This window comes from Lepidochelys olivacea (genome assembly GCF_965140295.1).
Source record: "Lepidochelys olivacea isolate rLepOli2 genome assembly, chromosome: 8".
Classification (NCBI taxonomy): domain Eukaryota; kingdom Metazoa; phylum Chordata; order Testudines; family Cheloniidae; genus Lepidochelys; species Lepidochelys olivacea.
In genome coordinates, this window is record NC_140418.1 from 73,512,330 (window position 1) to 73,656,508 (window position 144,179).

General features: G+C 43.7%; 1 protein-coding gene across 2 annotated transcripts; it reads right to left on the reverse strand.

The window, feature by feature from the left end:
* Positions 1-3,703: 3,703 nt before the first annotated feature.
* SLC44A3 (solute carrier family 44 member 3) lies at positions 3,704-80,647 on the reverse strand. Of its 2 annotated transcripts, XM_084638045.1 has the most exons (16): positions 80,501-80,647; positions 79,232-79,339; positions 75,385-75,527; positions 75,077-75,286; positions 74,471-74,529; positions 62,280-62,373; positions 60,500-60,669; positions 57,905-57,994; positions 56,877-57,001; positions 55,165-55,351; positions 38,935-39,100; positions 28,875-29,031; positions 25,454-25,537; positions 13,967-14,104; positions 13,145-13,381; positions 3,704-11,556 (listed from the first exon to the last, which is right to left on the reverse strand). In XM_084638045.1, exons 1-16 carry the CDS (start codon positions 80,525-80,527, stop codon positions 11,416-11,418), a joined length of 2,136 nt encoding a protein of 711 aa, XP_084494171.1. In that variant the 5' UTR covers positions 80,528-80,647; the 3' UTR covers positions 3,704-11,415. The 2 variants fall into 2 exon arrangements, with proteins under 2 accessions (XP_084494171.1, XP_084494172.1); XM_084638046.1 differs by lacking the exon at positions 75,077-75,286 and having other exon boundaries at positions 74,471-74,607.
* Positions 80,648-144,179: the final 63,532 nt, after the last annotated feature.

The following is a 144,179-nucleotide window of genomic DNA, read 5'->3' on the forward strand; positions in this document are numbered from 1 at the left end:
GATCCCAACTGGGAGCAGCATACAGAAGAGAATACTCTCTCCAATCCCATGAGCTACTGGGTGGAACATCTGTAGGGTTTCACTAGGTGGTCCTCCCTAATGTTGAGAGCAATATTGTCTAACTACACATTCTGCAGGAATCTGCTCTGCTTACCCTCGCTCATTCCCCCTCACGCCTCTAGGTATGAAGCAGACATCAACTTGAAACATGGAGTTTGTATTGACCCCTATGAGAATAATCTGTGGAGGGGAGAATAGCAGTTTATGATGAAAATGCAATTACAAAATCCAGAATCTTACAATTTGGGAATAGGAGAGTTCATTTCTCAACACAATGAGGAGTTCCAGAATTACAACAGAGCCTCTGGTTTGGCCTATACCCTTGACATGGCAGCATGTATATTCATACTATATCTGCTACTCAGAAGTGGTGCTTCAACTAACGCTTAACAAATTGCCAGAGCATTAAGTGTAGCATTCAAAAACTACAAGCATACGAATCTTAGGCAGCTGCCAGCAAACCAAAAAAAAAGGGCATTATTTGTGAGTGGAACAGAAGGCTATCTCCCTCTGTGTAGACTACTGAGAAGCAACACTAAGGGTTTGTCTACACTTGAAACGCTACAGTGGCATCATTGTAGCATTTCAGTGTAGACATACTTATGACAGAAAGGCTTTGCCTGTTGTTGGTGTAGGTAATCCACCTCTTCCATCAACCTAGCACTGTCTACACCAGGGGTTAGGTTGGCCAAACTGTTGCTCAGGGCTGTGGATTTTTAAAACCCCTGAGCAAGGTAGCTGTAGACCAGGCCTATCTTATTTGCCTTCTCTAACCACTTTAACAATAGCCTAACACTAGGGCTCCTAGGGATGCTAACAAGGCTGTGCCAACATTAGCAGTGGAAGGGGGACAGTTAAACTGTAGATGGGGTCTTTGATGTGAGTACTTAAAGAGTCATGCTAATAAGCAAGCAGCCTGAGCTTGTGAAGGGCCCTTCCTTGAGGAAGAGAGAGAAACTGCTTGTTTGTTACAGAGTTCCTGCTGTTTGCTTTTGATATGGTTTGATATCAGACATTTTCAGCTGGCCTGATGACTCTAGCTTAGCTATTTATGTCTAACAAATCATCCTGAAGTAGCTGCTTGAGTCAACAGAATTAAAAATAACCATTTCACATATTAAGGGAGGAAAAGAACTGTCCATCAAACCTGTGAACTATATTTTTACTGCAGTTAGTTCTGTATAAGACAGCATAGGAGTTCAATCCCTATGAAAGTAATTCATCTCAGTGCCCACCTATCATGTTAAACAAAATGCTTAAAAGCAGTATTATGACTACTATGTCAGTTATGTCATATGGATTAGTTTCCTGGAGCTTGCTTTTTTTTTTTTTTTTTTTTTAAAATAAACTTACCTTGCTCATTAGGACCACAATCCTGGTCCAGCTGAAGTCAATAGTACAGGATCAGACTCAAATACATATAATTATTTTCTCCATTATGATGCAACAGGGAACAAGTTAATTAGCATGTAATATGCAAATCACTTTCCTCAATCTATAAACACAAAGTTTTCATTTTTCAGTAGTTTAAGGTATCATGACTCTGAATTTAGTGGACAGTCCACACTAGGCATGAGGGAATACCCACATAGTGCTTAAAATAAACTATAAATTTCGTACCAACTAACTAATTGGTACATACATACAGTCACAAATGTCATTACCTGTTTTCTTAAAAGCCCATGCTTTGTGTACAATTGTATTTCAAATTCATGTACTTTGAAATACACTAAAATTGATTAATACACTAATCCTGATGTCAGTCACTTAATGCTGTACTGTCATGCTCATGACTTCCATGTGGCAGACCTGTACATACCACACTAGTGCTGTACATCCGAAACAGACTCCAGTACAGACTCTTACCTGCGACATCCCTTCTGATTTTAAAGTTCCCCACTACGAAGTGTGAGTGCCTGTCAACTGCCAAATTTTAAAAAGACCTTTGTTCACAGGAAAGGTACTGTAAGGGCAGTGGCATTGCAGCCTTCACCACAATGTCTTAAAGCTGGTCTTAGATGAGAAGGTATGTTTTTCAAAACAGACCTTCCTTCCCTCTACCATTCTAGAAAGACTTATTGAGTCAAGGCCCTTACTCATCCAGACTCATGGAAATTCCATTTAGCAGCACGGGCCTTGCATTGAGGAAAAAGCTATTCTTCAGCAGTAACTGATACCCTCCTAACTTTGTGATTTAAGTCTTAATCTGGCTCCATTATGTTCTGTAGACTGATAAAATTAAGGGAATGTTGTTATAACTTGTTTATCAATTCTTAAGATAGTCCTTTTGGAAGTGGTCTCTCTGAAGAGTTCTTTAGAAGGGAAGCCCAACCCCACTCTAGCCACATGCAACAGGTTTGGTCCTGCCTCTTAATGTAGCAGATCAGAGGAATGGAGAGCCAAGACATATATTGGGATCAGATTTTACTTTTAAGAGCCTGCAAAAAATGAAACTGACCAACCTAGTTTTACAGCAACACGTAAACAGCATAAATGGTGAAAAGTAAGTAAAGACAACGGAATATAGGACATCAAAAGACTAAAGGCATTAAGTTGGCAGTTGCACCTGACAACATTTGATATTCAAGTGCTCTAAAGTACCTTTGAAAATGATCAATTAGGCATTCTTTGAAAGATGTAGTTAAATGTATTCGGGAAGTGTATCTTTCACACAAAAGCTCATGTTCCTATTTAAATGCTTAATCTCTAGAATTGTCCTTCCTTTCCCACTTCTAACAGATGTAGCCATGGAAAGATGACACAATGCATAAGATAAACCAAAAACTCAAACAATAGGAAACCATTAAAAGACGTCTGTGGGAGAACATGGAGATGAAACAATGATAGAGGACTACTGTTAGCTTAGTCTGGGAATTAAATGCAATATAGCTTAACTGTCCTCCAACATATTGGAGTGAGAGAAGGTAGCTAGTCAGTAATCCCTCCACACATTTTCTTAACATACTCAAGTTCTTCAGAGTAAGGAAAAATCTTTCCTTTGTAATAACACTGTACAAGTTTAAGGGACTATCCACATTATTATAAGACACGAACTGAAAATCCAGGACTTTCTTTTGAGAAGAAACGATATGTTGTTTGGTAGGATACTGAATGGCCATGGATACTTATCAGGTTTCTGAAGTCTTAAGATTTTCTGAATTTTGGTAGGGGTTAGAGCACTCAATTTTTTAAAATAGGAATGTACACAAGATAGGTAAAATGGTATCTTTTATTAAACCAACTTCTGTTGGTGGAAGGTACGAGCTTTCAAGCTAGATAGAGCTCTTCAGGTTCTGAAGAAGACCACCTCTGCACTGCTCGAAAGCTTGTATCTTCTACCAACAGAAGTTGGTCTAATAAATTACCACCTCATCCATCTTGTCTCTCATACATCCTGGGACCAATATGGCTACAACTCCACTGCAAACAACTATGGAAGATACTGTACTTAAAGATCATGTCTCCTTTTCTTTGGCTTTAAGGTCCCTGCACGGCTTTAAATTTACCATTATAAACTATACTCCAGTTTCTGACATAGCATCTTTTAAGTGGGAGGTCATAAGTTTTTTTCTATTTTTAAATTTCTTGTAAAATAAAATTTTATAAATGATTTTCTACTTTCCTATTGGTGTTTAGAAGTCTTTTCAGCAACAGAGAAACTGATTACACATAAAGTGCTATTAAATGCACACAACAAACTTACATGACAGAAAAAAAATCTATCAACTTCTTTAAGTTATAGTCATACTAGGGGTTGCTTGCATCTATCATGGTCACTAAGTTTTCAGTCAAGGACTATTTTCAAGATGATCATGTACCTTTAAAATAAGTCTGTGCTGTTTAATTAGGAAGGACTCTTGAGTGGGTTAAGTACAGTACATGCTGTCCTCTGTTTGGCCTGAAGGCTGCTGATCTAACAATGAGGACATTGGGTCACAGGACTAACCCTATATGAAGTTGTCCTGACACCATCTAAAGGTAGGGTAGATACTCAAAGAGACAAAGATAGAATACAAATGAATCATTAATGATATCTTATCAAAGATAGGTGAGAAAGTCTGTTAGCCTTTGTCTTTGCCAATTGGATAGAGCAGCTATTAGGGGCAGGCTCTCACATAGTAGGAATTCACTTCTGGGAGCCTGAAGTGAAGTAAATGAACTAATTTTAGGCCGCCTCACAAAATACCAGCATAGTTTGATATACTTCTGCTGAACATAGGTATAGACATGACTGGAGAAGCTTTCACGGTGTCTGGCTGAGGTATGTGCCACTTGGGTCATTCTCCTTTTACAGCAGAACCTCAGAATTATGATCACCAGAGTTACGAACTGACCAGTCAACCACACACATCGTTTGGAACCAGAAGTGCACAATCAGGTGGCGGTGGCAGAGAGAGAGACAGACACAAAAAGCAAATACAGTAGAGTACTGTGTTAATTGTAAACTACTAAAAAATTAAGGGAAAGCAGCACTTTTCTTCTTCATAGTAAAGTTTCAAAGATGTATTAAATCAATGTTCAGCTGTAAACTTTTGAAAAAACAACCATAACATTTTGTTCAGAGTTACAAACATTTCAGAGTTACAAACCTCCTCCATTCCCAAGGTGTTCATAACTGTGAGGTTCTACTGTACTAAACTCTCCCAACGCTGGACCCAATTGCCCTGTCCCAAGGGAAGAACCTCAGTAGGGGGCTAAAGGGGAAGAAATCTCCACAGTATTTCCCTTGTGGAATTTTCTCCCCAGTGCATGGGTTTTCAGGCCGGGCTTGCTGCCCACATGGAAAAGGCTGCAGGGCCTGCCCCCAAACCTTAAGTTCTCCTAGGACAAGCAGGAAGCTGGGTCCATCCTCATAGAGGACCTGTGTCTCTGACCACCCCAGTAGCAGTAGGGCTTTCACAGCCAGTGGCCATCCCTGCAATCCCTTATATACAGCCTCTAGGGATGATCCCACCCACTGCGTGCTCCCCTCCCCTGTATGGATCCCCAAACCTATAGAGAGTGTTAATGTCTGGCTGAAAAGGTGGGAGATAAGGAAATGCTGACACAGAAATGTCTAAGTCTCCTTTTCACATGGTGGGGGTAGGAGGGGGAAGAATCCATAGATTTCAGTGGAATGGTCTCACCAATTTTTATTAGAAGACAAGAGAATTGCCACCAATTGCCTTTGCTGCCTCTGATATTTCCTCAGTTACTAAACAAACTGTCCTCCTCCACCTCTGAGTTTGTTCTTTAGGGCAGCAAAGACAGGAACTTTCTCTTACCTGCAGAAACGTTCCAGCTCATAGACTGAAACCATCTGTACTGCCTGTATATTTCTACTAGAGACACCTTCTGGTCTCCCACTCAATCCTGCCCTCAAACAGGAAGTTCAAGCAGCTCTGGGGAAGAAGGGGGGGGGGGGCGGAAAAAAAGGATTGTGTAGCACTGAGTAAATATCGACATCAGATCTAGATCTACGTGAATTTAAAAAACTCACTATAATATCCTGATCTTTTGAAATCTTCTCCAATTTCCTCCCAAAAGAGAAAAATGGATCCATGTATCTCACAGAATGAGAAAATTTTGACCTCATGAAAATGTATGACATCCAGGACCCAAACCCAACCCCAGAGCTCAATGAAACTTCAATTGTGCATAAAAAGACATTCCCTGATGCTCTTTGAGGGTTTTATTATTATTTAAAAGTTTTTGTCTACTCCTTCAGCATCTCTTCTGGAGGCTCCTCCTCTCTCCCAGAGTCTTCTTAGGACTCCATCCTTTGTCATCTTTTCACTCGCTCCCCATGAAGTAATTTCCTTCACTCCCCAAACTACCACTTCTATGCCAGAAACGTCCACATCTACTTCTTCACCCTAATACTCAACCTCTGTCCAATCACGTCTGCCTCTCTATGCCATTTAATCCTATGATCTCAGATCAACATAAAGAGCCCAGCTTATTTTCCCTGCTTTCTGTCACATACAAAATGTCTGTTCATTTTTATTTACAAACATTAGTATATCTAGAGGATTTATCCCTCATCTGCCGTGCAGAGAGGAGCCAAAGTGCTGTTCATAATTTTCCTCTATTTAAAACCATTCCTCACCAAAACCACCCATCCACCTGCACAAAAAACCCCTCCCCAAACCAAAAAACAACTGACCGACCTCCCACAAATCCCCATACCTCGTAGCCATTGTCTTGGCTGAGGGAAACTGGAGATAATTTCCTTCCAATAGCTTCAATGTTGCTCCTTAATTGGGTCTACAACGGGGGGAGGGGGGGGTTGGTTTGGGTTATTAAGGGATATTAAATGGTCCAAATGGGAATGATCTAAAAGAACCTTCTTTACAATTCAGTGCATCAACTGACCCAGGGACTACTGGCCAATATTTTCCATATAGGTGCATACAGAATTACTGGTGGGTCACATCAGCTGACTTATCAAGAAGGGCCGATACCAAAAGGATAGCTCTTAGACTTTGTCAACTTACGGTTTTTAAGCAGCACCACAAACCTTACAGGAGATTTGTTTATTAATTCAACTTTTATAAAACATCATAAATACTTTTACATTTTTTAATAAAATCAGATATGCTGGAAAAATCCATTACTGTACATAAAAAAATTAAACAATTAAATCTCTAATTTTTTCTTCAGTGCAAGAGGTACAAACCAGGGTTTACACATCTAAAAATTACTTTGTCCCAACGTATCTGTAACCTTCACTTTGTTTTGTCTGAATTTCTGCTATTACTGCTTAGCCTGCATGCTTTCAAGGTCAATCTCAAATTCAAGTCTACAACGGGGGAGGGGGAATCAAATATGTAGCACTGGCCCAGATAACTTTGTCAAAATATTTGTAAAATGTGATCTTTCAAGAAAATAAAGGGGGATTGTGCACTCTTGTATCTGTGTATCCAGGATTTTCTTTGGTGGGGAAACTATTTTGTATTCCACTTTTGTGCTTTTCAATAGGTTTTGACTAAATTCACCAAAAGTACAAAGAATGAAGACACCAAGCACAGACATTCATAATCAGAACAATAAACTTAAAACCATGAATTCTAACGGAAGAGCTTAGGTTATTTCTCTGTACAATAATGCCATGAAAAAAGTGTAAGGGCCTGAGGCCTGGTCTACACCTAAAACTTAGATCAACCTAGCTACATTGCTCAGAGCTGTAAAAAATTTCACACCCTGTGGGAGGTTAAGTCGACCTACCCCCCACGGAGATGTAGAGAGGTGAAAGGTACCATCAGCCTAGGCACCGTCTCTCAGAGGGTGGATTTGCTAGAGTGACAGAAAACCCCTTTCCATCGCTGTAGTGTCTACACTACGATGCTGCTGCAGTATTGCTGCAGCCCTGCCGTTGTGCCTCTGCAGCAGTTGTAGCACAGACCTACCCTGGGTCTGCAACCTCTGAAAATAAATCAAATAAAGTCACCCAAATATATGGTTATGAGCTGGACCAAACCTTCCTACGGGTGACTGGAAGGTTTGCCTCGGTATTGTGACAGGCAGACAGAACACACAGAAACTGAGGATAGACTCAGGCGATGTCTACACTATCACTTATGTTGATCAGGGGTGTGAATAAGCCACCCACTGAGGACCATAAGTTACACCGCCCTAAGGCTGGCGTGGACAGTGCTGTGTCGGCAGCAGAGCTTCCCTTGTTGGGGGTGGATTAATTAAGTCGGTGGGAGAACTCTCTCCTGCTGGCTGTGAGTGGCTCCACTAGAGACCTTACAACCGCAGAGCTACAGCGGTACAGCGGTGCTGCTGTAAGCGCTCTAGGGTAGCCGCAGCCTGAGTGAGTGACACTGACAGGCTGAAGAAGCAGATGAAAGTGGGCGCCTCACCCTGGATGACACGTGGGGAGAGGTTTTTGGGTCAGGTGCAGACTGAAAAGACTGCTCTTGGTGCTGTTAGCAAAAGAAGCTGTTTCCTGCATGTTTAGAAAGACAGGACTTGGTACATTCGTTGTAAACAACCAAAACTGCATCAAAGAAACACTTGGCTTTCACCAATTTGTACTCCCACCTGGAACACTCACCAGGCCCCAAACTTTGACTAGTCACTTGGGTCAAAAAGGGGCAACAATACTGACTTTCTTTCTGTGCATGACACAATTTAGCAGGACGTGGAATGGGTGCTGCTGCTGCAGAACATTTATCAGCCAACCCTGGCTTTATTGAGAATTATATTTTGTGCTTGGGTGACAATCGTGCTGAGTTCTAAACACACGGAGTCAGATTCTCAGCTGATGTAAATTGTCATAGCTCCATTAAAGTCAACTGGCAACCTTTTTCTCTGAGAGCTTGTCTTCACAGCAACATAACTCGAGTTTGTACACTCAAAAACTGCATCTGAGCTAGCCTACCTCAAGCAAGAGCAACCACACTGCAAAAAAACCATGGAGTTACAGAGTGATTTGATTAGCAGTACAGAGTAATTGGATTAACAGAGTGATTGGATTAGCTGCTAATGACTTGTAACTCAAGCTGTTACATCCCCACAACATTAGGAGCTTGAGCTTCAGCATCACTTGAGTCTCAAACTATCCCATCCCTTCCCTGCCTAAACAGGCTCGAGCATAAAGCACCATTTAAGGCTAATGTCTACACTACAAAGTTAAGTCGCTGTAATTAAACAGCAGTTGCACGTCCACACTAAGCTCCTTGTGTCGGCGGAGTATATCCACAGTAGCAACTCTTGCATTGACACAGAAAGCAGTGCACTGTGGGTAGCTATCCCACTATGTAACTGGTCGCAGGGTGTTTTGGAGAGGGTTTGCAATGTCACATGGTGGCAGGTTCAATGTCACATGGTGCAGGTTTCTCAATCCCATCATTCCGTGGGCATCCTACTAGGTTTCCAGCTGCTTTTCAACTGCCCTGGTAACCTGTGAGCCAGCCATCTGTGGCAGAACGCTTGGATCCTGCACTGCTCTTTAGTATTGTGCTGGCCTTATAACTACAAGGCTATAAGAGGAGCTCAAGGCAGGGAGCTATTCACCAACACCCTGACCCCAGCCCCCTCCTTGTAGAAGCAGCATGTCTGCAGCTCCGCACCAGAGGTGACTATTTGCCTTTCTATGCCTGCCACAGCTCTTTGAACTGCTGTACGTCCCTATCGGAGCCCTTCTCCTCCACTCCCCGAGCAAGTTTCTGAGGCTGGAGCAGAGCTGCATCTGCACAGCCTCCTCTCCCCCATCCAGGAGATCCACCACCGGGTACTCAAGGCAGGGTACTGTGTGGAGCCAGCATGCTCAGGTGGGAAGTTGCTATGTGAGATCTCCACCAGGAGCAAACAGGAAGAGCAAGTTCAAAACTTCCCTGGGCTTTAACAGGTGAGGGGCGTTCACTTGTATACTAGGCTGCAGAGCAGGGGAGTTCAAAATGGTGACCAGAGCTGTCAGGGTTGGCATTGTGGGATACCTCCTGGAAGCCACTTAGGGCGACGTATGCAATGCAGTGTTTACTCTGACACTGCATCACTCTAACTATGTTGCCCTAAGTTCTATTCCTCTCATCAAGGTGGTTTTATTACATCAGTGTAGCAGGCAAGTTAAAGTGGCGGGAGGAGCATTGCAGTATGTACACTTCTAGTTAGGTTGACATAAGCTGCCTTATGTTGACAAAACTATGTAGTGTAGACATGGTCTAACTCAAGCTAGAGATCTGTGAGTGTGGATGGGAGGCTAGGGGTAACACTGAAATTATAACTTGAGTTAATTGTGCTTGAAGTCAGACCCTTAGTCTTTAAGTCTGAAACTGCATCTTGAGGGGGCATCTCCCTTCTTTTACCTCCTAATTTTTAAACAGTGTAAAGCACAATCAAACAAAAATGTCAGCTTAAACCATGGCCAGAAGTGAGAAGCTCTAGCCCACTGACTGGTATCAGCTGGTCTTTCTTTCATTTGCCGGCCTAGGTTGATAATGTAGGCCCTCCCATACAAGCATCCCAAAGTGCCTTGTACAGAAACAGGAAAATGCATCTGCTCTCTTTTCCTTTGGAGATTTTTGTTTGTTGCCTAACCCTTTTTAAGGTTGTTAATGTTTAGCTTAAGGGCCAATTGATCTGACTGTGACACGGTTCTTCCCCCAGGATCAGGCTACCCAGAATTCACACTATGAAGTTCAATATCTTGCGGGGAGTCTTGGGGTAGATGACAGGAACCCTCACACTGAGGGCAAAGTAAAACCTTAAATACCTTTAGTACAATAATGGATAAAGCTAGAATAGACCAAAGCCACATAACATGACAGAGATAATACAGGATCAGGGGATACGAGTCAACAGTGTGCCCCTGTTGCCAAGAAGGCTAACGGCATTTTGGGCTGTATAAGTAGGAGCATTGCCAGCAGATCGAGGGACATGATCATTCCCCTCTATTCTGCATAGGTGAGGCCTCATCTGGAGTACTGTGTCCAGTTTTGGGCCCCACGCTACAAGAAGGACGTGAAAAATTTGGAAAGAGTACAGCGGAGGGCAACAAAAATGATTAGGGGGCTGGAGCACATGATTTATGAGGAGAGGCTGAGGGAACTGGGATTATTTAGTCTGCAGAAGAGAAGAATGAGGGGGGGATTTGATAGCTGCTTTCAACTACCTGAAAGGGGGTTCCAAAGAGGATGGATCTAGACTGTTCTCTGTGGTAGCAGATGACAGAACAAGGAGTAATGGTCTCAAGTTGCAGTGGGGGAAGTTTAGGTTGGATATTAGGAAAAACTTTTTCAATAGGAGGGTGGTGAAGCACTGGAATGGGTTACCTAGGGAGGTGGTGGCATCTCCTTCCTTTGAGGTTTTTAAGGTTAGGCTTGACAAAGCCCTGGCTGGATGATTTAGTTGGGGATTAGGTCCTGCTTTGAGCAGGGGGTGGACCAGATGACCTCCTGAGGTCCCTTCCAATCCTGATATTCTATGAACCAGATTCTCCACCACATCTGAGCACTGCTCAGTGCAGGGAATTGGGAAATCTACACTAGTCCCAGTGTGAATTAGAACAACCTAGCACTACAGTAATTTACACTTAAGGCCTTTTGAGCCTTTATGCCAATGGAGGACCAATGTGGCTGCGAGGAATCCTGCCACATGCTCTCTCTGGGCCTCTTCATCCCTCTCTATGCTTGGGATGGGAAGGGTGGTTGGCACAAAAGCCAGTTCTGCCTGCTTTATACCAGCAGAGTTCACTGCTGGCCATGCATGGCCAGAATCTGGCCCTGAGCTTCCAGTGTCAGTAACAGTGATTAGTATGAAGGGATGAAAGCCCTGGGGCTCAACAATTTGGCTGCTGCGAGAAATCACAAAGTAGAAAATAAATATTTACAGTCTATCCCCATTCTTGTAGTACACCTGGGAGACATGTTATTTGAGGTCCTCATCACATCGTCTTTGTTCCTGTTTCACCATAGGCTGTAGCTCTGTACCATCTTCATTGTTTCGGGGGGTCTTTTGCTTTCTGTTTTTTCCCCACTCTGTTAGCTTATTGCTGTGATTCACAAAACTCTACAAAGCAGAAATAGAGGATGAGGTCATCCAGAAATTTAAACTGTTATATAAATCAACAACCTGGTGAATCACTGAAAAGGAGTACAATTAACATGGAGCGTTAAACCCTTTAACTAGTTCAAGTGGATGACATTGGAAACTGGCTATGTCAGTGGGATGATTACAGCTGTTGAGGACAGGGCACTCTCTCTACAACCCCCCTTACTGGAAAGCTTCATTTCCCTCTGGCCCCAAGGGCATGGCAAGTTTGCCAGGGAGTTAAGGCCAGAGTTGGAGAGTCTGGCAGTAGGGATTAGGAAAGAAAGTAGACAGCAGTGCAGTGCAGGCAGGGAGTGGCTATAAACTGCCTTCTTGAGGCAAAAATTAAAGTTATACACATTCTGGCATTTGGCAAATAGTTTCTGGTTGATAGAAGGAGAAGTCTCTCATTTGAAGAAGGAAAAGTTTGGAGGGCCAGACTCCAAAGTTTCCACACTCAGGAATGTATCACGCTATTCATGACAGAACGTAAGCATGTGGTTAAGTGCTGTCCTGAAGTGGGGCAAAAAAACCAAACTGTCTTCTTTTGGCCAAAGGTTAAATTCATTTATAGGACGTTTGGGTGTTTAAAAAAACCCAAAAAACCCTGAATTCTGTGAATATTACAAGGAAAGTAACAACTACCATTTCAAATCAGATATTATGGCATTTTTTCTGATGAAATCCATCGAGAGCATCCATACTGTATGGGTTATTCTGGCTGCTAAATTTATTTTTCATGGACCAGTAACACTGTCTTTGTCACATGGCATGTGAGGAAAAATGCAGACCTGTCCAGAAAGCAGCATGAACGGAAAGAACATGTGTCTCTTTAACCTTCCTCTCCATATGAAAGAGAAGGTATATGTACATTTAAACATTCCACATGCCTTTGTAACTAAAGCACCTTTTACCATCACTAACTACTGAACATTTGTTTAAACTAAAGCTGTCTTCCTAATCCTTCTAATGATTCTCCATGTAACATCAGGAGTCTGACACAGGAATTCCCATGGTACAGATAAACAACCCAGTGGAAAGAGACTGATTAAGTTTGCCAGACATGGATGAGGCTTGTTCAAAATTGTAGTGTCTTCAGGGCTCACCATAGCTATCTGAACAACTGCTGAAAACTAGAAGGAACATTTCTGGATGCAAGTTAAGATACATTACATCTACATTTCTAGTTTTAGGTCTTCATGATGTAGATGGGGACTCTACATACTGGGTCACCTATTAATTTGTTAAGCACCAATAATGTATTTAACTTATGCAAAACACAAACAAAGATGGTCTTTATCCAGAGAGGCTGGGTGTAAAAGACTGAAGCAGATGCACTGGGAGACCCAATGGGAGGTGTTAACTTTATTACACAATTTGTATCCTTTTGTCCAAATCATCTAAGGAGCTGGAGAAGGCATTTATTGTAGGTTAGTTTTTAAGGGGGGGAGAGTTGGAGGAAGAGTGAATCTTAGGCACGAGAACACCACTTGATCAATACACTATTAAAACATATTACTGAATTTATCTGCCTGCTAAAGTGTCTACGTTACTGTCAAGAGTTTACCAGTAATTCTTGATCCATGAAATATGGCTTCTCTGGAGATCCATCATTTGTTTCCATATCAACAGCAAAACAAAAAAACAGGGCATCCATGACCACTTCGAATACCGACAAAAAACTGTGGGCTACCAAGCAGGCAAAAAGTGCAACTAGCAACAGAGGAACTACCCATACATGGAACTCACGATGGTAGTTAAATGCCATTAACCCTCCAAAAACTGTGAAACATACAACAAACACCTGTATAAAGGGGAAAAAAAGGAAGCAGCTATATTACAATATGCACCAAAGCTACAGCAAATATTTTATTGGCTGATGTTTTAAAGACAATTTCTTTCATAAAGGGGAGAGAAGGCTTGAGATCAATCAATTTGAAACTATCTACCTGTTCACACAGGACACATGTGGGTACACAGATTTACTATCATTGTTATTCTTGTCCTCCCATCCATGTCCCTTCCATATGTTTGTTATACCCACTTGTCATGCCTTGTCTTAAGTTCTAAGGGGCACTAACTCTCTCTTACTATGCATTTGTACAGCATTTAGTGCAATGAGGCCTCTGGATGCTTCTGTAATACTAATGATAATAATGAAGTAAATATAATAAGCAGTGAACTAAGTTCCTCCAACAAAAATGCAAGAACCTGATTCTCCTCTCACTAAGCCCATTTTACATCAGTGTAACTCCATGACTTCAACATGACTACTCCTGATTTAATTGGTGTACGTGAAAAGAGAATCAGTCCCTAATCTTTGTCTTCATTATTACAGAATTCAGCCTATAGTTAGTCTATAATTAGGAGTTTATTCACAGTCTCTTACCTTTCCTAGAAAAATGATGAAGTCTCCAAAGCAATTAATGAATGCTATATTAGCAGAATTCTTTGCTAAAATAAAGAGAGCATCCTTTGCTGAGGTACAAAAATTTGTCCCATTTATGGCCGTTGTGGTGTATACATGCTGAAATGAGAGAATAAAAAGATAAAATGATTGGAAAAAATCGTAGAAATCTTTTAATCTGGAATTTACTATAGGAAAAAGAAAGCCTTAAAATATCTTTGGAAATACTGATGTTGTGCTTGCACATACAAGAGTTATTTTGCATACTCTTGCAGTTTAACTTCAAGCAAGTATAACTATGCCTGTAACTTCAAACTGACTTTTCACATAACTTTTACGCTGGGTAAATAAGGACAAAAGTAAAATCTGTATTTCTGAAACTACCTCTTTCCAATTTCTTTTGGACCGATGAAGAGCCACCCCCATGTCCTTTGGTAATGAATAACTAATATGACATGTAAATTACAATGAAACTCGTATCTGGACATATGCCATGCTGGCAGCCTTTTCTATGTATATGCTAGCTAGAGTGTTGTAGTTGGTAAATTGTATAAGTGAAACAAAAGGTAACCCTTCTTATTACACTTTTCATATTAAAAAAATCAATGATTAAACAAGTTTTATGTGTGACCCTTTCACTTACTATTGAGCCTTTGAATTTTCATGGACCCATAACCATAAAAAATACCACTTCACAGAAAGACAAAAGAATAATGAAAGAGTGGCAGGGAGTGTCGGGACTAGATCAGTTGGTCCTATGAGGGGAAAACTTATGTTGATTTCAGTGGAAATTGTGGGCACTCAGGATTTTCAAGTAGGTACCAAGAATTTTGCAAGATTAATATTAATTGTCTTCGGGTGGAGTTTTGCAAAGGCAGACTGGAGGATAGGCTTATAATCTACTTCTATAGGATTCTTCTAGCATTTTTCAAAATAGCTTATATCAACATAATGGATAGAAATCATCAATGAGGAGTTGAATTAGTATCTGAATAAGGAGCAGGAAAAACGTCACTCTTGATATATAAAACATAGTTATTCTATACTAGTTTTTGAGAAAAAAAGACAGATTATACAATATTAAAAATATTAGTTAAATTTGGCATGCTCACTAAGACTAACAGCATGCAAGAGTTTTTGTGCAAAAGGAATTTGACGGCCCCACCATTTATTTAGGGATTAGAATACCTTCTGCTTTGCTTGTGAGTGAAAAAAATTCTCCGAGTCTGCTGAAGAAAATATTTATTTCTGGTCCAACTTTCCAGTTTTTCTTATTATAAATCAAAATGCAGAAATGCCCAGCACAGCTTCTATCTCCTTTACATATTCCTGCGATGCCCAGTTATGTACCATAACTTGATAACTAACATCTAGGCACCAAGTCCTGCTATAACATAAACTGATATGACAGTACCTTAAAATATTTTAAAAAGGGAATTTATAAAAGCAAATTAAGACTTTTAGTATAAATGTAGTAGCAGAATATTCATTTTATCTGATGAGACAAGGGAAATAATTTCAGTTCCTAAATCAGTGAAACTACACAGTGGGGACATGTAAGCAATGATGCTCTTTCACTGGGAAATTATTATATAGCACCAAATGTGTTCCAAGTGCTTCCACAGAGCTTAAAATAATTAATATCAAGACTGATTTCTACAGCACTGGGCAATACATACTTAAGACAGCAGAATGGACACAGTCCACTCTGTGGAATGTTTGCATGAATATCTGCTTGTTCATATTATTTAAATAAGTAGGTTAGAAAAACAGACTCCTGTACTAGACAGTTTCATTTGTACTCAAGCTGCTCCTTTCCCTTGCCAGTATGGTAACAATGTCTGTGCAGGGGATAAAAATATTAGCTAAGGTATCTATTAATAATAATAATAATAATTAGCAATACTATGGGCATAGCATGTCTTCCATCTGAAGATCTCAGTGCACTTTACAAACTTTGATGGATTTACCTAACACTGTGACACTATGTGCCTTCAGTATCATAAGCGTAAAGGCTATTACCTGCTCCTGCTCCACTGACGTGGATGTGAGTTTTGCCACTAACTTCAACGAAAGCAGGATTGGACCCTATTTATATAATTGGCACAGTCTCTTCTCTTGAATATTAAAAAAATAGTATGCACTTTTCATTGTACAAGCCCTATTTCCATCCTTCAAAAGACAAAAAAGCAGGTTTCAGCTCTGTTGGGTTGTGAATACCACCTGCATGACGATCTGTGGTTCCACAGCAGACACAGAAGCAGCAGCAGCACCATTTACTCAACACTTTGAAATCTCAAAGAACCGTATAAACATTAACTGAATCACCACAACACCCAGCAAGGCAGACAGGTAAGTAATGATGCAGTATTACAGGAGTAAAAAGAGGCACAAAGCGATTGAGTGAGTTGTCCAAGGTCACAAAAGCAGTCAGTGACTGAGGCAGGATTAGAACTCGAGAGTTCCTGGCTTTCACAGTGCAGGCTAAATCTCACAAACCAAGCTATCTCCATGCTTTGATCAAATTTATAGTTACAAAATAAAATGTATGGTTTAGAGAGCAATTCCATGCACTTTAATCACATTTTACTAGTTTATTATACAAACAATGAAATAACACATTGGTCCTACACATATAAAACCTCAATCTCACAGTTCAGGTCTCTATGGTCCTAAACCACTAAACCACTTATGTACCTGCCTAATTTGAATCATATGAACAGGCCTACTGAAATAAACAGGACTACCTGCATGCTTGACATTATGCACATTACTGGAGGGTTTTGTTGGATGGTGGCCTTAGCCACTGTGAAGAACTGGGGTCATTATGCCTGTACAATTTAAGAGTTCTGGTTGGTATTGTGAAGTTGATTTAGGAAAAACTGCTGTATCACAAGTGTCTATATGCAAGTGGAGCCCCCACTGCTGGCAGGTACACACCAAACTGATACAATGTGGGTGCTTTGGACTCAGTGACCATAGTCAGGTATCAGAGTAGCAGCCGTGTTAGTCTGTATCCGCAAAAAGAAAAGGAGTACTTGTGGCACCTTAGAGACTAACAAATTTATTTGAGCATAAGCTTTCGTGAGCCACAGCTCACTTCATCAGATGAAGTGCATCCGATGAAGTGAGCTGTAGCTCACGAAAGCTTATGTTCAAATAAATTTGTTAGTCTCTAAGGAGCCACAAATACTCCTTTTCTAGTCAGGTACAAACACCTGGGTACAATGAGTGAGCTGCATCTTTACAAAACCAGTTTTGGCTTAATCCCCTGAAGAGTGGAAGAACGAAGGAAGGAAGGAGCAGTGGAAAGTTACCTGAAAGGTAGAACAAAGGAAGTCAGCAGGGTTTAAAAAGCAAGCCACACAGGAATATAAGAGCCAGACAGGAGGAAGAAGCAAGGGGGAGGAGAGAGTAAGGTCACCCAGCATGTAGCAGCCTCATGGGACAAAGTGCCCTGACCACTTTTCTGAGCTCAGATGGCCCCACGGCCTCTGAAAACCCATGGGACTCCGACCCCAGCCCAAAAGAATGCCCTGGAGTGATGACGAAACTAAGACAGGGACATGAATTTAGTGTTTATTATTTTATATGAGCTACACTCTAATGTTTTACGTGATCAAGTATAAAAGAGAATAAATGTGTTAGACATGCAGACTCTGTGTGCATGTTAACTGCTTCACAACCGCTGCATGCACCTTAGAGAGTTAAACTATAAACCAGAAGCTTAACCCCTTTGGGGTGGAGTTCTTGGAGAGGGTGTGTTTAACAACAATGTAGCCTGAGGGGTCACCACTGCACTCAGAGGGATTAGGCAGCTGGACAGCAAGTTCCAAATCACAAGGAGGTGCCAGATGGAAGGTCTGAGCCCTGAAAATGTGCCTAGGGACCCAGAAATGAAGAAATGGCTGGACTCCATTCATACTCCAGGGGCTTAAAACACACAGGAATCTAGAGCGAAAGAGGCTTGGATTTCCCTCAAAACAGTATTAGTGAGTGGCTGAAAAGGGGAACTTGCTAGGATCTGCGACAATCACCAGCAACCAACACAGACAGAGACAGCCAGACAGACAGACAATAGTTAAATCAGTGTCCCCAAACTGAGCAGTCAAATTAGTTACACCCCAGAAGAGCTCTCTTCCTTTTTGGACATTCACATTTACATTATGCCCAACCTAACAGCTATTTGGAAAGAGCGGCCCAAATCCTAAATCACAAGGAGCATTTCCAACATGTTACGAAATCTTAAACGTTCCACTGTTTTCTAGTTATTGGGAGTATTCACCAACTCATTTCCTTTCAGATATATTTGCTGAGTAAGAGAAGGTAAATCACAGTCAATTTAGAACTTGCTCTCATTTGGAAACAGGCAATATAAATATGTTTTTCAATAGATTTTAAACTTTTCCCTTAGCTTCTGTTTAATATACCAGTGATTTTGCATTAGCGCAGTCCTTCCGAAAGCTACAGGCAAGCAGTTATGACATCAGAGTTGCGCCATAAATCAAAGGGCCTGGGATGTCGTAGATAAGACACAACCTCACTCCTTCACTAAAAAGAGTTAATGTACCACCACCACCTTTGTGAAGAACACAGCCCTCTTTGCTTTGAAGCCTGGGAACCAGACATATTTCTCAGTATCAGGACAGATAAAGAAGGAATGTGAATGTTTACATATTTTCTAATACCACAGTATGCAAGAAAACTATTTAGAAAAACATCCTTCTATACTTCACAACACAGAATGTCAAGGGTCTTGGAAAAACTGACATGCTAGCTTCAAGAGAAAAGCACTGTGGCAGAGATCCAGGCTGTAAATTCCCTGTTTGTTGAGAATAATTGCTACTTTGCGTAACAGCTGAATGCAGTCCTCCATTGAAGGACTGGCTATAACGAAATGAGCTCAGTGAAAAAGAATTGCCATCACAACAGAGTCATCTTAAAAAAGAAGCCAAAACCAAGCTGTTCAGATATCCCACTTCAGCTTCTTCTGCCCAGCCTGGCCTGATTTTCTCCTTGCTGCAATAAAGCCACAGAGTCAAGAGGGCTGGCCTGAAATGTGGTGGATCTGAGTTTGAATCCTGCGTGCCATAGAGACATGCTCAGAGAATGAAAGCTGGATAAATAAGAGACTATGATTTCACTCTGGCTAGCGTACAGAGCAGTATCAGAGCAGACTGTGGAGGAAGCCATGTCATGCCACCTTTGAATAGAGGGAGGAAACAGAACAACACAGGGCCTTTGAGAACCACAACAAGGAGGAAATGCAGGACTCCTTTGGAGCCTTGGAAAATGCCATCTCTTGAAGTCTCAGGAAATTAAAAAGGGCTACTTATCCAAAGGGCTGCATTAAAACAACCAGGCCACCAATATTGCGGCCCTCCAACAACTTTCCTGATGTGCCCCACACAGACTCACAGGCCCACCTTTCTCAACTCCTTGATCTTCAACCCTTCCCACCATTGAATCCTTGCCCCGCTCAAAGGACTACTCATGCCCCTCCAATGTCTTCTTGTTCTTTCCCATGCATGTAATCTAGTCCCTCCCTGGCTATCAAAGACAGAGCAGTACTGATAGCACATTCTCTGTCTCAGCCCCATCTCTCTCCTTCAGCAATTCACTGCTGCATCTGGGTTTCCTCTCAACCCTGGGACCTAACCATAAGGATCCTGCCTCTATCGACCCCGTAGCCATAATATATTTCTATATTAATTACTAACAATGTTCTCTGTAGTTAGTGCTACATGGATTTTCATTTGAATGTTCTCAAATAAACCTGCACTGAGCCCCAGCGTAGTTCAGGAGCTACCCTTCTGAAAAGCACCATTTCTGAATTCCTTGGCACCTGCTTCCTTGTTTTAAAAAGGAAGTTCAATTTAGCAGACGCTAATGGACATTCACAGATCACAGTCAGGTCTATGAACTACACTTGCTATTAACTGAGAGCTTATTATGGGGTCAAAAGTTCAGTTCAACCTGCATCAATGGAAACATAGGCCAGTGCAGTATAATTGTTCTCTGCTCTCCACATAGTAAACTATACAATAGAATATATAAAACTGAAGGAGTTTTTATTTCCTGTTGAGGCATTTATGAAGGCCCTTAGAGAAAGCAAACAAGCTTTTTTTTTTTTTTTTTAAATGATTTAACTGAAACTATTCATTCTTTTATTTGACTCTGTTTTTTGTGAAGCCTGAAAACTCTAGCCTACCATCTAGTAGCAAATCTGCCAGTGACATTAAATACAGTATTTTTGGGAGGATGGGGACGGGAAGAGGTATTTGATGAGGTAAGACAGTAAGAATGTTTGGCAGTCTGCAGAAGAAAGTGTATTTACATTAGTGTTTCTGGATTTTGTCTGCATCCACATCACTTTTGCACAAGGTATTTTAATCCCATGACCACAAAGCTCTTGCCAGACTGCCACCCAAAGGTTTAAATTACAGAAGAAAGCCCACCAGTAGACATGAACATGATTGTTAACCAGGGTTACTATTACTTTTATATTTATACACTAAGGCAGTTAAAATAATTTCATAATTTTGCTGAATTTCAGTGCCAAGAAATGGTGAGCCATAACACTGGCTATTATCAATAATGGCCACCACAAGGTTCTATATGACATTGCAACCTCAAAATCATGGTACTGATCAGAATAAAGAAACCACACACTTCTCAGCTATTCCTTCAGAAATCTGTGTGCTGCACTTTGGAATGGGTGCTTGCCAGTTGGCTGCAGATCAACCCAAACCGGACACAGAAAAGCAAAATTATACTTCTGGTGATGTACTGTAAAATAAATTTACTGAAACAAGACTAAGGAAAGAGATATGTCTTTGAAATACCCAAAGTTAAGGCACTGCCACAACTATTTAAGAGAGGAGACAGAAATTATGACTACCAAACCAAAAAAAAAAAAAAGAGGGGGGGATTATTTTTATGGAAGAGAAATTTCAATCCACCAGATTTTACTTGACATGATTTGGATAGGTTTCTCTGGGCCTTACTGAAATCATGAATGCAAGATGATGAAAAAATCTATGGTAATTCTAACAAATGTTGGCAAACAGAAGGATAATGATTTTGTATTCATAATGCACCTTTCATCCAAATAGATCCCAGAGAGTTTTTACTAATGTATTATACACATGAAAATCAGAAATACAGCAGCTTATGGGTGAACTGTTTAACACAGTAACGTTACGCCACAGGACAGAACCCAGTTGCAAGTACAGAGGGAATTTAGGCAGGCAGAATGTAATTACCCAAATTGTAGTCCAAACAGGACATTGGGTTAATACTCCTGCTCATGCAGAAAATGTCATTGGATCTTTAATGATTATAAGAGGCCACTGCAACAGAACTCTATAGTCTGCACATGTTGTAACTATTAGTGACTAAGGAGTAAACCAGGTAATGGCAGGATGTCTTTGAGAGTATGTCTACATTGCAATTAAAAACCCACTGCTGGCCCATGGGGCTGTTTAACTGCAGTGCAGACGTTCGGGCTCAAGCTGCAGCCTGAGCTCTGGGATCCTCCCACTTCGCAGGGTATTAGAGCCTGGGCTCCAAACCGAGCCTGAACATCGACATAGCAATTAAACAGCCCTTAGGTTAAGCCCCGCAAACCCGCATCGGCTAGCACAGGTCACTAGGTTTTTTATTGCAGTGTAGATATCCCCTTGGGTATCTCTTGAGCAAGGTCCTGAGAGATCTGAATGAGACTCAGAGGAGTGCTTTGGGATTATGATTCACTTCAAGGAGGCTGTGTTTGAACTGAGCTGGGGGGAGAAGAACATAGACATTACTATATACCAGCTGTTTTCTAGCCTAGGACCTGATGCTTTGAGTTAGTGAACTAAAGGCAGAAGAGTGGAGATACTGCAGTGCAGATAATCCTGAAAATCCATAGACGGGACATTTATTCAGTGAACAGGCCTTAATGGAAGGTTTAGGGAGAAGGTAATCAGTAGGAGGTTCTTATTGCCTGAGCCATTTTTTAAATCTGTGGATGAGTGAAAGGGCAGTTATAATCTCTTTCTATTATTTAGAGATATAGCATCCTGTTCATGTTTTGGTATATTTAATATTAATATCATGTTGTTCTGCACATCCAAGCTACTGTTTCTATTCCACATGCAGGTTTTTACATATTGCATGTGAACAAATATATCTTTTGGACTGTACCATATAGATAAAAGGAAAGAAAAGCTGAATAAGAAGCCTAAATGGATCCACACTTGAACAACATTATGTTGTAACAGATGCTTAAGTGGGGGATCACCAAATCCACAGAGCACTGGACAGTTAAAATAACATAGTAAAATACCCCATGGCTGGCAATGGGCTAATTCTCCACCTGTAGGAGATGCACATGACAATCAGGGCCCAAGTTTAAAATCTCATCTGAATGATGGCATATCCAACTGCACAGTGCCCTCTGACAACATAACGTGCCACTGGGTTGATACTATCTCACAGGTAAGAGTGCTATCATCTGAATTACCAACATTACTTCCTGGGGCACTTGCTATTCCTCTGCAAGTTTCCCATCCAAGTACTGACCCTTTCAACCCTGCTTAGCTTGCGAGATCAGAATTTGTGTCATTCAGATTATTTAATTCCTCCTCAGAGACAGGAAGGAGAAGAAAATATCAGTGTTGGAATGATGGGGAGAGATTTGTAATCATTTTTAAAAAATGTGATTTCTTCCCACCTATCAGAGTTCCCAATGGATTTCTTTTTAGAATTCCCAGGTAACGATGCATTTGGTAAGGGAATATTATCGCTGATAAGCAAGACTGGGACAAAGGACAAACACAGAATGGAAAATGTCAGTACACACAGTAACTCTAGGGTCAACTTCAATGACAACTGTTCTACATTTGAGTAACTAAAACTCCTCTAAAAAAAATCTGAAAAGTACTAAAAGCTTTAAAAATATCAGAAATATACAGACAGACCAAATTTTTAAAAATGAGTGCCTAAAGTTAGGTTCACACCTAAGTCCAAATTAAGGAACTAGATAGGTGGCACTCAGCAACTTCCACTGATTTCAATGAGAGTAGCTGAATGTTCAGCACTCTTGAAAATCAAGCCACTTATTTAGGTGCCTAAAATTGGGCTTATATTTTTTAAAATCTTGGTCACAATTTTGTGAACTTGAAGCCTGGTTCATATTTACTTACCTAATCACCCCCCCCCCCAAAGTGCATAAACCTTATTTTGTTGGAGGAGGGGGGGAAGGATTAGACAAATTGCTTATCCTGCATAATACACTAACCTGTGCTCACTCTTACTTTTCATACAGCTATAACTTCTATAGGTTACCTTACAAAAGGTTTGTGGTTATCTTCTTTTCTAAGCTTCTCCTATATGCTATGTTGCTGTGGTTTTCAAAGCTGAAGCCATGGTCATCTTTGCCAAAAACATACCCAAACAAACAGTTTAACAACAGGCACAGTAATATGATCTTGAATTAAAAAAAACCAAAACCAAAACAAAAAACCTTCAGTTTTAAATTTTTTTTAAATTCTATTTTTTACTACAATGGCCAAGGAAAATAACAGGAAATCTTTTAACAAAGTGAGAACTGAAGCACAAGCCTTTGACCCAAGCAAACAGTATTACAATAATTAGGTATTCTTGTAACAAACACATAAATAACATACAACAGCAGCTGGAGAAAGGAAATGCTTTTATATTGGCTATCATCTTTGAAGGGCAGGAAGCCAAGGTGAAGGGTGACAATAACATGCTTGGAGTCTAAACTAACTACAAGGCTCTTAACCAAGTCAGTGACCATGAGATCTAACCCAGAATGTAAGCAGAGAAAGTTCACCCCACAGAACTAATGATTTTCTTGAACAAGAATTTAGTGTGGTCTGGACTAAGACATACCCTATTTCTTCCAAGCCATTCAGCATTCATTTTCATTTATGCAGCCACTTTAAAACAGCAAAGTGCAGCTCTAGCAGAATCTGATTTAAGAGTTATCAAAGCTCAACTTGTAGTGCCCAATGGCATCTTCAGAACTGTAGCTTTAGAGGGAACTGGAGTAAAACTAGAAGATATGGAAGAAAGGACCAGGAAGAAAAGAGTAGAAGTCAAGTATTTTAAAACTGGCAGTATGTAGAAGATCAATAATTTCCAATAAAAACACTTCGGAAAATAACAGTTAAAAAAGTTGTCTTTCTAAGAAAGGGAATACTGTATTTTGTGGATGCCCCATTTTGGTTTATCTTCCAGATATAATAATACTGAAAATCAGAAAAGACCAGTGAGAGAGTTTTTTCTTTTAGTGGAAGCTCCCAGGGTGGACAGTTATTTATCACTCTAGATTGTATTATAAACTCTCCAGGGCAGGCACCATGTATTTTGCTATGTTTGTATAGTGCCTGGCACAATTAGTTCCCTAAACTGAATGCATAAGGCCTCTAGGTACTGTTTATCCTACAAACACAATAATAAATAATAAGCCACACAGTGTCCATGAGCCAGCAGGAAGCTGGACATCAATTAGGCTTCTTGCATCCTCTAAATCCTCTATTTGGGCCTCCTGCATCTCAATAGCCTGTCACCTGACTGTCAGAACTCTCTGGTTTTCTAACCCTTGAAGAAGGGAAAAGCCCACTGTAGCTTTTCTAATAATATCTTTCTAAACTGGGGTTCTAAACTTGGGGTCAGTACCCCCCAGGGGGTGGCAAGGTTATTACATGGCGAGTCATGAGCTGTCAGCTTCCACCCCAAACCCCATTTTGCATCCAACCTTTATAATGGTGTTAAATATATAAAAAAGTGTTTTTTATTTATAAGGGGGGGGAGGGTTTGCACTCAGAGGCTTGCTATGTGAAAAGGGTCACCCGTACAAAAGTTTGAGAACCACTGTTCTAAATTATCAGATCTGCTACACCATCCGTTACACCCAGCTACTTGTAGCTGATTGTAATCTCCCTGTTGCTTTGCCACAAGCACCTCTGGATATGCTAGTGAAACAAACAACCCACAAAAGCCCTCAAATCTAGTTGGAGAAATGTTGCCAACACCCATCTTCAGTTTGTCTACACAACTTTGTTTTTAAAACTCAAGTTAATTGATTGCCAGTTGACTGGGGTTAAATGTTTGTGGTGCATCCAGACTCGCATGGACAAATGTGTTAGCTAACTCAAGTTAATCAGCAATCAATTAATTTGAACTAAAACAGTCTGATCACTCATCTGGCACGTCTACATTAATCTTCCTGATTTTACACACCAAGATTGTGCCTGTGTAGGACAGGATTCTCCCATACTATAGACAATAGTTTATAACATTTAAACTAATATAGCTAGACACAATGTGGACAAAGACTCAGTGTGAAATGAACTCTATGACACAGAGTACAATTCATTTATATACAGGCTTCGCTATATTGAATCTAACTTTACTTGTCGATTACTTTAGATATGCACTTGATATAATGTATTGTACCTGGTTAAAGTATCTGAGGCACCTTTCTAGACACCAAAAGCAGCAGAAACAGCATTTGAACATGCATCTTGCACATGCGCTCTCCTGCAAGGAAATGAAGTAACTAGTTAGTGCAGACAGATTTTATATAAAACTGACATTTTACACCAACTTGCTTAACAGGACACTGCAGTTCTTCTCACAAAGCAGTCATGTAAACAGCAGAGATTTCCTTCCTGCTTATGGGAATTGTTTTTATTTCAGATCCTACAGTACTAATGATTGATGAGCTGAACATTTTTTTCCTTTGGATGGAAGATTCTACTCTGGAAGGAAAATAACTGCCGTAAGCAGCTTTGGTTTGCTAACAGCTGCATGTAGCACAAAGCACGCAGGCAAATCAGTAACTGTCAGTGTACTGATCAATGACCAACAGAGAGTCTAAAAAAATAATAATTTGTAAATAAACTATATATATATTAGAGAGAGAGAGAGAGTATTTATATTCTTTGTAATTTATTTTTGGGCCGTTTTTCAACTTTTTGAAATAACTGGAACCCTGTCTGACAGAAATATAAAGAATAGAGAGATTTACACAAATGTGCGCATGAAGAAATGCACACAGGAAATGTCTACATAGCAGCTGGGAGCATGGATAGACACGCTAGCTCTGCTTAAGTTAGTGTGCTAAAAATAGCAGCGTGGGCGTGGCAGCAGCTCAGGCTACCCACAAAAGTACAAACCTGCCTAAACCCCGGGGTACATACTCAAATGGCTAGCCTGAGCCACCACCCAAAGCCACCACAGCCACAATGCTATCTTTAGTACGCTATCTCAAGTGGAGCAAGCGCATGTCTTGTCTATCTGTGCTGGGAAGCACACTCCCGGCTGTTGCTATGTTGACATACCCATGGAGTACTTTAATTTTATTAGGAAAAGTGAAAACGGCAGGCTTAAATTCTCAAGGAGATCACTCCTTTCAGGAAACAGTTTGAATTCTTACAAAGACTTTGAGGAATATTAGCTTTATATTAAACAAAACAAAACAGGGAAAACATCTAACATTACCTCAAAAACCAAAGTTGTTAATCCTACAGGGTATTTTAAAATATAATTATGAAATCCTACGTCTTGAGGACCACTGTGGCATGGCCATTTTCCCCAGATGGTATTTAAAGGCAAATTCCATTTGGTAATATTTGATCAAAAGCCTTTATCTTCTGTCTTCAGGGCTCAGAAAGGTTTGGTTTTGTTTTTTTAAAAGTAAAGCTCTTAGAATGGCTGCGTGACATCTTCAGGTCATATGCATAGCTGTGGAGTTGTATGGAAGCAGTGAAGGTGAGAATTTTTTAATCTGGAGTTTAATATCCTTGCAAATTTTCCAGCATTCAATATTTTTTTTAAATATCACCACAGAATAATACCCTGAGCCCAACTGAATGGAAATACTTTGCGATGTCGTGCTGGAGATCTGCGTTTATTAAAAAAGCAGCATGCTAATTTCCCCACAGTGGACAATACTCATCCCCTTCCACATTAAAACCCAGAGGAGGAGACTCTGCAGGCTGCAATTCCTCCCGGTAATTCTGTCAGGAGGGAGGGAGGGGGCTGCCTGGTAGGAAAGGCCCAGATGTCCTTCTACAAACCCATGAAACTCCAGGGACACCTGTGCAGACGCTCTGGCCTCTAGCAGTACCCTCCCCTCTCCCAGACAGCATGACTGCAAAGGAGCCAAGGATCCCCTTTCTCCAGAGGGAACAGGGACATCTGTGGAAAAGGTAATACAGTCTGGGTAAGTCCTGTGAGACCACAGGAGGGATGATTTGCATCCCATCCAGTCTGCCCACTCCCCAACCACTGCCACCTTGTGGGCCCCTGTACTTTGTGGAGGGGAGTCTGCAGGGTCCAGGAATATGGTGAATTGTACTCTGGTGTGCCAGAACAGAGTGGTATCACTGGGTGGGGGATCTCCTCCATGGATTTGGGGGAACAGTCAGGAGCTCTTTAGGAGCTGTTTAGGAGCTGCACTGCCTAACTTCAGAGGAAGACCTGTCAAGTCCTCCTCAGCTGGAAGGCTGGATGCTGGGCAGCAGGGTCATGGAAGGTAGAAAAGATGGTGACAACATATAGGATATACCTAGGATACAAATAAACCCTCTTTGCTAGACAATATTGGCTCATTCAAAATTTATCCAGAATTTCCAGCAACTAGCAAATCTGCTTCAGATGTACAACAAAAGCAGCAGACCATAAAGTTTCTGGGTAGTTTAATCTTGTGATTAATCTGTAATCTCCCATTTGTTCTTATGCATTATTTGTGACTTTTACACAGACTCCAGTGAATGTCTTGTATGCTTGTGGTTTTATGAACGCCTTCACAAGTGGAAAATAAAACATATATTCTTCCTAGTAACAAAACCCTTCTTATCCATCATATTTATTGGCAAAAGGCAAGCCTCAAGGTGTTAAACCTTGGATGTTTGGTTCAGTTAAAGGGCAAAAATTTCCACAAATGGGTGCCTAAAGTTGAGCAACTACATCCAAGTTTAAGCACCTAAAAAGAGTAACTTGATTTTCAGAGGTGCTGAGCACCCACAGCTCCAATTGACTTCAGAGAATGTTCTGAGTGCTCAGCACATCTGAACATCAAGTCCCTCTTATTTAGGCATTTATAGGGTGCCTGCAAGTGGATTCCTGCACTCATATGGAGCCCCAGTGATGTCAGTGGAGCACCACACAGACGCACTACTGCTCCTAATTTATTACAAACTGCTGATTTAGAAATAGAGCTGGACACCTCATGAGAACCAGCTCCTCCCATGAGATTTCCAGAAATAACCACCATTCGCATTCCTGTGTTATTATGGTACTTCTGTTTCCAGCAGAACCCTGGACATGCAGAAGTGCATGAAAATTAAAAAGACAAACAACAAAAACACTTAACCACACTTCTTTATGCTTTAAAAGATATGCTGAAATTCTGGACAAGAATGTGGGCTAGTTCTTATTTTACCTATTCTTTTTATATACTCTTGAGCATCCCATCACAAGGCAGGTGAAATCACCTAGAAAGGAGAGCTTTCATGCTGAAAATAAGCCATTCTTGGTAAGTTGGATTGTTTAAAAAATTATTATGATGTGAGAGTTTTAAAAAATCCTTCTGTCATCTCTAAATTGTTCCTTACTCCTCATACAAGATTTTACATTAAAAAAGTAAAAATAAATCATCTTTGATTTTCTTATTTAAAATTTAAAAAAAAATCTGATCTGAGGCAGAAAGGAGTAGATACAGACAAGGAACTATTTCATGAAGAAATCAAAATAAAACACACTACAGATCACATTTCTATTTCTTACACAGAGGTTAGTTTTTCAGTACATTTCTTTCCTGAACTTCACCCCTTAACCATTGTACTACTGTGTTACACAAGCATATACCCACCTTTTCTTTCAGGGCATCATAAAGGTACATAAGAATAATTCTTGGAATTCTCACTATTGTGATTAAAAACGACCCTTTTACAACTGTTCCTTGATGATAGCAAAAAAGTACTGATATGGAAGACAGGATCAGGTGTCGTGGTGAGCTTCTCTTATTTCTAGGGGGGGAAAACAAACAGCATTTTAAAATGTTATCGAAAGAGAAAATACAGTGAATTCTACTGCTGTTTAAATAATTAATATCTTTTATTGTTTCACTTTCTTGTAATACAGGTATTACTGGGAGGGCATATCTAGTGGAATCCCATGGAGGTCAGTCCTGAGTCTGGTGCTATTGAATATTTTCATTAAATGACTCGGATAATGGAATAGAGGGTATGCTTATAAAGTTTGCAGATGACGCCAAGGTGGATGGGATTGAAAGCATTTTGGAGGACAGGATCAGAAATCAAACACAACCTTGGCAAATTGGAGAATTGCTCTGAAATCAACACGGTGAAATTCAATAAAGATAAGTGGAAAGTACTACCCCTTAGGAAGGAAAAATCAAATGCACAACTACAAAACGGGGAATAACTGGCTACATTGTAGTAGTGCTGAAAAGGATCTGGGAGTTATCATGGATCACCAATTGAATGTGAGTCAACAATGTGATGCGGAGAAAGCTAATATTCTGGTGTGTATTAATGGGAGTGTCATATATAAGTCATGTGAGATAATTATCTTGCTCGCCTCAGCAACGGTGAGGCCTCAGCTGGAGAACTGTTTTCAATTCTGAGTGCCACGCTTCAGGAACGATGTGGACAAATTCGAGAAAGTCCAGAGGAGAGTAAGAAAAATTACAAAAGGTTTAGAAAATGTGACCTATGAGGAAATGTTAAAAATCTGGGCATGTTCAATCTTGAGAAAAGAAGACCAAATCTTCAAATATGTTAAGGACTGATATAAAGAGGATGGGGATCAATTGTTCTCGATGTCCACTGAAGGTAATACAAGAAGTAATGGGCTTAATTTGCATCAAGGGAGATATAGGTTAGATATTGGGGGGGAAAATGTTGTTATAAGGGTAGTCAAGATCTGGAATAGGCTTCTAAAGGAGGTTGTGGAATCCCCATCAATGTAGGTTTTTAAGAACAGGTTGGACAAACACCTGTCAGGGACGGTCTAGGTTTACTTGGTCCTGACTCAGCATAGGGGACTGGACTTGATGACCTCTTGATGTCCAGTCCAGCCCTATAGATCTATGATTCTATGATCAATCTGGTATCTCTTTTAGGGCCTGATCCAACTCCAGACTTTTATTGACCTCAGTTGGGAGTTGGATCAAGCCCTAAGTCCAGATGAAGGAAAACAAGTTTAAATCTTTTACTGGATTAATTAAGTGCATAGGCCATGACTATTTTTGTGCGCTCAGTAACAGACATCACAACAGGAAAACTGGCCTGGGGGGGAAGAGGGAGGAGAGGAAATGTTCCAAGTAAACATAAACAGTGAATGAGAATTATTCTTCCTTTGAATGACTGTGTCCTGCTCCTGTCATCTTTCTAGCCCCACTGCACTCCTTATTTGATGATGTTACAATAGGAGATCAGTCTGCAAGACTGGGTCCACTTGCTCTGAGACAGTGGTCAAACTAAAAATCAACAAACAATCTGGCAAGATCTTACATGCAAAACTAAGATTTACTCTCTGATGTCACTGTAATGATTGGGCCAAATTTTGCTTTCAATTTTGCTGATTTAACTCCAGAGGAATTATATTGCATTCAACAGGTTTATTTCAGATTTACAATGGAGTACATGTGAGCATAATTTGGTGTAATGTGTTTAAAATATTATCTGGCCTACTCGTAACTGAAAATACATAAGTCTACTGCATTTTAGCCGTGATGTTTTGAGATAATAACATAAATGTTCTAAAATCTAAATATACACATGAAAATTAACTTCATGTTTTATCTTATAAGCGATGTCAGAATCCCACATGCAAGAGGTTTTTTTGTTTGCATTTTAAAGGTCACTTTAATATGAATCAGACACAAGAAATGGCATGACACAGCTCTCAAGAATTTATACTAATTAACGCTCCAAAACCAGGAAATGAACTCAAAAATAAATAAATAAATGACTGAAATCAGTCTTCTCAGCTCAACAAATCCCCCCAAAAACATTTTGGGGACTTCAAATACACAGATTACTATTCACGGTAGTTACATTAGCATAAAAAGGCGAAGAGACCCTTTTATTAGCAAACCCTAAATAATAGGCTCAGTGCTGAAATATTTACTCAAGCGAAAATACATTGAATTAGGAATTAAGAAAGAATCAGACCCTAAATTAGGGATCGGCAACCTTTGGCACATGGCTCGCCAGGGAAAGCCCCTGGCGAGTTGGGCCAGTTTGTTTACTTGCTGCATCTGCAGGTTCAGCTGATTGCAGCTCCCACTGGCTGTGGTTTGCCGCTCCGGGCCAATGGGATGTGCTGACTGCCCTTTCCGCAGCCCCCATTGGCCTGGGACAGTGAATCGTGGCCAGTGGGAGCTACAATTGGCCGAACCTGTGGACACTGCAGGTAAACAAACTGGCCCACCCTGGCAGGGACTTTCCCTGGTGGGCCGCGGGCGAAAGGTTGCCGATACCTGCCCTAAATCATAACTAAAATGTTCACTCTTCATAAGGAACTTTTGAAGGATTCATTTATCGCCTTTAAAATGAATATTTACAGAAAAAACTAAGAGCATAAAAAGGGTTTGTGTGTATGTGTGTGAGAGACAGAGCAGCTGGGGGGGATTTGAAAAGGAAGGTCTGCAAACACATTTTTATTAAATCTTCACCACAGCAGGGATTTACACAACTAAGTCAAGAGAGGTATCACAGTGCTGCAATAATCCGGAGTATATCACTGCAGTCCTTTCATAACAGTAACTACTTTGCAGCTATAAAGTCATAATTATATATGTCTATGCACCACATTATTTTAAATAGGAAATACCAGCAAAGCGGTTGCTAGTATGCAACAGTTTTGATCTTATGGCCAGGGGAGCAGCTTGAGGGATGGTGATATTTTTATGTAGAGTGAGTGCTTTGATAGCCTTTCTTAAAAACATCATTCTTGGTTTATCAATACATATGTATTTCTGACATATAAAATTTCACCCCTGTACTACTGCTCTTTTCTATTCATGATAGCTTACAGTCAGACCTGGGAAAATTAAAGGTTAAAGAACAGCAAGTTAAAATATTAACCAAGTTTAGAAAATATAGGAAGGCAAAGTTTACAACTCTGTTAATAGTTCATTTGCTGCTGAAGAGATAAGTATAATTTTCCTTCTCTACTTTAACAGTATTGATTAATAAGTTTGGTTTGCATAAACCTCTACAAAATTTGGAGGCTGTTGCAAACCTCCTTGGTCTACCTGAGAACTGTCATGTTCTAATGAGATTTCATTATGGTTCCAGGCATGTTGGAAATTGATTTTCCTTCTAATCATGAATCAAAACAGGAAGTACCAACTGTAAGAAAATGACCAAATTAAGAGAAAACAACCCACTAGTGGTATTTGTGTCTCAAAACTTAGTTTGCCTTGAATCAGTTATTTTATCTTTATGGATTCACACACACCCATAGCTCCAGATCCTGCAATGAGCTCTGTGCAGGTGGCCTTGTACTCACATGGAGCCCACTGAAGTCAGTAGAGCTCCAAATGGACATGCGTCTACCTGCACAGAACTCACTGTGGGACTGAGGCCTTAGTTTGAATTTTCCTTTGATATTTTTGTTTCATTGCCTATGCATTTCTTGATTTATACAGAACAATATTGCACCAAGTCCCTGTGAAGTTGTATTTAATATCACACCGGATAGCTGTACTTGTGCATTTTATTTCTAATTTTGTCAACTCCCATTATTTTATTGTGAATCTTTTGATATTTTTCTTAAAACCACAGCTTCTGGAGTCAAATTATTGTAGGATAGTTGTAGCTTTCGTTTAAAAAAAATTCTCTCTTTTGGTTGTGGAACAAAGCTTGAAAATGGCTCAGAAACAAAAGGAAAATAAGAACCCAAAATGTTTGTTTTTTAAACAAAAAAAACCCCCAAAAAACTCATGATTTTTAAGCCAATCATGATTTTTTTGAGCCTGACTCATGATTTTTGAAAACTCACAGTTGCAATACGCCTCTATGTTGCGTTCAGCTCATGAAGCATTTTACAGAAGAGAGTTCAAGAGATGAAATGTAAACATAATTTTTAAAAGCTATTAAAAGCAATTACTAATAATTTAGTGAAAAGTATTAATCTCATTTTTTAAAAAAAACTAGTGCAATAAAATATAGCATGTGTAGTAGGGCAGATCGTATACTCAGATCTGTCTGTCTGAGGACTAACACATAATGTTTCTCCTCAGTGCCGAAAAGTTCCCAGAATACATATTTTTCTTGTTATACATAACACCATACTAAAAAGCAAATGTTCAGCTATTAAAAATCTACTATCAATATTTACACAACCGTTTGCTTACCTGCTCAAATACACTAGTTTGAGTAACTGTACACTGAATTGTCCTTTTACACGTATAAATGCAAGTTTATGACCATGGAAACAAACATTCTCACAGATATTACAGACATGGATTTTCAATAGGCTGTTGAAAGTTTGGTCCTCGTTGATCCCTATTTGTCTGAACCTACAACGCACTAGCTTACTGTGCACTAACTAGCCATGTGGACCCTGCTGCCAAGTACTAAAAGTTCTGTAGCGCGAGCCACGGAGCCACTTAGTACACAGCATGCTGGTGCGCTGCATATTCACACCCTAGCTCGCAATGCACTAACTCTCCATGTACACCAGCCCCAAGTGCCTGATCCTGAGAGATGCTGAGTACACTCAACTGCTACTGAAGTCAGTGGGAGTTGTGGTGCTCAGCAGCACTTTTTAGGGTATGTCTACACAGCAACTAGACACCCACAGAAGGCCCATGCCAACCAACTCAGGCTTGTCACAGGGCTGGGCTGCAGGGCTGTTTTATTGCTGTGCTTCTGGGCTTGAGCCTGGGCTCTAGAACCCTGTGAGGTGGGAGGGTCCTAGAGCCCAGGCACCAGCCCAAGCCCAGAGTCTACACAGCAATGAAACAGCCCTGTAGCCCAAGTTGGCTGGTACAAGTCAACCATGGGTGTCTAGCTGCTGCGTACACATACCCTTAGAATCAGGTCCTAAAGCCCCACTCCTACAAACATTTACACACACTCTTAATTTTAAGCATACATTACCCCTTGGGGCATTCTGTGCCAAAAAATTAAAAATTCCGCACACAATATTTTAAAATTTTGCAAAATTCTGCAAATTTTATTTGTCAAAATAACCCTACATAATCATGCCAGTTCCAGTTTAAATTACTTCGGTAATTTATTTCAAAATACCTTCAGCAAATATGTCTGTAACAATACAGACATGCACAAAAATTCTCCCAGGAATAGAGAGTTTAAAAAACACCTGTGATAACCCAGTTCCTGTTTCTCTTCCCTCTGCCCCCAGAGCCCAGCCAGGAGGCCAGACACCCACAACCCTTCACCCCCAGAGCCCGCCTATGGGGGCCCCTGCCAGCCAATATACCCAAACCCTCTTCTCCCCAGCTTTCAACCGCAGGACCCCCCCAGCCAGACACCCATCCCCCTCCCGCCCCAGAACCTAGGGATCCAGAGGGAGAAACAGCCTGATGCTTGGTTCCAGGCTTGCATGGAGTTTCCTGAATGCCACCATCTCCTTCCCTCAGGGCACGCTGGGAACTGCAGCTACCAGGAACCCTCTAGCTCCCTCTCCTTCCTTCCAGCAGTGTCTTCTGTGTGCAAGCTGGACTCTGCCAAGTCCACTGGCCCCTAGTGGTGGCTAGCAGCACGGCAGCCCATTTCTGTGGGGGAAAGGAAATTCTGCACACACAACGTTAATTTCTGCAAAATTCTGCATTGCGCAGTGGTGTAATACATGTAAGCATTTGTAGGATTGGAGCCCTGATCCTGCAAACACTTAAGCATGTGAGTAAAATTACTCACGGAAGTACTATGGGACAATTTGCACGAGAACAGCTATTCAATGTGCTTGAGCATTTGTAGGAGTTGGGCCTTCAGTAAATAATTTTGGGTAACTAGTCAAATCCATAAAACCTTTTTCTTTAAATCAGTGACAGGGACAACGTCTGCTTGCAGTGAGGAGGCAGCAGCTATGCACTTAACCCCTCAACACATGATGGAAAAAGAAAAGGAGTACTTGTACTTGTACAAAGTACTCCTTTTCTTTTTGCGAATACAGACTAACACGGCTGCTACTCTGAAACCTGACATGACGGAAATAAATCCTTATTCAAAACAAACCAAGCTAACAAGATTTCCACAAAGAGCTTTCTCCAAAAAAAAAACAAAACCAAAAACGGGCTGTCAGGAGAGCACTCTCTTTTTGCAAGTTATAAAAGAGTAGCCGTTTCATGAACCACTATTTCTTTTATTAAATTAATAAAGCCTCTCAGGAATTTATCTTTTATCTGAATAGAAGAAAGCAAAGTGTAGTTTCAGTATTATTATTTCAGGTCAAACAGATGTCACCTGTAAAGCTAATCCAGCTGAAACAACTCTCTGCCCTCCCCATTTTTAATTCCGCTTATGGACAGTGGCTGCGAAGTGTTTTGTGTGTTGGATTGTTGTGTGTTGAGGAAGCAGGTTTCCTCAGAGAAAGGCTGTTCCATTTCCTGTGGCCATTCACTAGCTAGAAGGAAAACCTCTCCATGGGGTATCATAAACAAAGCACTTGTGACAAGCATTTATAAGGCTGCATCACAGAACACATTAAATTGCAGATTCCTGGTGACAAATTCATTGTTGCCAATAAGAACTAAGATCGTTCACTGCCCTCTATGAGGTCTATAATATTGCTAATTCACCTTTCTATCCCCCTTACCTCACTGCTTTGATTTATCTACTTATCTGTACTGACAGATCGAGGGATAGGAAGAGGGATCACCACCATTAAATATATATATAGCATTTCCCTTCCCATGCACAACTCTCTCAACACAATGGCTATCAGTTGCCAAGCAAATGAAGTACATGTAAGGAGAGAGATTTCAATGCAATTTGGAGCACAGAACTTGTCTACTCCAAGAGCCCAATCCTGGACCTCACAATGGTGGTGGGAAGTAACTGGAAAGCTGGTAGGTTTGGTCTCTTGAGAATTACCTAATCCTCTGGGGGCAGAGAGCCAGCACAGCAGCTTCAATGTTGCCTTACCAGCCCTGGTTGTAGGAGGCATGGCCAGGTTGTCTCCATGTCCTGGGGATTCCTAGCTTCCAGAATAGTCCTTCGGGTAGCTGGCAGCCAGTGCAAAGTACAAGAGCTCAAAGGCTGCACTATATTTTTCACCAGGGACTGCCTTAGTAGCCCTAAGATCAGTAGAGCCCTGTGCGGATACAAAATTTATATCCGTAGCCGATCCGCAAAAATGATCCACAGATGCAGACATCTGCACATATAAAGCGAATATCTGCGGATTTGCTGGGCTCTAAAGATCAGATGTGTGTGTGTGCAGTATATGAGAGTAGCTTAACGTCACCTTTTCCTCCTCACCCCTGAACTACTCCACATGCACCTTGGAGCATCGTAGTCTCTGGGCCAGTGCTTTATGCAGCACTGCGCAAACTGTCCATGCTCAACAAATAATGTCAATTTAATGACTGTGGCCTTCAGTATAGGTGTCAAATCAGAGAAAGCACTGGTGCAGATGCCCCTGTGAAATGTGGAAAGATTTCCGCCCCAACCCCCAAGTTCCTGAAGCAATGTGGTTTGGACCAAATCTTTAGCGCCTTATTCAGGCAAACTCCCAATGACTACTGCTACCCAAAATTAATGGAGTAAGAATCTCAGGATTTGGCTCTCTAGTACAGTGGCTCTCATCTTTTCCAGATTACTGTACCCCTTTCAAGAGTCTTATTTGTCTTACATACCCCCAAGTTACACCTCACTTAATAAGTACTTGCTTACAAAATCAGACATAAAAACAAAAGTGTCACAGCAGACTATTATTGAAAAATTGCTTACTTTCTCATTTTTACCATATAATTATAAAATAAATCAATTGGAATATAAAAATTCTACTTACATTTCAGTGTATAGAATATAGAGCAGTATAAACAAGTCATTGTCTGCATGAAATTTTAGTGCTCTGTTATTGAAATCTGAATTTCTCAATCTTAAACAATGAATAGTTATACTAGAGCAGTGGTTCTCAACCAGCGGTATGTGTGCCCTGGGGGTACACAAAGGTCTTTCAGGGGCTACATCAACTCATCTAGATATTTGTCTAGTTTTACAACAGGCTACATAAAAAGTACTAACGAAGTCAGTGCAAACTTCTTTTACAGGATTGAATGCCATGCTGTACCCTCAGGAGCAAAGGGCCAATTAACTACATACAGCTCTGTAGGAACACTAGTTACCTGTGTTGATCCTTCAGTCAGAGAAAGGAGATTAAGTAGGAAGTGTAAACCGGTGAAATGGTAACAGATTATGTCAGCATACTGATCTTCTCCCCAAACCCTTTAAAATGGGCATTTTAGATTCTGCACTTGGAATACTTTAAAAAAAATGTCCACTGGCTAACACCAGTTCAGTCTCAGCTCTATTGAGAACCCAAGAGCATATGAGCTTCTGACAGTGTTTTAAATGCTGTGTTGATTAAACTTACTTTGAGCAGGGACAGAAAACACAGTGCTTAAAATGGTGGAGGCAGCCAGCAACCTGTCTACTCTAGGGCTCCCAACATTGCTAACACCAATGGAGTGGAATCAGAGTTCCAACAGGGGAAAATTTTTGGAAAAAAAAAATCCTGATTGTGGATAAGGTCTAAGCTGGCTTTCCTGTGGGAAGAGTAGAGTTCATCACGAGTTTTCCAAAAGAACACTTTCTATCCAAAAGTGCTGACTTGTCAAAATCAAAATGTTCTGGGGGATTGTTTCGATTTGGATGAAATTTCAACAGGAACCAGGCTGGTTTCCTGACAGCTTGCCTGATAGCTCCCTGTCAGCCTAAGAGCCTGGATGCCCTGGGAGCCCCAGCTCCCACACAACCCAGATCCCCAGCTCTGGGGCAGCCTGCCAGGTGGGCTGTTGTGCTTCCCAGGCAAACTGCTACAAACCCGTAGCTCACACGGATACCCATTCCCCAATGGCAATACAGCTTTTCTGCAAAAAAAAAAAAATCCTTTTTTGTTGTTGTTGTTCCACTGTGGAATAAGAATTTTTTCGAAGTCTCAGACTTTCACAGAACAGAAAATGTGTTACCAACCACATTTGCGTGGAATGGAGCAGAGGAAACACAGTAATGTAGTTAGAAGATCAAAACATTCCCCTGCAGTGTTGGAAATTGAAACAAAAACAGCACTGATTTACTGCATGAAACCCATCTTGTTTCACTATCCAATATGAAGGAAGTGCAAAACGTAAAACAGGATAAATAGTAAGAAGTAAATGAGATTTTTACAATTCCTGTACGTCTAGCTAAGGTGGTGTCTTGGTAACACAAACTAAAACACTTCAAGTAAAAATATTTGAATGGCATGACAAAAGATTTTCAATTATTTTCTACAGTAAATTTTAGAGGCTTATTCAGCCATACCAGATTAAAGCCTGGTAGGAGGGATGGAAAGGAGACCAAGTCACACTACTTTAGAATTACTCTGGCAATATATGTTACACTTTTACTTAGAACTACCAACATTTACTGAGAAAAGGTTAAAACTAATCTGGGTTTTGTCAGAGGAGTTACACGGGTTTGCACGAGGGCTTAATTTGGCCCAAAATTTTCTAGGACTTAGAGAGGTGATACATGTCACATGAGATCGTGTTCAAAGCCTTGCAATGAGCTGCTTGACTTTCTAGTCTCACATTCTTAGAATAATTTAGCTCCCAAGATACTACCCTAAATATAAATCCAAGGCATTTTATAGTGGTTTTCCTAAAAATAGACAAAGTCAATGCTAAGAAAAAACCAACTATACAAGGAGGTAAATTTTGCACATACCGGTTAAAATAGCAAGTAACCACTGCTCCAGCGATAGTCATTTGCTGACAAGCCAGGATGAATTCACTTGTCCAGATAAGGCCGACTAAATGGTACCACCACATGTAGCGAATGCCAGACAGAATTTTATATTCTACTTGTCCTCCTGAAATGACTTGTGCACTCCCTGAGAAATCAAAGATATCAGAATATTAAATCACAACTCAGCAAACAAAACAGAACTTACACATGTCCCATATATCCCATGTATTCACTTTTCTTCAGTAAAGTTATAAAATAGAATCCAGCTGTTTAGTTCAGCAATATTTATTAAAGCACACAACTAATTTTGAGAAAAATATTCTCATAGGTCCTAATGCCTCAGTTTTAAGTCAGGTCACTTTTACAGTTGCCAGTAAAGTCAATAGGATCTGTGTTTGAGCAAGAATTTAGGAGAAACCAGGTTAAAACTTCAGGATCTGCTCTAAAATGAATGTTTGAGAAATAAACGAAAAATCTTCATTATCAAAATCTGAAATCAGATAAAGGTAAATTACAGAAATGTCTAAAAATTAAGTTTTCACTTAGGAGGACAACAGCATTATTATGCGGACAAAGCACAACTGGAGTTGCAGCGAGCAAGGGATGCAAAGGTTAACAAGAAGGGTTTCTACAGGTACATTAGCAATAAGAAGGTGGTCAGGGAAAGTGTGGGACCCTTACTGAATGGGGGAGGCAACCTAGTGACAGATTATGTGGAAAAAACTGAAGTACTCAATGCTTTTTTTGTCTTGGTCTTCACAGACAAGGTCAGCTCCCAGACTGCTGCACTGGGCAGCACTGTATGGGGAGGAGGTGAGCAGCCTTCAGTGGTGAAAGAACAGGTTAAGGACTATTTAGAAAAGCTGGACATGCAAAAGTTCATGGGGCCCAATCTAATGCATCCGAGGGTGCTGAGGGAGTTGCCTGATGTGATTGCAGAGCCATTGGCTATTATCTTTAAAAACTTGTGGCAATCGGGGGAGGTCCTGGATGATTGGAAAAATGCAAATATAGTGCCCATCTTTTAAAAAAGGAAGAAGGAGAATCCGGGGAACTACAGACCAGTCAGCCTCACCTCCATCCCTGGAAAAATTATGGAGCAGATCCTCAAGGAATCCATTTTGAAGCACTTGTACGACAGGAAGGTGATCAGGAACAGTCAACATGGATTCACCAAGTCATGCCTGACCAACCTGATTGCCTTCTGTGATAAGCTAACTGGCTCTGTGGATATGCGAAAAGCAGTGGATGTGATATATCTTGACTTTAGCAAAGCTTTTGATATGGTCTTCCACAGTATTCTTGCCAGCAAGTTTAAAAAAGTATGGATTGGATGAATGGACTATACGGTGGAAAGAAAACTGGCTAGATCGTCGGGCTCAGTGAGTAGTGATCAATGGCTTGATGTCTACTTGGCAGTCAGTATAAAGCAGAATGCCCCGGGGGTCTGTCCTAGGGCCAGTTTTGTTCAACATCTTCATTAATGATCTGGATGATGGGATGGACTGCACCCTCTGCAAGTTTGCGGATAATGCTAAACTGTGGGGAGAGGTACATACAATGGAGGGTAGGGATAAGGTCCAGGGTGACCTAGACAAATGGGAGGATTGGGCTAAAAGAAATCTGATGAAGTTCAACAAAGACAAGAGCAGAGTTCTGCACTTAGGACGGAAGAATCCCATGCACTGCTACAGCTGAGGACTGACTGGCTCAGTGGCAGTTCTGCAGAAAACGACCTGGGGTTACAGTGGACAAGATGGTGGATATGAGTCAACAGTGTGCCCTTGTTGCCAAGAAGGATAACAGCATATTGAGCTGCATTAGTAGGAGCGTTGCCAGCAGATCGAGGGAAGTGATTATTCCCCTCTATTTGGCACTGGTGAGGCCACATCTGGAGTATTGCATCCAGTTTTGGGGCCCCCACCACAGAAAGGATGTGGACAAATTGAAGCGAGTCCAGCGGAGGGCAACGAAAATGATTAGGGGGCTGGGGCATATGACTTATGAGGAGAAGCTAAGGGAACTGGGATTATTTAGTCTGCAGAAGAGAAGAGGGAGGTGCGATTTGATAGCAGCCTTCAACTACCGGAAGGGGGGTTCCAAAGAGGATGGAGCTAGGCTGTTCTCAGTGATGGCAGATGACAGAACAAGAAGCAATGGTCTCAAGTTGCAGTGGGGGAGGTCTAGGTTGGATATTAGGAAACACTATTTCACTAGGAGGGTGGTGAAGCACTGGAATGGGTTACCGAGGGAAGTGGTGGAATCTCCATCCTCAGAGGTTTTTATGGCCCGGCTTATCTAAGCCCCCTGGCTGGGATGATTTAGTTGGGGTTGGTCCTGCTTTGAGCAGGGGGTTGGACTAGATGACCTCTTGAGGTCTCTTCCAACCCTAATCTTCTATGATTCTATGATTATACTAAAAGAGCAGGGAGAGAAAGATTGATGGGAAAGATTAAAGATATATATGCACCATTGAAACAAAACAGAATAAAGTATATGTTATAGCTGTGACAAAACTAGGTTTTAGAACATTAAACAGACAAAATTCAATCCAAAAGTGAATGACATTGCTTTTTTTTTTTAAACAGAATGTAGATATCTTTAAGATAACAAGAACTCTAAGGCTGTTTGCATCAGATGTGTATTCTTGAACATGAACACACATTTATATCTAATTATGCTAGCAAATTTTATTTCCACTTACGTTGACAAGACGTGAACGTATTTCTTAAACAAATGAGGGCCTTACACAAAAGCCTAAAAGTAGCTACACAAAATTAGTGATGCACCGTCCCAAATGCTGAGTTCGAGTTAGACACTCCTATTTATAATTCCTGAATTTGAACTTTTGTTTGGGGGCGGGAGACAGAGACAGGATACTTTTTGTGGAAGGTCACTGGATCTGGAACTTACTCTCTTTATCACTTTGCCAGGGCTCAAATTTGCTGACCTTAAGGATACATCTCTAAGGGTGAGCTGTGGATATTCCTTGGTACTAACTTCCAGTACAGCATTGGTGCTGTCAATGTCAACTCTGTGAGTAGGGGCACGATAAGGAACTGTCCACTGATGTCCCTGCGGCCCGTGCTGCTTCCCACAGCTCCCATTGGCCGGGAATGGCGAATCCCAGCTACTGGGAGCTGCGGGCGGCTGTGCAAATGTAAACACACTGTCTCACGGCCCACCAGCAGATTACCCTAATGGGCCGCAGGTTGCCCACCACTGGTCTAGTGAGTAGAGCTGAGAATTGGAAGTCAAAACAGATGGGTTCTACCAAATTCAGGTAAACCTTGTTCTCATTGTTCCTTGGATCAAGAGTCATACCCTGCAACATGATGCAGCTGTACTAGACTACTAAAAAAGTTCATAGGTTGTAACACAGACTAGTTAATTGTTGCCCGTGAGGCAATCCTCACTGAAGTGAAGACAGTGATGCATGCACTGGTTATTTCATGTTCAGAAAGATGTCTGAACAGGAAAGCACTGTCATGAGCTGCAGGCATTTGAGAGAGGTTAGGACTGTGCACTGCTGTAAGCATGTTCATTCAGTGGAATACTGCTACTGAAATTTGGTTCTAATGTTTTTTAGACCTGTGAAAATTCAAGTTACTTTACAAGTGGAAAATCCTTTGATACCATTTCTCTCTTTCCCCCACCCCACCCTCTTTTTTCTTTTTTTTTTTAAAAAGCAGACCCAAGAGTTATTTTTCTTTCTCAGAGAACTCTGAAATGGAGCACATTTCCACATACCATCAAAGTAAATTTCATCCCATGCACTGTACATTTGTGTCTCATTTTGTATTCTGAACAGTTCTCAACTCCATTAACTCTTCCAGCAGTTTTAGGCTCCTATGTTCTTACAACATGTACAACTAGCCAAACATGCTCATATATCAATTGTAATCATGACCAGCAGCAACTGTGCAATACAGTGGATAAGATAAATGGAGGTCTCTTCAGCATTCAATTTCATTTGAAGAGAAGTCATTTCCTTCAGTAGCAGAACTGAGGACTTTTTCCTGGTGTTCAACCTTTACTTTTGAACATTCCTATTATGCAAATTGTTAGGATATTTTACTTCTGTGCCAACAGACTGGTTAAAACAATTAATGAATGTCTGCAGCACAAACAGTAATTTCATTGCTCTTAACACCCACTGCCATTTAAAATAATGACTAACAGTAACAGCCTTGGCTAAACAGAAATTGTCATGGGCTAGTATTGTGTGCATGTGTATCACTGCCCTCTGCTGGATGTCATCATGTGTCGGTGATCACTTTCTTTGCTGAGTAAGAGGAGCCAAAGATCATGTGTAGTATTCCCTCATGGTGTCTGTCTGTGCCTGACTGATACCCTTTGTATCTATAATTACCAGGCACATACAAATCTGATGACAGAATAATGCATTATATTATGTTTCACATATAAAGATGAGAGTATATTGATAGCATGGATCAAACAGCAAGAATCTCTCTGACATCCTATTAAAAAATACATTTCCTTTCCTCGTCATTCCAGTGTGATCTGGTCATGGAGGCACAAAAAACAGAACAAAACCCCAGAATATGGTTCTACTTTGTCTGCAGTATATTTTTCTTCCAGCAGCATAATCACAGCAGAGAAGTCGTTCTCCGAAAATCAGTCCTGCCACTGCAGCCATTTGCCAATTCCAAGTGGTTAATAAGTGACTAAAATCCCCATTGTTGGGCCATGACATTGCAGAAAGCTGCCTAATCTATATATACTTTTCTTTGCATCAGAGTAACAAATCTAATACTTCAAAAAAATGTTAGTCAGATACCAAGATGTTGCCATAGCATTTTCAGAAAGACTTTGAAAAGTTTCTCCATCTGATTCACTAGCCCAATACTACAGCCTTATATCAGTCACAGCCAAAGAGATGCACAATATCAATATCAAACAGTGTATTTTGTGACTTGCAGACTTCTGTCATACATTCTACGGGAGTGGCTATTGGGAATTTTTTACTGATGTCTGGAGAAACCAGAAGTTTTAAACGGTTGGAACTCCTAGGAACCGGAAATCATATTTTCCTCAATTAATCAATTCCACTGTGGGCAACAAAGAACAATTGGCCAGAAAGTACTAACTCAGAACTGATTTCCCAGTTCTTGCTACTATGAAAATATTTTCCACTTTTAATGCTTCCTGCTGCAGAGTCAGGAAAGGTTTCACCATTGTTCTATAAAATTTGTGTTTCCTCCCAACTGAATTTACTTTGTAGCTGCTCCTTTTTCACACATGAGAATATACAATTAAGTTAGCTGGATTTAGTTGGAATATCTTGGATCTGACAAGAAATTTACTTTTACCACTGGTTTATCTGCAGCACATCTTTACTGTGATAGTTGTACTCCTCACTATACTCAGAGATACATTTTCATTATGTGAAAATCTCGCCTAGCACTCCTATCTTACACTTATGCTCAGTATCCTATTCCTGATGTGGATTTCACTGTTTCTGCCAAATTCATATATGAGAGAACACACATTACAGTACCACTACTGGAATACCACAAGGCCATTTCTAGTTCTACAACAAAACAACCCTACTGGATTTTCAAAATCCTCACTGAGCTCCATTCTCATTAGAATACATAGTTACAACCGGTGCCACTTGATTTTTGTGCTAACTCCAGTCTCTTGCAATTTGGCATCTCATCTGGCATTTGTCCAAGACATATAGATTTGCAGTACACTTCGCTTCAGCTGCTCTTACAGCCCCTGATTTAGCAAGGTAGTTAAACAGGTGCGTAACTTTAAATATACAAGTAGTCTCACTGAAGTGAGGCTGCTCATGTATTCAAAGTTAGGTATGTGCTAAAGTACCTTGCGCAACCGGGGCTATAGTTATCTGATCCTCCCAAGGAGTTAGCTTCTTCTCAATGTAACAATAGATATTAAAAATTACATAAACAAGGTGATCTGCATGGATGGATAAAGATCAGCTGCATCACAGTTGAAACATGGATCAAGTGCCTCAGAGTTACAAGATGCACAGAGGTTGTAAATATTACAGAACTGCAAGAAGCACAAGGGAAACCTTAACAGGTGCAACACAGTAGCAATTCAATTTCATTAGCCCATCTCCTCAAGCTGCACATAACTAAAAACAGCTATTTGCTGAAAAAATGTAAATATATATGATATCAGAAAATATTTTGAGAATGATGTTAAGTCCAAAGTAAAATTAAGTGGGCGCTTAGCCGAAAATTAGAAACTGCTATGACGGAAAGGTAAAGATTTTACAAACTGAGCCCCTTCTGAGAAACACAGAAGGCTGGAGTTCTCAAATGACCAGCACCTGGAGGTTCAGAGCAGTATTCTGATCTCCCTCAAAAAACCCAGAAACAACAGAGAGCAAGAAAAAGTTTTCTTCCATTTCCACAATCAGTTGATTCCAGAGAGAGTGGAAAATACAAAAGCTGTTCTGATAATACACTATGGAATACGAACCTTGTAAAACCTAGATGAGATTTTATATTGAAGAGTGTATTTAAAACAAAACAAAAAAAATTTTTTTTTTGCAGACTGTCAAATAAAATACTATTTATTTTAGAGTAGGAAGATTTACCCCTACTGTATGGAGTTGTTTCAGATTCTATACCTCCCCCAGAAACCCCTGCTAACTTTTTGCCATTTTACAGTAAAATTTTCTTTGAAAAAATAAGTGTTTCTCTCCCCCCACATGCAAGAATAATACAGAATTAACAGAGAAAATTGTGAAATTGGCTTGCACAAAGTTTGCCGTCAATTGCACAAAGTAAACCTATTTTACTCTAATTTTAGGTGTTATTTGAATAAGAATCAGAAAATATTAAGCTATATAATTGCTTACATAAATGTATACAGTTAGTGTACCCTCCCAGGTAGCAAAAAATGTACCAAATCTAGTGTAAAGGTTCCAGAGTTAGTTGTAAATCAACATGTTGTAATGGTATCATCAACCAGTGAGAATGCACCTTAGAAAATAGCTACAAAACAAGGAAAAGTTGATTAAAATCAATTATTTAAATCAAGGCTTTCTCCTTGGTCATTTAAATCATGATTTAAATTGCTGTTTTATATCATCTTAATTTAAATCAATACACCCTGTGAAGAACTATTACGTGGCCCTGACCCAGCAAATGACTTAAGCACAAGTCTAAGTGCACTTCTGGATTAGGGCCAACATGAGTAAGAGTGTCAGAAACTGGCTCTTACAGAGCATCATATGGATTTAGATATTTAGAACTTAATAATTTTGAAATATGAACACCTGAACTGTTTCCTAATGGTTAGAGCATGGGATTGGGAGTCAGAATGACTATTATATTCCTCATTCAGACTATCCTCCTGTGTAAAAAGGATTTTGAGAGGCTTAGTTGTTCTCTGTAAAGCACTTTGAACTCCTCTGATGACAGTACATTAATTTTGCACTTATGTTAATCTTAATAAAGTATGACAATTGTGACAATTCAAGCAATGATGAAAGATGAAAAAACGGATACCTATTTTTCGTAACTGCTGTTCTTTGAGATGTGTTATTCATGTCCATTCCATTCTAGGTGTATGCGTGCCCACATGCGCAGTCGTCGGGTGATTTTTGCCTTCGTGGTATCTGTAGGGTTGGCAGTGGTGCCCCCTTGAGGCCACACACATGTGCTGGTATATCAGGCTCTGCTGTCCCTATGCAAAAATGAAAGGTTTTTTCATTTTTTCTTCTTCGAGTGCTTGCTCATGTTGATTCCATTCTAGGTGACTCACAAGCAGTGCCAATGGAAATGGGCTCGGAGTTCACGGTCTTGCAGCACTGCCCTGCCGAAGCCAGCATCGCCCCGGGACTGCTGGGTCAGCGCATAATAGGATGTAAATGTGTGGACAGACAACCAGGTAGCAACTCTACAGATGTCCTAGATCAGCACCTGCGATAAGGCGGCACCAGATGATGCTTGAGCTCTAGTCGAGTGCGATTTGACTATTGTCGGTGGAGGCACACTAGCCAGCTCGTAGCAGTATCAGGGATGCAGACTGTGATCCAGGATGAAATCCTTTGAGCAGACATAGGCACAGATATTCTGTCTGCCACCGCCACGAACAGCTGCACTGGCTTTACGGAACAGCTTTCTCCTATCGATATAGAAGGCCAACGCCCTCTGGACGTCCAGTGCATGTAACCTGCACTCCTCTTTGGATTTATGGGGCTTCAGAAAGAAGACCGGTAAGAAAACATTCTGGCCTGTATGAAACTGGGAAACTACCTTGGACAGGAACGCCGGGTGTGGCCGCAGCTAGATCTTATCTTTGTAGAATACCATATAGTTGTGGTTCTGATGCAAGCTCTGATCTCAGACACTCTGCAGGCGGGCATATCCGCCGCCAGGAATGCAACCTTCCAGGAGAGAATGAGAAGAGAGCAGGAAGCCAGAGGTTCGAAGGGAGGCCCATGAGCTTCGACAGCACGAGATTCAAATCCCAGGGAGGGACAGGATCCCAGACATGAGGGTAAAGAGACACTCCAGACCTTTCAGAAACCAGGGAGTCATGTTGTGAGTGAAGACCGACTGCACTTGGAATGGAGGGTGGAAAGCCAAAATAGCAGCCAGGTGGACAGTGATCGACAAAAAAGGACAAGCCCTGAAGTTTGAGGTGCAGAAGATAGTCTAGGATCACCTGCAGCAAGGCCTGCTCGGCCCAGATGTGCCAATCCAAGGCCCAGCACATTAATCTTTTCCACTTTGCCTGATAGGTCACGCTGGTGGAGGGCTTTCTGCTACCCAGCAAGACCTGGTGCACCTGGGTCGAGCATTCCTGCTGGTCCGGATTCAGCCATGCAGCAGCAGCCAGGCTGTCAAGTACAACGCCTCCAGGTTTGGGTGCAGGAGACTGCCGTGGTTCTGGGACAGGAGGTCCAGCCAGAGAGGGAGCCGCAATGGCTCGGTTACCAAAAGTTCCAGCAGCATGCCAAACCAGTGCTGGCGAGGCCACTTGGGGGCTATCAGGATAACCCTCGTCCTGTCCTGTTTGATCTTCACGAGAACACTGTGGATCAATGGCACTGGTGGAAAGGAGTACATCAGGGCTCCCGACCACAGAAGCAGGAAAGCATTGGACAGGAACCCCTGTCCATCTCCTGGAGTGAAGAGAACACGTGGCATTTCCTGTTCTGGCGGGACACAAGCAAGTCCACCTGAGGAGTTCCCCACTTTTGGAAGATCATACTGGCCACCTCTGGATGGAGCAACCACTTGTGGTGAGACAAGAAGGTCCTGCTGAGGTGATCTGCTAGCACATTCTTTGTGTTGGGCAGGTGTGTGGCTACCAGATGAATGGCATGCCGCATACAGAAGTGCCAAAGGCTGAAAGCTTCTTGACAAAGGGCCAACAACCTGGCTCAGCCCTGTCTGTTGATGTAATACATCGCAGCAATAATGTCTGTAAGTACCAGCACCACCTTGACCCTCAGGTGGGGCAAGAAAGCCTGGCAGACCAGGCAAACCGCTCAGAGCTCCCTGACATTCACATGGAGGGACAGATTGTCCCGCAACCATCAGCTCTAGGTGCTCAGCTCAGCCAGGTGGGCTCCCTAGCCCAGGTCCGAAGCATCAGAGATCAGGGTCAGCAACAGGGACGGGGTCAAGAAGGGGACTCCTTCCAACACTGACCCAGTGTCCAACCACCAATCCAGGGATGACAGGATGTTATCCGTCGCCAGGACCACCCAGTCTAGAGTGTATCTGTTTGGGGTGTAAACCAACGCCAACCATGCTTGCAGAGGCCAGAGGTAGAGCCTGACATGACTGACCACGTATGTACAGGCGGCCATGTGGCCCAGCAACTACAGGCAGGTGCGAGCCGTGGTGAGCGGGTGGTTCTCGACATGCAACATCAGGTCCGACGTGGCCTGACAACACGCCGCCGGGAGGAATGATCTGGCTCATGTGGGGTCGAGAACTACCCCTATGAATTCTACGCATTGGAGTGGCCTTAAGGTGGATTTTTTCTTGTTTATCAACAGACCCAGGTGGTGGCAGGTGGAACGCACCAGATCGAGGCTTCTCTGTACTTGATCCCGGACCTGCTCTTGATGAGCCAGTTGTCAAGATACAGGAAGACCTGGACCCCTCGACGTCTGAGGTAAGCAGCCACTGGTGCCACACATTTTGTAAAGACCCCTGAAGCCGATAAGAGGCCAAAGGGAAGTGCTGTAAATTGGAAATGGCATTCACCCACTATAAAATGGAGGAAACGTCTGTGACCTTGGAATATGGAGATGTGGAAATGCCCTACAAGTCGAGGGCAGAGTACCAGTCTCCCAGATCCAGGAAAGGGATGATGGAGGCCAGGGAGACCATGTGAAACTTCAACTTTTTGAGAGACTTGTTGAGTAGGAAGTAGTGGGAGAATCGTTTCCCTTCATGTACTGAGTGACCGCCTCCACCACCCCCAGGTGCAGGAGGTTCTCAACCTCCTGAATGAGGAGTTCCTTGTGAGAAGCATCCCTGAAGAGGGATGGGAGGGAGGGGCGGCCGAAAACTGCAGGGTGTAACCATGAGAATCTATGTCCAGCACCCAACAGTCCAAGGTGACTTGGGACTAGACTGAACAGAAGAGACGAAGATGGTGGAGGAAAGCAGGGCGGATCCTGGAAGGTGACTGGGGCATCACTCACGTCCGCACCCTCAAAACGAGCCATTCTGGCCCCTGGAATGTTTTGCTGGGCCAGGCTGCACGGGTGAGTGGGAGGAGGAAGGGTTACAGCGGCTGAAACTAGCGTCTCTGTGTCTTCTTTTTGCAGATCCTTGACGAGAGCGCCACGGTCTAGGCAGCAGGGGCGACCAGAACTACTTTCTCGCAGGCTGCAGTGTATGCACGCCCAGTGAGTGAAGGGTGGCCCTGGTATGCTTTAGCCCATGCAGCCTTGCATCCATCTGGTCAGAAAAAAGACCATTCCCATTGAATGGGAGGTCCTAGATGGATGTCAGCATTTCTTAGGAGAGACCTGCAGCCTGAAGCCAGGAGCTGCGCCTCATTACCACTGCAGACGCGACTACCCCGGCTGCCGAGTCCGCTGTGTCCCACGCCATCTGAAGTGAGCAATCTGTCAGCCATAGTGCCCTCCAGGGTGCCAAATTCCTGGGCCAAACCCTGTGAAAGGGATTCCTTGAACTTATGGAGGGATTCCCATAAAGTTCTAATGGCCCAAGAGGGCCTGATGGTTCGCCACCCAGAACTGTAAACTGGCCGTCGAGTAAATTTTTTCCCCCAAACAGATCCAACCATTTGGCCTCTTTATTCTTGGGGGTCGAACTGGTATGCCCCTGCTTGTCTCTTTCATTGGCCGCAGAGACCACCAGCAAGCCTGGGGGAGGGTGGGTATAGAGGTATTTAAACCCTTTGGCCAGGACAAAGTATTTCTTTTGGGCCCTTTTTGATGTGGGAGGAATGGAGGAAGGAGTTTGCCAGAGGCCCTCGGCAACCTTGAGGACACCGTCATACACTGGTAGCGCGACAAAGGTTGGGGTAGAGGCTGACAAGACATTCAACAAGGTGTCTGCCTACTCAGCCATTTCCTCCACCTCCAGGCTCAAGTTCTCAACCACCCAACACAGCAGGGCCTGGTGTTCTTTGAAATTGTCCAGCAGGCTGGCCCTCGAGGGTCTCGCAACCACCTCATCTGGGGAAGAGGACATGATTTCACCACCAGGGAAGGCTCCGGGGCATCTTCCCCTGTCTGGGAGGGAGGCTTAGGGGTGGGGACAGTGTCCTCTGTCTTGACCACAGATCATGCCTCATGCACAGAGCCTGGTGCCATCAACGCCGCCAGCTGTTGCTTTGAGGTGGCGGCTGATGAGCAGTGTGAAGGGGGCATTGCCACAACCAGCATTCCCCATGCGCCCCAATAAGGCCACTGGCCATGCTGCCAAGTCAGCGCTGTTGATGTCGATGCAGCCTCGGGTGCCCATTCGCACCGGTGCAGTCTAGGTGAGGGGCTGAACTGGGCTTCCGTGCCAGAGGAATCCCTGTCCGGTGACCACAGTGGGGCCATCGACGCTTGGGTCTGTTGAATGACTGTTGTTGTTGGAGAACAGTGCCCAGTGCGAGGTGATCGGTGCTGGTATCAGGAGAACCGGTGCCGGGGGGACTGGAGACGCAACAGAGAGTGCTCCCACGAGGCAGGTGACCGGGCCCTGCGCCGAGAGGACGATCGGTGTGAGGGTGAGCAGCGTTGGTAGTACGGAGACTGGCGTCTTGCTCTAGGTGATGCACGTTAAGACAGCGGTGACCGCAAATGTGAACGAGCCCCAGAGGGTCTGGGCTGCTTTGTCTAGGGGGATCAGTGGCACTCCACTGCCCCGTTAAGGGTCTTGGCGGCTGGCTTGCCCTCGTGGGGAGCCTTTGCCGGTTCCTTAGGCGCATGCTGCATTGGTGGCACGGGCGGAGGCCTGTGTTCTCTCGGGGAATCTATGAAGGCGCTGGTACCACCAGAGTTTTTGGTCCCATGCTGCTCCCAGGAGTCGGTGGTGGACCTTTCATGGAGCTAAAGGCCTCGACCAGGGAGGTACAAGTGCACAGCTCCAGAGTGGCCAGGGGGCCCAAAGCAGGTCCCTTGCCTGATGACCATGGCCCTTTTTGCCCAGTGCTGCGGAGTCATGCTTTTTGGTCTTCTTTTTGGGCACTGGAGCCAGGGGCGCACTGCGCACCGAGGCTGAGGTACATGGCGAGTCCTGATGGGGCTGCACGAAGGCCGGGCACAGGGTGGACTCCATGAGGAGAGCCCGTAGCCGAATATCCTGCTCCTTTTGTGTGCAGGGCCGGAAGTTCTTACAAATTCGGCACTTGTCTCTAACGTGTGACTCCCCTAAGCTCCTGAGGCAGCTGCAATGGGGGGTCACTTACAGGCATAGGCCTGCTGCAGTCCGAGCAGGGATTAAACCCAGGAGACCGGGACATGCCCCTCCTGGGGCAAAGTCCCTGCTGGGACCCTAACTGCTAACTATTAATTACACTTAACAACTACATAACACTAACTACTAGAAACAAACTACTTACAAGGCCCTAAGGCTCGAAGTCAGTAGACAAAAAAAACCCGCTAGCCCTTGCAATGCAAGGAAAGGTGCTCTGACTAACCACCATGGGCGGTAAGAAGGAACTGAAAGGGCGTAGGGTCAGCGGTGCCTGATATACTGGCACGTGTGCATGGCATTCAAGGGGGCGCCACTGCTGACCCTACAGATACCGCTAAGGTAAAAAATCTCTGAAGACCGTGCACCTGGGCGCGCACACACCTAGAATGGAATTGACTTGAGCAAGCACTTGAAGAAGAATGAAAATGAGTTACTCAACAGAAAGTTTTTCAAACTACATTAATGGCATCTAGTGGATTATGGGTGTTACTACAGTTTTCTTTTACTCAACTGGTAGTAACAAACAAGTATCACTTGAATTATTAACAATAGCCACTGTTTAACTTTGATGTACGCCCATGCCATAATCTGATTAGAAGCAGAATTAAAGCTCATAAAAGCTCACTTGCAATTAGGAAAACTAATGAACACATGGGTTGATATTTCTGTATCTACTTAACACCTACTTTAACACTCATACTGTCACTTTAGTTTGTTTTAAGTAACATGCACATTCTCACTATAAATATTAATACTTTAACTGGCTAAATGGCTGAAAATTACAACTATTGACACATCTGTTAAAAACAACCCAGGCACAGGACTGAAAACAAACTCTTAATGAAGTATACAGCAATACTCGGGAAACACCCAACTATATCATCTTGCACTTCTCATCAAATTGATCCTATTACACTAGCCAAAATATTTATAACCTCTACCTCTCTTCTGTATCCCAAAGAGACTAATAACCTTTTTAAACACGTTGGACTCACTTGGCATTTTCCGAATTTAGATTCAACAAGGACAAACTTCACACACAGTCTTTTGTTGCACATTGGAGACTTACAGTAAAGGTTCCTTTGGGTTTTTGTGCATTCTCTCATAGTCAGCTCTGCTTAAATGAAGAATGTTTGTGTTGTTTCCTCTAGCATTCCTGGCCATTAGTATTTCAAATTTAGTGTATTCTGATTCATTCTAACTAACAGCTACCAGCTTTACTAGAGTTACTGTAGTTTACCTGACTAATACCTTGTACTTAGATCTAACTTCTGACCAAATAGAGCTGTTCAAAAACTGCATGAAAAGCAATCCTATACTACCTAAAAATGAGTAGTTACACCCATACAGCTTAAATGCATAAGCTTTATCCAAATTAATAAAAGGCCTTAACCCAGAGGTGGGCAAACTACGGCCCGCGGGCCACATCTGGCCCGTGGGACTGTCCTGCCCAGCCCCTGAGCTCCTGGCCGGCGAGGCTCGCCCCTGGCCCCACCCCCACTGTTCCCCCTCCCACACAGCCGCGCAGGCAAAAGGGCTGCAAGCTCCTGCCGCTCTGAGCGGCATGGTAAGGGGGCAGCGGTGGGGGGGGTTGGGTAGGGGGTCCCGGGGGGCAGTCAGGGGACAGGGAGCGGTTGGATGGGGCGAAGGTTCTGGGGCGGTCAGGGGTCGGGGCACAGAAGGGGTTGGATAGGGCATGGGAGACCTGGGGGGCCTATCAGGGGGCAGGGGTGTGGATAGGTCGGTGCAGTCAGGGGACAGGGAGCAGGGGAGGTTGGATACGGGATGGGACCCCAGGGGTCAGTTTGGGGCAGGAGGTCCCAGGAGGGGGTAGTCAGGGGACAAGGAGCAAGGGGGGGTTGGATGGGTCAGGGGGCGAATAGGGGCAGGGGACAGGCTTTTGGGGGGGCACAGCCGTCCCTAACCGGCCCTCCATACAGTTTCACACCCCGATGTGGCCCTCGGGCCAAAAAGTTTGCCCACCCCTGCCTTAACCTGATGAAAGCAACCCACTACCTAAAGCTCCAATGGCCTCCTGAGCTATACCACTGCACTGACCATTCACAATTCTGAAAGGGGTGCTTCCCTTTCAGTAACAACCACATAGTGCAGCATCTGGCATTCCCAGGCCACATGTGACCAGCACAAATAAGGCACAAAAATTACAAGCTAAGACGAGTGCTTTGAAGAAGCATCTAGGATGACATCTCAAAGCAAAGTAAATCTGTCCCACAAGAACTGATGTTCAGTTCGGCAAGAAAGATTCATGAAGAGCCTACGGGGGCTGAAAATTTGGTGCCACTGTGCCTAACAACTTTGGAGAAACAGCAAGTCACCTGCCAGACAAATGCTTCAACCAAGTGCTTCTGAAATACCTCAACAGTTGGGGATGGAAGAGGAAAAAGGGGAGAAAGAGAGAATCTCTCTACAAATCTGCAGAGCTTTCCATCAAATGCTGGGAAGAGATATTCAGAATAATTTTACATCTCTCACAGGAGGGAAGGCACTTTCCTGTTGTTCCCATAGTAGAAACACATTAATTGCACAACTGCTGTACTAAATCAAAGCACTCCCCCCTTTCTGTTATGCTCCCCATTTACAAAAAGCAACAACATAGTTTGGATCTGGAATGACACTTTTTATCAGGGGTGTCCAAACTGCGGCTCTTCAGAAGTTAATATGCATAGGTGCTGACTCCGGGGCTGAAGCTCCACTGCTCAATCCCAGGCCCTGCCCACACTCCACCCCTTACCCCAAGGCCCCTGCCCCTTCCTGCCCCCTCCCCTGATCCTGTTGCACTCTTGCTCCTCCCACCTCCATCCCAGAGCCTCCTGTACACTTCGAAACAGCTGATCGCGGCAGGCAGGAGGCACGGGAGGGAGGGGGAGGTGCTGATTGGCAGGCCTGCCGGCGGGCAGGAAGTACTGGGGGGAGGGGGACTGCTGATGTATTACTGTGGCTCTTTGGCAATGTACTTTGGTAAATTCTGGCTACTTCTCAGGCTCAGGTTGGCCACCCCTGCTTTATATTATGAGACCTAAACAAGAAAGAACAAAAGTAAAGTCTCCGTGAGAGTGCACAAATGTGTTTCTCCTCTAACATGCTGTATTATCTTTGACTCACAAAACAGCAGCTACTTCTGCAGTACCCTTAGAAATGCGAAGGTGAAGTAAACAGAAAACAAGATCATAACAGATATATTACACCTTGTACACTAACACCAACATGTTCTGTGTTTAAAGACCAAATTTTAAAACAAGATAGTGTACACCCATGACCATGATAAAATACAACTACTTACCTGCAGTTCCTAAGCTAAGTAGCACAGCAACCCAGAACACCCAGAAGAAAATGAGAATCAAAAAGGTCCATAGTGGCTGGAACAGTAGGGAAGGGACCCTGCTAATTATTTTATTAGCAACCCAAAAGAGCTGTACAGTCAGCTGAATCCTCTTCCTTAGTACAAATATGAGGGAAAGTAGAACCATCTATTAAAAGAGATGAAAAACAAATCAGAAAAATACTAAACTAGGAATTTCTTTCTTAAATTATCAGAAGTCGTCAAATTTTGTAGGGGGAGCATGGTGCAGATTTCACAAAGGGACCGCAGGAGAACATGTCTTTTCATAAAATTATTATGCACTAAATCTTTAACACTGAACTGCAAACAACACCTAAAAGACATAGCACACTGGAAACTATAAAACAATAAACATTCACAATAGAAGCTGCTTCACCACTTTTCTAGTCTGCTCTACAAAGATGCCAGAAGCTCTCAGAAGAGCCACTGGGAGCAGACGATGTATTTGGAATTCTACAAATGGCAAATGTATTGCACCTGAACAAATCTGCATCCAAAGAAACCTTTTCTTATTCTTGTATTTAGCAAGAGAAGAGGTGCAGTGCCCACCGTCTGATAATGTACAGAGAATATGCAAGCAAGCTCCAGTGTATATCACAATAATATTGGTCATTTTAACACAATACAGACTGTTCATTGTGTGCAACCACATTTTCTTTTAAAGAAACATTAATGTAACTGACTCATTTCCCAACAATATATGAACTATTCACACATTCATACTGGGCTACGATGCTAAATAAGGTGAAACATTCATTTCAACAGCATAAAGTCATACTAATCAGGTTGTGTGGTGAACAGGAGGTGGATGACTGGAAGGCAAAAATTTAGCACTACAGCTTGTGGCCAGCAAACTAAACAGCAGCACTAAGCTTCCACCCCACTGCAATGGCTGTTACCTTGTACGTGGCACAAAGGAGCATGTTGGGTCCACAGGATTCACATTTCCATGGATCCAGTGTCTCTCTGCTCACTCAGCCCCACCATTAGCTTAACTGAGGATGGCCTATAGACCCACACTGCAGCAGTGTGCCAAGGGCAAAAGTCCTGCAGCACAGCTGCTCTGCTGGCATCGTCCTACAGCCCTAGCACAGGGTTTAAGTTTGTGGAGAGCCTTGTACAGACTCTACATGATACAGGTGAATGTCCCATAAAATGTAAAAAAAGGATTAAATAATTATAAGCAGATCTTATTTGGCTGCAAATGGAAAGCAGAATGCATCTGAGTGCAATCCACAAAGGGATAAACTGACCATGTCATGGTTGAATCACCATCACACAGCCTCAGTTACTCTCTACAGTGGAGTCAAGTATCAGAATGGTAGCCGTGTTAGTCTGGATCTGTAAAAGCGGCAGAGTCCTGTGGCACCTCACAGACTAACAGATGTATTGGAGCATAAGCTTTCGTGGGTGAATACCCACTTTGTCGTTATTCACCCACGAAAGCTTATGCTCCAATACGTGTGTTAGTCTATAAGGTGCCACAGGACTCTTTGCCGCCTCTACAATGGAGTTTCCACTTTTCTATGTCAAGCGTAAATAAAGGAGGGAGCACGTGCACTCACATTGCTATAATATAGTTTTATTTCAAGGTTTCAGATTACCATCTCTAACATTAAGCTCCCCAAAGATCATTCTGTAAAATTTCTCACCGTAATCACGGTAGATAGGATAGCAAATCCAAGTAAAAATTTTACATTTTCCTTTTCAGTTTCCAGTTCTATGCTTGGGTCGTTGGTGTAGTCATAGTAGAGCCACCACAGAACACCTGAGACAACTGGAACAAACACAAATCCATGAAGGTGCAGACAGTGCTTCACAAGTGACTGGCAAGCTAATGCACACAGGTTATGGCTCTGTTACCTTCTCCTCTTCAATTACAAATTAACTGAAGAATGGAGCAGTGTAGCACAAAGTGAGAAACATTAGGTATAAATCAAGGGTTCTCAAACTGGGGGTCAGGACCCCTCAGGGGGTCTCGAGGTTATTAGATGGGGGGGTCACGAGCTGTCAGCCTCCACCCCAAACCCCACTTTTCCTCCAGCATTTATAATGGTGTTAAATATATAAAATGTGTTTTTAATTTACAAGGGGGGTCGCACTCAAAGACTTGCTATGTGAAAGGGGTCACCAATACAAAAGTTTGAGAACCACTGGTGTAAATGCACATATCTGTGCTCACAGAATAAAATGGTGTGGCTGGTTTGCTATTTTGAAGTCAAAGCCAACATTAAGTCTGGTCTTCTTGCAGCTTTGAAGTTACAGCCTCATTGCAAGAGATAAACATAACTTATAAGATAGCTCACATTTCAGGCTTTGATCATTCTTAATAGTTCTTTCTTTATAAAGGATGCATTGTTAAATTCTCTATTTAAACTTTGTTGGAAACGTTAACACTGATCATACTCAAATCATTTGTCAAAAGAAATACAATCTACAGACATCTATAAATAATTGAAATAAAACAAACCTCTCAGCACCCTGATACTACAGCTAGATCTGCATAGTCAGACCTTTTCATCCACACAGAGAAAGGGTCCAGCATGGATCCGATTGCAGGACTGGGACCCAATTTAGCTTACTGAAGGATACCAGAGGAGAAACAGGTTTGCTGTTTTTTCCTTTATGTTTTTCCTTCAAATGCGTTACTTAAACACCCATTATAAATAAATATACTTACATAACAATCCAAACACAACTAGTGTCACGAAAATATGGACCAGAAGTGTGGTGATGAATCTGAAGGTTAAAACCATTATTAAAGAGAAGGCTGGAAAATTAAAAAAAATATATAGAAAGAGTTAACTTCAGATGACTGTTATGATCTATTTAATCAGACTAATTATTTTACAAAGAAAATTTAGTTTTTTCTACATTCCAGATTTTTTATACTTGTAAACACTGATCTCAAAAGCAGAGACCAATAGGTTTTAAAACTGAAGAGATTCTGTTTTGACCAGAAATGTTCCAAAATCAGGCCCTAAAATGACCAGAATTAGTAATTATGTAGAATAGTCAGGTTCTTAGGGTAAATTCATTACTGGCATAACCCTTGCCTTCTGAAATCCATTCTCTCTAGGATGGATTTACCCTCTGTTCTCTCATTCTGAAGCTAGTTTTTGTTAATTTCAACTTACTCACGAAACATGAAATCAAAGCTATCAAACTGCTTTTTTTTAATGCTGAAAATGTAAAATTACAATTACCTATTAATAACTAGCTTAATTACTTTAATACTTATAGGCATATCAAAATTTTTCAGTTTACATGAGTAAGACTGTTACCTTCCTGTACTGTAGCTGTTGCTCTTCAAGGTGCGAGTGCACATGTATATTCCACTCAGGGGTCCATGCTGAGTGCACCAAAGCCAGAGAACTTTGCCTAGCAGTACACTGATGGGGCAGCGCTACCATAAGGGCGATCTCCTCAGTCTCTCTGTTCATCCCTGTGGTTCCAATCTACTGATTCAGTATCATAGTCAGATTTCACACCCAGCACTAAACAGCCTGCACCTCACAGCATGGATGCTGCATGGCTAGACAAGGAACAGGAGTGCTGTTCTGAAGCCGTTCGACAGGTTCTACTAAGGGCTACCTATCTGGCTAATGGAAACATTTTTCAATCTGATCCCTAGGCTGCAGGATTCTACCAATACAATCCTGCATTCAGAACATTCTGGAGCAATTGTTGCACCTCCAGTCCTCTGGTCCGTCTCTCAGTTTGTGGAGGGTCCATTTGGCAGCGATTCTGGCATTTCATCCTCCATCCAAAGCAAATCAAAGTCTTCTCAAACTCCATGGTAGTCAGATTTCTGAAAGGATCACTTCTCTTCCCACCCGTGCAGGAAGTGATTCCTCACTGGAACCTTAGCACTGTGTTGGAGGACTCATGAGTCGTCCATTTGAGTCCTTGGCAACTTTGTCTTTTGGTATAGTAGAGACAGAGAATCAGTTATTTGTGGCCATAACTTCTTCGAGTTGAGTTAGTGACCTGCAGAGCCTCATGGCATATACCTAGTATAACCAGTTTTTCAAAAACAAGGTCACTTTGGTGCCACATCTTAAGTTTTTATCTAAGGTCGTGTCAAAATTTCATCTTAATCAGACAATATTCACCTGTATTTTTTCCCAAACCTCATTCAAGCGCTGATGAACAGCTTTTTCATTCCTTGGATGAGACACAATGTTTGGCATTTTACTTGAAGGGAACTAAACCATTCCGTTCATCAATTCATCTTTTAGTTTCCTTTGCAGATTGCATGAAGGGTCTATTGGTCTCCATGCAGATGACTTCCAGGTGGATAACTTCCCGTATTAAAACAGCTTATGGGATAGCTCAGACTTCGCCTCCCCACAGGTTAAGAGCTATATGACTAGGTCCGAGGGGCATCGGTCACATTTCTCAGTGGTGTTTTCACATTGGACATTTGCAGGGCTTCTACTTGGTTTTCCATACATACTTTAACCATATATTACATTATTACAATGGAGTGCAGATCAGATGCAAATTTTGGGAAGGCAGTATTAAGCAGACTCTGAGCCCCACTTCCTTCTGAAACTACTTGTGAATCACCTGAGTGGAGCACACATCTACAATCACTCGAAGAAAAGACTGTTAGTTACAGTACAGATAAGTGTTGTTCTTCAAGATATAGGTGCAGAAGTGTATTCCACGACCCACCCTCCATCGCCTCTGCATCTGAGTCTCAATTCTTAATGTTTGGTGAAGGAACTAAGAAGGGTCAGAGTGCTCTTAAACAGCTTGGGAAGGAGCTAATGGCCAGAAGGCACCATCCCTACAGGTACTACTAGGTAAGGTTCTCTGGCTTTGATGTGCTTGGCACATGCACACTCAAGGGAAATACATGTCTGCAATCACTTGAAGAAGAAACTACTTTCTAAGACCTCAATGGCCCCCTAAGAACGGCAAGAAAAGAGGAAATAGTATATATCATTAAAACACACCTCATGCTAGGATAAATTCTGATTTTATAACTTTTTCACCTAAAGTTTTTAATGGAGTCAGACAAAAAATCAAACAAGTGATGCAGAGTAAGTTTCCAGTCTGGTTTCTATAAATCTGAATTTCATTAGTCTACTAAATGTCTTGTGAAAGCAAAACAGCAGTTCTCTCTTAAACAAAACAAATGTTTCTATACAGCAAATATCAAGCGTCAATATTTTTAAAAATTGCATTATTCTTCCTACAAAGGTTTGAAACATGAAATTCTATTTTAACAATTTTTTTAAAATCCCTCTTCTATTCATAACTTTACCTAGTGCAAGGACACTCAGTCCTATTACAGTATCTCTTCCTGCCATTATTCCACTCAGAATACGATGAAAAGCATCGACTTCATTTACCACATTTATCAAGATGGACGCAAACTGCGAATAGCACTCAGGGTTTTGTGGAACACAGCGATTAAATAATGGGAAGGATTTGCTGGAAAGTTAAAAAAACAGAGGTGGGAGAAAAGATTGATTACTGGAGAGTAAGGTTTCAGATACATTCAGGGATCAATCCCGCAGTCCCAAAACAAGTGCAATTCCCAATCAAGTTCCTGAATTTTGTTTATATGTTGTATTATGTTTGCTTGCTTTTTAGTAAAAATGAAATACGTTAACACTGCCACCAAAATAAAGAAACAGTTCCAAATTAAAGTAAGCAGTTTATGCTGAATTTGGAATATTCAGACTGAACTTTAGGCTTCCCCTGAACTATTTCAGATTGTCTCAAAACACGTTTCAGAACTTAAGCCAACATACAGAGATCATTTCGCCCTACCCACTAAACTGCAGCCTTCTAAACTTCTGGGATAAAATAGCACAGGCAATTTAACATTGCACAGCAACACTGCACAGTAGTTTATAACGGAAAGTGAGTATCTCTACCTGATTAAAACGATGGGAGAGATTTAGGAAGGCAGAACATATTCAGCTAAATTGGAATTTGCTCAGGTCTTTGTGATTAATACTCCTACTCTTAGGAAGAGAGACACAGGATCTTTCATGGCCACAAATAGTCGGCAGGTCAGTTATATTTCATCTGAAAGACAGCACGTCTATCAGCATAGTGCCTTCATATGAGGTATTGGTTCACTATTGACTCAGGAACAGTACCATCTACTGAACACCAACAGTGTTTTCTGCTCATTTTTGGGCTCCTATTCAAATATGAACTGGGCTTGACTTGATTAATTTGGGAGAATGGATGGAATCAAAGCACAAGTTAGTACGGCTGTAGTAATAAGTATAGGTATTTTCAATACACACACAAATTTTGCAGAGTGTTTAAGATATTCCAACAATCTTTAGGGTGTATTAAGCTAGACCTGACCAGCTTAGAATACAAGTAGCCCAGTCAAATATTTACATATAAAAATAACGTTATTTGGCATTGTTAGCCAAGTGTCTTAAATGTACTATCCCTCTAGTCTTGGCAATGCTACACTAAGCCAGCAAGAAGGTTTTTTAGATCTCAGAGAAACTCATGTGTGTGTCTAAAAGGACACAGCAGTCCATCAGCATAGTATGCCTCCCTAATTAATAAGTAAATGGTGACTGTTACTAGGGAAACTGCTTCGACCAGTTTTGCTTTTATGAGGAAGTATCACATACATAATAGAAACTGTTCTCGAGGATTTCACGCTGCAGAGAGGAAATACAGATTGTCAAAGAAATAAGTGTGAGGTGCCCTCTTTTCAATTTATTTCATGGTTCACCTCTGAAAGGTCTCTCATGCTCTTTTCCTCACTTTCCTTTGTGCAGCGGAGTAGGGAAGCATAAAGAGTCCAGTTCTGTGCCTTCAGGAGGCAATGGGACTTCACTTGAGCACATGCTTAAGAATCTCTGCTGAATAGGGGTATGAACAGTGTGTGTGTGGGGGGGGGGGGGTGTATAAACATGAGAATTCAAAAATATAAAATCAAAGATATTAAACAAAGTAAAATCATTCTGATGGTTATGCATCAAGTGAAAACACAAAATGGGAAGGACAGTCTTTGAAAAGTTGTCTTGAATAAACAGTGCAGTAAAGCACCCTGTAATTCTTACCTTGGTGGAACTGGCAGTGTGGGACAAAGCTCAGCTGCCTTTGGATTTAGTGTGTAACTGGATATGTTCAAGTTATAAACACAAAGGCAAGAACCTATAGAATAAAAACACCTGTTATTAGTTCACATCCATTTCTGGGCAGAAAACACACTTCTTAAAAATCTAAATAAATAGCACTTAATTGCATGGCTGCTCAAATCAATTGCTGTTTTCAAGATTTTGTGCAGCATAATAAATATTAATTAGCAAAACTGCAGTGTTTTTCCTCAATAATTCTGTATTTAAGTAAAAACAAAAACAAAACAAAACAAACAAAAAAAACCCCATGATGCTAAACACTGTTCTGTTTAGGAGACAGCTTAAAATCTTATACAGTCCAGATAACAGTTTAATGAATCAAGATCAAACCCCTATCTGTTCTCTACAGAGAGTAATATTTTCAGTTTTTCCCACTTTTATCACTAAATTGTTGTAACTTGGTTTAGGAGAAGCAAGTACAACCAACTGAAACACTGGAAACCCCAAATTTCACTAAACTCAGATGATTATACTATTTTCTTTTCTCTCATTTCTCATACCTCCAGAAGCCTCCCCTTAGGGCCAAATTCAGAGATGTGTAACATGGTATAAATGAGACTTACTTTATACCCATTTGCTGGGCAGACCAAGCTTAGCCTGAGAAATTCGGCAACTGATCTAATAGAAGGTCACTCTAAAAATAAACTGCAACCAGCAAGTCCTTTAGTTGTCGCGATTTACTTTGCCACTGGAAATGGTCTTGTTGACCAAGAGTACATAAGTTGGTATGGAACTGCTCCTCCACCTTACAAATTTCTGGCACAGTTTAATAAGTCCCAGAGTAATAGGGGAATGGTGAAAGTGACAGGTGATGGACACCGCTGGGAGTCATAGTTGTGAACCTGCACGTGGGTAGGTCAAGACTCTGCATTGACTTGGGGTGATACTGTAGTCCAGCAGCATCTTGATTGACTCAGCTGCTCGACTCAGGAATAGCACAGTTGACCTCAATCAAAGAAGGGTGCTAAAAAAGTTCTCCTGAAAATTGCTCAACCTGAACAGCCCACTGAAGCTGGAGGACATCCCATCACGCAGTCAAAATTCAAACAAGCCTTGAAAAGTTTCCTTTGTTTCAATGTTGCAAGGTGGACTGTTTGTAAGCTGCTTTACTGTCCAAACCAAACTAATGGTCCTGCCCGGTGGACTGCTTCAGTTGCTCAAGAGCTTGAAGGATATTGTATCCACATTGCAGCTCAGAGAAAGATGTGACTTGCTGAAGAGGGTCAACTGGCTGAGGAGCATGCTAGGTATACTTTCTTCTGGAAGGGACACCCACAAAATGAGCCAACACAGGAGCTGGCTTTGCAATCAGAAGAAATTGTGTCTCTTCTCTGGACAGCCTACCCATTCTATGAACGACAGACTGAGAACTCTGACTGCCTCAAGAGGTGAATGTTACGCTTCAACAATCAGGTCTTACACACTAACAGTGATTAACTCTGATGAGGGTGTGACATTTTGGAGTTCAACCCAGACTAGTAAGGGGTTGTGTCACCACCTACCCTGCACCTCTGGGTGCTTTCAAAGCTATGCTTCTGTGGTTCACAGCCTTGACACCAACAGCCTGCACACAAGCATGCAGGTCACACCCGGGCTTCCACCGCCCAGTTACTATTTATAGAATGACCTTAATACTTCTCTGTCCTGAATTTCCCCAAAATCATCTGCCAATCTGCTGAGGGCCCCAGAACTGAGTTACTGTATTACCCTCTCTGACTCAACAAGTGAGAGTTTTGCTGCTGCTAAGCTGTATGACAACTCCCTGACACACCAGCTTGTGTGCCTTGCCAGCAAACTCTTCAGGGCTCTGCCAGCCCAAACTTTGCCCTATAGGTAACAAACAGTGAACCCCAACTCCCAAGTTCCCCAGAATGCCTCCCTTCAGCGTGCAGCCCTCTCCTGGAACATTCACAGAACTTAATAAGCTCTTTGCTCCTTCAAAGAGACCATGCAGATCATTAATTTAACTGGGGTTTGACAAACACACTAATTTCAGTCACAGCTCTCAACTGGTTTATAGTAAAAGTAAAACAAGTTTATTTTAAAAAGGGCTTAGGTTTAAGTGATATCCAGTATAAGGAATAAAGACACAAAAGACTACAAACAAACAAACAAAAGTAAAAATATGCTGAAAATTGTTTTAGTCTTAGAAGCAAGTTACAATCTTTGCCTAAGCAGGTTTCTCACCAAACTAAGTTCCCAGAAGACTTCAACCCCTTTGGCTGAAGGATCCAGCTCTGGCCCTTTGAATCTCCCAAGTGATGGACAACTCACCTATCCTTTTGCCCTCCTTGTATCACCACAAAGTTCACTGTATCTGTCTCAAGAGCCTAGAAGGCTTCCTGCTGTTCTTCCCTTCTTGTGGATTTCCTATCCTCATGCTAATTTGTATTTAAATGGGGCTTCCATTGTTTTGATTCCACACTGCTTAATTTACATTGGAGACAGATAGATAGCTGCCCTTCCTCCTGTCTGGAAGAAACCCTGTTTTTCCCTGTATTTGATCACAGACTTTAAAGCATAATATCAGTGAGTATCCATAATTCCTCCGAGAGTGTTAATACATACATTTCACAATGATATTAATCACCAGAGTGTCACTGGCTTTCATAAAAAACCTTACTAGATACAATTTTAGAATACAGTAATATTGTATACAGTCAGTTGATTCAATTGCTTATCATTTGAGGTTCAGAACCCTGTCTTTATTGTTAAGAGGCTACCTCCCCCACTTGCTAATTTGATACCTTTTTTTAACCTTGCATGTAAATGTACATTCACTGTCTCTGCCTGATGACCAGGCTTGTCAGATAAAGAAATGACAAATTCCTTTGTCTGAGGCAGACTGTGCTTATGTATTGCTTGCCAAACACATTTTAAGAACATATTTCTAGTGCATATTTATAACTTTGTTCACATCCCATACATAAGTCACACAGGAATATTAATGAGGATATATTACATGCCAACTTTGGAGCATATATCACGACTAAGGATACAATTCTGTCACGGAGGTCATAAAGATCATGAACTCCATGACTTTCCGGGACCTCCATGACTTCTTCTGGGGCAGGGCTGGAGCAGCAGACCCTGGAACAGCTAGCGAGTGGCCAGCCCTGGGGCCGAAGGAACAGCGGCCGTGGTAAGCTCTGGAGTTGTTGCAGCAGCAGCCAGCCCCAGAACCTCAATTTGGGACAGTTCCTCAGATCTGTCACCCAAGAAAAATGGCTCAGGTTTGGGAATCTCCCTCACATCCTCAACAGTGAAGACCGATGCAAAGAATTCATTTAATTTCTCCTCAATGGCCTTATCGTCTTTGAGTGCTTTGCTGAGGCAGCTAATAACTTTGGCTTCACCATCAGCCCAACAAAAACCAAGCTTATGTACCAGCCAGCTGCTCAACAGCCTTACCAAGACCCATCAACAAGCTTGGAAGGTACCAGGCTCCAAGCCATCAAACAGTTTACTTATCTCGGCGGCATGTTGAACAACAAAGTGACAACTGACCACGATGTGGATGCGTGAATTAAGAAAGCCAGCACTGTATATGGTCACCTCTATCACTGAATCTGGAAGCAACATGGAATATATCTACAGACCAAAAAATCAAAGTCTATAATGCTGTTGTCCTCACTACATTGTTCCACGGGTTCGAAACATGGACCTGTTACCAGTGGTATGTGAAAAATCTTGACAGTTTCTATTTGTGACACCTACAATGATTGCTGGGCAACAAATGGCAGGACCGGATTTCCAACACTGAAGTCCTAGCAAAAGCTGGTTCAGTTGGCATCAAGACTCATTTGATCAGTGCCCAAATGGAGACGGACTGGCCATGTAATTTTTATGCCTGAGACTCATCTATCAAAACAAGTCTTATATTCCAAATTAAGCTCCAGCAATCTTAAGTGTGGAGGGCAGATTAAATGCTTCAAAAGACACCCTGAAACAAAATCTGCAAAAAATGCACATTTTGAGTTGAATAGTGAGCAACTGGTGATTGAGCATTCTTAAGGGTACGATTCGGTGATTTTCCAGAACCTCCATGCCTTCCAAAGTGGCAGAGCTGGAGCAGCGGCCCCAGGGCTGAAGCAGCCAGGGCCAAGGGGGGAGGAGAACGGGGGTTGGGCCAGCCCCTGCCACAGGAGTGTTAGGATATAGAGTATAGGCCTTTACAGACAGGCCTGACAGGTGGGGAAATTGGAATCATGTTTTGCTAAAGGGGGAAATCGGAACAGGGAATGGGGTGGGGAAATTGGAATCATGTTTGGCTAAGGGCAGGAATGGGAACAGAGACACAGGTGTAAGGCTCTGTGGTGTCAGAGCTGGGAAGGAGGACACGAAGGAAGGAAACTGGAATCATGCTTGCTGGAAGTTCACCCCAATAAACATTGAATTGGATATAATTGGTTACATAATCATGTTACAATATGTTAGGATTGGTTAGTTAAATTTCAGGAAAATGATTGGTTAAGGTATAGTTAAGCTGAACTCAAGTTTTACTATATAGTCTGCAGTCAATCAGGAAGTGGGTGGGTGGGTGAGAAATGGGAACAGGGGTGGGGAAATTGGAATCATGTTTTGCTAAAGGGGGAAATGGGAACAGGGAATGGGGGTGGGGAAATTGGAATCATGTTTGGCTAAAGGCAGGAATGGGAACAGGGACACAGGTGTAAGGCTCTGTGGTGTCAGAGCTGGGAAAGGGGACACTAAGGAAGGAAACTGGAATCATGCTTGCTGGAAGTTCACCCCAATAAACATTGAATTGTTTGCACCTTTGGACTTCGGGTATTGTTGCTCTCTGTTCATGCGAGAAGTACCATGGAAGTAAGTGGGTGAAGGAATAAGCCCCCTAACATCTTGGTGCTGGTGACTCACTCGGATGCATCGCATCGGATAGGTGAGTGGCAGCCTGTAAGTCCCCCTCCCCAACAGTCCGTGCAGCTGCTTGGAGGGGGTATCACGAACTCTCGTGATGGTAGTTGTGGGTTCTGGCAAGCCAGAGTAAAGGATTTTTTGGATAAATGGATGAGGAAGAACAGGGGCCCATACCAGGTGCAGGGGTCAACCTGGGATGAGATTAAAAAGGAAATGGAGGAAGTGTTAGGGGACCCAGAGGGATGGGGGGTGGCTGAGGAGCCCCCCCTTCTTTGGTATATGGGTAGTGGAAGAAGGTCCCTACCCATTGGGACTGAATGCCTTCCAGGGAAAGGAAGCACTTCAGTCCGCTTGTGAGAGGTTTGAAGTAAGGGCAGCATTATGGGAAGCTGCCAGTAATCTTTCAAGTTTGGTGCTGCTTCAGCAAGGGCTGCTGAAGGGTTGTAAATTAGTTATGGGTGGTTAAAGATGATTTGGCACAACAGGGTTTAAAGTCAAAAGCAGAGTTAACAGACTACCTTTAGAGACTGGAGCTGGGACTTGGTCCTGGGGGAGTGGAGAGAAAGAAGAAGGAAAAAAAAAAAAGGATTCAAAGTGCAAAATGGCAGGGTTTGCAGGAGCAGGTAACAACCCCCACTCTTCTCCCAGAGCCAGAATGAGAACCTGGGGATAAGGGTTCCCAACTGTTTCAACCCAGGGAGCCTACTCTTGACTCAGAGCTAACTATGTCCTTTTCTCCTTTTCCTTCTTCTTTTCTTCGGTTTACTTAATTTGTTGCTGGTAGCCTATACTTTAAACTGACCCGACAGGTTTAATTGGTTTCTTTCCACCTCTCCCCCTGCCTTTCCACACTCTTTTTGTTTTTCTGAAGTTTTAATGGAGTGTACTTTGGATACTTATGTGAGATGTTTTTGGTTATTTTGGACAAAGTATGAGGGAGGTCTGCTGTATTCCACTGGAATTTTTGGAGTAAAAGATCCATGGGCATCCATGGAGACAAATGTTTTACTGCCTCTTTAAACAGTCTCAAGGCAAAGACAGCACAAGTTAAGGCAGCTGTGTGGCAATAATTGTACTTGGTGGCTAAGTTGTTACAGATAAATTGCACTACCTTAAAGAACTAAATATAGGAGTAAGTAAGTGAGTGAAAAGTTACAAATAGCTTTTGCAAAAATTGATAATACAGGGTTTTCAGGAAAGTAAACATTTGGGAGTTGTGGAAATGGTAAAAGGTAACAGTTGTGGTGTTACAAGAAGGAAGTTTTTGTTTAATGATAAAACCCAGTTATATAAATATAACTGTATGTGCAACTCTGTGCAGTCACATTGGATGGAAGCTTTGTAATTAAATTATCCAAGGGGGTCAGGTAGAGTGGCTACTACCACCACTCTGCTTCTGTCCCCAGAAGCCTTTACAGCTATTCTGAAGGAAAATTGGCTCATTTCCCACAGAAATGGTCTATAAGGGACTGCTGCAGGCAGCAGGAGGAGAGAGAATCTGATCAAAATTATCTGACTATTGGGTAATGTAATCAAAATCACTAAAGGAATGTAAGGGGTTTCTATTGGAACTTAACTTGGCTGCCCCTGATTGTGTCTAGTTGTACAAGATGGAAGTGTAATCGGGGTACAGTTGTGTAAAAAAGAGTAATCACAGTGCAAGGGATGTTAGGCAAAAGAGAATTTTGTGCATGTGCACAGGTAAAAGAAAAGGAAAAGGGGAGGAATGATGGGAACACTGAGCCTTGGGGTGGCTCTGGGAGATCAGATTGTTACTTTGGTGGGTGTGCATGAAAACTCTGTGGGCATGGGGGAGGCAGTTACACCTTGTGTAAAATGAATATGGCTAATATAATGTTATGGAGGTTAAACTATATGGAAGGAATGTGCATTTTCCTAGGACGTGTGCAGTGTATATTGGAGAAGGGGTAAAAGAAATGCAAATAAAATAAAATAAAAGGGGTGGAGGGTGAGAAAACCTGGATTTGTGCTGGAAATCACTTTAGATAAGCTATTACCAGCAGGACAGTGGGGTGGGAATAGGTATTGTTTCATATTCTCTGTGTATATATAAAGCCTGCTGCAGTTTCCACGATATGCATCTGAGGAAGTGAGCTGTAGCTCACGAAAGCTCATGCTCTAATAAATTGGTTAGTCTCTAAGGTGCCACAAGTCCTCCTTTTCTTTTTGCGAATACAGACTAACACGGCTGTTACTCTGAAACAAATAAAACATGGTACTTCATTAAAATCCTATTAGGGCTCCAAAAGGAGCCACAATAGGTTGTGCTTTCTTTTTCAGATCTCTGTGTGTTTCGGAGCAGGAGATGAAAGTGGAAAGTAATCAGAACTCTAGTGGAAGTGAAATGTTTCCCTTTTAAGACAGTCTCTGAGCTGGTAATAGCTTTGGATCCAGAAGCAAGCTAGTAAGCCTCTCTGTAAAGCTTGGTACAGCAGAGAAACTATTGCAAACATGGTCTGTTGTACAAGAGGGGAAACGGAGGTACACCACCTCATGAATTTCATAAATGACCAGTGAGTGGGGTAATTCACTAACCTGACTATAGAACAAAATAAGGGGTAATTCTTCTGTTTTTCCTGCAATTAGCAAGGAAATTTCTAAAAGAAAGTGATATTATTAATTATTATTATTATTAAGCAATAATCTGTCCCCACCAGGGGGGTGGAAATTTTTTCTTTTGTTTTTCAGACACTCTACAAGCAAGCTAGCACCAGCAGGAAAAATAACCCAGAATACCATCGATCTGTGTTTTGTGTTTGTCTGTGGTGTTTGTCTTGTTGCTAGCATTGTTGTGTTTTAATGAACAGAAAACCTCATGACATGGGTGGGGGATGGCTTCAAAAGGCTGACCTGGGAGGGGAGATGTGTATGGGAATGCAAAATGCTCAACTAGGAGGCCAGCACCTGTGTAATAGCTACCGTGGTACCTGGAAATGGAATGGCAACTAAGGTGGTCCCCACAAGCCCTATGGAAATAATGAGAAGGGGAGGAGCTCACTGGGAATCAATGGAGGGGTGTGTAAAATAGTGTAAATCAACAGAAGATGTTTGGATGTGCCCTTCTCCTATGACTATGGAGGAGCAGAATCAATGGCCTACGCAAGGGGTGGACAATTGGGTGTACTGTGTATAAGGTGTTTTGCTGGGAATGTACATATTGCTGGGGGTATAATTACACCAGCCCATAACCAAACTACACCCATCCACATGCTGCTGTCTGGACTTTGGTGCACAAATGGATCTGTGAATCTTACTGCTGTGAATAAACAAACCAGGGCATACTGCCTGATTCCATACCAAGTGGTCAAGCTGGTTTGGACAATATCCCATTTCTCTGGGAACATTCAGTGGACTTATGATATGGACAAAAGCATGCAAAACTTGCAGGAACAGCTTGTTGCAACTGCCAGCAACTGGACACATAAGATCGTGACCCTGTCAAAGGAGGAGAGGCAGTGTTTTGGGGGTGTCTCGGATGTTGGACCATACTGCAGTGGTCAGAACTTGGTGTTGCTGTGGATTTTGTATTGTTAACTGTACTTGTACTGTACTGCATATGGAGATAACCTATAAGTAATGTAATAAGCCCTCCAAACCCTGCAGTGTTCTAGACAACCCGGACCCAACCTTCTCGGGCCCACTATAATGGGAAGTCTGGAACACTAATTGGAATAGGTGTGGTATGCCCGTACGAGAGAAGGTGCAGGGCACTATACAACACAAGGGGCAGTGGGACAAATGGAATATCCACACCTTCCACCTTGATGCCTGGCCCTATCAGGAAATGTGTCGCCATATGTCCTATGCTTTTCCAGGGATACCTGGGCAGGAGGATCCCAAAAGAAAAAAAAGGGGTGGAGTGTTAGGATATAGATATTCAGGCCTGTCTTTAAAGGCCTATACTCTAAGAATTTAGGTGTATTCTTATCACTTGGCTAGTTAGAGGTATAAAAGAAAGAATCAAAATCACTGTCTGCCAGTGTAAGGTCCTTCTCTTACTGTGACAGTCTGAGGCCCTGTTCTTAGGCTAAGGCCTTTGGCTAAGCAACAGAGGCAGCCATAAGCTGGGAAGCGAACGGTCACCTCCTCACATTCCAAACTAGTCACATTGAAATAAGGTGCTATTGGACTGTGAGGAATACAGTCCTGTCCTGATAGTGCCTATCACCTCCAGAGAAAGGGAAGTGCCTAGAAAATGTAAAAGAAAACTTAGTTTGATAGCATACTGTCTGGCAAGAACTCACTTATCAATAGCTGGGATGTGAAATCCTCACTTCTGTATTGTTTTGTCACTATAGTTCCCACTTTACTATTTTTTGTCTGTATAATCTCTGTCTGGTTCTGTGATTGTTTCTGTCTGCTGTATAATTAATTTTGCTGGGTGTAAACTAATTAAGGTGGTGGGATATAATTGGTTACATAATCATGTTACAATATGTTAGGATTGGTTAGTTAAATTTCAGGAAAATGATTGGTTAAGGTATAGCTAAGCAGAACTCAAGTTTTACTATATAGTCTGCAGTCAATCTGAAAGTGGGTGGGTGGGAAATGGGAACAGGGAATGGGGGTGGGGAAACTGGAATCATGTTTGGCTAAGGGCAGGAATGGGAACAGGGACACAGGTGTAAGGCTCTGTGGTGTCAGAGCTGGGAAGGGGGACACTAAGGAAGGAAACTGGAATCATACTAGCTGGAAGTTCACCCCAATAAACATCAAATTGTTTGCACCTCTGGACTTCGGGTATTGTTGCTCTCTGTTCATGCGAGAAGGACCAGGGAAGTAAGTGGGTGAAGGAATAAACCCTCTAACAAAGAGCAGTTACGGGGCTGGAGCAGCTGCTGGAGTCAGCCCCAGGACTGCCGGAGCAGCAACCAGCCCCCAACTGCCATAGCAATGGCCCCCAACAGCCCTCCTGGCAGCGCTCCTACTGTTAGTCTGCTCTGCTCAGGGTATTTTTAGTAAAAGTTAGGGCTTAGGTTGTGGGCTTCTGTGAATTTTTCTTTATTGCCTGCGATCTTGTCCCTGATTTTTACTAAAAATACCTGTGACAGAATCTTAAGCTTAAATCATACTGCATGGTACCACACCATAAGGCAATGTGTCCTCGACTTTGAGAGGAATCATGCTAAGCAACTGGAAGCACAGCCCCAGGCACAGAAACAATGTGCAGCTCAATCAATACAACCAGGCATATGACCTGTGACCTGCGCGATAAATGTTCTTCACAAATTGGTCCATGGAGTCACACGAAGACCCATTAGTAAAAACTACGATTGTCACAGTCATCCTGAAAATCCTGGTGACTAGCATCATCACCACCCATTTGCTGATGTGTAAAACAATGGAGTCTACATTGGTATAAATTAAATGCTTTGGGGACAGAAGAAGGTGTATCTATGTGTATGGTCAAGAAAGAGAGGAGGCTTTTTTTCTTGCTAAACACTTCTCTTCGGTGTACGAGTTTCACCCATCTACATTTCCTTAGACTCAGTGGGTCATACTAAGTGGGAATGTAAATTATACATTATTACATGTAAGTCTAAGGGAGCCTACAGAGAATTTAAGTTGGAGCAATATACACGTTGGAGGGTTGGGAAGATGGTGGAATTACCCCAACTTCAGCTCCCTCTAGGGTCACCTCTGAATCTGGCTCCAATTCTCAGTTTCATTAATACTGAATCTTTAAAATGTAGATTCCAAAGCTATGCGAATTTATTAAGGGAAACAAGCACAGCTTTATTTCTGCCTTATCTTCTGCATTTCATTATCATCGTCAATCACCAATCCTCCAGACAGGAGGCACACAAATACTCTAAATACCTAAGTATGGGGGTCTTGTTTTTTCCCATTAAGATAATGGCAAAAACCTTATTCTTGTAAACTGAAGCAGGATTGGGCCCTTAATGATTTAGAATGGAATAAAATATCGTCCAGCCTCAGACCTAAGAACTTTAGTCCAGTATCTTCAGGCCCTCTGCTGGTAAAACACTACATTACCATAATGCTAGTGAAAAAGCAACGCTTGGATATACTCAAACCAATTAAAATGCAATATTGTACGCTCTCTAAAGACAGATATGCAAATTCTTTAAATGTGGGTGGAGTTTCATGTAATGTAATTCAGTTATGCTGAGATTATTTAAGGAGCATCACTGGGGTACGCAGCTCTCGATGACAAAAAAGTATCAAATAATAATCAAATCTCAAAATTACATTAAAAAAACCTCATTGTAAATAGCTATTCTTGCCATCCAATCTATGAAAATCAAAGAGAACAATTCTCAGAGCGCTAGTCATTGCCTGCCAAATGCCAAACACTCTATTCAGCGAGCAGTGTTGGCCAGGTTTATGTAGTTTATTGTTTAAAAAAGAAAAAGAACCAGATTTAGAATCAGAACTTCCCTGCCTTGTGCCCAGAGAACTCAAACCCTGCGATTTTTTACAAAATGCTCTGAATAGTATATAAATAGTTTCTTAATTGTGCGTGCTGGGGTCCTCCAAGGAGCATTTCAGACTTCCACATTCAGCTTTGTATTCTATACATGGATAGCATTGGGTAGAGGCCAGGTAATTTTTTGTCTCGGTTCTCTGGTATCTTGAGTATGGAGTCTTAGCTGTGTAATGTACTGCTGAGGTAGGGATCAATTTTCGCTTACTCTATTTAAATGTTGAAAAGCAATGCAAAAGAAGTAACTGTTTTTGCACAATAGCTATTTGTCTATGTTTATTTAGAGTATCAGAATACAATCAAAATGATTCTACTTTGGCTCTGAAAACAAAACTCATTACATACAAAGGGCTCACAGATCTGATACGTCGATGGAATAACAGTGTTTCACTATCGTTTTAATTGAATTTGAAGGATCCAATTCAAAGTCAATGCAGATTTCTGAAACATACAAATGGCATCCATTCACTAACTCCCCCTCCTCTGAACTAGTTTGTCCTCAATAGCCACCTTTCTGCTGAACAATCCAGTCCTGTGCAGAAATGCATACAACAGTTTTATACACACAAGAGATCCATAAAATTTCTGATAACTAAAACATTTAAATAAGCATGAACTAGAATATGCTTTCCATTGACTTAAATAAATTAATGATAAAGTAAACATCCAATGTAACATATTTCAAACAGGAGTACATTTTATAGGATTTAAAACTGCATAACTCTTCCACACACAGATTAAGGAATCCAAACTCTTTATTACATACCATTGTTCTTTGCAAAAAGCTGGATGTCTTCCAGAGTGTTAAGTTGCTCTTGAGGACAGCTAGATACACACAAGGCGATTGAATTGATTTTAAGGTTTTTAATTTCCAGACCGCACGAATTCAAAAAGAACACATGTCTAGGAAGGAGGGAAAAGATTCTCTTAAGGCAAGCTTTCTATTTTTCATATCATTTTGAACCTGCTCACTATCTTTAAAAACAGTACAAAACATGACAATCGGTAATGTGTTCTTCCATACAAAATTGGAACACCTGGATTTTGAAGCTAAAAGTTAAAAACTGATTCTACCACATGCTACATTTTACACTATATTTTTACCTCATCTTAAATCAGATTATAGGCCCCAAACATGCAGTCAACCCACATGGGCAGGCCATTACGTTCGGTGGAGTTTCCTGGGGTACGTGAATCCAAAGGCAGGATCAGGACTATAATTTTTGCAATTGCTACTGTATAGTATTCTTGCACTCTTATTTGTATCTCTCAGCCCTGGTCTACACTGGGGAGGGGGGGTAATCGATCTAAGTTACGCAACTTCAGCTACATGAATAACGTAGCTGAAGTCAACATACGTAGATCGACTTACCATGGTGTCTTCACCGCGATGAGTCGACTGCTGCTGCTCCCCCGTCGACTCTGCCTGCGCCTCTCACAGCGCTGGAGTACAGGAGTCCACGGAAGAGAGCTCGGGGGTCGATTTATCACGTCTAGACTAGATGCGATAAATCGATCTCCGCTGGATGGATCGCTGCCCGCCGATCCAGTGGGTAGTGAAGACATACCCTTAGTAAAGTGCCTATATGCACCAAAGTTTTATTTACTATAGATCATTTATTCCTTCAACAATGATCAAATCTCAAGTGTTCGATTCATTTAAAAATCTGATATACTTACTTTTTATTTGTCATATCCTGTCCAGAAAGAGGTGCACCTTCAATATGAGTGTTCTTCCTACCACATATATTCCCATAGCTGTCATACCCATATACAAGTCTTTCTGCAGATCCAGCTGTTACAGCATAGCCAGTTATAAACATCTATTAAAAATATGTTATATTATTTTTTTCTTTTGAATTTATGATACACAGAATACTATGCTTTTTTTCCTCCCCCATTCAATGAATATTCCTTGTTTAACCTACATAATTTTTGTCTAGTGCTTGAAAAACCAGGCATCAAATTTTCAAACATTGTTTACACTGTAATGAATATTTCAGAGTAAAATTCACCCCTGCCTAGAAGGCCAGAGCAAGGCCTTTGGACCACTTAGGCCCCACAGTATGTTGTCTTTAGGACCCTTCCAAATTTATTATAGAACTTGGAAGGTGTGTAGTTAATGAAGCAGGAAATTACAGGAAAAGAAAAAATGGTCTTGTGCTTAAAGAAGCTGAACATCCTGGAAAACTGCATTCTAACCATGGCTACATCAGAGTTCCTGTATAATGCTGCACAAGTCACTTCCACCAAACTTTTCACAGGTGTTCAGTAATTGTGTATTCCTCATTTTCTGGGTGCCCACTGTGAGACACCTGTGGCCAGATTTGCAGAAGCTCTGAGCACTCACAGCAGCAACTGAGGTCAATTAGAGCTGTGCCTGAATATATAAAGTGATGTAAAAATGAAAGTACTGTACTCCTGGGGACACACATTGAATGAGAAGGATAAAAGAGAAATATTGATTAACTAGTGATTCACTGAAGGAGGCTGGGCTCCAACACAAAAAAAAATAGTATGTGATCATGTAACTAAAGACTGTAGCATAATACATATGCATAAAAACACCAAATTAAGGTTGCACAGGCAACATTACTTATGGCATTTCCTAACTTTTGCATGCTTGACTTTCAACTTAAATATTCTTTTAAGGAGTTTGGGGTTTTTTTTTAAAAAAAATGTAATTAGTCTGCACAGAACTGAGCCTCATCCTGCAAGGAATTAAGTGCGTTCATTACTTTAATCATATGAGTAATCAGATTTGTACTTAGGTGTTCAGAGTCTAGTGATTTATATCAGCAGTTCTCAACTGGGGGGTCCACAGCCCAGTTTCAGGGGGATCCGCAAGCTCCGAGCCTACGGGTGGAGTTGGGGCAGCATAGGAGGCGTTGCCCCACCCAAACTGCAGTGCCAGAGCGAGGCAGTCCCATAGGCAGCTCCATACTCCCCCCACATTACTTCTCCCCCCATCTGAGGTTCTGCCCCCTGGCCAGATCAGAGGCCAGAAGCCAGAGGCGGGCAGTGTGGGGCGGTTGCTGCTCTGGCTGGTCCCATGCAGTGGACAACTGTGGCACTCTCCCATCTCCTCTTTCAGCTGCTGCTGGTGCCTGGGGCTGCAGTTGCTCCTCAGCCCCCTTCAGCTGCTTGCATTGCCAGTAAGAGCTGCCCGGGTGGATGAACCCAGCTCTGGGGCCAGCAGCGACCACAGGAGAGGGGCCCTCCTGGCACACAGCCCCTAGTTACCCTCTCCCTGCATCCTGAGCTACACCTCTGCCTGCACACAGCTCCCAGCTACCCCCTGCCTGCACACAGCCCCTAGTTACCCCACCCTGCACCCTGAGCTACACCCCTGCCTGCACACAGCCCCTAGTTATACCCTCCCTGCATCCTGAGCTACACCCCTGCCTGCACACAGCCCCTAGCTACCCCACCCTGCACCCTGAGCTACCCCTCTGCCTGCACACAGCCCCTAGCTACCTGTCTCCCTGCACCCTGAGCTACCCCCTAGCTACCCCACCCTGAGCTACCCCTCTGCCTGCACACAGCCCCTAGCTACCTGTCTCCCTGCACCCTGAGCTACCCCCTAGCTACCCCACCCTGAGCTACCCCTCTGCCTGCACACAGCCCCTAGCTACCTGTCTCCCTGCACCCTGAGCTACCCCCTAGCTACCCCACCCTGCACCCTGAGCTACCCCTCTGCCTGCACACAGCCCCTAGCTACCTCACCCTGCACCCTGAGCTACCCCCTGCCTGCACACAGCCCCTAGCTACCTCACCCTGCACTCTGAGCTACCCCCTGCCTGCACACAGCCCCTAGCTACCTCACCCTGCACTCTGAGCTACCCCTCTGCCTGCACACAGCCCCTAGCTACCTCACCCTGCACTCTGAGCTACCCCTCTGCCTGCACACAGCCCCTAGCTACCCCACCCTGCACCCTGAGCTACCCCCTGCCCGCACACAGCCCCTAGCTACCTCACCCTGCACTCTGAGCTACCCCCTGCCCGCACGCAGCCTCTAGCTATCCCCCCTGCACCGAGCCACAACCCTGCCCACTCAAAGCCCCTAGCTACCCCTCTCCCTGAGCTACAGCTGCTGCACACACTCCTAGATGCCCCCTGCCTGCATCCTGAGCAGTTTTCATATGCTCTGAGCTGAGCCCCACCCCCCGTTTGAATTATACATTTTTGGTTGCACTTTCCCCCCAACCCAGACAGGCTGGGTGGCCTGCTAAGGTGAGTCAGGGGGTGGAGGTGGCGCTTCCTCCCCAGGGCCCACCGTACAGACTTGGCTCAAGCCCTGCAGGGCCATGCCTCCCCCAACTAGAAGTCAAACTATACCTATACCCAAGCCCCTCCCCTTGGAGTTTTTATAGCATGTGGGGGGGGGGGTCAGAAAGAAAATGGTTAAGAACCTCTGATCTATATCACTTGACTATTGTCATGCCTGAATTTTTATATATTAATTTCTCTTAATATGGCATTGTAGTGACTCCATAGTTAAGGTTGCTGTGTATATGTGCATCTCAACTCTGTCACAATAAATATTTTTAGATCCAGTTTATTTATACAATAAATATACTTCCAGCAATCAGACAGCTACCTCAAAAGTAGTAAAAAAGAGATGCAGTAGCCTTTTGTGACCCTACTTCTAAATATGAAAAATTCTGACAGATGGAAGTCCAACAGAACTTTATTTGCTAAGCTAGCCCATACTGCTTCCATATAGATTGCAAACTAAGACAAAAGCTCAGCACACTGAATCTGATCTACAACTACTACTAATAAATGGCTGGCTGCAAACATTAAATGATTACAAAAGGGTATGCCAACATGTATGCGTCAATAACGTGCACTTCCAGATCATGAAACCACCTGAAACACAGCCAGTGTGAATAAACACTGGATGTCACCACAAATTTGTTTCAAACTAAAGGAAACCATAATTCAAATGTGAATAATAAAATAATATCACAGAGAGTAAGCAATAAGAATAATGAAAGAATAAAATTGCTGGATACCACCATGGTTTGACATGTCATATCTACATGTGCATTAAACGCAGAGTGGCATACAAAACTCATCCTGCTTCTCAAGTCAGTTTAGTTTATAAAGTGTGCCAGAGACTTATGCAGAGTTCTTTTGCATTAATTGTAATTTTTTAAAAAAGATGTCAGAAAATTGAATAGGCTATGATTACTAATTTGCATTGTGGTAATGCCTAATGGCCCCACTGTCCTAGACATTGTACATAAACATAACAAAAAGACAGACTCTGCCCCAAACAGCTTGTTCTAAGTACAAGAAGATGATCTTGCCATTGGATCCTTGCAAGCACCTGGTCGAAGGGTCTGTGTGGAGCTAAACTGACTTCATTGTGGCTTTGTGCAAGCACAAAGTTCTCCTATCTGACCACAAAATCGAGGCCCTATAATTTCTGCAGTGAGGTCACCTGAATTTTGATTCAGAATCACTTTAAGCTTACAGTAGTTCTACGTAAGATTTCTCTTTCAACAGATAGCATGCTTACCAAACCAGCCCAAAAAAGAAAGAATAAAATCAACCAGAGTACATCTGTGCATTTTCTATAAATTAGAGGTCTCCATTCTCTTTGTCCAGAAATCCCATCTACAGAAACCTAAAATTAAAAATAAATTTTAAGTGTAATTAAAGTTATAGTACTCAGTTTCAAACATCTGAAAAGCAGTGAAAGAGTAACTTAGTGTGCACAAAATGTCAAACGTTTGGTAATGTGTGTATTCTTAAGGATAGCAAATTTATTTTAGGTGTAGTGCACAATATTGCAATTTTAAATCACCTAACTGTCCTCCAAATAATGGAAACTACTTTAGAGTGCAGGGAAAATGGGACACATCCAGACAAATGATAGCTATTCACACGGACACCAACATCCGGAGACTACTACCTACTCCTGCAGAAGACCTGGCCCACGAGTACCCTGAGAGGTGCTTCTATGTGACTATACTGGGCGAAGAAGAATTGTCGAACAACTTTAAGCCAGCACATTCTCTCCTCCTTTTTTCTAAATACTTTTCCCCCGATGTAGTGATCGAGTTTCCTGCTTCTTAGCATTTGGACTCACTGAAGTGTCATATCGATCAGTTTAGTATCCGACAACAGCACTATCGGGGGGCTGTATTCTGTGCCAGCCAGGGGATGGACTCGATTTAGCGCCAGCTTTGATCTCAATCACGCCAGCGTCAATGGAGTTACTCTGGACTGGCATGGCTGTAGCAGACATCAGAATCTGGCTCCTAACAGGTCTTTCCCATCTCGGACTACTAGCGAGGAGTTGTGAGAGTCCTAGAGGGGGAGGAAGCCACCCAAAGACCCCGAAGCGCCAGGTAAATGGGATCTCCGTTAGCAAGAGCTAAACCCGCACAGAAAGAAAAAGGGGGGAGGGAAATGCCGCCCCTGGTTGGGGAGCGAGGGCCGCTGCCGAGCCAGCGGCGACGAGACTGGGAGTGCGTTGAGCAGGGGATTCCCGTACTCGCCACCTCAGGGGACGTGAGGTGGGTGCCCCGGGCTCGCAGCCTCCTCCCTGGACCCTGCCACAGACGCTCTTGCAGCAGGAGGGGGAGACTTTACCCCCCGGGCGGGAAAGGCAGCAGCTCCACACTGCGGGCGGGCCACCAGCCTGTCGCTCCCCCGCGGGGCTCGCAGCTGGTCAGTGCAGCCCAGGCCCTTGGTGCGTCCCACGGAGGAGCTGGGGAAGTCGCGGGGGCTGCAGCTGCTGCCGGCCGCGGGCGCCCTTCCCGCCCGGACAGCGGGGTCTTACCCGGTACTCGCCCCAGCAGCACGCCATGCCGAGCAGGGAGGGGGCGCCGCGCGCGGGGGCCCGCCTGGAGCGGTGCAGGAAGTGGAGGGCCGCGCTCAGAGCCGCCCGCCTGCCCGGCGTCCAGCGGCGGCGATGCGGTGCAGAGACACGGCCCCTCCTCCCTCCTTCCAGCCCAGCGCGGGGCGGACCCCTGCCCGGCTCGCCTCGCCTCGCCTCGCCTCGTCTCCTGCAAGGGCCGCTGCTCGGCTCCCAGCCCCCGGGCAAGGGGCACCCCCGCCTGGCGCGCACTGCGAGCCTTTCCCCCGCACCCCTTCCCCCGGGGAGCCAAGGCGGGGAGCGTGTCCCCCGTTCCGGTAGCTGCACCGGTGCCAGCCCGAGCGTGGGCGGGAAAGGTGCCATCTGCGGGCAGAGCTTACTCCCCTGCTGGGGTACAAGCTTCGCACAGTCGCTTTCCCTGGCTAAGGGTTTGCATTGTACAGGCGCCGCCGGCGACACCAGAGTCTGGCTGAAATCAGAGCAAAGCCCCAGTACAGACGTGCGTGCTCCTCGCCCCCTTCGGGGCGTATCCGAGTTCAACCCTTTAAAATGAGATGTTAAATTGAGGAACTTAAACCTCTGCAAAAGACCTCTTAAGCCTCGTCTACATACAGTTTTTGCATCCATTTAGAAACCGATACAGTTAAATCAGTGCAACCCCCTAGTGTGGATCAAAACGTGCCTCCCAGTGCAAATACTTCTATATCAGATTAAGTGCATCTGCCCTGGGGGTTGCACTAGTTTAACCATATCAGTTCACTTTAACTGTAACAGTTTCTAAAGTTACATACACTGTATAGTTTGTATAGTAACATCAGGGTAAAAAACTGTGTTTAAACCAGGCTTCTATTAGTTTAGCTTGCATTAGGAAATTTACAGGCAAAGCTAAACCAAATAAGCCACTCTTGAACTGAACAAAGAATGTCCACACAGGACTTTGCACAAATGGTTTCACTAAACAGTTTAAATGGTAGAAGTTAATGTGCTGTCCATGACCTGTTCCTCCATTAAGCCCAACCTGGTCATGTCCCTCCCTGGGTAGGATGTCCTGCCATTTAGAGGATCCTCACCCTCTGGCTCAGACTGACATTGTATTTTTGTATTATTTTCTTTGGCATCCTAACATCTATTTGTCTTCTGCAGTGTTCCCACCATCATAATCTTTTTGATTGTAGCCAATCCCATACTGATTTCACATCCTACTCTCCTAACTTCTTCCCTTGTCTTAAAGTCATTCCACTTTATACCTGACATCTTTTGAAGAACTCTCATCTCTACTGCCTCCAGCCTTTTGATATCTGTTTCATTTAATTCAGCTACTTCCAGACCATGGAGTAATCTGTTAGAACATTGGTGTGATAAATTTGTACTTTGGTATCAAATGTTAATTTTTTTCTAGAGTTAAATTCCTTATCTTATGCAGATGACATCCTTCAATTAGCAGACATATTTGAATTAATGATGATATTTTTTGCTACTATGGAAAATTGGTGTCATTGACTTGGACTTGGAATAAATGCCAAGAAGATGAAGTTGTTGCACGTGGAAAATGGACAATAGATAAAGTATTAAAATGTAGTAGTGGTGAAGTCATAAAACAAGTAGAATCTTATGTGTTCCTAGGAAGCTTGATTAGTGCTGACAGGTTCTATCAGAGACAAGGTTAAAAGGAGATTTACCTTAGCTACACGTGCTGCACAGAAACTGACAAAATTATGCATTGATGAAAACATCTAAGAATAGTATTATGAAATGAACTTGTCTTCTGGTGAGAAGTCAGCCCAACGCTGTATTTTTCTCACATAAATGGAGTTTGTCCACTTGTTAAATGATATTCTTTTATTTCATAATCTCCATTGGCATTACATGAGAAAAAGTGTCCTGTTATTAAAATGAAATTGTACCTTATGCCTGTAAAATTTGAACTAAATTTTATAACAGTATTGTTGGAGGGAAAGTAAACAAAGGAGGGTTTTTTCCACAGTTGGTGGTCATATCCAAATGTACAGAACTACTAGGATAAGATTCAAGATAAATAACTCAGGTACTGGAACTCATGTTGCCTAGCAACCTGCAACTAATCTTGCTGGGTCTACTAATGAATAAATCTTTTAAACAATAACATAATGTAGTACCCCAGTAAGACATTTAAAAGCCTGATCCTGAAAACACCTACACACATGAGGAGTCCCAGCAGCCTGGTTAAATTTCAATGTAAGTAATTATATTCTCTCTACCTACATTACACTGCTAAACTCTAGATTGCATTTTCTTACCCATAGAACTCAAACATCAGGGTCCTATGGGAACAGCAACCAGGAGTTGTTGAGCCAGTACAAAGGCACAGGTACAAAGGTCTTGCAAATGGGAAGCCATCAGATTTTGAGCCAGGGCCTGTAGCCTATTTCACATGGTGTAGGAGCAGATATCACTAGTAACAGAGAAGGAAGAGGTAAAGAGGTCCTCAGAGAATCCCCTTGCTTTTTTTTTCTGCGATGCGGAGTGAACCAGGCCATGGGTATCAATATAATTAATAGATGTTCACAAAAGAAACATAAAAATAATAATAGCTAAGAAGTGAAAATATCTAGCCCAAATGAGATGGCTCAGTCTCACTTTAGTTGTTGTATAGATATAATACCAAAGAACATGCAGCTCAATATCGAGCCTGAATAAGCATTTCTCATAAGAGAGATGGATGCAGTGGAGCTGCTATACACCTGCTATTGAATCATGTAAGTGGACCCAGGATAAGAAGATTGTTAAAGGAAAAATATGCCCATTTGAGAAGGAAAACTATGGGAAATTTCCTGAATCCTTTTGGAATAGCAAAGGGGTATTTCACTTTTCCAAAGCCTCAAAATGGTTTTGTTTAAATAAATCAAATCACTTTCTTGACTAGTGCAAAGACTGGGAATCCTTTTAAAAATTCATTTGACAAGGGAGGTTCTCAGTCCAATCTTATGGCACATGTCTTAACAGTATCCGAATCCAGTATCCAATTTGATATCCAAATGTGACATTGCAGCATGTGTCAGAAATAATCTCATTGCAGCATTCTGGATCAGTTTATGTTAAAAAGATGCCAGTAAAGTTGCAGAAAGAGTTACTGTCCAGTCTGAATGTGATATTCTGTATTAAACCATGGGATAACTATTAGAAATTGAATGGCTGTGTACAGCAAGAAGCTTGTTCTTTTATTTCAGAACAAGTAACTGATTGGCAGCCTGGTGGCCATTGGAAGTGCAGTTCTGGAGAGCTAAACTTTGAGCTAACTTTGAATTCATTCACAGTTGTGCTTCCCAGAGTTTACAGATGTACACTGGCTAGTCTGGATAGGGTGTTTTGAAGTTACAATTAGTTTATTCATTAGTTTAAAACACAGAATTTGTAGAGATATTTGAAATACAAAATGTTTCCTATTTCTCTATGAATAACCCACTTACATACATTTGGTAATTATCTATGTATTGTCAAAATGCCAACTATCACATCAGTTTGATGTGTCAGGCTTGCATTTTGTAAACTAAATGGCATGGAAATTATTTAGGTTATTATATTAGGGCTTGATCCACGGGATGTGAGCCACAGCAGCAGAGTATTTAAGGCACCCAGGACTACAAGACAGGGAGTGATGCAACCTCTTGCTGGTCTGGGTTGCACCCAAAACATTGCAGGTGCATTGACACTTGGTCATGCAGTATTCTTTTTAAACTCTACAAGATTTGTCTACCTGCTTAACTTCAGGATGCTACTAAAGTATTCTGTGAAAAATCTGTTTGCTTTCCCATTGTTTCACTGAAGTAAGCTAGGTTCTATGACTCTACATCAGAAGCTATAGAAATGTAATGAGAGCAGACTCAGCATCCCTACCTTGCTGTGCTGATGTAGGTGCTCAAGGCCTTATCCACAAAGGGACTTATACGGGGCAATACTCAGTGTTGCAACACCTAATTTTCAGGTGCCTAGAAAATTATTGAAACAACAGTGGGGCCCACAAAGCCTGAGTTAGGCACGTAGGCTCCCTACACATTGCATGCGGAGAGATAGGCGCCTAATAATGTGATCCACCAAAGCCAGCACGCTAGGTGAGGAGCCACCTAAGCTAGCCAATGGCAGTTGCAAATGAAAGGGGTATGTACTAAGTTCCGCCCCCTCATAGAAGTTAGGTGCCTAAATCCAGGCTACAGGGAGGCACCTATATCTGCTTGTGATCCAGAGCTGGGAACCCTTCTCTTGGATTCAGGTGGCTTAGGTGCCTAAGCTCTTTCTTGCAAGAATGAGTTAGGCACCTGCCTAACTATACACAAAGGGGATGGAGGAGAAAGTGATGGTGGCTATTACACTTTGGATAAATATTTAAATAGTCATTAGGCCAGAGAGAGAATTACTCTATACTTTAGCCTGGTGGTTAAGGCACCTACCTGTGAGGTGGGAGACTCTGGTTCAACTCTTTTCTCCCCATCAGGCAGAAGGGGCAATTGAATCCAGGTCTTCCATATGGAAGGCAAGTGCTCTAATAACTACTGGGTTAAAAGTTATAAGGGGTTACCATCTCCTTCTTGATTCTGAATGGGCCCAATCCAGTAGGTATGTGCAGAGTACACCTATTGTAAGGGCCCAACAGGACTATCTTCCCCTGGTTTGTAGATTGTGCTGAGGCATAGGCATGAGATAGACACCTAGAGTGAGGCAGCAATGCCCATGCCCAGAGGGAGAAACTTAGGGAACTTTTAATTCCCCAAATCAGGGGGACCTGTGGCTGTTGGCTTTGTAAGTCACAAAGGTTAGTTGCTCTGTTAGCCACCAGGCCTGTTTTTATTTAACTCTTTGTGTGTGTCACAACATTTGATCTGATTCATGGTTTGTGAGACTGACTGATTAGTTTCCAATTAAATTAACAGAAGTTGTATTTTCCCAGGCTGTTTCTGAATGTTTTGGGAAGAGGAGGAGCCAAAGCTAAAACCCTGATCTGACTCCGGGCAAACATTCAGGTGGTTTGGAATGCAAACACAGGTCCATGTCTGAATTTTGAAATTGACCCCTATCTATGTGGTAGGTTAAACTAAATTCCTGGACACAGTCACCTGCAAAACATATGGTGTTTGACATATGGATTGCAACCTCATTGCCCTGGCCCTTTTCTAGGGAAAACCAACTTTGATCTAGTAACAGCTCATGAAAGCTTGACCATAGATATAGCTTTTGCTACCAGGTGCTACAATCTTGAATAAAGGGTGTTTTACTTTCTAACCATAACTCCTGCTCAATGGAAATAATTTTAATTAAAAATGTCTTACAAATGATGTGCTAAATAATGCAGTTATCAGTCAACAATTCTTATTTTCATCAATTTGTAGTTTTCCAAATATATATAGTCCATTTATTGTCTGCTGTTTTCATAATTTGTAAAAAGTTTTATAGTCTTTAAACCACGATTTGAGGACTTCAGTAGCTCAGACATAGGTTAGGGGTTTGTTACAGGAGGAGTTGGGTGAGATTTTGTGGCCTGCGTTGTGCAGGAGGTCAGACCACACCAGGGGTCCCGTCTCACTGCCGGTCTGGGGTCCCGTCTGCAGACCTCGATCAGTCTGCTGCCAGCCTAGGTCAACGGAACCCCAGGCTGGCCATGGGCTGAGCGGGCCGGTGGCGTAAGATCAGCATTTTAATTTAATTTTAAATGAAGCTTCTTAAACATTTTGAAAACCTTGTTTACTTTACATAACGGCAATAGTTTAGTTATATAATATATCGACTTATAGCGAGAGACCTTCTAAAAAACATTAAAATGTATTACTGGCACGTGAAACCTTAAATTAAAGTGAATAAATGAAGACTCGGCACACCACTTCTGAAAGGTTGCTGACCCCTGGACTAGACAATCAGAATGGTCCCTTCTGACCTTAAAGTCTATGATTCTATGATACTGGAGAAGACAACAAACAACAACATGCTGAGATTCTAAAATGTAACAGCTTGCTAATTGATAATCCAAACCTCATTACCCTATACCTGTACTTCATCATGATGAAAAATTGTTATATTTCTAAGCAATGAATTAGACCACCACTAGGTGGCATAGAATAAAATTACACATCATCTGTTACTAAATTGATAACACAATAAATGATTTCTCTGATTGTGTTTAAAATTCTGGGAAATACTATTGTTAAAATTTTTCATTTAGTTACCTGCAAATACAAATGTGAGGTCTCATTCTGCAAGTACTTACTGCCAAGTAGAGTATTTGCTACCATGATTTAAGTCAAGTAAGCACTATGTTCTGTAGTGTTTACCAGAGCAGGCCCTAAATTACTGATTTGGGAGTCTTTCCATTGACTTCAGTTAGCTTTGAATTAGGCACTTATTGAAAAATCATTGTTCCATTGCTATTCTCCTTTCTTCACCTAAAAAATGTAACATACTTCAGGAATGTTGCTCAAAAAAAAAAAAAAAAAGGTCATGCCTGCTATGAAATCTAAAATTGGAACCTGAGGAAGAAAGGCAAAATAAAACATACATAGCTATATCAGACACAGGATATTAGTAACCTTTGTGTCAAGATAAGTCACAAATTGTTATTAACTTTCTTCTTGATAATTTTCCGTGAGGAAATACATTTTTAAAATATTAGCAGCCTCTTAAATGCACACTCATTAACATTACCTTGTGAACTTTCATTAAAAATTTATTATTCAAAGAGAAGCTAATCTTTTTCCAGGTTTTACTGCTTATTTTGAAAGTGGGAGAGTGCAAGACTATAGACAAGCTATTGTATTTCCTTTAGTCATATTTAATTTGTCCGTCTAGAAAAAATACAAGAAAGACAAAATTCCTTTTGCAAAATCCCTTAGCCTAGAAGGGTGGCCGGTACGTCCCTCGGCCAGTGCCGCTTCCCACAGCCCCCATTGGCCTGCAGCAGCGAAATTCAGGAAAGCAGTGGGGGATACTGTGCTGTAGACGTTTATTTTTTCTTTCCTGTTTCTACATAGGCAAATTCACTCATGAGGTAGCCCTCTTCACCATGCAAACCACTGGGGCACCATTTGGACCTAAGACACTGTTGGAATACATTCATTTTACTGAAAGTGATTTAGCTTTATAATTGACTCACTTCAAGCCCTTTGTAACATTCTAAGGAAGTTAGTGTCTCAGGGTTACTGCTCTCTGCCTTAGATGTCATGTTAATTACAACCCTAGACAATTAGAGTGATCCTGTAGCGTTGCAAAATGTCAGATTTAGAGTATATGAAATATCTTTAATGATAAATTACACTTATGGCACCAGGAAAAAAGTGCTTTAATTTTAAGCTTTCCAAATGTTAAGAATATCAATATCCATCTCAAGTCCAGAGAACTAGGCTGGTGCTCTGTTTGCTATTTCTGCCTGGCCATACCAACGGAGATGGAAGTGAATTGTTCTCAGCTTCAAGGAAACTGACCCACAAATACAGTGAAGATTGGGAATTTCATTAGGTTCCCAGTAGGCCACTTTGCTCTGTAAATTATATAAAAGGAGGGGGGAATGGAAGAAGCCCTTTAGAACAAGGGTGATATGGGAAAGTGACTTGGGACAAGGACAAATCGGGCAGCCAGCTAGTAAGAGCAACATTAGTATGATCTAGCCTCTATAACAATATACCTGTGGATACACACTCACATCTGGATGTGTGAAAGGGACTGAGGCTTTCTAGTCCATTAACTGGATGGAAATCATAGCAACCAGCATTTGTACCAATTCTGTGTTCACTTCAAAGGAATCTGCCTGAACTGAGCAAGCTTTAAACAAAATGGCTGGCAGGTGATTACTGAGTAACAGAACAAATTAATCTTATCGAAGATAGGGGAAGCCCTTTGTCCAAACATAAGAACTTTCATAAGTAATTTCCTTCTCTTAAGAGCAGTTCATTTTAATCAAGTGGGTTTAACTAATTTATGTGTATCTATGAAATGTAGCTATGTTGAATCCAAAGAGTTAGGTTGGAGTTCTGACTTTGGACTGGTGCACTGGTAGAATCACTGAAATTTGTCTGCCTACAATTTTGTGGTTACAGATTTCCCCCAGAAGGTGTCAGTGTAATGCAGGTTCATCAGTCATATTATGAAAAGAAAAGGAGGACTTGTGGCACCTTAGAGACTAAAAAATTTATTAGAGCATAAGCTTTCGTGAGCTGCAGCTCACTTCATCGGATGTCATATTATGTAATTACAGTGATATCAGCACTAAGGACTAAGCACTGACTCCCTTCAAAGTGGTTGCTTAAATATCACCAAGTGGTTTTAAGTACAGTTTTGCTTGATTTTTAGTTATAGGACAACCGTGCAACTGATTTTTGCTGATTCCTTTGGTGGCTGCTTAGGACCGTTTTCCCTGTATTTATCACATCCCATAGCATGAAGGAATGCATCTAGACTTTGTTTCCTCCATGTGGGGCTTTGGAAGCATGTAAATTACATTTTCACAAAGTGTTTGTTTAAAAAATAAAAGCCCTGGCAACATATAGTGATGTTTTGGTGGCAGCTTGTCTTTTTTCTTTCCTTTCTTACTATAAATACTCAAATTGATACACTGAGAAGACCTATTGAGTTAGATCACCTCGTCCATTCAGGATTCCCCAACCTGTTGATTGCAACCCCCAGGGAGGTTGTCAAAGGGGCTCAGGTGGCTGCGGATAGGCAGACCCTTACTGTGGGGGCATGCAATAGAATCAAGAGGGGAAATAGGAGGGCAGTCTCAGGAGAGCTGTATTGTTGCAGCAACACTGGGCAGTCCCTCCCTGTGGGCTGCACCCAGGAAGGAGGAACAAAGTGCCTGGACGCAAATGGGGGAGGAAGAGAAAACACAGACCAGCCCTCCCCCAATCCAGGAGTGTAAAGGCAGAGTTTTGAGGGAGAGAGAGAATATCTGGATGGGCTGGAGCAGATGGGAGGGGAAAACAGGTGGGGAGTGGAGAGGATCTTCTATGGCTGAGGCACAGAATTAATTTCTTTTGTGTGGGAGAGGCGCACTATCAGCTGGCACAGTACAGCTCTTCCCATCTCCCTTCCCCCTCCACCCCCCAAGTCCCACACCTTTTTTGATCTATGACCCACAAAACAGACATAAAATTGTCCTTTGAAAATTTCATAGGTTTCAAGATGATTTTTTTGGCTCTCTTGTGGATGTAGATGGGAAAAAAAGTTTAGAGGCACAGACCTAGTCACCTCCTGCCAGCACAGCATAGATCCTCAGCCTAGGGACTATACTAGTTACTAACCTAATAACAGATACTATATATATTAGGTTAACTAAGAAAATATATGTGCTGTTTGCAAATGGGCAGGCTGCCTGTCTCTGTAGCACTTGTACAGACAGATATGATTTCCAACAAGCAGCACATTAAATTGTGCCAAATGGCAATAGCTCCTTTACGATGAGGAATGAGGACATGTTTTGTAATAACCTATGCAAAATTTTAAAATAGTTTAGAATGGATGTATGTCTAAATAACTATGTACAACTTGGCACAACTATAGACTATATAATATGGTGCAGGTTATTATAAAACATGTCCTCACTCCTCATTATACGGGAACTATTGCCATTTGGCACAACTTAACCTGCTACCTGTTCTACCCCAGAAGGGTTCCATTTAGGTATTATATTGAATAAATATATAGAAATACCTAACTGGAATCCTTCTGGAGTAGGGAAATGGATAGTAAATCATCTGATGCATTGAGTTTCTCTTTGTAAATTTTATTTGATTGGCAGAACTGTATGAATTGTGAAGATGTTTTGTGCTACTGTCCCTGTTGGAATAGACATCAATAACGTTTGAATTTGTACACTAACTTTTATTATGCTTTTGTCCCGGTTTATCTTTCCACAGGCTCAACTGCATAGTTGGTACGAGTTTAAGAAAAATATTAAGTTAAAATACTATAACTTTCTCTCCTGATATCCCAGTGAGGTGCAATTTCAAGTAATATAGTAACTACAAAATATCACTGCTGCCAATCCCTTTTCTCTTTTGGAAGAGGAAATTATGCACATTCAGAAACACAAAATAAATGTATCTGAGTGTGTGTCCAATCCTACAAGGTGCTGAACACCTAGTATGGGGCAAACCCAGTAAGAGATATAGGTACTCAGCACCTTAAGGGCCTAATCCAAAGCCCACTGGAGTCAATGGGAATCTTTCTACTGGACTTCAGTGGGCTTTGAACCAGTCCCTAAAGGAGGTATTTAGCAACTTGTAGGATTGGGCCCTAATGAAAATGTGAAGCACATTATCAGTCAGCTTTTTCAAAGCTTACTGATAGCTTTGATACTTCAGATGTTTATTGATAAGGTATAGAAAAACACACCTCTTCTAATTTTATCTCTGACTTCTGCCAAAAAGTTAATTATGAATTAGGGCCTGATCTTGCAAACCCTTAGTCACGTGAGAGGTCCTTAGACAAATTATCCCATTGAAGTCAATGAAACTACTTACATTAGAGCTTGCAGCATCAGGCCCTCAGTTTGGAACTGGTACATTCTTTTTGACTGGGTATAGAGATGTGGTTCTTTGTTTGTGAACATCATTGCCCGGCAAAAGTGAATTTGCCCTATGTCTTTGCATTGTTTCATACTGAACTGGTGTTGGACAATGTATTAATGAGCAACGTATACCTGCCTAGGTAGATAGACCTGTTGTGCTGAGTCGCATATTGGTCTGAATGAGAATGTAAGTCCTCTGGGTGTAGGAACCTGGCCTTTTTGCATGGTCTTTAAAGTCCTGTGGTTTATGGTGCTAGCTAACAAAATTTTCTTTAAGTAGATGAAAGTGCAGTTTTGATCATAAGGGGCCTGTGTCTGCTCTCACTTATGCTGGTTTTACACGAGGATAACTCCACTGATTTTAATTAAGTTACTCCAGATTTACACTGCGTAAGTGACAGACGAATGAAACCCAAATTGTTTTCCTCATATTTGAAAATCCCATCTCATCAAATAAATGGAGATAGGAAAACCTTGTGCAAGGTGTTCCTTTTATGTTTTATAGATTTTATTATATCAGCATTCCAAGTCAAACTACACTGTGAGTTTGAGCCTACAACACTTACTAATGAGTGCAGTACCTCAATGCAGGATACAGCTTTTAGTTTGTGATTTTGGTTTTCTGTATCACTTATGCAAATGAATGTAAAATACAAGAAGTAGATCTAAAATCTCACTGAAGTGGAGGTTAGAGGAAATAACCGGCATGAAATTAGTGCTTGAAACTGGAACGTCTTATATGACATCCTGCTGAATCACTATGTTATTAGCGGAAGGAAATGTGACATTATATTTGTTCAGTGCTAGCATGTTCCCTTTACAAAGAAGTGGCAAGTTGCTTTAAAAATAGTGATGAATCAAGATGTCTGATCAACATTTGCGAAGTGGTTACTCAGTATGAACTGGTTCATGGCTAATAGATCATCCATTTCAGCTGTTCTCAAACTGTGGGTTGGGACCCCAAAGTGGGTCACAACCCTGTTTTAATGGGGTCGCCAGGCTGTTCCAAAGCTGAAGCCCGAGCCCCTGCCCTGGGCTGACCCAAAGCCCAAGGACGTCAGCCCAGGGTGGTAGGGCTCAGGTTACAGGCCCCCTGCCTGAAACTGAAGCCCTTGGGCTTTGGCTTTGCTCCTGCCCAGGGTGGTGGGGCTCAGGCTTTGCCCCCCACCCCCACCCCACCTGGGGCAGTGGGGCTCAAGACGGCTCAGGTTTCAGTCCCACCTCCTGGGGTCATGTAGTAATTTTTGTTGTCAGAAGAGGGTTATGGTGCAATGAAATTTGAGAACCCCTGATTTATTTATCTGACTTGTTACCTAGTCTACTATGGATTTACCTTGCCAACCATTCTATAGAAGTGTTTTTCATAAAACAGGCAGGACGTCTCATAAATTATGCTGCCCCATCTTTAAAACAAAAGAGGAGATACTGTCTTTCTCCTTAATTACTCACAAGATTTGTGAAAGGAAAAGAAATGTAACTGTGGAATTAACAGAATGGCAGTGGGGCAGAGTGTGAGGGAATGAGTTATTTTTTAAAATGTTAATTCTGTTTGTTCAGAATTCTGCTGAATCAGTGCAAAGGCCCAAAACTACAAGCTCTCACTCACATTAGTAGTTCTATCCACAGGAGACTTCAGTGTGTCTCCTCACATGAGCAAGGACTTGCAGGGTGAGACTCTAATATCTGATATGTCCCCTGTCAGAAAACTATGGATCACTCCTGCAAGCTCTTACTCACGTGTGTTGTTACTCAGAGAGATAATCTCATTATAGTAGTCCCAGCTCTTAAGGATAAGGGCTACTCTGACCCTATGTGCTACTCTTGCAGAGGGATAGGCTCTAGGATCTAATAGGTCTTTTCTATATCTTAACTAATATGATCCCTATTGTCAAATAATATTGTCAGCACTGCTACATTTAAACGTCATGCACCTAATGGTGAAAGTTGCTTATCCTCAATTATATGTATCAGGTTCAGCTGGTTATTGCCACTGGGTGGTAGAAGTTTCACTTTAGTGGCCACATGAGTTCTGACTTAATGGTTCTGTTCAGTTGTCCAGGTGTACTCAAATGCTAACAAAGTATTTGTAAGAATGTCACTCATGTAATTTCAAATATAACTTTTATATAGCTTTCAATGTCTGTTAAAAGATCAGTTGAAACACGAATACAACACATTTTAAGAGTGACAGAAAAAATCAGATTTCCTATTATAGAAGTAAAATTAAAATTTACTATTTTTATGGTATTGTCACTAAAATGGTTTTATTTTTAATCTTAGATTTAGGAACTATATTTCTCTGACACAAATTTTCAAATGATAACACTACTACTGCAATAATAATTCACTTGTGAATATTGTGGTCATGCTTATTACTGAATCATGCTTTGGCTTATCTCAAAAAAACTGAAAGCTTCATGTTCATTCATATCGGTATTTGTTTGTATTGATAAGTAATTTTATTTAACACTTTTGTGGTATTATGTAAAATGAGGATAATGATACTTATCCCTTTTGAAATACAACTTAAATCTAGAGAAGAAAAGGTGTACATAAGATCTAAGAATTATTATTTGATTTATTATTATCAGTTGCACAAATGTCCATGTGTTTTGTATATCGGGTCATTACTATTATGATTAAACAATGGAACAGTGTAAGCAGCCCTGTTCCAGTATCACTGAAGTTACTGGCTAACTACTAGACTATGTTAATGTTCATGCAACAAAAGGAAAATATAATTCTACTAGATAAAAGAAAATATTCTCTTTTTTCTAAGAAGCAGTTGTGTTGCACAAAACTTTATTAGTTGCAGTGTGTAAAAGTAAAGGAACAACACTATTACATATGATACAAAAAATGTGGAGAGTAAAAATATCTATATCTTTCAGTTGTGTGGCTGCTGAGGAAACACCAGTCTGTAGCAATCATTGCATGTTTTATAAAGGAAAGATGTATTTTTGGAAAACAGGATATTGCTTTTCTTTCTAATGACTAAAAAGCATAAGCGTGGTGTGCAGTGACAGTTTTGCAAGGCAATTTTTGCAGTAAAATACAATTCAGTTCCTGTTCACGTAATTGCCTACTGTTGTGCAAAATGTAACACGAACTGCTTAGGAAAGTTTATAAAACCCAGAGATATACCTATGACTGGGAATTCCCTTGATCCTTCTTGGTGACTACCAGATATGGATGTATTGGATCAGAGGGAAGGAATTAGCAACCATGGACCAAACTATGCAAACCTTGTGATTTAGTCTTTCCTCATCCAGTGAGCCTATCAAACACATTACTCTACAGATTGTTTTATTAACATAGCATGCCATATAGCCAGAAGTAATCAAGTGTTCTCTCAAACTTTGGCTGATAAAATGACATGCCTCAGCAAACAGTGAGCTGAAATCCAGCTTTGGTATATGAACACAGCTATACTAGAAAAACCAGTCAGGTAAGAGCAGACTACAGTTCGAATCCATTTCTGGCTTCCCTCTGAACCCATAGACATGTCACTCTGCAGGTTATTAGTGGCTTTGGCTTGTAGTGCTGGAAGTGTCATTCCAAAGCAGACTCACAGTCATGGAGCATGCTAGTAATTTGCATCTTTCACTGCATATACACCCTGATCTCTCTGCAGTCCATAACTTCTCATTTGCTCAGCCTATTACTGCAAGAATGAATTGCATAAAGCAGTAGGGCTGTGTATGGAGCCATGAGAATCTGAGCCTTAGATTCTGTCTCAGCTCTGTCATTGACTTACTAGCTGGTGGCCCCAGACAAGTCACTTCACCATTTTGAACTTCTGTATCTCCATCTGCAAAATGGTGTCAAAAGTTCATCCATTCTTGTACAGTTCTTTAAGATCTTTGGATGAAAAATGCTATATCAAAGCTGAGAATTGTTTTTATTATGTTAATCTGTGCAGGCTCTATCATGGAGTCAGATAATTATAGCAAACAATATGCAGAAAGAACATACCCATAAGTAAATTATATTCTAGGTATATCTTGAATGAATGCTGTAAAAGTTCTTAAGTTACCAACCAGTATGTGTTGTGACAAAGTTCCTCCTCTGCCTTGGTGGGTCCTGCGCTTTTTGGCGTATTCACTCGCCTCAGAGGTTCATGGCAGCCCTCAGTTTGGCCGCTTCTGCTAGAGGCTCAAACCTGCCATTCACTCAGCTAACCTCATCACTGGCCAGCATGGGGGGAAATGGAGAACAATCTCCACAGTCTCTGTTGTCCCACCTTGCCAGATCCCTTTCCAAATTAGATCTTCCCTTCTGGTGTTGCTCACAGAGCAGGTCAGCTCCTCCTATGTGTGATCAGGAGTTGAGGGGGGAAATCCAGGCCCGCCCTCTACACCAGGTTCCAGCCCAGGGCCCTGTGGATAGCAGCTGTCTACATTTCCTATATCAGCTGCATGACAGCTACAGCTACAACGCCCTGGGCTACTTCCCCATGGCCTCCCCCGAGCACCTTCTTTATCCTCACCGCAGGATCTTCCTCCTGAGGCCTGATCACACCTATACTCCTCAGTCCTCCAGCAAGACACCTCCTCACTCCTTGCACGCACTCCACTAACTGATGGGAGGTCCTTTTTAAACTAGGTATCCTGATCAGTCTGCCTGCCATAATTGATTCTAGTATGTTCTTAATTGGCTCCAGTTGTTTTAATTAGCTTGCCTGTCTTAATTGGTTCTAGCAAGTTCCTGATTGCTCTCGTGCAGCCCCTGCTCTGGTCACTCAGGGAACAGAAAACTATTCATCCAATGGCCAGTATATTTGCCTTCTACCAGACTCCTGTAAGCCCACTGCTCGGGTTTTCCTAGACTGGGTCCTGCGACAGGGCACACCCCCCCAGCCTCACCCCAGGCCCTCTGGACGTTTTCATCAGGTCCCTGCCCCACGGACCTACCAGGCCGTCCCACCCCTTTACCACGAGCTGGCTGCATGACTTGCAGCTAGTTCGGTTCCAGACCGCGCCAAGAAAGCATCTGTACACGCTCATGCTCCAAACTCTTCATGTCCTCACCCTCGCGTCCTGCCTTGACACAAAGTGGCGGGACCTCCTGCCACCTCTAGAGGGTGAGGAGCCCCGGTGGGCCAGCCTCTATTCCACCTTAGTGCCGAGGCCCGCCGGGGATATCAGTTGGCGGCTCCTTCACGGGGCCGTGAGCACGGGCATGTATTTGGCGCGGTTCACCTCCATTCCGGACACTTGCCCCTTTTGCGGCGTGAGGGAAACCCTGGCGCACGTTTATCTGGAGTGCGCCAGGTTGCAGCCCCTATTCCGGCTCCTCACCAATCTTTTGTTACGGTTTTGGTTGCACTTTTCTCCTCACCTTCTCATCTACGCACTCCCTGTCCGTGGCCCCACTAAGTCGCGGGACCTCCTGGTCAACCTCCTCCTGGCCCTGGCTAAAGCGGCCATCTATAAAACCAGGGTGAGGAGGTTGGCCGATGGAGTCTCCTGCGACTGCGGGGCCTATTTCCGCTCCTCTGTCCGTTCACGCCTCCGAGCGGAGTTCCTCTGGGCGGCGTCCACCGACTCCCTTGACGCCTTTGCGGAGCGGTGGGCGCTGTCCGGGGTTCTCTGCTCGGTGTCCCCGTCCGGTTCCCTTCGTTTGACCCTTTGACCGCACTCCCGTCCCTGTTTTTCATTAGTTGTCCCCCGTAATTAGTTGGTTCTCCAGGCCCTGTGGATCTCCCCCTTAGGCTGTGGGGGGATCCTTTTGTAGTGGACGAGCTCTGCCCGCCCACGTCCTGGATTCCCAATAGGACCAGACTCCTGTAAGCCCACTGCTCGGGTTTTCCTAGACTGGGTCCTGCGACAGGGCACACCCCCCCAGCCTCACCCCAGGCCCTCTGGACGTTTTCATCAGGTCCCTGCCCCACGGACCTACCAGGCCGTCCCACCCCTTTACCACGAGCTGGCTGCATGACTTGCAGCTAGTTCGGTTCCAGACCGCGCCAAGAAAGCATCTGTACACGCTCATGCTCCAAACTCTTCATGTCCTCACCCTCGCGTCCTGCCTTGACACAAAGTGGCGGGACCTCCTGCCACCTCTAGAGGGTGAGGAGCCCCGGTGGGCCAGCCTCTATTCCACCTTAGTGCCGAGGCCCGCCGGGGATATCAGTTGGCGGCTCCTTCACGGGGCCGTGAGCACGGGCATGTATTTGGCGCGGTTCACCTCCATTCCGGACACTTGCCCCTTTTGCGGCGTGAGGGAAACCCTGGCGCACGTTTATCTGGAGTGCGCCAGGTTGCAGCCCCTATTCCGGCTCCTCACCAATCTTTTGTTACGGTTTTGGTTGCACTTTTCTCCTCACCTTCTCATCTATGCACTCCCTGTCCGTGGCCCCACTAAGTCGCGGGACCTCCTGGTCAACCTCCTCCTGGCCCTGGCTAAAGCGGCCATCTATAAAACCAGGGTGAGGAGGTTGGCCGATGGAGCCTCCTGCGACTGCGGGGCCTATTTCCGCTCCTCTGTCCGTTCACGCCTCCGAGCGGAGTTCCTCTGGGCGGCGTCCACCGACTCCCTTGACGCCTTTGCGGAGCGGTGGGCGCTGTCCGGGGTTCTCTGCTCGGTGTCCCCGTCCGGTTCCCTTCGTTTGACCCTTTGACCGCACTCCCGTCCCTGTTTTTCATTAGTTGTCCCCCGTAATTAGTTGGTTCTCCAGGCCCTGTGGATCTCCCCCTTAGGCTGTGGGGGGATCCTTTTGTAGTGGACGAGCTCTGCCCGCCCACGTCCTGGATTCCCAATAGGACCAGACTCCTGTAAGCCCACTGCTCGGGTTTTCCTAGACTGGGTCCTGCGACAGGGCACACCCCCCCAGCCTCACCCCAGGCCCTCTGGACGTTTTCATCAGGTCCCTGCCCCACGGACCTACCAGGCCGTCCCACCCCTTTACCACGAGCTGGCTGCATGACTTGCAGCTAGTTCAGTTCCAGACCGCGCCAAGAAAGCATCTGTACACGCTCATGCTCCAAACTCTTCATGTCCTCACCCTCGCGTCCTGCCTTGACACAAAGTGGCGGGACCTCCTGCCACCTCTAGAGGGTGAGGAGCCCCGGTGGGCCAGCCTCTATTCCACCTTAGTGCCGAGGCCCGCCGGGGATATCAGTTGGCGGCTCCTTCACGGGGCCGTGAGCACGGGCGTGTATTTGGCGCGGTTCACCTCCATTCCGGACACTTGCCCCTTTTGCGGCGTGAGGGAAACCCTGGCGCACGTTTATCTGGAGTGCGCCAGGTTGCAGCCCCTATTCCGGCTCCTCACCAATCTTTTGTTACGGTTTTGGTTGCACTTTTCTCCTCACCTTCTCATCTATGCACTCCCTGTCCGTGGCCCCACTAAGTCGCGGGACCTCCTGGTCAACCTCCTCCTGGTCCTGGCTAAAGCGGCCATCTATAAAACCAGGGTGAGGAGGTTGGCCGATGGAGCCTCCTGCGACTGCGGGGCCTATTTCCGCTCCTCTGTCCGATCACGCCTCCGAGCGGAGTTCCTCTGGGCGGCGTCCACCGACTCCCTTGACGCCTTTGCGGAGCGGTGGGCGCTGTCCGGGGTTCTCTGCTCGGTGTCCCCGTCCGGTTCCCTTCGTTTGACCCTTTGACCGCACTCCCGTCCCTGTTTTTCATTAGTTGTCCCCCGTAATTAGTTGGTTCTCCAGGCCCTGTGGATCTCCCCCTTAGGCTGTGGGGGGATCCTTTTGTAGTGGACGAGCTCTGCCCGCCCACGTCCTGGATTCCCAATAGGACCAGACTCCTGTAAGCCCACTGCTCGGGTTTTCCTAGACTGGGTCCTGCGACAGGGCACACCCCCCCAGCCTCACCCCAGGCCCTCTGGACGTTTTCATCAGGTCCCTGCCCCACGGACCTACCAGGCCGTCCCACCCCTTTACCACGAGCTGGCTGCATGACTTGCAGCTAGTTCGGTTCCAGACCGCGCCAAGAAAGCATCTGTACACGCTCATGCTCCAAACTCTTCATGTCCTCACCCTCGCGTCCTGCCTTGACACAAAGTGGCGGGACCTCCTGCCACCTCTAGAGGGTGAGGAGCCCCGGTGGGCCAGCCTCTATTCCACCTTAGTGCCGAGGCCCGCCGGGGATATCAGTTGGCGGCTCCTTCACGGGGCCGTGAGCACGGGCATGTATTTGGCGCGGTTCACCTCCATTCCGGACACTTGCCCCTTTTGCGGCGTGAGGGAAACCCTGGCGCACGTTTATCTGGAGTGCGCCAGGTTGCAGCCCCTATTCCGGCTCCTCACCAATCTTTTGTTACGGTTTTGGTTGCACTTTTCTCCTCACCTTCTCATCTATGCACTCCCTGTCCGTGGCCCCACTAAGTCGCGGGACCTCCTGGTCAACCTCCTCCTGGCCCTGGCTAAAGCGGCCATCTATAAAACCAGGGTGAGGAGGTTGGCCGATGGAGCCTCCTGCGACTGCGGGGCCTATTTCCGCTCCTCTGTCCGTTCACGCCTCCGAGCGGAGTTCCTCTGGGCGGCGTCCACCGACTCCCTTGACGCCTTTGCGGAGCGGTGGGCGCTGTCCGGGGTTCTCTGCTCGGTGTCCCCGTCCGGTTCCCTTCGTTTGACCCTTTGACCGCACTCCCGTCCCTGTTTTTCATTAGTTGTCCCCCGTAATTAGTTGGTTCTCCAGGCCCTGTGGATCTCCCCCTTAGGCTGTGGGGGGATCCTTTTGTAGTGGACGAGCTCTGCCCGCCCACGTCCTGGATTCCCAATAGGACCAGACTCCTGTAAGCCCACTGCTCGGGTTTTCCTAGACTGGGTCCTGCGACAGGGCACACCCCCCCAGCCTCACCCCAGGCCCTCTGGACGTTTTCATCAGGTCCCTGCCCCACGGACCTACCAGGCCGTCCCACCCCTTTACCACGAGCTGGCTGCATGACTTGCAGCTAGTTCGGTTCCAGACCGCGCCAAGAAAGCATCTGTACACGCTCATGCTCCAAACTCTTCATGTCCTCACCCTCGCGTCCTGCCTTGACACAAAGTGGCGGGACCTCCTGCCACCTCTAGAGGGTGAGGAGCCCCGGTGGGCCAGCCTCTATTCCACCTTAGTGCCGAGGCCCGCCGGGGATATCAGTTGGCGGCTCCTTCACGGGGCCGTGAGCACGGGCGTGTATTTGGCGCGGTTCACCTCCATTCCGGACACTTGCCCCTTTTGCGGCGTGAGGGAAACCCTGGCGCACGTTTATCTGGAGTGCGCCAGGTTGCAGCCCCTATTCCGGCTCCTCACCAATCTTTTGTTACGGTTTTGGTTGCACTTTTCTCCTCACCTTCTCATCTATGCACTCCCTGTCCGTGGCCCCACTAAGTCGCGGGACCTCCTGGTCAACCTCCTCCTGGTCCTGGCTAAAGCGGCCATCTATAAAACCAGGGTGAGGAGGTTGGCCGATGGAGCCTCCTGCAACTGCGGGGCCTATTTCCGCTCCTCTGTCCGATCACGCCTCCGAGCGGAGTTCCTCTGGGCGGCGTCCACCGACTCCCTTGACGCCTTTGCGGAGCGGTGGGCGCTGTCCGGGGTTCTCTGCTCGGTGTCCCCGTCCGGTTCCCTTCGTTTGACCCTTTGACCGCACTCCCGTCCCTGTTTTTCATTAGTTGTCCCCCGTAATTAGTTGGTTCTCCAGGCCCTGTGGATCTCCCCCTTAGGCTGTGGGGGGATCCTTTTGTAGTGGACGAGCTCTGCCCGCCCACGTCCTGGATTCCCAATAGGACCAGACTCCTGTAAGCCCACTGCTCGGGTTTTCCTAGACTGGGTCCTGCGACAGGGCACACCCCCCCAGCCTCACCCCAGGCCCTCTGGACGTTTTCATCAGGTCCCTGCCCCACGGACCTACCAGGCCGTCCCACCCCTTTACCACGAGCTGGCTGCATGACTTGCAGCTAGTTCGGTTCCAGACCGCGCCAAGAAAGCATCTGTACACGCTCATGCTCCAAACTCTTCATGTCCTCACCCTCGCGTCCTGCCTTGACACAAAGTGGCGGGACCTCCTGCCACCTCTAGAGGGTGAGGAGCCCCGGTGGGCCAGCCTCTATTCCACCTTAGTGCCGAGGCCCGCCGGGGATATTAGTTGGCGGCTCCTTCACGGGGCCGTGAGCACGGGCGTGTATTTGGCGCGGTTCACCTCCATTCCGGACACCTGCCCCTTTTGCGGCGTGAGGGAAACCCTGGCGCACGTTTATCTGGAGTGCGCCAGGTTGCAGCCCCTATTCCGGCTCCTCACCAATCTTTTGTTACGGTTTTGGTTGCACTTTTCTCCTCACCTTCTCATCTACACACTCCCTGTCCGTGGCCCCACTAAGTCGCGGGACCTCCTGGTCAACCTCCTCCTGGCCCTGGCTAAAGCGGCCATCTATAAAACCAGGGTGAGGAGGTTGGCCGATGGAGCCTCCTGCGACTGCGGGGCCTATTTCCGCTCCTCTGTCCGTTCACGCCTCCGAGCGGAGTTCCTCTGGGCGGCGTCCACCGACTCCCTTGACGCCTTTGCGGAGCGGTGGGCGCTGTCCGGGGTTCTCTGCTCGGTGTCCCCGTCCGGTTCCCTTCGTTTGACCCTTTGACCGCACTCCCGTCCCTGTTTTTCATTAGTTGTCCCCCGTAATTAGTTGGTTCTCCAGGCCCTGTGGATCTCCCCCTTAGGCTGTGGGGGGATCCTTTTGTAGTGGACGAGCTCTGCCCGCCCACGTCCTGGATTCCCAATAGGACCAGACTCCTGTAAGCCCACTGCTCGGGTTTTCCTAGACTGGGTCCTGCGACAGGGCACACCCCCCCAGCCTCACCCCAGGCCCTCTGGACGTTTTCATCAGGTCCCTGCCCCACGGACCTACCAGGCCGTCCCACCCCTTTACCACGAGCTGACTGCATGACTTGCAGCTAGTTCGGTTCCAGACCGCGCCAAGAAAGCATCTGTACACGCTCATGCTCCAAACTCTTCATGTCCTCACCCTCGCGTCCTGCCTTGACACAAAGTGGCGGGACCTCCTGCCACCTCTAGAGGGTGAGGAGCCCCGGTGGGCCAGCCTCTATTCCACCTTAGTGCCGAGGCCCGCCGGGGATATTAGTTGGCGGCTCCTTCACGGGGCCGTGAGCACGGGCGTGTATTTGGCGCGGTTCACCTCCATTCCGGACACCTGCCCCTTTTGCGGCGTGAGGGAAACCCTGGCGCACGTTTATCTGGAGTGCGCCAGGTTGCAGCCCCTATTCCGGCTCCTCACCAATCTTTTGTTACGGTTTTGGTTGCACTTTTCTCCTCACCTTCTCATCTATGCACTCCCTGTCCGTGGCCCCACTAAGTCGCGGGACCTCCTGGTCAACCTCCTCCTGGCCCTGGCTAAAGCGGCCATCTATAAAACCAGGGTGAGGAGGTTGGCCGATGGAGTCTCCTGCGACTGCGGGGCCTATTTCCGCTCCTCTGTCCGTTCACGCCTCCGAGCGGAGTTCCTCTGGGCGGCGTCCACCGACTCCCTTGACGCCTTTGCGGAGCGGTGGGCGCTGTCCGGGGTTCTCTGCTCGGTGTCCCCGTCCGGTTCCCTTCGTTTGACCCTTTGACCGCACTCCCGTCCCTGTTTTTTCATTAGTTGTCCCCCGTAATTAGTTGGTTCTCCAGGCCCTGTGGATCTCCCCCTTAGGCTGTGGGGGGACCCTTTTGTAGTGGACGAGCTCTGCCCGCCCACGTCCTGGATCCCCAATAGGACCAGACTCCTGTAAGCCCACTGCTCGGGTTTTCCTAGACTGGGTCCTGCGACAGGGCACACACCCCCAGCCTCACCCCAGGCCCTCTGGACGTTTTCATCAGGTCCCTGCCCCACGGACCTACCAGGCCGTCCCACCCCTTTACCACGAGCTGGCTGCACGACTTGCAGCTAGTTCGGTTCCAGACCGCGCCAAGAAAGCATCTGTACACGCTCATGCTCCAAACTCTTCATGTCCTCACCCTCGCGTCCTGCCTTGACACAAAGTGGCAGGACCTCTTGCCACTTCTGGAGGGTGAGGAGCCCTGGTGGGCCAGCCTATATTCCACCCTGGTCCCGAGGCCCTCCGGGGACATCAGCTGGCAGCTCCTTCATGGAGCCGTGAGCACGGGCGTGTACTTGATGCAGTTCACTCCCCTCCCAGACACATGCCCCTTTTGCATAGTGAGGGAGACCCTGGTGCACATTTATCTGGAGTGCGCCAGGTTGCAGCCCCTATTCCGGCTCCTCCTAGATATTTTATTACGGTTTTGGTTGCACTTTTCCCCTCACCTGTTCATCTATGCACTCCCTATCCATGGCCTCACAAAATTGCAGGACCTCCTTGTCAATCTCCTAGCCCTGGCCAAAATGGCCATCGACAAAACCAGGGAGAGGAGGTTGGCCTATAGGGTTTCCTGCGACTGTGGAGCGTATTTCCATTCCTTGATCCGTTCACACATCTTGGCAGAGTTCCTCTGGGGGGTGTCCACTGGCTCCCTTGACACCTTCGAGGAGCAGCGGGCGCTGTCCGGGGTTCTCTGCTCGGTGTCCCCTCAGGTTCCCTTCATTTAGCTCGGTGACCTCACTCCCGTTCCTGTTATCTCATTAGTTGTCCCCCGCACTTATTTGGAATCCTGGACCTGTGGATCCCCCCCTGAGGCTGGGGGACAGTCCTTTAGCCCACCCACTTCCTGGATACCAACAGGACCAGACTCCTGTACCCCAGTGGTCTGGGTCTGTGTATATTATTTTGTCTTTCTACCAGATTCAAAATGAAGTTAACCAAAACTATTTTTTTTTTGTGCCAGAAGAATATGTATCTTTCTCAAAAGGATTTTAATTTGAAATGTGCTTTCCCCTAGAAATCAGCTATAAAGCAGAGAAGCTTCCATTTCATGTACTGGTGCCCACGGATGAAGTGTGAAAGAAGACAATTTCCTGTTTTGTTTTATTGTCCAACAGTAGAAAAACCCCATAGTGATGCATGTCAGTTTTTCCCGGAATAATGCAATTTCCACTCTCACAAAAACTCAATCTCAGGGATGCAAGCAGTGTATTTGCACTTGATGATCTGTAGCAGATCTGGTTGCAGTCCCCAAAGGGGCACTAACACTCACAGCCTGCATTACTTTTGACTAAAGTTATACAATTGTGTGTGAAGTACTGTGGTGGCAGGGTCCAAAGTAAATGTTAAGTCAACAGCTGTGTAACTATGTGTATCATGTGTGGGATGTTAACTGGCAGAAGTTCAGGTTTGTGGGATGTGGCTTAACTTATTTTTATCTGTTGATACTCTGGACTTTATGCTTCAGCTTTTCTTATTGTGGCATGTTCAGAATCTCTGGTTAAAGTAATAAAAGGCATGTGAACATTTACTCTCCAAATAAACTGACAGTGGACAACCCGTCTTTGTTTCTTTATGTTACAGTTTGTATGATGTTATGTTAATATATTTTGCACATTAATACATTACTAGTCTGTCCTATTGCTGCATGTTTTTAACTCTAATATGGTAGAACCTACATGCTCTCGTGTTCCAAAGGTATTATCTGTGTTTAAGGTAGTCTGAAGGAAATGTTGGGTCTGCCATTCCCTGACAATGCTGTCTGTCACAAATCTTCACAGTTTAAAAGCTCTACATGTAATGTATACTACTTCCTTTCAGCAGGCAAGGTCATGGCTTTTTTAATCCTCACCCACTTCAAAGCTTTTTCTTTTTCTGATCTGCAACACACCCCAATTAAAGCCTTGAATAACATACAAAGGTACAAATCATCATCCTACAGTGGAGGCCTAAGTCAGAGGAATGATTCCAACTGGAATGTTAGATGGAATTTAGGAACTAGAACAGCTAAAGTCTCAGAAGCTGAAGCTCCAAGTTAGAACATAGTAACAGCTGTACTGGGGCAGACCAATGGTCCATCTAGTATCCTGTCTTCTGACAGCGGCCAATGCTAGGTGCATCAGAGGGAATGAACAGAACAGGCAATCATTGGGTGATCCACACCCTGTTGTTCACTCCTAGCTTCTGGCAGTCACAGGCCAGGGACACCCAGAGCATGGGGTTGCATCCCTGAACATCTTGGCCAATAACCATTGATGGACCTATCTTTCATGAATATAATTCTTTTTTGAACCCCGTTACAGTTTTGGCCTTCACAACAACCCCTGGCAACAAGTTCCACAGGTTGACTGTGCATTCTGTGAAGTAGTACTTCCTTTTGTTTGTTTTACCCTGCTGCCTATTAATTTCATTGGGTGATCCCTGGTCCTTGTGTTATTTGAAGAATTAAATAACACATCATTACTCACTTTCTCCACACCATTCACAATTTTATAGACCTCTGTCATATCCCCACTTAATCATCTCTTTTCCAAGATGAAACGTCCCAGTCTTTTTAATCTCTCCTCATATGAAAACTTCCATCTCCTTAATCATTTTTGTTGCCTTTCTCTGTATCTTTTCCAATTCTAATGTATCTTTTTGAGATGGGTGACCAGACCTGCACACAGTATCCCAGGTGTGGGTGTACAGTGGATTTATACAGAAGCAGTATGATATTTTCTGTCTTATTATCTATCCCTTTCTTAATGGTTCCTAACATTCTGTTAGCTTTTTTGACTGCTTTTGCACATTGTGTGGATGATTTCAGAGAACTATCCACAATGGCTCCAAGATCTCTTTCTTGAGTGGTAACAACTAATTTAGATCCCATCATTTTGTATGTGTAGTTGGGATCTGTGTTCCCTCCAAGGTGCGCGGCCGCCAAAGAGTCAATCAAGTGCTGCCCACTTGATTAGAGAGCCATGCACATCTGGCGATGTGTGTTCACGTGTCCCTCTCCCGCTGCTCTGCAGCCGTGTTGCTCTTGCCCTCTGCCTTGGAGCTCCTGGCCTGCAGCTCCAGGGACCCTCCTGCTTGCTGTGCAGAGCAGAGGGGACAAGGGGGACGCTGATGTCAGGGTGTCCCCCTCTCCCCCGCAGCCGATGTACCTCATCTCCACAGAATGGGGGAGAGGGGATAGAGCTCAGGAGCAGGACAGAATTGCTGGCAGCTGCTGTGGTCTGAACAAGCCTGGTGAGTACCGCTGTGCTTAAAGAAACAGCGCACAGTCTCTCATAGACTTCCTCAGTAGCCAGCCCACACACACACACACACTTTCTCGCTCTCTCTCTCTCTCTCTCTCACACACACACACACACACACACACACACACACACACACACAGAGAGTCTCTTTTACATACTTGTGGTGTTGTTGTTGCTACTTCTTGGTACTTCCTGCAATGCACGTCGATTCTCTGTAATTTTATTCTTTCAAAGTGCTGTTATTTTAGTTATTTGACTGGTCTATGCATTTCATAATTTTACTTTTCTCTGATGCTTAAATTTAATTATTTGAGTAGTGAGTTCTAAAATGCCTAACCTGTCCTAGCTGGAGTAATTATCCCTATGGTAAATTTTAAAAAATATATAATATATCTGGGGGGGGGGTTTCTACAGGTGGTGCACATAACAAAATTCACTCTGCACATGGATGGAAAAAATTAGAGGGAACATTGGTTGGGCTTATGTTTTGCAATGTGCATTACTTTGCATTTATCAACACTGAATTTCATCTGCCATTTTGTTGCACAGTCACCTACTTTTGTGAGATCCCTTTGTAACTCTTCACAGTCGGCTTTGGACTTCATGAACTATCTTGAGTAATTTTGTACCATCTACAAATTTTACCACCATACTGTTTACCCCTTTTTGCGGATTATGTATGAATAAATTGAATAGCACTGGTCCCAGTACAGATCCCTGGGGGATACCTCTCTCCATTCTGAAAACTGACCATTTACTCCTTCTCTTTGTTTCGGTTTTAACCACTTACTAATCCACGAGGACCTTCCCTCTTATCGCTAAGAGGCACATGAGGAGGTTTGCAACAGATAAGCTCATTCTAACTAGTCCAAAAGGAAGAGAACTGAACACTGTAGAAATAATGTGCCCTGTCTCAGAGCAGGACAGAGATCCTAAAGCTTGAAGTCATCAATCAGGAAATGGAATTTTGAAGAATAGATGAGTGGAGTCATCTGATAAATCTCAGAAACAGTTTCCTGTTAACTTTAGAGAGACAAGGTGGGTGAAGTAATATCTTTTATTGGACCAACTTCTGGTGGTAAGAGAGAAAAGATTTTGAGCTTACCCAGAGTTCTTCACATCTGAGAAAGGTACAGTGTCACAGCTAAGGGCACATCTATACTGTCAAAGTTACAGCGCTGCTCAGAGAGCACTGAAGGGAAACTGCTGTTGTGTGTTCACACTGTCAGCTGCCTGCCCAATAGCATGTTCACGCTTGTGGCACTTGCAGTGGTATTCGTAGCGGTGCACTCTGGGCAGCTATCCCACAGAGCACCTTTTTCTCTGCTGCTGCTAAGACTTGTGGGAAGGTGGAGGGGGTCACAGGGCATGCTGGATCCTGTCCCAATGACCCGTGATGCATTGCTTCGCATCCCTGTGCTTCCAACCACATTTGGCGCCATGTTTCAACTATTTGTGTACTGCGCACCCTGCCTCTTCAGGATGCAGGAATGGATCCCAAACTGTTGACCAGTATGCTGCTGGCTCTGACTAACACGTCATGAGTAGCAGTGGAGTTATTCCTTAAACTACAAAGGCAAGAGGAGTGTGACATTGATCTTGCCACGCGTAGTAGCTACCAGATGAGATTGCTTGTGGCATTCACGGAGGTGCTGACCACAGTGGATCGCTGCTTTTGGGCTCGGGAAACAAGCACTGAGTGGTGGGATCACATCGTCATGCACATCTGGGATGATGAGCACTGGCTGCAGAACTTTCGCATGAGGAAAGCCACATTCATGGGACTGTGTGATGAGCTTGCCCCAGCCCTGCGGTGCAAGGACACGAGAATGAGAGCTGCCTTGCTGTTGGAGAAGTGCATGGCGATCACACTGTGGAAACTGGCTACTCCAGACTGCTACCTATCAGTCACTAATCAGTTCGGAGGTGAAAGTCTACCGTTGGACTTGTGTTGATGGAAGTGTGCAGGGCCATTAATCGCATCCTGCTCCGAAAGACCGTGACACTGGGCAATATGCGTGACATTGTAGATGGCTTTGCACAAATGGGCTTCCCTAACTGCGGAGGGGTGATAGATGGCGTGCATATTCCAATTCTGGCACCAGACCACCTAGCCACCGAGTACATTAATCAGAAGGGGTATTTCTCTATGGTTCTGCAGGCACTTGTGGATCACCATGGGTGTTTCACAGACATTAACGCAGGATGGCCTGGAAAGGTGCATGACGCATGCATCTTTTGGAACACTGGCCTGTTCAGGAAGCTGCAAGCAGGGACTTTCTTCTGGACCAGAAGATCACCCTAGAGGAAGTTGAAATACCCACTGTGATCCTGGGAAACCTGCCTTAATGCTGTGGCTTATGAAGCCATACTTGAGGCAACCTGACAGCAGCAAGGAGTGGTTCAACAACAGGCTGAGCAAATGCAGAATGACTGTTCAGTGCATTCTTGGGTGCTTAAAAGCCCACTAGCACTGCCTCTATGGGAAGCTAGACCTGGCCAATGACAATATTCCTATGCTTATAGCTATGTGCTGTACACGCCATAATATTTGTGAAGGGAAGGGTGAAAGATTCACTCAGGGCTGGACCACAGAGGCTCAATGCCTGGAGGCTGAGTTTGAATAGCCAGAGACCAGGGCTATTAGAGGGGCACAGCGCAGGGCCATAAGGATCAAGGTGCCTTGAGGCAGCAATTTGAAGCTGAAAGCCACAAATAGTTGTTGCTATGCTTGGGATTGCAGTGCTTGTAGGAGGTGATTGGTCCACATGATGCAAAAAGGGGGTTTAACATAATTATAAGTTGCCTTGTAGGGCTCTTTTTGTTTTCAAATAATAGAATAAAGATTGCTTTCAAACCAACACAATTTTTTTATTAAAAGGCAACAACTTGAGGAGAGAGTCAAACAAACAAACAAAAAAAAAAAACCATCAGCAGGTAGGAGAATGGGGGAAGGGAAGGTCCCAGGAGGGGGAGGGGTCCCAGGATGGCTAAAGATTTGTATTTGTCCAGGGATCGTATCCAACCTTCTCCTTTGGAGTACAATGTGGCAGGGCCAAACTGCAGAGGGATGAATGCAGTGGGTCGTAGGAGTCCACAGTGCTGGACTCTGAGGGGGGAGGAGTGGAATGCCGCAGGTATAGACTGGAGCCAGGAGGTTGATAAGAATGTGTTAGCGGTGTCTGGGGGGTGCATGGGACAGAGTTTTGTGACAGCAGCTGTAGGGGAGGCCAGGCACAGAGCTGCTCAGTTCGAAGAGCTAGTATTACCTGGATCGTGTCTGCTTGGCACTCCATAACCTTTAAGATCTGCTCCGTTGCTTCATTCTGGCATGCCACATTCCCCTTTCAGTCCCTCTTCTTGCTGTCCTGCCACTCCTTTAATTCCTGTTTCTCGGCGGTGAGTGAATCATAACATCATGCAGAAAATCCTCCTTAGTTCTTCTTGGCCGCTTTCTAATTCTGCACAGCCATTCAGACGCTGATAACAAAGAGGGATGCTGGGCTCCCAAGGTAATCTTTGTGAAGTTTAAATGTATCATTTTACAGAAGCAGTATTGTTTGCAATACAGACAACACTGATTCATAGCTTTAAAACACAACCAGTACTCACACACTTGTCACTAACTGGCTGACCCCAGGCAAGCACACATGAGCCACAAGACCCCCAAAATGGTGAGTAGCCACAGGCGCAGGGTAAATCACTCTTCCCAGACCCTGCTGTACACTGGGCATGTGGCTCTTAGGGAGAGCCAGCATTGTAGGCAGTGCCTGATAATCGTTCCTGTCCCCACACTTTCCACAGGATGTGATCATTATGGAAGATACCTCGCTGCTGAGGGGGAGCAGGGAATCAAGGGAGGGTTTTCTCCAAGCCTGCGGCTTCTGCCCTGGCCCCTATGTGGCTCACATGTGTGCAGCTATGGTCCCCCTCCTCCCCCCACCCCATGATGGCAGAGTGGCATGGGAAAGTTACTGTTAATGGGGCAAGAAACAAAGCAGCTGTGCCAAAGAACTGAGTCAGCAGATTGCCCAGTATCTCCATGAGAGTTTCCTTAGGCAGATTCCCGTAAAGTGAGGGAGTCAATCAGCAGCCTGTTTCGCTGCTCAGACTAGACATGCAATGGGAGACAAGCCTGCTTTCTGCAACCCTCCTGCCCCCAACAACTCATTTCAGCGAGTTCCAAAATCAGATCCACTTACCAGGGGCCTCCTCTCCTGTTTGCACTTTGCCAATCTCCAATAGCTGTGACTAGCCTCCTCCGGAGTAGAAAAGAGCTCCTGGCTGCATGGATCTCTGGTCTCCAAGTGATCCTCTGCCTCTGGGTCCCCTACCCCTCCCACTCCACATCCTCATCCAAGATTTCCTCCTCCTGGCTTGGTCCACTCTCGACTGACATGCAAGCCACTGAAGTATCCACAGTGGTCTTCGCAGTGGAGGTGGGGTCACCGCCGAGTATCACATCCAGCTCCTTGTAGAACCAGCAGTTCGTGGGCGCAGCACTGGAGCAGCAGTTTGCCTCCTGTGCCTTGTGGTAGGTGTTCCACAGCTCCTTCACTTTTACCCAACACTGCAGTGTGTCCCGGTCATGGCCCCTTTCTGTCATGCTGGGTCAAATTTGGGGTACTGTGGACACAGTTAGACAGTATTGGCCTCCGGGAGCTATCCCAGAGTGCTCCATTGTGACCGCTCTGGACAGCACTCTCAACTCAGATACACTGGCCAGGTAGACAGGAAAAGGCCCGCGAACTTTTGAATTTCAATTTCCTGTTTGGCCATCGTGGCAAGCTGCAGGTGACCATGCAGAGCTCATCAGCAGAGGTGACCATGATGGAATCCCAGAATCGCAAAAGAGCTCCAGCATGGACTGAACGGGAGGTACGGGATCTGATCGCTGTATGGGGGAGAGGAATCCGTGCTATCAGAACTACGTTCGTTTTTGAAATGCCAAAACATTTGTCAAAATCTCCCAGGGCATGAAGGACAGAGGCCATAACAGGGACCCGAAGCAGTGCCATGTGAAACTTAAGGAGCCAAGGCAAGCCTACCAGAAAACCAGAGGCAAATGACCGCTCTGGGTCAGAGCCCCAAACATGTCGCTTCTATGATGAGCTGCATGCCATTTTAGGGGGTTCAGCTACCACTACCCCAACCCTGTGCTTTGACTGCGTCAATGGAGTGGGAGGCAACACAGAAGCAGGTTTTGGGGACAAGGAAGAGGATGATGGTGAGGTTGTAGATAGCTCACAGCAAGCAAGTGGAGAAACCAGTTTTCCTGACAGCCAGGAACTGTTTCTCACCCTGGACCTGGAGCCAGTACCCCCCGAACCCACCCAAGGCTGCCTCCCGGACCCACCAGGTGGAGAAGGGACCTCTGGTGAGTGTACCTTTTAAAATACTATACATGGTTTAAAAGAAGCATGTTTAATGATTAATTTGCCCTGGCATTTGTGGCTCTCATGGATGTACTCCTAAAGCCTTTGCAAAAGGTTTATGGGGAGGGCAGCCTTATTCCGTCCACCATGGTAGGACACTTTACCACTCCAGGCCAGTAGCACGTACTCGGGAATCATTGTAGAACAAAGCATTGCAGTGTATGTTTGCTGGCGTTCAAACAACATCCGTTCTTTATCTCTCTGTGTTATCCTCAGGAGAGTGATATCATTCATGGTCACCTGGTTGAAATAGGGTGCTTTTCTTCAGGGGACATTCAGAGGTGCCCGTTCCTCCTGGGCTGTTTACCTGTAGCTGAACAGAAATGTTCCCTGCTGTTAGCCACAGGGAGGGGGGAGGGATGAGGGGCTAGCTACACGGTGGGGGGAAGGCAAAATGCGACCTTGAAACGAAAGCACATGTGCTATGTATGTAATTAACAGCAAGGTTTACCGTGAAAGAGTGTACCCATTGTTTTATAAAATGCGTCTTTTTAAATACCACTGTCCCTTTTTTTTTCCCCTCCACCAGCGGCATGTGTTTCAAGGATCACAGTATCTTCTCCTTCCCAGAGGCTAGTGAAGATTAGAAGGCAAAAAAACCACACTCGCGATGAAATGTTCTCTGAGCTCATGCTCTCCTCCTACACTGACAGAGCACAGACAAATGCGTGGAGGCAGACAATGTCAGAGTGCAGGAAAGCACAAAATGACTGGGAGGAGAGGTGGCGGGCTGCAGAGAGGGCTGAAGCTGAAAGGTGGTGGCAGTGTGATGAGAGGAGGCAGGATGCAATGCTGAGGCTGCTGGAAGATCAAACTAATATGCTCCAGGGTATGGTTGAGCTGCAGGAAAGGCAGCAGGAGCACAGACTGCTGCTACAGGCTCTCTGTAACCAACCGCCCTCCTCCCCAAGTTCCATAGCCTCCTCACCCAGATGCCCAAGAACCCGGTGGGTGGGCCTTGAGCCATCCAGCCACTCCACCCCAGAAGATTGCCCAAGCAACAGAAGGCTGGCATTCAATAAGTTTTAAACTTTTAAAGTGCTGTGTGGCCTTGTCCTTCCCTCCTCCTCCACCCCTCCTGGGCTACCTTGGTAGTTATCCCCCTATTTGTGTGATGAATTAATAAAGAATGCATGAATGTGAAGCAACAATGACTTTATTGCCTCTGCAAGTGGTGATCGAAGGGAGGAGGGGAGGGTGGTTAGCTTACAGGGAAGTAGAGTGAACCAAGGGGTGGGGGGGTTTCATCAAGGAGAAACAAACAGAACTTTCACCCCGTAGCCTGTCCAGTCATGAAACTGGTTTTCAAAGCTTCTCTGATGCGCCCCGCGCCCTCCTGTGCTCTTCTAACCTAGTATCTGGCTGTGCGTAACCAGCAGCCAGGTGATTTGCCTCAACCTCCCACCCTGCGATAAATGTCTCCCCCTTACTCTCAGATATTGTGGAGCACACAGCAAGCACCCATAACAGTGGGAATATTGGTTTCGCTGAGGTCTAACTGAGTCAGTAAACTGCGCCAGCGTGCTTTTAAATGTCCAAATGCACATTCTACCACCATTCTGCACTTGCTCAGGATGTAGTTGAACAGCTCCTGACTACTGTCCAGGCTGCCTGTGCATGGTTTCATGAGCCATGGCATTAAGGGGTAGGCTGCGTCCCCAAGGATAACTATAGGCATTTCAACATCCCCAACGGTTAGTTTCTGGTCTGGGAAGAAAGTCCCTTCCTGCAGCTTTTGAAACAGACCAGAGTTCCTGAAGATGCGAGCATCATGTACCTTTCCCAGCCATCCCACGCTGATATTGGTGAAACATCCCTTGTGATCCACCAGTGCTTGCAGCACTATTGAAAAGTACCCCTTGCGGTTTATGTACTCGCCGGCTTGGTGCTCCAGTGCCAAGATAGGGATATGGGTTCCGTCTATGGCCCCACCATAGTTAGGGAATCCCATTGCAGCAAAGCCACCCACTATGACCTGAACATTTCCCAGGGTCACTACCCTTGATAGCAGCAGATCTTTGATCACATTGTCTACTTGCATCACAGCAGCCCCCACAGTAGATTTGCCCATTCCAAATTGATTCCCGACTGACCAGCAGCTCTCTGGGGTTGCAAGCTTCCACAGGGCTATTGCCACTCGCTTCTCAACTGTGAGGGCTGGTCTCATCTTGGTATTCTTGTGCCTCAGGGCAGGGGAAAGCAAGTCACAAAGTTCCATGAAAGCGCCCTTATGCATGCGAAAGTTTCGCAGCCACTGGGAATCATCCCAGACCTGCAACAGTATGCGGTCCCACCAGTCTGTGCTTGTTTCCTGAGCTCAGAATCGGCGTTCCACTGCATGAATCTGTCCCATTAGCACCATGATGCCCACATGGCCAGGGCCCATGCTTTGAGAGAAGTCTGTGTCCATGTCCTCATCAGCGTGATGATGTCGCCTACTCGCCCTGTTTCGCTTTACCAGGTTCTGGTGCTGCATATACTGCTGGATAATGCTTGTGGTGTTTAACGTGCTCCTAATTGCCAAAGTGATCTGAGCGGGCTCCATGCTTGCCGTGGTATGGCGTCTGCACAGAAAAAAGGCACGGAACGATTGTCTGCTGTTGCTCTGATGGAGGGAGGGGCGACTGATGACATGGCTTACAGGGAATTAAAATCAACAAAGGGGGTGGCTTTGCGAGGAACAGAATGGCCCCCTCAAGGATAGAACTCAAAACTGGGTTTAGCAGGCTGTTGATTTCACGGAGGGAGGGAGGAGAAAATGAATACAAAACAAATCTGGTCTATTTCTTGTTTTGATACACTTCATCTATCTTTATAGATCTTGCTGGCAGCAGACTATGCAGTACGACCGCTATCCATCGTCATCTCCTGGGTGCTCGGCAGAAGAGGATGCAGTATGACTGCTGGCCATCATCTTCTGCTGGCTGCAGATTAAAAGACAGTGCACTGCCAGTAGAACTGAATCGCCATGAAATGAAACTTAAAAGAGAAATGACTTGGCTGAATCACTCCCATGTTTGCCCACTCCCATGTTTGACCTCATCGGGGTTGGTTAAAAGAGCACCCTGGACTATGTCGACGACGGCTACCAGTCATACTGCACTGTCTGCTGCCAAAAGGCAATAAACTGTTGCTGTGTAGCAATGCAGTACTGCGTCTGCCAGCACCCAGGAGACATACGGTGACGGTTAGCTGAGCGGGCTCCATGCTTGCCGTGGTATGGTGTCTGCACAGGTAACTCAAGAAAAAAGGCGCAAAATGATTGTCTGCCCTTGCTTTCACAGAGGGAGGGAGGGAAGGGGGGCCTGACCATATGTACCCAGAATCACCCGTGTCAATATTTTAGCCCCATCAGGCACTGAGATTTCTACCCATAATTCAAATGGGTGGCGGAGACTGTGGGAACTGTGGGATAGCTACCCATAGTGCAATGCTACAGAAGTCGATGGTTGCCTCAGTACTGTGGACACACTCCGCCGACTACATGCACTTACAGCATTTGTGTGGGGACACACACAATCGACTGTATAAAAACACTTTCTACAAAACTGACTTCTATAAATTCGACCTAATTTCGTAGTGTAGACATACCCTTAGTAAGGCATTTGGTCAGCTTCTTTAGAAAGGAATTTGCAAAGTTACGTGCCCAATCAAGAAGCATTTAATGAACAATGTATGTTGGAAGGCTCCAATCCACATAAGAAGTCTTCCTGGAGACATTCAAGATACCATGTGGGCAATGGCTGCTGCCTGTAAAAACTCAGTCATGCATGCACATGTGATTCCAAAACTCCATTTTGTAAGTGGATTCTACACAGGGGGAGGGAGGGGGTGTCCACCCACAAGAGAAAGTCTATTTAAACCCCTGGAAGACCCCCTCCATTTTGTCTTCAGCTGGCTAAAGAGAGCGCCTCTCCACCCCCCAAGGATACCTGAAAGAAACTGGAACAAAGGACAGTAACTACAGGAGGTGTGAGTGACTGCTGGACCAAGACTAGAAGGAGACTAGTCCGTAAAAGGAAGCTTACTGGAACTGGTGAGGTTTTTATCTGTATTCAGTTTTATTACTGTACTAGATTTAGACTTGCATGTTTTATTTTATTTTGCTTGGTAATTCACTTTGTTCTGTCTGCTATTACTTGGAACCACTTAAATGCTACTTTCTGTATTTAATAAAAATCACTTTTTAATCTATTAATTAATCCAGAGTATGTATTAATACTGGTGGAGGGGGGCAAACAGCTGTGCATCTCTCTGTCAGTGTTATAGAGGGCAAACAATTTATGGGTTTACCCTGTACAAGCTTTGTACAAGGTAAAACAGATTTATTTGGGTTTAGACCCCATTGGGAGCTGGGCATCTGAGTGTTAAAGACAGGAACATTTCTTAAACTGCTTTCAATTAAGTCTGCAGCTTTGGACACATGGTTCAGATCCTGGGTCTGTGTTGGAGCAGGCTAGCAGGTCTGGCTCAACAAGACAGGGTGCTGGAGTCCCAAGCTGGCAGGGAAAGCAGGGGCAGAAGTAGTCTTGGCACATCAGTTGGCGGCCCTAAGGGGGTTTCTGTGAGCCAACCCGTCACAGTTGTCTCTTATCTTTGTTAAATGTATTTGTACTTGTGAGACAGACAGTGGGAATTCAGAAAGGTGATCACTTCATTTCTGGTCACTATTCCAATACTAAAAGAAACATACTATAAAACCTCTTTGTGTAAGCAGACCCAATCAGAAACATCCTAGCAACTGTAAAATTTAAAACAAAAGAAACTTTAGGATTTTTTTTTAAATGGGCACATAATATTCTTGTCCTCTGGACATTTCATGTAGAGTTGTAGTAGCAGTAATTTATTCTTTAATTCTTCAGTTGTGGGGTGAGGGAAACACAAAGATCTCAAAGATGCAGAGTAAGGTAGATATAATGTCCCAAGCAAATGATGACACAAGCCAAAGAAAATTATATATGGAACTGGAAAACACACTCTGGGTGGAAAGTCATTGTACATGGAGAAGCAGGGTACAGAAGAGAGTTTAACAGTCTTTCCCTGCCTTTCCTACTACTAAATCTCTGTACAGTGAAAAAGTTAAATACTTTTCTCTTCTTATTTTGGAGCTTTTCCCTGCCATGGAAAGAACATATCAAACATTGATTATTACATTCAGAAGCTTTAGATTTCTAGATCAATGAAATATGGGAGTATGGTTTAGTTAGGGTTTATAGTAGAGATGGTCTAGAGCTGCAAAGTTCAGATCTGGATTCAAAGTTCTAAGTTCAGAGATGTTTGGTTCAACTCACTGAAATAAATGACAGGCATCTAATTCAGATCCAAATTAGAACTTTTGCAAAGTTTGTGGGTGTTTGAACATGTAGTTTTGGATTTAGTCCCATCTCTATTAAATGGTATAATCCAATGTTTTAAGGAGTGACACTGAAGGCTCTATAGTAATGGTTACAGAGGCATTGACAGAATGTAAAAAGATATTTTAAAAAAATATAGAGTCAAATATTTTCAACTACAACTAGAGCTGAGCCTCTATTTGAACTGAGCCCCTTTTTCTGCTCATTGACTTTTCATGTGAAGATTTCCTCAAACTTTTTTGTTTAAAATTTATCAAACAAATTTTTGAATTTTGTATTCTGTGAATTGATCATGAATATTCTGAATTTGAGTTGTGCATTTGTGGATGGACAGATAAACCATGTACTATTGTTTGTTCCCTAATTATATGAATGTGCAAGCTTTTATGGCACTGTGATGGTATACAAACCCTACCCTGGAGAAGAAGGGGTTAAGGAGCAGCTGTGATTTCAGTTGTCCCTGCTGCACTATAAAGCCTGCACAAGCAGGAGGCAGAGCTTAAAAAGAGAAGCAGAGCAGCTCAGAGGGAGACAGACAGTGGAAGGGAGCAAACCTTGCTCTGAGCTCTTGGGAAGGAGTATCCCAGAAGCTCTTGCTGCCTGAGGCTTGGAGATGGACTCCATGCATCGGAAGAAGTGGGTTTTTTACCCACAAAAGCTTATGCCCAAATAAATCTGTTAGTCTTTAAGCCACGGGACTCCTCGTTGTTTTTGTGGATATAGACTAACACGGTCTGATACTTGATATTTACTTTGTATATTTTGCCTGTAATATTGATACTTTGTGTTTTCACAGTGGTAAAGCTCTTGAATCTCAACATCTACTGTAATTATATAATGGTTGTCTAACTTCTACCATAACTTCCTGCAACTGTCAAAATGTAAATCAGTAATAAAAAAATACTTAAATGTGAGCAACATTTTTAAAACAAATAAAGTTTTGCCAAACCTAAGTATGTAGTGTGTGGGCTGTTATGCTAAATACTGCAATGGGCATTGTGCATGAGATTATAGGGTGCAATATTGCAAATCCTCAATGTTAGAGTAGTTCACACTCACAGCAAGCCTGGAAATCAAATAGACGGTTAGACAAGGAAACGTATTCTCCTACCCCTTGACTTATACAAATGACTCAGGGATGTGAAAAATCATTATTTTGTTTAGTACTTGGAAAGGAGAGCAACTTCAGGAAGAGATGATAGAACAGACCGCTGCAACCTTAATCCAGAATCCCAAGCTCCGTTGGTAATAACTTAATTCTTCACTCTTGTGTTTTCCTTGATCTTTTCACCACCCACACCTCCACTCCCCAAAAAACCCCACAGTGGGCCCAGAGGTGAATGGGTGATAGAGGCTGCCTCATCCTTAACTATGGTTCCATCAGGCTTGAAGCATGCTCGTGGGGTAGAGTGAGGAAGCTCACTGCTATTGCTCATGCTGTTACTGACCTGTGAATAAAGAGAGAACTCTTGTCTGGCCCTTTTCACAAGAGCTACTGTAAATTCACTAAAAACAAAAAAATAAAGGATAAAGTGGAAAAAACCTAGGAAAAAGCTAGTTAAAAATAGAGTTGGGGAGAGCATGTCACTGTATCTGAAGTACTCTAGGCCAAACACTGCTCTAAACAGTGCAGTGATAGGGAGCAGTCCACAGACCAATGTGTCATTGGGTACCAGGCTTCTTCTGGTACAGAGCAGAATTGCACAGGGCAACTTTGCTGCTCCTCTGAGAAGGTGCAATGTGCCCATTATTCATCTGCAAGTCTGCTAACTAGCAAGGTGGAGCTGTACATGCCCTGTAGCTCACAGACCACAGCCCCTTGAGAATGGAAGGCCAGATCCAAAGCCTTTTGAAGTTGATGGAACGACCATCTCAGGACTCTCTAGTCCAACCTCCTTGCTCTCAAGTGTTCTGTATGGAATGACCTGCCCTGCTGCTTGTATAGAATGAAGAGAAATCCTATGCCTTTACTCCCACCCCCCCACTTTGTGCACAAACACAAGGCAGGAATGAGTCCTTTGTCTCAAAGGCAGAACAAATACAATGTATCCTGGCCTCCCTAGATAAACACCAATGAACAGCCCAGAGAAATCAGAGGGGAAAAGGCCTATTTGGGCACCATGTCCACTCCCACCTTCACTGATAAACAGAGAATGCTCCCTTCAGTGCATCTTCCAGGGCTCTGTCCAGACCAGTTTGGAAATAGGTCAGGTAATGGAACTTTCATCACTTTCCTTGGGTGAATCTTCCCCTGCCAACAGATCTCTCTACTGATATTCAGCCTGCATATTCCTGCACATTATTCCTGCCACCACCCAAAATAATGCCTGGTCCTCCTTATTTATACTTTTAATATCTGTTATGATCCCACCCAATTCCAAGAAATAATAAGACCCAGGAGCTAAAAATATGATCTCACATCAGTGAGAATCAAGAGTAATTGTGTTAACTTCAGTGGAGCTATCCTGAGTTTGCGCTGGTTTAGCTGAAAGAAGAATCTGGCCTGCTATAAATATTTCACTTTTTAATCTTTCCCCATAAATCAATCTCTCCAGCCCACTCACATGTTTTCTTTCTTAAATTTCCCTATATTTTATAATGAGATGCCCTGGACTGAATGTAGTACTCAGCACAGCTGTATGGAGAAGGACTTTTAGATCCCTGCTCTCTGCCATGAAGACTCCACATGCAGGCCAAAACTACACCGGCCAATTTTGTTGACTATAGCATTGCAAACTTATGCAGTTTTCTGTCCACTGTCATTCCAAAGTCTCTTTCAGCATTACTACTTTCTAGGTTTCTCCTCTTATTAGGCTGTTTTTGTCTCTCAGAGGATCAGAGCCTCAGCTTGTGTAAACAGCCATAGTTCCATTGATTTCAATGGGGCTACATCAATTTACAGTAGCATCTGGGCCAGTGACCTCAACCACCATTCCATTTTCCTCTAGGCCAGAAGCAATTCAAAAGTACATACTTATAATCCTTGTGATCTTCATCTGAGCTTTGCATATAGTCCACACCAGAATGGATTGGTTCTGTCAGCCTCCATTCCTTGTAGCGGTTGTTGTTCCTTTTAGGTTGTCTCCTCACTTATTAGGACCTGTTAGCATCAGGGTGCTCAGAGGTCCCATGTTTACAAGTCTCCCATTCACTGGTTTGAAAGTTTATATTCACTAACTCCCATCTTTGTTCCTTCAGTTCAGTATTCAGCACCCAGCTTCACTCAGATCAAGCTCTCTCATTGATTGGATTCACTTGTTGCTATCCAACTTCCATTGTTAGCTGGCCTCTTGCTATCTATCTTTGCGTACCCTCTGCAAATCACTCACTTCCTGTTCCACACCCAGTTTTCCCAGGGCCCAATACCAACTTCACAAGTAGTCTATTTCATACATAGCCCAAATCACTACAGTGGTCTCAGCTCAGAATCTAGTCTCTCCAGTTCAGTGGGAGCAACGAGTAAATATTCTCACAGCTTCTAATGTCAAACTCAGCATTCTCTAAAAAGTGCTAAATCCAAATACTCATTGAATTTTAGCCACTGCCTGATCCTCTGATCAAGCACTCCTGGCATTTGTCTCTCTCTGGGTACCTCTAGACAGTATGCTTCTACACAGGTACATACGCAGGTAGCCCCCTAGCACTGGTAAAAATAACAGTGTAGATAGTGACGCATGGCTTAGGCAAGTAGAGTACAGACATGCCTGAAGGGTGGAGGTATGTGCCCAAGTACATACCTACAGAGCTCTCTACTCACCCAAGCAGAGCCTCCCCAGCTACAGTGCTATTTTTAGCAGCTTAGTGTCCCACTACTTCCCTGTGGTTGGAGCCCTTCCCAAGCATAGGTAAAGGCTCCATCAGCTCCAAGTTGCTCGAGCCTTTCCCCATAAAATGAAAAGACTCCAGCCATGGGGAAAGGCTCTGGTGGGGGGGGAGGCTGCCTCCCTCTGCTAGCACCTTTCCTCACTGCAGTGAAGAAGGGCTCAAGCAGCAGGGAGCTGATTAAGCCTTTCCCCACTGCCTCCCTCCACCAGAGTCTTTCACTAACACGTGTAGCTATACACTGCAGAACAGATACAGCCTGCTGTTCCCTTGGCATGTAACTACACATATCCATGTCGCTGCCAGTGGTGTGTAGGGCAGGCACAGCCTAAGTTACAATCTTGTAGGTGAGCCAGCAATTCAGCCAGAGGATGACAGAATCTGGGAGTTATGCAAGCATATCTAAGGGTGGGACTTATTCATAGACTGTAAATAATGCAGTAAGAAACCATGCAATCTTTTAAACATTATTTCACAATATCTAGTTAATGATCATCCTTACTGAAGTCATTTCGGGAACAACCACTTCTGATGTTCACATAACCAGCCAGTTTTGACTGTGTTGTTCCTGCTCGTGTTTAATTTTTTTAATACCACCAGCCTGGATAAACGAACAGTAGAAGACGCTCCCTTGGCTTAAGTTACTCCTGAATACAGAAGCCAACCTTGTTCATTTGGTTTGCTGTTGTTTCTTTACATGTGTGAATGTTTGGTTCATCTTGTACAACTATGGGCCCATTGAAAAACAACAATGACTTTTACCAATGAACAATAATTAATTATTTTAGGATTTATTATAATTATTATTATTAAATATTTGTACTAGGTGCTATACAGACATATAATGAACAGTCTCTGCCCCAAAAAAATGTAGATTCTGAAAGACAAGACAATAACTGGATGAGATAAACAAGCAGGTGCAGGAGGGGGAGTTGATATAGGGGTATAAATAAATATAAGAAAACACAGTCTATTCTCAGCCATATAGTAATAGTGATCAGAGCCATCATCTGCGTAACCCTTAGCAGATTACAGTTTAATGTATGGATTATGGAAGAAGTGAGGTTTGTGGAAGGACTTGAAGGGGAACAGTGATGCTTTCAGCCTCTAATTAGTTCTTTTACTTCATGAGGGAATCAGAGAATGTTTTCAAACTGAAATGTTTGTGCCAAATTCATCCCTGGGGTGGCTCCATTAAAGTCAGTGGAGTTGCACAAAGATTGAAATTGATCTCTGCAACAGAGAATTTACAAAGGGCCACATTCCAGTGGGAGAAGGGGGTTGTTTGAACATGATGGCCTGCATCTGATGGGTAAGGGGACTAATCTTCTCAGTTTGGAAACTAACTGGAGCAGGAAAGGAAGGGTGTTTAGGAGGCAGAGGTGGTACAATACTACTCAAACTTGATGTGTCATAAACAAACTGAACCAAGGTGGCAAAGAATGTAAGAGAAGAAATTTTTCACTTGCTTATATAACTATGCTAGGAGTCTGCATAACAATCAAGAGGAACTGGAAATTCTCATGGATGAGAAGAAGTTTGAAATCATTGGTATTACTGAAACCTGGCTGTGATGGGCTTTGTACCTCATCAACCCCTTTGATTCCAGGGGGCCAAGGTTAACCCTGCCTCCCGGCTTCTACGCTGGTTCTACCACCTCCCCGGTAGTCAGGGCTGTATGGCCCAGTGGCCAGAGTCCCTCTAAATCTTCTTCCTCTGGTGGGATAGCACAGCCTAGCAGCCAGAGTCCCTATAGTGCGCTCCTAAAGCGGCATGACCCAATGGCCAGAGTCTTCCAAAACTTTCTTCCCCTGGTGGGATAGCATGGCCTAGTGGCCAGAGTCTCTATAGTACACTCCTAAAGCAGTGTGGCCCAAGGGCCAGAGTCCCTCTAAGTCCTCTTCCCCTCATAGGATAGTGTGGCCCAGCAGCCAGAGTTCATCTATCTCCTTTGAGGTAAGAGAGGGGTCGGTGAACTATGTGGTCACAAAAAAGGCAGGGGAGGTTTAGAGACTCATGGTAGGGGAGCCTGGGCCCACACACCTTCACCGGGTTCCAACCCAGGGCCCTGTCATTGACGGCGTGATCCACCCCGGGTCAGCGGGGAATCCTACCGCAACACACTGCCCTCATAATGGTGGGAGATACCCCTCCTTTCCCGGGTCACTTCCTACCAGTTCTCCAAACATGGCATCAGGGTCTTCAGGTTCCTCAGCCCCTGCCACTCCCTGGGGTCCCCACAGCTGCCAGTCTCTGGTCCCACTTCCTGGCCCCTCGGCTCCCTCCTGTACAAGTTGCCACTGCTCCTGAGCTGGAGCCTCCACTGGGCATCCTTCCTCAGCTGCCAGCCCTGACTGAGCAGCTCTGCAGGCTTTTATACTTGACTCCCTGTTGGAGCATGCCCAGCAGAGCCTCAGGGGCGTGTCTTCCTCTGCCAGCAGGGAAGGGTTGACCCTCTCAGTCCCAGTGCGGGGCCAGTCCTCCCTGTCACACTGCTGCACAATTTGTGTGATTGGAATGTTAAAATCTGTTTAGGAATGACAGCGTAGGTAAAGGATGTGCAGAGGTGTGTGACGATGCTGCCTGTGGGAGCCAGCTGAGGTCACTCAATTAGGGTGAACTTCAAACAGAACGGGGCAAAGAAACCCCAAACACTGGTGCATATTCAAATACTTAGATTTACCAAGCCAGCACAAAACAGCTTCTGTAGTACCTCCCTGGTTACTCACAAGTCCAAATAATGCAGTTCCCTTAAAGTACCCAGCCTCAAGCCTCCATCCAGACACTCATGTCAAACATATTATGATAAATTCTGAAAATCTTATTTCATCATATAAAAGAAAAGGACCTGACCCCAAAGGACCAAGCCCCAGACCCAGGTCAAATAATAACTTAGATCTTACCCCATATACACGCTTATAGCCAATTCTTATTAACTAAACTAAAATTTATTAAAAAAGAAAAGAGAGAGAGTGTTGGTTATAAGATCAATATACAAACAGACTTGAATTTAATTCTTGAGGTTCAGATACATAGCAGAGATGAGCTTGTAGTTGCAAAAAGTCCTTTTAGATATAGTCCATAGGTTATAGTCCAATGTCCATATTCAGGGTGACTCCAGTCCGTGACTGGGGATCTCAATCTTTATGGCTTAAGGTTTCCCCTTCTTAAAACCCAAAGCAGATCTGAGATGAAGAAGGATCATGTCCCAAGGTTTTTATACATTTCCAGCAGCCTTTTGGCCTGAGAAAACAATAGGCTTAACTGTCCTTCTCCAAAAAATCATGGCAATTAGCACAGGGTAATTTATCCATTAAACAGCTCAGATACAGGTTACCACAACCTTCAAAGAGCCATATAGACAATAATACTATTTCACTCAAAAAGAAAAGGAGTACTTGTGGCACCTTAGAGACTAACCAATTTATTTGAGCATAAGCTTTCGTGAGCTACAGCTCACTTCATCGGATGCATACTGTGGAAAGTGTAGAAGATCTTTTTATATACACACAAAGCACGAAAAAATACCTCCTCCCACCCCACTCTCCTGATGGTAATAGCTTATCTAAAGTGATCACTCTCCTTACAATGTGTATGATAATCAAGTTGGGCCATTTCCAGCACAAATCCAGGTTTTCTCACACACCCCCTGCACCCCTCCACAACCCCGAGTTCCTAGTCGCCCCTTACGCCCAGTCCCACAAAACCCACTCTCCTGCTGGTAATAGCTTATCTAAAGTGACCACTCTCCTTACAATGTGCATGATAATCAAGGTGGGCCATTTCTAGCACAAATCCAGGGTTTAACAAGAATGTCTGGGGGGGGGGGGTAGGAAAAAACAAGGGGAAATAGGTTACCTTGGATAATGACTTAGCCACTCCCAGTCTCTATTCAAGCCTAAGTTAATTGTATCCAATTTGCAAATGAATTCCAATTCAACAGTTTCTCGCTGGAGTCTGGATTTGAAGTTTTTTTGTTGTAATATAGTAACTTTCATGTCTGTAATTGCTTAACCAGAGAGATTGAAGTGTTCTCCGACTGGTTTATGAATGTTATAATTCTTGACATCTGATTTGTGTCCATTTATTCTTTTACGTAGAGACTGTCCAGTTTGACCAATGTACATGGCAGAGGGGCATTGCTGGCACATGGTGGCATATATCACATTGGTGGATGTGCAGGTGAACGAGCCTCTGATAGTGTGGCTGATGTTATTCGGCCCTGTGATGGTGTCCCCTGAATAGATATGTGGGCACAGTTGACAACGGGCTTTGTTGCAAGGATAGGTTTCTGGGTTAGTGGTTCTGTTGTGTGGTATGTGGTTGCTGGTGAGTATTTGCTTCAGGTTGGGGGGCTGTCTGTAGGCAAGGACTGGCCTGTCTCCCAAGATTTGTGAGAGTGTTGGGTCATCCTTCAGGATAGGTTGTAGATCCTTAATAATGTGTTGGAGGGGTTTTGGTTGGGGGCTGAAGGTGACGGCTAGTGGCGTTCTGTTATTTTCTTTGTTAGGCCTGTCCTGTAGTAGGTGACCTCTGGGTACTCTTCTGGCTCTATCAATCTGTTTCTTCACTTCTGCAGGTGGGTATTGTAGTTGTAAGAATGCTTGACAGAGATCTTGTAGGTGTTTGTCTCTGTCTGAGGGGTTGGAGCAAATGCGGTTGTATCGCAGAGCTTGGCTGTAGACGATGGATCGTGTGGACATCGTACCAAAAGGACTGAAGGTAAAAAATCCATTACAATCTACATACCACACAGACTATGCTGACAGCTTGTGCCACACGCTCTCAAAGAAACTGCGGAATCACCTGATCAACATCCTCTACAGCAAACAGGGAAAGAATAAGAATGAGCTCTCAGAAATGGATACTCTCATAAAAAACCAACCTTCCACACAAACTTCCTTGTGGCTGGACTTTACTAAAACTAGACAATCCATTTACAACACACACTTTGCTTCTCTACAAAAGAAAAAGGACACTAAACTTTCTAAACTACTACATGCCACAAGGGGCCACAGCAATGGTTCCCTCAACCCACCCAGCAATATTGTTAACCTATCCAACTATAAATGGCCCTACTTGATTATCATACACATTGTAAGGAGAGTGATCACTTTAGATAAGCTATTACCAGCAGGAGAGTGGGGTGGGAGGAGGTATTTTTTCATGCTTTGTGTGTATATAAAAAGATCTTCTACACTTTCCACAGTATGCATCCGATGAAGTGAGCTGTAGCTCACGAAAGCTTATGCTCAAATAAATTGGTTAGTGTCTAAGATGCCACAAGTACTCCTTTTCTTTTTGCGAATACAGACTAATACGGCTGTTACTCTGAAAACTATTTCACTCAAGTATCTTCCTAAATGTTAATATTCCCTTTTTGATCTTTGAATCAAAGCTATAGCAATAGACCAAACTTGTTTGCTTACATGACAAGACCTGAACAAACATCTACTCTTCTATCTCTAACAATGCAGACTTGCATTTCAAAGCTCTATTCATTTACATATCTTTCTAACCAGTCTTTAAAGTTAGGCCCTGGGTCAGGTCAATCTGTGAGTTAATTAACTCTTTCTGGCCCTGTCACCTTTCAATGAGATATTAAATTACACTCATGACGTCACAAGGTGACGCTCTGCATTAAAAATGCCATTACCTATTTCAGTGTTGTTGATAACTTAGACCTGAAGGATCTTGAATGACTGACTAACAAAGTCCAGGAGAGCGTACTGGTGGGATTCTGTAACAGATCACTGACTCAAACTAGAAAACACGATGAGTTACTCCTTGAGCAACTGTCTGTAATGTGTGGAAGGAGAAATTGTGTTGTTATGGGGGATTTTTGCAGGTGTCATGTTGGAGAGCTCAGGCAGCCAGTAGTAAAACATCATTAGAGCTTCTAAAAATTAGAGATGATTTTTCTAACACAAAAGGTGTTAGAAACACTGCTCATGAATAATTCTGTTATGTACTTCATTACAATGGATAAAGATGAATTAATCACTTGGCTGAAAGTTGGTGGTTGCGTAGGGACCAGTCATCACAACCTGATTAAATTAAACAGAGAACAATCCCATCTCTCTCTCTCTGTATATATATGTATATATATCAGAGGTAGCCAAACTATGGCCCGCGGGTCACATCCGGCCCGCGGGACCCTCCTGTCTAGCCCCTGAGCCCCTGGCCTGGGAGGCTAGCCCCCGGCCCCTCCCCCGCTGTTCCCCCTCCCTCGCAGCCTCAGCTCACTATGCCGCTGGCACGATGCTCTGGGCGGTGGGGCTGCGAGCTCCTGGGGCAATGCAGCTGCAGAGCCCGGCCTGAGCCGGTGCTCCGTGCTGCGCGGTGGCGTGGCTGGCTCCAGCTGGGAGGCTCGGCTGTAGCACCACCAGCCACCGGTGTTCCAGGCAGCGCGGTAATGGGGCGTGGAGCAGGGGGGGTTGGATAGAGGGCAGGGGAGTTTGGGGGTGGTGGTTGGGGGCAGGGGTGTGGCTAGGGGTCAAGGCGGTCAGAGGGCGGGGAACAGCGGGGTTGAATGGGGGCAGCGGTTCTGGGGGGGCAGTCAGGAAGGAGGGGGGGTTGGATGGGGCAGTGGGGGGCAGTCAGGGGTGGGGGTTCCGGGGGCAGTCAGGGGATGGGGGGAGCTGGATGGAGCAGGAGTCCCGGGGGGGCCATCAGGGGCAAGAAGCGGGTGGGGGGGACAGGGGCCGGGCCATGCCTGGCTGTTTGGGGAGGCACAGCCTCCCCTAACCAGCCCTCCATACAATTTCCGAAACCCGATGCAGCCTTCAGGCCAAAAAGTTTGCCCACCGCTATCTATCTATCTATCTATCTATCTATCTATCTTTGGTGATTCAAAAGGGCTAATTTACCAAAGCTGAGCAAAATTATCAGTGAAATTGACCAAAAGGAAAAATGTGGACAGACAAATGTGAATGAATTTTGGGAGTTCTTTAAGAACAGTCTATTAGATGGCCAAAATGCCAATGTTTCAGGTCAGTTCAACAAACCAAAATGAAATGTTTGAATATCAGAAAGTTTCATTTTGACTGAAAATGCTGAAGAGAAATGTATCACCATTTCTGAATCAAAGTTGTTCACAACTTTTCATTTTGTGAAAAATTTTGATATTCTAGATTGGGGAAAACAAATGTTGAAATATTGGTATTTCCCACACAATGGCCATTCTGATTTTTGCTCAGCTCTAGTTATCTGATACGGATCCATTCTCTACAAACATCAGCTTGAATAATATATATCGGAATCCTGTACCTTCACGGTTAAAAATTTAATCCAGTATCTTACTAGTAAGGAATTGCAGTTGTTCTCCATATGCTCTCTACAGAGGGAAAATATAATACATACATGAAATACAAATTCTCTACTGCTGATATTTTTCCTGAGTGAATACAGTTGAATATTGTTTCATCACCCAAAGTCTACACTCCTTGGAGTCTGGCTGGAACCAATTTCTCCCCCACGTATCTTAACACTCCAGAATTTTGAGGAAGTTTGGATCTGCAATGAAACTTAAGACTCAACCCCTAGCTTTTTATTGGACCGGATGCAAATACCATCTGGAGCTGGATTCTGATCCCAACTTTGACTAAGTCCCATCTGTAATGCTGATTCGAGGTAACATTAGGACACGTCATACTTCAGGCTGGGAATATAATTTAGAGAGAAGGGATGTTTTTTTTCCTGAGATATGTCAAGGTCAAGGATACTACTGCCAAAAACATGTTTTTCTTTTTCTTCCCATGATCCAAAATGCATGTGCTCGGCTGATGCTTTAAAACTTTTACTTTATGGTGTAAAATATGAAACTTAAAATGGCCTTTAAGCATTTATTTATTTAAGATGACAGAGGAAGGAATGAAAATATGCTAGGAACACCCACAGCAGTGTTATTAAATGCAATAATAACCAGGAGAAGAGAGAGAGAGAAATGTTTTTTCTGTGATTTAAGATTATAAGGGTGCCAGTGGGATCAACTCCATTGACTTCAGCATAAATGGTGAAAAGTAAACTAGTGGTTGAGATTAATATAATTTAGACTTTGTATTGTTTTCTTTTATTTCTTTCTATAATTTCTTTGACTACTTTCTCTGTGATTTTCCACAAGTGGCTCCAAATCCCACAATTTCCCATTGAGCTTTCTGAAATTTCTTAGTGGATTTGAGCTTTATAAAATAAAGTAATATGGGGTTAGGATCAGGCCCTAAGATATTAGCAGATAACATACCACCTTTCTTTAAAGTGTGTTACAAAGGTGGGCAAGTATTATCCCAGTTTCACAGTTGGGAAAACAGGCAACAAAAAGAAAAGTGACAAGGGCAAAGTGACTTATGGTGGCTTATGTTCTAGAGCACACCTCTTCCCTTGGCTTTCCACTGATAAGATCATTGTTTTTCAGTGTATGATTTTTAATTTAACAATGTTTCTTTTAAAAGCAGTGATCAAAATATGCACTGATAGAAGTCTATTAGTTTCAGCGGAGTCACCACCTGTCCTGCATTTAACCAATGATGTTGAAGAGACACCATCAATTTGAAATCTAGCTGATTTTAAAAACTGTTAAAAGCAGTTTCAGAAGTACATCACCCTGTGCCAATTTTTGTGCTTTCATAATCACAATCATAGCCATCATTATGAGCTCAGTGCTGACAAATTTTAGGACATGATTCTGAAAGGTGTGTTGAACAACTGCATCTCCCACTAAAAGTTGTGCCCTGAGAAATTAAGGCCTGCTCCCTGTCAATGCAGTTAGGATAGTTCCCTTAACAACTGCTAAACTAAGACCAGTTTCCTGCTTGGTGTTTATTCTACATATGTGTGGCTTGTGGCTATGTATTTTTGTCTTCTATTTTCATAATTTAAAAACATATAGTAATTGACCAAAACATTATAGCATTTGTGTATCTGTGGCTTTTTTTTAACCATGACAAAAGAATAAAAAGCCACGAGTTTATTATACTGGATTAGGCATCAGACCATCAAATTAAATATACTGCCTCTAGCAATGGCTGATGTGTAGTGCTTCAGAGGAAGGTGAACCTGTTCACAAGACACAAAACAATTGTGCAAAGCTGTGTGAATGTAAGAAATTCTTTTCTGAACCCTCTGGAGATCATCTTATGCCCCGCAGCATAAGATTTGATCACCTACATCTAGGCTAGTATGGATAATCACAAATATCATTATTGGTCAAAGTTAAAATTCAACTACAGCATGACTTTATACAACAGTTTTCTTAGTTCACAAAAGTCAACAAACAGCTCTCAGATGGTAGCAATTTTCAGTCACCATCCATCTGTGATGGATTCTTACTCATGAAAGGTTTTTATCCAATTACCAATCTCCTGACCCATGCAGTCTCCTATTTTGTAACTTCTAGGCAAAATAAGACCATGGCTTCCACCTGTCAACTGTTACTTTTACAACTATTCTGTCCAAATTGTTGGACGTGATTTTTTTTTCTTGATGGATGCACAAAACCCTTACTTACCTTACTTTCTACATGTTTCTCTCTCTCTCTTTCTAAATTGTCAAATTTGAAAAGTTAACTTTAAAAAAATTATCTGTGGTCAATCCCTAACCCATTTTACTAACAAACCAGAAGCAGGCAAAAATTCCAATCGTCCCTGTAAAAAGGAAAAATATCAAAACCATGATCATAGTATACCCAAAGTAAAAAATGGTACTAGCAGTTCCCGTTATTTGGAGTTTAGAGAAGAAGTAATGAACAGCATAGATAAAAAGCTGTAAAGCTGCTTGTTAAGAACGATCTCCACCACCAATGATAATCCTCTGCACATAGATGGAAATAGCACAGCAAGACTGTAGTCTCAGAACATGTAATAAGAAGAATTATAAATACTAAGAACAGGAAACCAAACATGTAGTACATTTGATGGGACCAAATACGGTTTAGAATGAAAAAAAGCTGAATATAAATACAACCAAATGGCAAGATGCCACCCATGATGATACCAGGCAACGGCTTTGTGAAAAACGACTGCTCCGGGATCTGACGAGGAATCTGGTTTGTACGAACTGGGTGTTCAATAGGCTTTTCTTTGAATCCAAAATATGCACCAATGAAGGTTAATGGGACAGAAAATTCCAAACCACATTGCCAGGATAGCAAGCGGCGTGCCAAAGGGGATGGCAGCTGATGATCCCTTCACCCACAGAATAAGATTCATAATGAAGAAATCAGCGAAGACAATACCAGGGCACAACAAATGTAAGCAATGCTAAGCAACTATTTATTTTTTCCCATTTCTGTGGTTACTGCCCAGAGGCTCCAATTCACTAGATTACTTAAATATAATTATATGGTATAGATTTGGTAGAAATTATATCTGACTCAAATCTGGTATAAACTTTTCAATAATTGTAACGAGCCCTGCTACTGCCATTGTTATTAAAGAAGGAAAACTAAAGAACTAAAAGGAAAAACTAAAACAAAAAAGCCCCCACAGGAATAAAAATATCTTGTAATACTATCATTTTGATCATGTGTATGTGACTTGCTGAGTAATGTTAGCCCCATAAAAACAACAATGCTATCCTCATTCTTGGGAACTGCTGCTTGTTCATTCAGACCACATCCTCTGCACATCAAGGATCTTGCTGAATCTTCTCCCATAACATCAGTGGCAGTGTTTTTTTCTATCACTTCTTTCCGTTTCTAAGATTACACATTTTCCAATTTATTTGATTGCTCCAGAAAAAGCTGTGTCACTGTAGCTCGTGTGTGTAGCAAATACTGTGTCAGAAATTGCTTGTAATGGTATGACAGAAGTGGAGTGGATATGTAATAAGGTCACAGGAATGCTGTAGGAATTTCTATGTATTAAGCTATTACTACTGATATGCAATAATGATCTGGACACTGTACGTGATCAGATCAGTGAGGTTATTCTGTATTGGGTAAGAAGACTTCCCCATGTGACTGTATTGATGTAATTTTTATTAGGGTTAGTTTATTATACACCTACAACGCTTGAATTCAATGGGAACTGTACAGGAAGGCAATACAATGGCTTCCCAGATAAGGATACTTAAGTACACGCTAGAAAGTCAATGGAGGCTAGCTGTTAGCTTCAGAGATCCTGTATCTTGTCTCCAATATGTGCCAAATCTTACGTCAGGCTGCAACTGAAGATCAAAAGACCACCACACAGCAAATGAAGATGTAAAACCCATGTTGCCATGTCTTCTCTGCTATTGTTATCCATGCTACAATCACTCCTTCATGTACTGTGCAGAAATGCCCTAAAGAGTTAAAAAGCCTCTCTGAGGAGGAGAAGAGTGGCTTCGCTTATGAACAGCTGCCGGGGCAGACAGGCTCAGTGGAGGAGGCTGAAGGAACTGGGTCTCCCAGATGCAGAGAATGCTAAGCCTTAGGGAAGAACTAGATATGCGTGCAGTATGCTTTATTATTTTTAAGATATGTTTTCTCTTAAATAACACTTGGCTTTAAGAAGAGGCCACTCAAGACAATCTGCCACCTTGGGCAAAACTTCAGTGTGCAATCCCATCCTATCCTCTTAGAAGTTCGCAGTAGGGACTCGCCCCACTGCTCCCCATACAGCTGCTCAGCTCAACCACAACAGGACCCAGGCACCCCACACCCTTTTCTGACCCCCTGCACTCTCTCCCCTCCCAACCCTACCAGTCCATCCCTGCTTGCACCCTCTGCCCCAGATCACACACACACACACACATACACATACCGTTTCTGGATGAGCGCCTCTCTGTCGTGCTCATAGCATGGGGTGGCCACTATGCGAATCCAAAGTGGTGGCAGCAGCAGGGGCCAGGATCTGCTTGGGCACCAGTGTTTGAGGGGGCTGGGTGTGGCATGGCAGGTGCAGGTTGGCCACTAACATGGAGCCAGGCTGGTCATTGTGCTTGTGGCCAAAGCCCCAGCAGCACTCGCAGTGCCACTAGAAGCAGCTCTGAGCAGCTCAGCTCCTGAGCTGGGGCCAGAAGCCAAATGACTGGGGATGGGCAGCAGCTGCAGAGGGGGCAGGAGCGCTTCCCCAGAGCCCTGGGGGGGCCGTTTCCTACTTCTAGGAGCCCACCTGGCATAACCCCCTGTTCCAGGGAGCCCTATCCCCCGTGCCATCCATGGAGGGAACCTGGGAAGATCCCCAAATCTGTCACTTAAGGCAGCTGTCTAGGTTGCCTATCTGCCTAGAGCAGCCACGGGTCTTAAGGAAGCTGTTTGGTCACAAATTGACACTGTTATGTCCCAGAGGGAGAAAAACTGCAGAGGCTGAGCCCAAGTCAGAACTTCTAAAGTGATCATGGCTGATACCCAGGGAACTGCCACCCAGCACCTGGTCTGAGAGTGGGAGAAAAGCTTGATTCAACCCCAAGAAAGAGATGATGGCTCCAGGCCTGAGACCTAAAGCCTAAAGAGATCAGGAGGCATTAGGGGTGAAGTTTGGCTGGTAATTGTATGGCTCATTCAGTTGCTTAAAACATTCCTCCCTACATAATGGTTTATTTGAATGTTTGGCCCTGATGTGTTTAAACTGAAGCAATTTTCTTTGATTGTTCAACAGAATGGTGATGCTTTGTCCAAGCTCCAGCTAAGTCTGTGTTTGCTGGTTTCAGGCTATTTACCTAAGACTTTTCCCATTCTCCATACATGTTGTTTTCTTTGTGCACACTAGTTAATGGTTAGTTGAGGTCATATAATGCTCCCTTTGTGCATTTGTGTTTTTGGCTGTTGCCAGGCAAAGGCTATTTTTCTTCCCTGGAAAATATAGTTATTTATTTTCCCATATAGGTAATGTGAGAAGAGATTAGGGTATTTACCACCACTTCTAAAGTGAGCAAACATTTGTAAGAAATATTTATTGGAAAATACTTGTGCTGTACCTAGATTAACATACACTGTAGATAAATGTACCACGTCTATATAAAATCTGATAGAGGCTATTCTTTTTAAAATTTTATTAAACAAACTACTCCTAGTTTAAGGATTTAATTAAATGCTGTTAAGATAAACTTGGGATGACAGAGCAGTCTAGCAGTTACAGTAGGCACCTGAGAGCCAGGGCTCCCAGATTCTATTCTTGACTGTCACGGATTCATAGTTTGACTCTGGCCAAGTCATTTAACCTTTCTGTGCCTCTATTTCCTCATCTGTAAAAGAGAGAAATCTCCCTTTTGTAAAATGCTTTAAGATCCTTGGATGAAAAAATGCAAAGTACTGTTACTATTATGTCCTTGGTTTGCCTTCTCCAAAATGTCTAATATGCCCTTGCTGCAGTGTAACAAAAAATCAAGAATGACATCCTCCTTGTTTGTGGGCTCTGTCTTGCTAGGTGCTGAGCACCCTCAGATCCTTCTGATGTCAGTGGGCCTAGTCTTCCTTTCTCACTGCTGTAATTCAGAATGAACTCATGTCAGAGATAAGGAGAAGGAGGATCACACTGTATATGATCAGATCAGTGAGGTTATTCTGTATTGGGTAAGAAGACTTCCCCATGTGACTGTATTGATGTAATTTTTATTAGGGTTAGTTTATTATACACCTACAACGCTTGAATTCAATGGGAACTGTACAGGAAGGCAATACAATGGCTTCCCAGATAAGGATACTTAAGTACACGCTAGAAAGTCAATGGAGGCTAGCTGTTAGCTTCAGAGATCCTGTATCTTGTCTCCAATATGTGCCAAATCTTACTGAAGATCAAAAGACCACCACACAGCAAATGAAGATGTGAAGCCCATGTTGCCATGTCTTCTCTGCTATTGTTACCCATGCTACAATCACTCCTTCATGTACTGTGCATTGAGAGTGGAAGTTCTTAGCATATTACAGGAAACATTTGGCATCAGGCCCAATGATGGGAAAATCTCAAGTGGATGGGAGATAAACAACCCCAAACTTAGATGTTTGTCCGAATGTTTTAAACCTACTACGATTTCAAAACTAGTATGGAGCTCTCATGAGAAGACATTTTTTGTTGTTTTTGTTTGTATTTTGTTTTTCGCTCTAGGCCATTTCTAGTACTTCTTCTGCTTATAGTAAGGTTGGAAACAACCTGAGCACAGTCTCTCTCAGTGTATATTTTCCCTTTCTGAACTGACTTTGGCCAGAAACCTCAAGCTGAGGTTTAACTGCTTTTTAATAAAAAACATTGTATATTTTTGGTGGGGTCATGCAATGAAACAGCATTAAACCACCGGGAACTGATTGAAATCTGGCTTGGGTCACAGGCAGAATCAGTTTAGTGGTTTCAGTTTAGTCCAGGATGAACACTTTTTCACATCATAAAACTTAGCACAGAGTTTGGTGTAATGGACAGTCTGTTCTCTGGTGACATCTAGGATTGGAACAGGCAAGCTTTTAGGTCACGATTGAAGTACATTGGCTGGACTATGGCAGGCAGCTTGGTGCTGTCCATGCAAGATTAAATATTGCTTGACATCTACAAAGCTTTGCTAGATGGCCTGCAATAGTGTTACTGTCGTGGCAGTTAGATACTAAAGACTGTGGAAAAGATTTGTGTTGGCAAAACAACAAGCAGAGGACAGTTTGGTTAAAAAAATGCAGGGTCGTAGGAGGAATTTTACTTTATTTACTTTTCTATCACTAAAAGCATCTTTACTGCCAGTTTGAAAAACGGAACAGTAACAAACAGGCAATTCATCCTAAAGTGACCTTTCCCGGTGCAAATTCTCTTCTCAATATTTCTTCTAGACCGGGGTGGGCAATCTTTTTGGCCTGAGGGTCACATCGGGGTTCCAAAACTGGATGGAGGGCTGGGTAAGGAAGGCTGTGCCCCTTCCCCCTATCCGCCCCCTCCCACTTCCTGCCGCCTGACTGCCCACCTCAAAACCCCCGACCCATCCAACCCCCAACCCCCCGCCCCCTCTCCTTGTCCCCTGACCACACCCTCCCAGGACCCCTTGCCCCTAGTCACCCCCCCAGGACTCCACTCCTATCCAATCCCCCCTGCTCCCTGTCCCCTGACTGCCCCGACCCCTATCCACACCCCCACCTGCTGACAGGCCCCCTGGGACTCCCATGCCTATCCAACTACCCCCTGCTCCCTGTCCCCTGACTGCCCCCCAGGACCCTCTGCCCCTTATCCAACCCCCCCGCTCTCCACCCCCAACCCCCTTACCATGCCACTCAGAGAACTAGGACCGGCAGCCGCGCTACCTGGCAGGAGCTCACAGCCCCGCTGCCCAGAGTGCGGGCAGCACAGTGTGCTGAGGCTGCGGGGGAGGAGGGACAGCAGGGGAAGGGCCAGGGGCCAGCCTCCCTGGCCGGGAGCTCAAGGACCAGGCAGGATGGTCCTGCGGGCCGGTTGTGGCCCGTGGGCCGAAGTTTGCCCACCTCTGTTCTAGACTGTAGATAACATTTTTGAAAAGTCATGTGAGTTTGCAGTAACTAGGCAAAAAGTTCAGGCGACAGGAAATAATGTCTAATAAAAGGAGCATGTGACACGTAGGCACAAACACAAGCTTCTGCAGATGTTACCAAGCCACTTTGATCCTATGTTAGAACAAAGCACTCTTCAGTTTGGTATTCTTAAATCTCAGTGCTAAAGCAGTTAAGATTTAAGTAATTTGCATTATGTTAAGTTTCTAAGAAGCTGCACTAGCAATCGTTAGGGTTTATATAGACAAGATTAAATCCTGTTAACGTCAGTGAGAGTTATGCTCACATATAGGAGTCTGCAATATGAGCTGCTTTTGGTTCCTTGATTGCTTCCAATTTCCTATGTAGTACGGGGGGCCAAAGTTGCTTCCGTCCCTTTGTATTTGCTTACCCTATTGCAAGCATTTCCCTCAGATGCAGATCTTGTAACAATGATCCATGCCATTGATCTCTGTAATGAAAGACTGCAACATCATCTACAGTAGGGGTGAGCAAATTATGGCCCACTAGCCATTTTGAGCTCCCGCTGAGGAGTGGGATCTGGGGCTTGCCCTGCTCTGGCGATCCAGCTCCATGCAGCTCCCAGAAGCAGCAACATGGCCCCCTTCCAGCTCCTATGCATAAGGGCAGCCAGGGGACTCCACTCTGCATGCTGTTCCCACCCCAAGCACTGCCCCCAAAACTCCCATTGGCTGGGAACCGCAGCCAATGAGAGCTGCAGGGCTGGTGCCTGCGGACGAGGCAGCATGCAGAGCCGCCTGGCTGCACCTCCATATAGGAGCCAGAGAAGGGACATGCCGCTGCTTCTGGAGCTGCTTGAGGTAAGCACCACCCGGAGCCTGCACCCCTGAGCCTCCCCCTGGTGCCCCAACCTCTTGCCCCAGTCCTGATCCCCCTCTGAACTCCTTGATCCTAGCCTGGAGCACACTCCTGAACCCCAAACTCCTCATCCCTAGCCCCACCCCAGAGCCTGCAGCCCAAGCCAGAGCCTGCACCCCAACCCCCTGCCCCAGTTCTGAACCCCTCAATCCCAGCCCAGAGCACCCTCCTACACCCCAAACTCCTCATCCCCAGCTGGAGCCCTCACTCCCCCCTGCATCCAACCCCCCAGCCCAGAGCCCCCTCCCGCACCCTGAACTCCTCATTTCTGGCCCCACCCCAGAGGCCGCACCACCAACCAGAGCCTTCACCTCCTCCCCCCACACCCCAACCCCAATTTTATGAGCATTCATGGCCCGCCCTACAATTTCTATTCCCAGATGTGTCCCTCAGACCAAAAAGTTTGCCCACCTCTGATCTATGAAGAATGAAGGATAAGGGTCACTTAAAAGATACAGCTAGTGCATTACAGATAAATCCTGGTTTCAATTACACCAATGTAAATCCAAAGTGACTACAAATTGGTTCACTTCTGAATACAATTTCAGGAGGTGATTGTTGAGATCTGCATGTTTTGGGTTCTGACTACTAAAGAGATCACCTCTACCTTTACACATAGCTGTGACATTTGAGATCAGCTGGCATGCTTTTTGCTAAGAGGGTTTGAGAATTATATTGAGCTTTATTTGGATGGAATTCGTTTGAGGTTGATATTTGTCAACATGTTGTGTATTAGTTTTTATACTCTGTACATAAATGGTCAGAGACAGTGGATTATCCAGGTCTTGGTTGCAAGACAAATTAAAGATTTTTAATACTAGCTTTAAAATTTTGCTTCTTTCATGACACTACTTCTGAGTTCTCATGTGCTGTATATTTCTGTATTCCATGAATCTGGAAAAGATTAATATACAAGTGGGAGGGTTGTGGGGGAATAACAGGAGCATCTGACTCATGTAATTAGAAATGCTAGCCCACCAACTCAGCAAGAATGAGGTAAGAATGCCCAGGGAGGGGGAGGGGGGAAGAAAAAATGTGGAAAACAAGAAATAAGGATTGTGTTCAGTATGTACCTGTGAATTTTGTAGCCCAGAAATTTTGCTTTAAATGAAAATTTTACAAAACAGACCATTTTGTGGTTCATTCAAATATTTGTATCTTTTTTTGTGTGATTGATACTTTTATTTTCATAAAGAAACAAATAAAAAATACAAAATGTCTTGTATATGTTACCAAATACAGCACATTTCACAGGATAACCTATAAAATTATGCAATTACAAAACTTAACAACTTGTCAAGCTGAAAGCAAATATTTATCTTTTGATATAAAAAATGATCAGTGGAACAAAGTAGAATTTCAAATTTTGACATTCAAAAGCAGTCAATTTCACTCAGAATGGTTCCTTTCGGGGGTGGGGTGGTGGAACAGTTTTTTTCCTCCCATTTTTTGTTTTGTGAAATCTGATCACTTTTACCAATTCCTGTTAAATCCATAATTTTATTGCTAGGTTGTTGCATTTTTTGCTAATATTTCATACAGCCCTAATAGGTATGTGTATGTGTTTACACCAGGGATCGGCAACCTTTGGCAAGCGGCCCGGGCCAAGAGATGTGCTGGCTGCCACTTCCCGCAGCCCTCATTGGCCTGGAGCAGTGAACCGCAGACAGTGGGAGCTGTGATCGGCCAAACCTGTGGACATGGCAGGTAAACAAACCGGCCTGGCCTGCCAGGGGGCTTACTCTGGTGGGCCATGGGCCAAAGGTTGCCAATCCTGATTTACACTGTGATCTCCCCTAACAAGTTTACTAGCAGTCACCACACAGTGAGATGCCACAGTTTCCTCTCTCTACTTGGAAAAGGAAATAATTGAGATACTGTAACTTTGAGGAATCCATTAGCAAATGCCAACTTTCTAAGAGCAGCCATTGTGTGTGCATGCATGTGTGTGCATAAAAATGAGTACATAATGGAGTGGGGGTGATATAACGTACAGATATGGGGGGCAGGGTTATTCCACATTTAAGGAGAAAAGGGAAAGGACATCATTGTGGCAGGTTTGACTTTTTTATTTTTTTTAAATAAGCATAAGTCTGAAGCATAGCAGGGATTTAACAATATTTCGTTCTTATATTTAATTAACAATATTTAGCTCTTATACCAGGCTTTTCTTTCATAGATGTCAATTGCCGTGCAAAAGGAAGGTAAGTGTTATCCCAGTGGAGGTACATTAGTGAGCAGATGGTGGTTTAAATCAAAGGTGCATGATAAATCCAATGTTTATATGGATATCAACACCATATAGTAGTACATGTAATGCATTTTAAGTGGTGGTCTTATTAAAGCCCCTGTCATAGTATATACCTGTAAGAATAATAAGATATGGCAAAAACTATCTGCGAGGGAAGTCAATTCTTCATCTTGAATGTAGTTGTGGGCCGCTAATTTTGAGCATAATATCAGTTCCCTGTCCTGCTTACTGAGATGGGCTGTTATTCATGAATGGATTGTTGGATTTTTCATTTGCTTTAGTTCTCTGAGAGTGCTATGGCAAAGAGGTGTGTTTTACAACATGACTTGAATTTGGTAAAGATAGGATTCTTTTCTTCTTAACTTCCTTATGAGGATGACAGAACATATCCAATATTGCGGGGCTAAACTGTGGGACAGAATGTAGTGAGAATACAGTATCTATATTGTCCATCACAGTACTAGTATCTAAAGTAGCTGTGAACAAATCTAAGAATACTATTTAAGGCAACAGTCCCCAAATTTTTCAGGGTTGCGTGCCCCTTTACTCCTGTCCGGATGCTGCCTCCCCCACTCCCCCGGGCCAGGAGCAGGGCTGTGACTGTGCGGAGGGGGGGATACAGACAGGGGTAAAAGGGCCAAGGCAGTGGCCGCAATTGGAGGTGGGTCTGGGGCCGGGAGCAGGGCTGCAGCCAAGGGCCAAGGTGGGAGCTGACCCGCAGCCCAGCTGCGGTGGGGGCTAGCAACTGGGTCCGCAGCCAGGTGTGGCTCTGCTCCCAGCATGCCCCCAGCCTCAGCCCTGGACTGGAAATGGGCTGGGAGGGAGTGGGAGTGGAGCCACGCCAAGACTAGGGATGGGGCCAAGTGTGGGGCTGGGGATGCAGCTGGGGGCAGGACCAGGTCCTGCCACACACCCCTGGACGTTCCTCCGTGCCCCCCTGGGGGGGTGTGCCCCACAGTTTGGGGACTCTGATTTCAGGCAATTTTTTCATGTATTTTCTTTTTTCTGCACAGAACTATTATAATTTTCTCAAATCCACTTTTATTTCTTGTCTCTTTTTAACCTGTTCTAGTGAAACAGTAAAAAAGAGCCAGTAAGGCACTCTTCCTCTAAAAAAAATGCACCAGTGTCTGCGTTACTTGGGTCACACACACAAATGCAGACAGGCAGGAAGACTGAGAGGCTACAAGTGTTACTCATTATACTGACTGCTTTACTTACTCACTACTTTGCCATGTGTGGGTAATGTGGTCATTATAAACCATGGCTCTAAAACTCGTACGCACCCTTCAAAGATATACACATGATTTATTTCCAATAAGTAAAACCTCCCATGTTTTTTGTAATTATATATTTTAAATAAACACTCATTTTTGGTAGTGCCCTATTCATTTTCAACTTCTTGGTGAAAAATATTATATAATTTCATGGACTTCAGAGGCATTAGTCCTGACTTACACCCGTGAAAGTGTGATGAGATTCAGGAACATTGTCTGTAATTTGCTTTGAAAAGCAGCAACTGCACCTGAATAATAACTGGATAAATTTGTTTAGAATTCTAAATATTGTGTTTTGGGTGTGCTGCTTACACACTGATCTGGCTTGATGATTAATAAGAGATAGCATACAGTATTTTTTCATTATATAGAAGGGACAGGTATAGTTGGTACTAAATTAGATAATGCACATAATGTTCCTTGACTATGGAAATACATAGATGATTTTAAATATGACATTAAAATCACTCTCTAATATGAGGATAATATACTACTGGGCTAGTTTTTGGTGCCACTGAAGTCTGTACAAAAGGGAGAACGTGGCCCCCTTGTGTTTAGACTGCTCTGGCCGTGCAGTGCTACAGGACTGTTGAAATAATCCCCATCCAGATCCCAGTAATATTCACATAATTAAATCTTAATCGTTAGTCCAATATCTGTGATGGTCATTGGTGTAAGCTAAGCATTTCTAGTAAAAAGTCTTTCTTTCAGCCATATGACCAGCCCCATTGAATGACTCAATGATTAACTGAATATTTACTTCTGGGAGTAGTAGGCTGACTTTGGTATTAAAATTTTAAAATTAAAATATCTGCAGCATACCAATGGTCTGTGGGGGGAACCCCAATGTTCCAAAGAACCTGAATTGTTTCCAGATAATGGCCTGACTCTCTCAAGCCTTTTTCTCTCTTACTGTGATCACTCAGAAACCACGTATGCTCTAAACATGGTCTTTCTGCTCAATCTGTGGTAATTACTGGAACTTCCATATGTACTGAGTGGCCTCATTGTCATTGTGTAATGGATGATGGCGTGGGAAACAAGAACAGAAACTGGAAGTGCTGCAGAATTGCAAAGAATCAGTCTTAATGAAGAAGCACATTTAGTCACCAAATCTGTGGCTGGGGATTCAAATCAATGCCAGTTTTATGACCTGGATTTAGACAGAGGAAAATAATTCAGCAGCAATTATTCAGTAATTATTAGGTTTGGAATGGACAGTTACTAAAAGTTCAAAGTCGGAACCTAGCTGTTTCTATTAAAGCTCTTCCTTGAGTACTATAGCACTGATATTGCTTACATGGAAGCAGGACAGCATCCTAAATGTAACTTTTGAAACACAACCTCTTATAAAATCTGACTAAACTTGTGCAGAGTTCCGAGGAAATAGTCTGATAAGCTTTGAGAAGACAGTTTATCACAAGTCACCCTTCAGTAAAGTTCCATCCTCCCGATGAGTACTCTCACTTATCTTTTCTATTCTGGTCCTCCTCTTTATTACACCACCAGGAAATTCAGTCTCTCTACAAGACCCTCCTGTCCCTATAAGATACCATATTTTAATGACCCTGAAAAGAATCATACCACTGGTGCAAGTGGAATCAGGGCCAACTCAACTTATCTATAAAACAGGGATAACAAACTACCACATTTTGGGGTCACATCCTGTACTCAGCTCATGGAATGCCTATTAATTCAGTATATGACAGAATAAATAACCAGACAGCATTCAGTATGCAACTGCTTGACAACTCATTCAATATTTCAGATAAGAATAATCCCCCTTTGTAAACACAAGTAAATATAAATATAATAACATGAGTTTCTGAACTGAATGAAACGCACATTTTAGAGTCTGATGAATACTAAAAAGTTAAAATGAATAAGGGTGAGACATTGCTACAAAGCCAGAACGCTCAATGCCCTCGCTGGCACTATTTCCTTAGATAATGCTATTGTGCTTCTTAAAAAAACAAAACAAAATAATACAAAAAAATCACACACATTGAAGAAAAATGTACGGACATCAGCTGTCAGTTTGATAGTTTTATCAGCCTGTGCTTACAACTTTAACAGTGCTTAAACAAAAGGAGTTACCTCATTTTCCCCTTGTCACAAAAATAAAGAGAAGGGTAACCAACTTTCTGTATACAGTGCTATAAAATCCCTCCTGACCAGAGGCAAAACCCTTTCACCTGTAAAGGGTTAAGAAGCTAAGATAACCTTGCTGGCACCTGACCAAAATGACCAATGAGGAAATAAGATACTTTCAAAAGCTGGAGGGGGGAGGAAACAAAGGGTCTGTCTGTGTATGTGTGATGCTTTTGCCGGGAACAGATCAGGAATGCAGTTTCAGAAACTCTGTTATGTTAGTAAGTAATCTAGCTAGAAATGCGTTAGATTTCCTTTTTGTTAAATGGCTGGTAAGCTGAGCTGTGCTGGATATAATGTATATTCCTGTTTTTGTGCCTTTTTGTAACTTAAGGTTTTGCCTAGAGGGATTCTCTGTGTTTTAAGAAAAGGAGTACTTGTGGCACCTTAGAGACTAACACATTTAGTCTCTAAGGTGCCACAAGTCCTCCTTTTCTTTTTGTGAATACAGACTAACACAGCTGCTACTCTGAAACCTGTCTCTGTGTTTTGAATCTGATTACCCTGAAAGGTATTTACCATCCTGATTTTACAGAGGTGATTCTTTTACCTTTTCTTTAATTAAAATTCTTCTTTTAAGAACCTGATTGATTTTTTCATTGTTCTTAAGATCCAAGGGTTTGGGTCTGTGTTCACCTGTACAAATTGGTGAGAATTCTTATCAAGCCTTCCCCAGGAAAGGGGGTGTAGAGCTTGGGGGGAATATTTTGGGGGAAGACATCTCCAAGTGGGCTCTTTCCCTGTTCTTTGTTTAACACGCTTGGTGGTGGCAGCACAGGGTTCAAGGACAAGGCAAAGTTTGTACCTTGGGGAAGTTTTTAACCTAAGCTGGTAAGAAAAAGCTTAGGGGGTCTTTCATGCAGGTCCCCACATCTGTACCCTAGAGTTCAGAGTGGGGAAGGTTCCTTGACAGGCCTCAATGACACAATGAAACCCACTGCCTTCAGTGGGATTTCTAGGGTGTAACTAAAACCAGGATTTGGTCTAGTGAGTGCAATGACCATCCTGCTTTTGGGGATATGAGAGAGAGAGAATGTCTGATATCTAGAATACATCTAGTCTTGGTAGAGATAGCACCAGCAATACCAAGGGTCTTCAATGAGAATGAAGATTTAGTGGGATATAGGGAAGTTTGTGGAAAAGACCAACTCTAGTTTCAGCAAAAAGATGAAATGAAGTACTGTGTTGGGCTGCTGCTGTATGGAAAAGTGTAGTTACAAACAGACACAGAATATTAAATGGGGCAATTAAGCAGACACAGGTGCTAAAACAGGTAATATGCTTGAATGTGGGGAAGCACAGAACTGCCAGAAATGATTGTCTTCAACAAGTAACCTTGAAGGCTGGACCTAAAACCTAAATCTTCAGGAAAGCACGCAAAGAAGCAAGGTGAAATTAATTGGGAGACAAGTGTTTCTGACTTTGCCAGTGTGACTTCGTTATTCTGACAACATTTTGTCAGAGAGACAAGGTGGGTG

Coding starts and splice junctions, on each gene's coding strand:
- SLC44A3 (XM_084638045.1), bottom strand. CDS start 80,527: ATGGCGTGCTGCTGGGGCGAGTACCGG. Junction 25,538..28,874: donor ATGATGCCCTGAAAGAAAAG/GTGGGTATATGC, acceptor ATTTCCTTGCAG/GAGAGCGCATGTGCAAGATG. Junction 14,105..25,453: donor GCCTCAGATACTTTAACCAG/GTACAATACATT, acceptor CTCTCATTTCAG/CATGTATACACCACAACGGC.